The 144,179-nt window shown below is 38.5% G+C and overlaps 2 protein-coding genes across 2 annotated transcripts in view; both read right to left on the bottom strand.

The window, feature by feature from the left end:
- Positions 1–24,885, bottom strand: part of NiPp1 (nuclear inhibitor of protein phosphatase 1) — a 419,486-nt gene extending 394,601 nt beyond the window's left edge. Inside the window, exon 1 of the mRNA XM_083113039.1 lies at positions 24,786–24,885. The gene's annotated coding sequence lies outside the window, so the exon portion shown is untranslated. The remainder of the gene's footprint in view (positions 1–24,785) is intronic.
- A 25,819-nt stretch (positions 24,886–50,704) lies between these two features.
- Positions 50,705–107,724, bottom strand: LOC145980335 (BSD domain-containing protein 1-like). The gene is made up of 9 exons (XM_083113375.1): positions 107,626–107,724; positions 104,981–105,026; positions 101,586–101,702; positions 100,136–100,291; positions 95,787–95,972; positions 86,921–87,053; positions 78,144–78,530; positions 72,696–72,782; positions 50,705–64,225 (listed from the first exon to the last, which is right to left on the bottom strand). Exons 1-9 carry the CDS (start codon positions 107,634–107,636, stop codon positions 64,200–64,202), a joined length of 1,149 nt encoding a protein of 382 aa, XP_082969501.1. The 5' UTR covers positions 107,637–107,724; the 3' UTR covers positions 50,705–64,199.
- Positions 107,725–144,179: the final 36,455 nt, after the last annotated feature.

The following is a 144,179-nucleotide window of genomic DNA, read 5'->3' as shown; positions in this document are numbered from 1 at the left end:
TTTAAATGAAACAGATTTTTTATATTGCTTATTATGAATATGACGATTTCCCTTTTTGTATATCTCAATTTCCAGGGGTGATTGACAATTTGAGTGACCGTTCGAGTCCAGTCACCAAAACCAACTCAAGTATTGGCATTTTCCATCCGTGTTAATTCAATGTCTCAGAATTCATTTCACAAATTTAGTAGAGCTGGAGAACTAGCAAATACTACTTTAACATGACTAATAATTTTGTTTGCTTATTCCTCCTGTCTATTCGAGATACACATTTGGTTCTCAAATCGGCATGGTTCTATCAGTATCTCCTTAGATTTTCGAGTCAAATGTAACATTTGGTTGACGAAACTTACAATGCCTCTTACCTACGCGACCCACAAATACTGATGAGTGGTTATTGTGAGGACTCGTACAGTGGGATCCATGAGTATTACCATGCAAATTGTCCATCACCATGTTCGTGCACTTTATTTGACCCAATAAGAGCTTCAAGAATTAAAAGAAAACTCGAAACAATTGTTGACAACTTCTGCTCCAGCATACATAAAAATCCATCGCTTAAATACACACAGGATGTAAGAGAAAAATTAATGAAAATGGTCATGGACAATTTGCCGAGCAATACTAGTGGATCCCACTGTACTAGGGAGATCACTGGTTTGAAACCTCGTGCCTGGTTATCTTTACTGGTCTCGCTCGGGCACTGCAGGCAAATGCTGGGGTTGGATCTTTAACTAAGATCTTACCCGCCGTGGTTAACCTAACTGAGCGTTAAACAAGTCCTAATTTTCCATTGGTTCTCTCCCACACAACGGCATCTCTTTGATTCCTCTGCAGTAGAGTCGGTACAGAGCTGCTGAACTTTGACCTTTTGGTAAGTGACGCATAGGGGGAAACTTTTCACCGAGTTTTATCGAACTTTCCCTCCGAGAGTGAACATTACATAGGATCCTGCCACAGTGACAGTTCACTAGGGAATATCACGTTGTAAATCCCAACACTGACAGCGCAAACATTTAAATCCCCTTCTAAGCTACGATTTGAAGGGCAGGTAGTCTCAAACACGAAGAAACATTTTTCGAGACGATTAAAAGAAACTGATTTTGACTTTGCTACAGTGGATAGTAGGCAAGCTACGGAAGCATCCAGCAAAACATATGAACGCTTTCGATTGATCGACTCTTGAGAGTTCGATCGATCGATTATACGTCTGACATCTGCGTAAATTACCAGAAATTAATGTCTTTAAAAACCCTTGTGTTATTTCATCCCAATTTCCCGACTCTCTAGGTAATACAAGGTGATGTGAGTGGCCAACTAGACGCGCGACCATTGACGGCGATTAGGGTGGGCGTTCGGGGCAGTTGCCCCGTTACTTTTTGGCCACTTTTGCCCCTCTCTATCGCTTCTTAATGCTAAGCCTTGTCTACCAAGAGAAAGTAAACTGTACTTGCCCACAGTTTCGCTACTGTGCGCAACTGATATGCGATTCGAATCCAGGGCCCCTACATCACCAGGGCACTACGATAGCCACTACATCGCGTAAAGCAATAAATGTTAAGTTATGAAAGCGCAGAGTATACATTCAGGTAGCATTTGAAGAGATTAAGTGCGATGGAGGACCTAGCAGAGATATTTGTTCTTGCAGAGGTAAACATTAAATTGATGTTAGCGTTATATCTTGTTCAGTCTCAAAATATTGCATACCTAGAAAAACATTAATATAGCGCAGCACTAATATTTCAATTAATAACACAGAATTTGGCATTAAGCTGGAAAAAATAACACCGATCCGCAATGCAAAATTTCATGGGAAAATAAAGAAACTTTCAAGCCTCAAACGCCGGTACGTTATGCAACCAACAACACACTTGTTCAGAAAGTCGAATTTTGAAGAACCACGCGTGGTAATATAGTAACTTTGGAAAAACATAGATCTTCTCTTGCATTCAAGAAAATTGTCGTGTAGGCTGCTTATTGATCCCGAATTTCCTAAATTCAATCCGAACACGATTCATTCAATTGATTGATTTATTGAATTAGCCTACTTTTAAGGCACTTTTCTGCCAATTTTGGCTAATCTCGACGATAAGGATAAGTGATATGATGAATTGATGAAGAGGAGACACTCACAAGAAAACACCCAAGCCCACATCGGGATTCGAACCCGGGACCCCTTTCGTCGTAGCACGTTGTGATAACTAGACCTCGGTTTTTAGGTTTTTAACCTATTTTTTCCTTTACAGGTATGTAAGAAATAAGTTACGTCAGCGTTTCGTTAAAAAACGCAAGAACTGGTGAAGGTTTATAGTGCTTAAAGAAAGTATTTTGCTTGTTAGAACCTATTTTAGATTTATGCGCCTAAATCGAGCCTTTTTTATAGGTTTTTATATATTTTTAAAGGTTTTACAGGATTTTTATGTCACACAGAAAGAACATGTTAAATTTCATGTATACTTTACCCTATCATGGTAATATGCTTTGTTTGGTCACGAAAAAATTCAATGGCGAACGTGTTTGAAACGTTCTCTCTGTCGATTTCCCTTCCTCCAAGTCCATGGTTATTTTTCAAAGCTCTAAACAAAGCAAAATGTCTGGTGCCACTACAGACAAAGGTAATATTACCTTTGTCTGTGGTGACACTGTTACCTGTACAATTCAAAGTGGTCTGACCTGTGTAGTTTTGCTCACTTTCGCGTCACTTCGGTGCTTTGTGACATTCACGTCTTGCAAACTAACATTTCAGCATTTAAGTTTGCACCACTGACTATGTTTTTGTTGAACGATTATTTTCAGCATACAAGATGATCCTCACAGACAAAATTGCGGAGTTTGATTGTTGCCTAACTATACGGCGAAGAGTAGATTTTAACAGCAAATTTCCAATGGTAAGTTCTGCCATCGCCGTAGGGTTAGGCAACACACATAAACTTATGCAACATAGTGCGTATTTCAGGATATAGGTGTCCCATTTTCATTGCCGGTGACTATACCTAATCAGCATTTTTCAGGAATTTTAAACTATTTTAAGTTTTGTTGAACCAACTTGTGGATTTTTCGAGTCGAACAAGATTTTAGGACCTAGTTTAGGATTTTTAGAACCTATTTTAGGGGTTTTCGAACCTATTTTAGGATTTTAAGTGCCTATTTTAGGAACCCAAAAGCATACTTTTTAGAATCTAAAAATCTGAGGTCGACGGCACCATTCAAGACAATCAACTTGGCAACTAAAAAGCGCTGAACAATATTTGACAAACTTGAGAGGTATAAAATTTGACGCGTATACGATCAAAGCAAAGATTATCAGTGATCTCACTTTTCAGCGAAAGATGGGAACGCATACCGCAATAAATATATTTTACTGTAACAAAAACAATTTTCTGAGACACTAGAATTTCATTTTGTTAAGCTTTGGTGCAATGCAATTTAGAAATAGACGACGCAAAATATATTTTACTTTACGATAATTGTCTAACAGAATTTACTGTATTGTACTATTAGGGATTATGAAGTAAAACATACGTTATTGTGCAAATATGTATTTTTTCCTCAATATTCTAGTGTGTTGACACGTCAACGCAGTAAAATATGACAAAAAATGGATTAAATAAATTTGTCTTAAATGTTTGACTTTAAAGCTGGTTTGAAGCGAAATATAAAGCTGGTGAAGCAGTGGCCCACCAAAAAGTTTACTCTATCATAGTTCCAGGGTTCATATATTTCGTGATAACTCTGACAAATTGCTATATTGGCCTGGTTATGGCTATGAAACTAAGGTCTCCGGTTTTTCTGAACAAATTTGGTTTGTAATTACCGCGGTCATTATTTTCGGAGATGCTTAGTTTAATACTAATAAAAAAATCAAAAGGAACTAACGTGCATGTGGCAGCATGGTGTAACATTAGATCACCCACGACTATAATTCATAGACATATTCGTGTTCGATTCAAATATAGTCATTTGAACAAAAAAAATAACCTAGAAACATAATACCCGTACAAATATCGATTATCTGTTTGGGAAAATGATTCATCGCATCTCTATTTCATACTTTCTAATTATTTTAGATATTTATTAGATATTCTAACAAAGTAACATAGCAGCTAACAGAGGATACAGACTACTTTCTTATTTTCTTACTCTTTACTTTACTCATATAACTAATTTACAAATAGGTTACAAATATTACTCGAAAGGTAAACCGAATAGCATCATGTATTGTCTAAAAAATGTAAATTTGTCCTATATTTAAGTTACAATAATATCGTAAATGAGCAATGAAAAGCAACTTTACTGTAGTCGAGTTAATTGTCAAGGTTGGTGTAACATTTGCTTAGACAACTACTATCCATCTGAATTATGAAGTTATTAGTAATCTGGTGTCATCTAGTGGCAATTTTTATAACCAGTTCAAATTTAAAGCAATAGAAATTGAGCCAAGTTGCAACAGTAGCAATATATCTAGCTAACTAAATTCGAGACCGAGAAACAGAAAGGCACTTAGACAAGGAATAATTATATATGCAAGGTATATCCGTGAAGGATCTTAAATATACCCTCGTTTCTTAGTCCATGTTTTGTTCAAATATTCGGGCCGAAAATTAAACTGTTACTCCAAAATACGTATTTTATACGTGATATCTCCTTTATGTCGACTTACTTTTGCTAACAACTTTACTGACTGAGCCTACTACACTATAAAGAAGAATCCGAAGCATTGAAATATGTCCCAACCTAGGATCAAACTCAGGACATATTCTACCCGGCGTTTAAGTCGAGATCAAAGTTTCATTTAAGTCTTTATACACAGATAAACTAATCGGGACTGGACCTCCAGTTTAAAGTGGGAATCGAACCACTACGTGCCTCCACCGGCTACGGAACCTGGGGCTCCTTGATTGCACGACTTGTGTGCAAGGGCAAAGATAAAATTCGGATTAAAATGTTTGAATTGGCGAATGCAATGTCCTCACAATTTTCAACTGATGTGCAAGGATGAAATCCATACATTACAAAAGTTTCATAATGATACCACTTTCTTGGAAGGAAGAATTAATGTTCTGTCATTCAGTACTAACAAAATTGTTTAATTGTTGCTTATCATCTGAGCACATACTTTGTGACAATTTCTCAAGATTCTCCGCTCCATTATTTAGCCGGCTTTAGACGAAAGCATTTCCTTTAACATTTTTGCTAGCATAAATGCTTCCAAAAATCTTATAGCAGGTAGTACTTTACACGCAAGCATTTCATGGAACATTTCCGCTAGCTGTTGCAATTACAATGTGCAATACATACAGCACAAAAGGCACGTCGAGTTACACCGTCAATGCTCAGTGCACGGTGTTTACAATTGAAAAAGCTAAAATATTCTTCCATACGTGTACGGTAAACGTTACAAAGTATGTATTTAATCAGCGCCATTCTTCTCTACCCAAAACTATTTAATACGAAGCGATATTCCTCTCGGTTGAATAGTTATCGTCGTTTAAAAGTGTGAAGTGATACATTGTTTACATCTCACGCGACCGCCATTACAACTGCACTCGTGACCATGAAATCGCTTCTGATTGGTTACGCTACGAAAAATGATTCGAACCGAGCCTATCCTTGAGAAATGCCATGGCATCTGAAAAGCCATAAGATTTCTCACTTTACACGGTAGTTTTGTGGTCATGGCATAAATGTTAAGAAAAATGCTTTCGTCTGAAACGGGCCTTGGACATGAAAATGCAATAGAAATTTTGATATGAATATTACGTTGTTAATAGGGATACCTAACCTAGTGGGATGAAATTCCAGGCACCAGGCACTCCCACCTCTTATTTCTAACCCTGAACAAAACATAATACAACATGAGTTTTACCTGAATCGCATTTGTAACATTCCAAGCAGCTTGCCATTCGTCGATCTTGCCTCCTTTACCCCCTTCAGCGCCGAACTCCCCCTCCACAAAATCCACGCTCGCAACACTCCCGTTTAATTTACCCCCCAGCTCTCCCCCTTCGGCCCCCTCCATACCTTCCGCGCCGACCTCCCCTGGGGCGATATTAGACAACTCCGTGTCATGGGGACCTCGGCCGAATTTGGCGAAGTGGATCTTTTCATCTTTTCCTTCAAAACATGGACTTGGAACAACAGCTTTTATTGTCTCCCACAAAGCACTCAATGTCGCCCCGAACGGAGGGAGATGGAATCTTGTAAATTGCGTCATTTCTTAAGATGTAGTGTCTTCTGCTTATATCTAGGTTAATTTAACCTCTTTGCTTGGAGGTAGCTACGAAACAGCCCTGGTATAATCGCGGTACGATTTATTGTATAGAATTTGTCAAATTCCTTATTGCTTTGTATTATTCTGCCTGTAGTTGCAGGTTCGGCCAGAAGATAGCGCACAGATATCTAACGTTAATCCAAGTGTGTTATCTTACTCTCTTATAATCTCGTTGGTTTCTGTGCGCGAATCAGCCAGTTCCAAATTATAACTGTCCACCTTGTAGCTTCCTGACGTATTTCACCCTTTTCACACTTTACATACGATTTGCTTGCCATGTATGCTTTACGAGTGCATTACTGTCGATTTCAATGAAGCTTCTTCATTTGTGCACTGTTAAACAATAAATTTCCAGATTAAATACCAGACAGATGTTGCAAGAGAAAGCTAAATTCGACGAAAGGTCTTTTCGGCCATGTAAAGCGAAGAAGCACCGGTGTGAAATCGTCCCTCGGCCGACATTTGCTGAACTAACACAAACATTTTCTTCACCTAAAAACAAAGTCTACGTTTGACACTGACTCATCACACGGTGATAAAAGACACGTATTTTGTTCCTGGGGCGAAGGAGGAGAGACTAAATGGGGGTTCTAGTGCACTAAAATCGAAAAATAATCACAGAATTCTACGAGATCGGCCATTCTTACAACTGGTCGTCGCCAAACGGGCTGGGTTGGTTTTCCACTAGCGTTCGCTATCAGAGATGCACAGAAAAAAAGGTTAGCACTCCGAAAACACGCTGTGGTGTACTTTCATACGCGCGACATAATATTCAGGCTTTAGTCTGTACAGGAGGAGTTCGGCGGATTTCAGCCACACAGCTACCCCGAAGTTGCTTGGGTCCGTACTGACGCTAGCGGTACAGATCAATCGAGGGAGAGGCTACAGCGTTGAGAGGCGCCACCGATCAACTCGGCTGAATTTCATCCAGGAATATTATTCTGGACTGCAGAAAAATCGAAAAATCAAATGAAATTAGAGCTATTTTTAGCATTGTATTGAAATATCGTTCAGCAACGAAGAAAGATCATCCCAATTAACAATAGCATAAGCACCGTATATACGTATATAGATCATTTTATAAAGATGATATTTATATAAAAATGCTATTTATCTTCAGAAAGAAGATTTGTTAAAAATGAGAGCTTACTATGAACGATGCAGATTAAAATTGCGAAAGAAAGCATGTTAACTCGAAATATGCACATTGAAGAGCCAATTATAGATAAATCCATTCGAACTTTGGGTAAATTGGTTTGATTTGGTTTTATTTTACTTTGCTGTTAACTTCCAACTTGGTCTAATCGCGAAAACGAGGAGTGATAATATGATGAAATTGATGCAGACACACCAAGAAAACTATGCTCACGCCTGGATTCGAACCCGGGACCCCTAGAGTCATGGCTGTTGTACTGACCATTTCACTATGGAGGTAGTTTTAATATATTTATAAACTTGTCATTATGTTTTATCATTTTTTAGTTATTTCCTCTATAGATTAACTACGGCAGTGAGGATGAAATTATGAAACAGAAGACACACCACCTAATCACGATTGGAAACCAGAACCAAGGCCGGGAGGGGGGGCAGCAGTTCTTCAAGTGGGGGGAACGTGGAGTGATACTTCCCCTCAGTTAAGAGAATTCTCACACAGGTATTTAATCTGCTGTCTTTTACGGCACTCCTCGTCCAAGTTTTTACGGTACACTTTCACCATTTAAATAAAGAGCATTTCCTGACATTCGCTACGAGACTCTGCGGCAAGCGTCCCGGCGTCAGCGCTTGTGTTTCCCGGTGAACGGGGTCCGCGACAGTCGCACGCTAGAGTCTGTTTTTTTTCGCTCTCTTTCCCTTTCTGTTGACGTTGCAGACTGACGCCAGCATAATCCTCCCTCGGAAGTTGTGTTGTGTCATGTCCGTGTGTTGAAGATTCTGGGTTAATATGGCGCCACAAAAGTTTACATTACAACAAAAGATTTATCTTGTCGAGTGTTACTTCGGAAAGAGGAATTGTGGAGAAGTGCGACGACGTTTTGCAACGAAATTTCCTGGTGTTCCCCTTTCACATAGGGCCACTATATTAAACCTCGTAAAAAAGTTTAGAGTAACAGGGTCAGTTCTGAATAAAAGTGGAAAGAAAAACCAAGTATACAAAGACAATCCGCACACCATCCGTGAGTTAAAAGAGAGTATTGTACGAGAAATCGGGAGAATTACAGTAGACGAACTTGCACGTGTAAATGCCAATTTCTTTCGGAGATGCCAGGAATGTGTTGCAGCAGAGGGACATCATTTTCAACACCTTCTGTAGTCAAGGTTAGTACACAATATGAAAACTCTAATTTTAATAGCCGACACTAGCGACTGTCGCGGACCCGTTTACCGAGAAAGACAAGCGCTGATGCCGGGCAGCTTGCCGCCGAGTCTCGTAGCGAATGTCAGGGAATGGTCTGTAATAAGTCTTTACAGATATCTCAGGGAAGGGCAAGTGTCCCTCTGCCCCCCCCCCCCTTGCGGGCGCCCTAGCCCAGAACCCTTAGTTTTGTAGCGCGTTCCTTTACAAATCGGCTGAGATGCTGGCTATAGTCTATACAGGGTGTCCACCAAAATAACAAATCGAATCTTTTTTTACTTTTTTTCTTGACTCCTTGTTCTTAACATTTATTTGATCATCCCCTATTTAGTTATAGTTGGAAACTAAGAAAATAAATATTTTCAGCCAATGAAAAACCGCTACCACAAGACCGGTTAAGATGAAAACTGAAGCTGTACTATAAGAAGACAATTAGACTTGCTTTAATTACTAGTATTAATACATGTAAAAATTAATGGTTCAGACTTCATCCTGGATGAAGAATGGCCACATTACTGTATTTAGCCTAATATTTTTTACAAAACTTTGCTCAATTCTTAAAGAAAATGAACAAATCTTAACCACAACTCAAGACAATTTTAGATTTCCAAATATTCAATTTTAATAAATCCCAGTACAGGTATATAACAATGTAAATTCACTATATTGTAAAAAAAATAGCAAAATTTCTTGACCACAAGCAAAATTTCTTGACTTTTTTTTTTACTTTCTTGGCCTAGCTGTTGATTTCTTGAATTTTTCTTAACTGGCTGACACCGTGAATTATCCACACACACATTATTTAACCATATTGTACACGAAAAAAGTACATAAATACCTATTGCAAAGTTTTTTAAATGCAAATTAGTCTCCCCGATGGCGTAGTGGTAACGTCGTCGCCTTGTAATCAAGGGGACCAGGGTTCGATATCCGATGCAGACACATAGTGGTTTGGATCCCACTTTAAACTGTAGGTCGGGTCCCAATTAGCCCATCTGTGCATAAAAGTGAACTTAAAATTAAAACACAAATGCTAGTTAATTATGATCATGGTAATAAACCAAGAGGTTCTCACAAAAGTAATTTATGAAATATCCCATATAACGTGCTGAAATAATAATCATCATAAATAATAATGTTCTCAACTCGTACAGTATTTCATCTCAAAGATGTAAAAAGAACAGTAGGTCATTTGTTAAATTTCTCCGAGTGCGTGCGGCGATTGAGTGGCAAAACTTCGGGGGGGGGGGGGGGCACGGACAGTATATGCCTACTTGGTAGACAAGGCTTAGCATTAAGAGGCCATAGTGCGGGGGGGGGGGAGGTTCAAAAAGTGTATGGAAAATTCCCCAATCACCGCCACTTGTAGGAGAGAAGTATCAGGTCTTTAAATTTATAGGTCAATTTACCGATATATGCATGTTCTGTTCAACAGATGGCAGGAGTGTTCTTAGCTAGTTACTATTTAGCCTAATCTTCGATGTGAATTTAATAAAATTGTTTTAATGTAATTTCAATGTATTTTAAAACGTAATTTTATTAAAAACAGTAAAAATATTATTCCGCTCTATAATAATAGACAACAACAACGTTTCTTGCAGCCACTAAAAGTAATCCAAAGAAATTACATTGTGAAGCTTTGCGTTAACACCAAAATTACCTCATCTCAAATAAAGTAACTGCAAATATTGATCCTAATGTCTATAGTTAATATCAACCAAACCTTAAACCTAACACACACTCAAAAATAATAATTGTACTTACATTTCCACATAAAATCTTCAATAAATGTCTGATCGTTGGCCGATGTCCATCTTCAAAATTTATATAATGCAGCATAGCAAACAAGTGGTGCCAGGTAGTTTACGTCGTTGTCTATCTGATGGCTGCTCGAAATCGAACTGTTTTGTGGTATCATTACCCAGAAGGATTATTAGTTCAAATTCGAATTTTGAACTGTCTGGGCGCTGATTCGGAAAAGTATAGGAGAAAAAACGTTCAATTTGCACATTTAAAAAAAAGGTGCTGAACTCAAACACAGTTGCCGAAGTTACTTTAAAAAAAAGTAAGCCATTACAAGTTTCTATCGAAAAAGTAACATGCTACTTTAAAATAGCCCTACAATACAGACATTAGAAACATCAATTGAATCATACATTCGTACTCTATATCCCAAACAGTGGCATAGCACAGTTCTCTGAGGCCCCCCTGCAAGTAAAATATTGCCACTCCACCCACAGTGGATAAAAGAAACATCGAGATGATGCCAGAGTGGGACGGACGCACAATAGTTAGCAACCCCCCCCCCCCCAAGTTGTAAAATGAATTAACTTTAACCCTTCCTTCCCATTTTTTGTCATCGACTTAGGCTATATATCAGTTTAGTAGTTTGTCAAAACTAAATCAGGGTGGTCTGATTCTCTGATAAATAACTGGATGAAGAAATTAGAAATATTTTCTCTTACTTCAACGCGGTGGCACAGCCAGGATTATTTTTTAAGGAGGGTGGAGGGTTCACACAGCCAACTATTTTGTTTGTGATCCTTTGTATTTTTTGTTCGAAACTTTTTTTATGTAGGTTACATATAATATACATATATTTAAAAAATACTTTCTGGGGAAATTGTTTAAAGGATAGTAAACACTCACTTTTTTGGACTTAGAGGTGGATGCGCCTTCAATCTCAAAAGCAATCCCCTGGCTATGCCAGGCCAAGATTCAAGATTCAATGTAAGAGCCGCTCACATTACGCTTCTAATAGTAGTAGTGAGTTATATACTCAAGCAAACTTATCATTTCTGTTACGGGGATTGAGCTGGACCTCTGCATTGTCTATGGTGACCTAATATCAAAAGGTCAATTGCAATCTGCTGCGAAGAAATAGCAGCGGACTCAAGTCTTGAGAGTATAACCATATGCAAGGTGAAAAGAAAGAAATGTTTAGTTACTTTGTCAACAGATGGCTTTAATTTGAAACAAGAGGCGTGGCTGAAATTCCCGAGGTCTGAGGAAAGCAAGCCTCGTGTGGGAACTTCTACTTCACTTCCCACTGATTAGCAGAGGTTAAAGCACGTTAAGTTGAGTTCTCTTTGAGTGTTGAAAGGGGTCATCTCGGAATGGAACAAAGTACAAGGAGTAGTTGTTTTGTAGTGATTTAGTATTTTAAGTTTTATGTAGAGTATTTAGTTGGGATTTTTAGTTAAAGCACTGCACACTTTGTTCTATTCAGAGATAGGTCTTTTGGGGGGAAATTTAATATTAAAACGAAAATACTATAATCTTCTTTAGGTTAAATAAAGAGTAAGGAAGTGTTAATTATGTAAAGATTTAATTGTATAATTTAATTGTTTCTTTATTATTTATTGTATTTATATTGGGGATTTATATTCTTATAATCATCATTTATGTAGTCTCAAGCCCTTCAGGCATTATGTTGTTAAATAAACCTCTTCACTATCAATCCTTTTATGTATAATTCCTCTAAACTTACAATTTTACGGCTTAAGCCTTCCACTGCTATATCTTTCTATTTCTGCTAGGTTAATATACCGACTTCAGTTGCAAGCCTTGTGTCCTAATGAATGACAACATTTCTTAGTGAATAATTGTAAAGGAAGTGCAATAAGAAGCTGGTCATAAGAGATAGAAAATTAAGCAGCGACTGGACTTTATTCACTGCAAATTTGTCACTCGATGAAATGCCGATTGGATGGATTGGAGCACTTTGAGCACTGTATACGTTGTATACCCTGCGTGGCGGAATTGGGGCTACTGGACCTAAGGGCAAAGGGAAAATTGCCCCTGGGCTCAACATCCTGAGTTTTTGGGCCCGTTTCTAGTAAAACGTAATAGGTGTGGACTAACTAACTAACTAACTCTCTAACCTTCTTAAACCCGAAGGTTCATGGCTGCAGCAACACAGGCCTTCCATCTGTCCCTATCTTGAGCAAGATCTATATACTCTTTTCCATCCCTACCGATTTCCTTTAGGTCCATCTCAACGTTGTCCCTCCATCTTCGTCTTGGCCTTCCTACAGGTCTCTTACCATCTGGTTTCCCAACAACAATCCTGTAAACTCCTCTTTCCTCTCCCATTCGTGCCACATGGCCTGCCCACCTAAGTCTTCTTGATTTAATTATTCTAATAATATCTGGACATGAATACAAATTATGTACTTCCAAACTATGTAACCTTCTCCACTCACCTGTCTCCTCATCCCTTTTAGGTCCAAAGATTTTCCTAAGGATCTTATTTTCAAATACTCTCAATGTATGTTCCTCTTTCAATGTAAGGGACCAAGTTTCACATCCATATAATACCACAGGCAAAATTACTGTTTTGTATATTTTAACTTTTAGTTTCTTAGATATTAAACGAGAAGACAAAAGTTTATGAAGAGAGAAGTAACATGCATTTCCTGAATTAAGCCTACTTTTTATTTCCTCTTTAATATAATTTTCATTTGTTAATATTACTCCTAAGTATTTGAATTTGGAAACTGGTTCAAATGAGTTGTTATCAATCATTAGATTTTGATTATTACCTAACACTTGGTTTCGGCCTGTAAGCATATATTTAGTTTTCTCTTTGTTAACTTGCAAACCTCTCTCTTTAGCAGTTTTGAAAAATATTTTAGCATTATTCTTAATTGTATTCACATCATCCCCCCCTAAGTCTACATCATCTGCATATGCACACCATTTAATTTTAGTCCTTCTTTAGTTTCTTTTACCTTCCTTACAGCATACGAGGGTCACTATTTAGATTTTGAGCCTAACAATGAAAAAACAGGAATTTGGCATTGAAAACTGCTTTATTGTTTTTCGAAGTATTCTCCTTTATGGTCAATACACTTTTTCATTCGTTCGAACCATTTGTCAAAGCAGTTTTTCCAATCTTCTTGAGACACCTCCATAATATGGTTTTTGAACGCATCAACGGCGTCTTCCGCCGACGAAAATCGTTGTCCACGCAATTTATTCTTGACATTCGGGAACAAGAAGAAGTCATTGCGTGCCAAATCAGGACTGTACGGCGGATGACCCATCAATTCTATTTTTTGACTGTTCATAAAGTCGGTTGTTAGACGAGATGTGTGACAGCTGGCATTGTCTTGATGAAGAATGATCCGACGGCGTTTGTTTGTTTTCCGTATTTGACCGAAGACCTCTGGCAAACAAATTGTTGTGTACCATTCAGAGTTGACCGTTCTACGTTCCTCTAAAAGCACAGTTGCCACATGACCAGTTTTCCCGAAAAAACAGGCGACCATTTGTTTCGATGTGCTTCGAGCGCGAACAACTTTTGTTGGATTGGGTTCATCTTGAAACACCCATACAGTCGACTGCTGTTTACGTTCCGGCTCATATGCATATATCCATGATTCGTCACCTGTTACAATCTTATATACGTCTTTTGAAGCAAACTTGAGCATTTGTTTGCACCAATTGACGCGAGCGTCTTTTTGAGTTTTTGTCAAATTGTGTGGGATCCAACGAGAACATACCTTTCTCACAGCTAAATGATCATGTAATATTTTATATATGCTGGTGGAACTAATGCCTATGGTTGCCTCAATCTCACAGTATGTCACATGACAATCTTGCAGTATTAGGTTTTGCACAGCATCAATGTTTTCTTGAACAACAACTGATTTTGGACGACCTTCGCGAATCTCGTCGGTGAGCGAATGGCGGCCACGATTAAATTCGTTATACCAGCGTTTCACAGTGGCAAAGGATGGGGCTTCATCGCCAAATGTGGAAGTAAGTTGATCGATGCACTCTTGTCTTGATAATCCACGTCGAAAATCGTAAAAAATCATCGCACGAAAATGTTCACGAGTTAATTCCATTTTATTGTTGTCGCGCAATCTCCAAGGCAACATAAACAACACAAATGAAGCTACTGACAAAACATTTGAAGTACGTTATGGTCAATAATGCGAGACGATTCCGTGCAAACGTCAAATCGCGCCTAACTTCAATCAGTGTTGCCAAGGCTCAAAATATAAATAGTGACCCTCGTATTCTAAGGCAAAATTAAAGAGCAATGGAGATAATGCATCTCCTTGTTTTAACCCATCATGAATTGTAAATTTGTCAGACATATTAATACCCACACGAATTTTACTTTCTGTTTCACTGGTGCATATTTTTATCATACTAACAAGCTTCTTAGGTATTCCAAACTCTACTAATATATTATATAATTTATCTCTTTTCACCGAATCATATGCTTTTTTGAAATCAATGAATAGCTGATGGACATTTTGATTATATTCCCACTTTTTTTCAAGTGTCTGTCTGATGTGAAAAATTTGATCTGTAGTTGATCTGTTACGTTTAAATCCACATTGATAATCACCTATAATTTCATTAGCATATGGTGTTAGTCTTGTTAAAAGAATGTTAGACAATATTTTGTATGTTATTGAGAGCAGAGAAATTCCACGGTAATTATTGCAGTTCATTTTATCACCTTTTTTAAACACAGGAACAATTATGGATTCTTTCCACTGTTGAGGGATTTCTTCTTTATTCCATATTAAACAAATTAATTTATGAATTTGACATATTAATGAATTTCCACCATATTTAATTAACTCAGCTGGTATTAAATCAATGCCAGGTGCTTTGTTATTCTTTAGCCTTTTAATAGCATCTTTAACTTCAGTCAAGTTAGGTTCTGGAACTAATGGTTCTGCTGTGTGGACTTCATTTACTTCTGATTTATCTCCTATATGGACATTTAAAAGGTCATTAAAGTAGTTCTTCCATCTATTTAGAATATCGCTTGGGTCAGCTAGAAAATCACCGTCTTTATCATTTATCAAGCTTACTTTAGGTTGCCACCCCTTTCTAAATTCATTTACACCTTTATATACATCTCTGATATTTTTGTTTTTGCTGTTTACTTCAATTTCGTTAATTTTGCTTTTCAAGTAATCTCTTTTTTTACTTCTAAACGTTCGGTTAACTTCTCGCTTTATTCTATTATAATTGCTTAGATTTGTATCATCAGAGTTATTTAACCACCTAAGTCTAGCCTGATCTCTTATTTCTATTAGATGATGACATTCATTATCAAACCATGGCTTACTTTTTCTTGGTTTATGGTATCCTATACTTTCTTTAGCTGCTGATTCTATTGCATTACGTATGTGCTCCCAATTCTTATTTACGTCTGCCTCATTTACATTTTCATCATCATTTAAATCCTGCAAAACATCAAATCTATTTGACAGTTTAATTTGGTAATCTTTCTTAATTTTTTCATCAGTAAACTTTCCTGTATCAAATTTTATAACTTTTAGATTTTGTTGCTTATGATTTATCACTGAGATTCTTTCTCTTAATTTAGCAATTACTAAATAATGGTCACTGGCACAGTCAGCACCTCTATGTGTACGAACGTCAATTATACTAGTATGCCTTCTCCTATCAATGAGAATATGATCTATCTGATTATGAGTTTTACCATCTGGAGAAGACCAGGTATATTTATGGATATCTTTATGTTTAAAAGTGATACTTTTCACAATTAAATTCTTTGAGGTTGCAAAAGTAATCAATCTTATACCATTATCATTACTTAATTCATGAAGACTTTCTTTACCAATCGTGGGTTTAAATGTCTCTTCTTTGCCAATCTGTGCATTACAGTCACCTAACAGAATTTTCATATCATGGCTCAGTCGGTAACGCGTCTGACTACCATGCTAAAGGTCCCGGGTTTGATCCCCGGCCGGTTCAAATCCGGGAACTTTTCTAACGATGGAAGCGGCCCCGGCGCCCACCCAGCGTCGAATAACATGGGTACCTGGGGGAAACCCTGGGGGTAAAGGCGGTCAGGGGCGTGATGCTGATCACATCACCCCCACTCACGACCGGATCAAGAAAGTGTGGGGCGTTACCCCCACACCCCCTATACGCCTTCATGGCGTGGTGCTATGCACAGGGGAGCACTTTACCTTTACCTTTACTGAGAAAATTTATCAAAGACCTGTTCTAACTCTGTATAAAAATCATCTTTAGTATTATCATCTTTATCTTCCGTTGGTGCATGTATGTTTATTAAAATAATTTTACACCACCTACCCTGTAAAACTGCATATGATATCCTATCATTAATAAATTCTACTGTTTTAAGAGCCGAGATAATTCTATTATTTATGAAAAAGCCTGTTCCAAAATTATGATTTTCAGTACCACCATAGAAAAAAGTATAATTTTTAGTTTTACAATTCCCTTCTCCTGGCCACCTAACTTCCTGGATAGCAACTACATCTAATTTATACTTAACTATCTCATTAACTGTACACTGAAATGCCCCAGGCCGGTAAAGGCTCAGAACATTCCAGGTGCCTAATTTAATATCCTTATTCCTAATGCAGATCTTATCCTTAGTCCAGGGACTTCCCAAAGTAGTCCCCACCCGGAGATCCGAATGGGGGATTATTTTACCTCCGGAATATTTTACCTTGGGTACATCCATGGCCTTATATTGCTGTTTCTTGACATGTCTTTTTACAGTGCAGAGTTGTCAGCTCTACGGCTAAAAAAAAAACAGTGTTCAATGCCAGGAACATGTCAGAATGGGCTGGTGATATTTATTAACAAGATAAACCTATCATTAAAATTGCCCAAACTGCACACCTTTAAAAAAATACATTACAATTTCAGCAATATGCATATCATTAAACTTTGTCTGAATAATGTTAACTTAATTGCTATCTACTGATAAAAATGTTACAGAATTTCATATACTAACCTCCTGAGGAACTCTGAAAATGTCAGTCTGTGAGAAAATCCATTCTGGCGTATTTTGATGGTTTCCAGGACTCCGGTATACCTGAGCTGCCGAATCACCTTGTCAGCATCAAAGTGACATAGAATTCTGGCATCATTTGGCTTCAAGCAACGGACAAACTGTGGCGAACCACTCACCATCTTCTGCAACAAGTCCATCAGAGAGTATAGGAAATGGACAATGTGGGAAATTTATCTCGGATCTTATTTAAATCTCATACTGAGGCTTGGGGGGGTGGGGGGGGGGGCTTGAAAATATTTGGTGGGAAGTTACATTTTAAATATCACGTAATATTACTGGTAATAAAAAAGGTCATAAATTATCAAGTTCGTTTGTTTAGGTATTGTGTAACAATAAGGCATCGACGGGTTGAGCAACTGAATCTTTCTACTCGATTCACAACTGTACTACCTACACTACTATTACGAAAACCACGTAGCTATAAAGATATGAGATGAGAGAAGTTTCCTATCGATTGCCATCTATGAGCAAGTAACTTAATTCTGAATTTCGGAGGAGACCCATAATGTCAAGTTACCTAGGCCCCTCTGGCTGAGACAACACACCACTGCTTATTATCGTAGACGTCGTCATATGATGTGTTACTGGGAACCAACTTTCTGTTTCGTAAATTCATTTTTTAAATAAGCGACAGTAACTGCTGAATTTCTGGGATTATATAAAATTTCAGGATCACAGAGAGAGAACATAGCGGGGCCCCTACAGTTCGGAGACCCCGCGCATTGCGGGGGCGGCTGCTACGCCACTGACCCCAAACATACACGCACATGTTTGTAGCGATTCAGCTGACTTGTTCTGAATTTAGCAATGAAACACAAGTAACTATAGTTACTGTTTACGTTTGCAATTACTTATACCATAACGTATTTACCGAAAGCAACGTTACATTACTCCCAACTCTCCTGTAGATAACCGGTTCGAAGTGACGGTAGGTTATTGTCGACAGATGTGATGTAATGGACGTAAGCCCCCCCCCCTTTTCTTTCGGAAAACCTTAGTAGCTTAATGACCTTCTGTCCCAAATAAGTACTCATTTTATCTATGAACCATTGTGGATTCAAAAGTTTAAGTTTCTTGTTTTGTAAACAATGTAAGTTCAAATTTCGGTGAACTGTTACTTCGCCTTTAATTTCCAAACAGATTACGTCAAGTACATTTCATTTTCCCAATTTTAAATCGAGCTAGTTTGGTTGAGAGGATCCCAGTGACGACCATCCTGATTGAACATTTCTGAGTAAGCGCGAATGCCGGGAACGTACCTTTAACGAAGGCTTGTCTTCTCACTTCTCTGTCGTGGTTAACGTAATTGTACTACAGGCCCGTAGCCAGGCAGGGGACAGGGGGGCTCGGCCCCCCTGGCATCGTCGTCAGCCTCCCTTATATTGTCGTTAGCACCCAGTCATTAGGTAAAACTATTGTATAATTTGTTTGTAGTGACAAGTGAAAATGTAGACAGCGGATATTATGTGCTCATAACTTGATGAAAGGACAAATTCACAGAACGAAGATCAGCTATCACATCCCTTCATCTTGTTTATGAACTGAAGTCTATGTAGCAGAAAGTACAGGGTGTGTACAAATGATTGGTAGCGGTTTCATGATGTTACTGTACATGTATTATTGAACGTATCACGAAGTAACTTTGCAGTTTTGTAGAGAAACTCAACAAGTTTTGTGACACATTACAAGTTATGGGAGTTTTCTGTTCGCCGTGGCGCCGTTGAGCATATTCGTGACTTTCTGGAACTCAATGCTTTTTGTGCACTCTCAAAATTTAAGAGTTTATGGCCGCTTCTTCTTCAGCGAACAACCATTACAGAATACGGGTATCTTGACATGTTAGGAAATTGGCTCATGTCACAGTTGGAGACAGACAGGGAGAACATTATCCACCAGTTGGATGGTGCTCCTGCTCCACCCCAGTTCCATCACAATGTCCACAAAATCTTAACCACCAGAATATCAAACAGATGGGTCGGTCGTTGTGGAAATGATTATACCGTGCGTCCATTTCGATCTGCAGCCGAGAGATCGGGAGAAGCGTGGCGGGCGGCGCTGGCGGAGATGCCGACATTTGCGGCCTGTAATGCTCGCTTATTTTTACGGACATATCCAGACATTTATATAAATATTGCAAAACGAGCACTAACCTGGGTTATAATTCATCATCTGTAATTCATCCAAGTTCTGCAATTATATACACAAAAAAATACGCTTTAGAAGTGACGATAAGAGTCACAGATAATAAAACATTTTAATCATAGTTTTGACCAGCAACGTCCTGCTTAAGTTTATATCCTTGAAAGAGTTTTGTGTCGATGGGGATCGTTTGGAGGTTTCGAATGTGCAACACTGTATCAAGATTACGCTGCCGACGAAACCATTAAAAGTCAATGGTTTTCGTGAGCTTCCTCGATGAACTCGATGAAATTGGGGCAGCGTTAGAAAGTTATCCAAACAAACCTCTACGCCGTGTTTCACAGGAGATGGGAGTGTCAAAATCATCGGCACATACAGCCACTAAGCTACTAAAATTAAAACCATACTCTTATAACACAGGTTAGTGCTCGTTTTGCAATATTTATATAAATGTCTGGATATGTCCATAAAAATAAGTTGGCATTTCAGGCCGCAAATGTCGGCATCTCCGCCAGCGCCGCCCGCCACGCTTCTCCCGATCTCTCGGCTGCAGATCGAAATGGACGCACGGTATTATCAACAACTGCTGTCATTGCCTCACGGTAACTTTTTTGTGTGTGGGGTTATGTGAAGGATCTAGAGTGCGCGTCAAATCTCCTGCATATGGCCTTGAACTGCTGAACAGCACCAGCGAATCACAGACGTGCGGCGTTGCCTAGTTCAGAACCTGTTTCACCTCGCTACTAAATCGTGTACCTGGCGCTCGGATATAAATATATTATTTCAAGTGTCAGTAGTTCAACAGATGGAAAGATAATTAATTTGCGAGTATGTACGAAAAACAAGCGTGATTGTAGCTTATACCGTTCCCTCTGTAGAAGCAATGTTATTATAAACGTATTTGCATTGTATCGTTTTTGTTCTCCCTTCGTTCCTGTTGCATTCCGAAACTTTCCGATTAGCGAAGGGAACAGGGCAGGTTCGTTCCCAGTGATGGTAGAAGGAGAAATTGACGAAGAGGATACCGTCACTGTTCGTTTTTTCCACGTTTTTAGTGTGTGTGTGTGTGTGTGCAGCATGTCGTTGAGTAAACCAAGTGGTAGTGATAGCGAGAGAAGAGAGAACAATACAGTGTTGTACGAAGCCAGGCAAGACAGGTGATTTTTGAGGTGTACAATTTTTTTAAAAAAAATGTTCGAGTGAAGAAGAGAGCAGTAAAATTGACTTTAAGAACTGCCAGGCTCTAACAGCTCAAGCGTGTGGTGTGAATCAAGCTACCGTTTCTCGGATATGTTCGGGGGCAAAACAATGTGGATCGGGGCCTGCTCCAATGTTTCAATCACCTAGAAAGCACATTAACGTACCAAAAAAGAACGACAAACTCAGATAACTTTGAAAAAGACGTAGTTCGTAGAACCGTCTTTGAAATTTACGATTGTGGCGAATTTTCTACTGCCAAAAAGATAACGTACTCTTTACGGGACAAAATATCTTACAAAGGCTGTACAACTTCCACCTTGAGAATATTGAAACAATTATGCAGTCTCTCTGGCATAATCAGGTATGTTCTTTTCTCCCATTAAGTTTATTATATGTTATATTATCTAATGTTCCGTGCTCTCCGTGACAAGGCGTTTCGCTCAACCACGCTGTCTCTTTTCCGTGTGAGATTTCGACATGGCACCGCTGCAGTGCGCTGCTATTGGCTATCGCCATATGCAGGAGATTTGACGCGCACTATAGTGGTTGTGCCTCCATTACCGAGTGATCTAGCAGAACTGCGGGCTGGTATCATCAGCGCTTTGATCGAATTGATAGGTTCATGCTTCATCGTGTTTGGGAAGAACTTGATTGTAAAGTTTATGTCTGCTGAATCACGAAGAGGGGGCATATCGAACACTTGTGTCACAAAACTTGTTGAGTTCCTGTACCAAACTGTAAAGTTACTTCACAATATGTTTAATAATACACGTACAGTAACATCGTGAAACTGCTTCAACCATTTGTAGACACCCTGTATTTAGTAGGTTGTATAGAGTTTAGAAAGTTCTTGCATAGCAGGGCCGTGGCCAGGCTCAGCTCACCCTTGACATTAGGCAAAACTATTTTGTATAATTTGTTTGCAGTGAAGAGTGAAAATGTAAATAGCCCCGTCTAGTTGGCTGCACTTTTTGACACACTGTGCAGTGCAGGTGTATCCAGTGTCAATGTGGTGCAAGGAAATGACGTTCAACCAACTTGACGGAAAGCGGTGTTCAAGTTCAAGCCTCGTCTAGTTGGCTGCACTTTTTGACTCGCTTTGACTCTTTGCACCGAAGCATCTATACGGCGTACGCTTTTAGAAGGAACATGAGTTCAGCCAATACGCAGCCAGTGCTGTAGCGCTGTTGTCAAACCAACTGCTAGCGGAAGGGAAACGCAGAGAATTCGTTGTGTCCAATATTCAACTTTTTATATATATTAATGCATGCACGTGATATTTGATTACAATGAAATATATAGTGAATAATTCTGCACAGGATTATATCATATCACTGCAGCATATAAGTGAAACTCGTACCTGGAAGAAGTTTGAAGGAATTTTATTTATTGTAGAGGAACTGCATCATCGGTCTCGTTTCTGTTTTCTGGCATGTTTCCCAGAAGATTTAAATAGGGGTTCGCCGATTTCTGTGGTAGATACTTTACCCTGTTTTATAATGCGCAACACAGTATGCACACATACACCACACGCTTTAGCCGTAAGTTCTCGACTCTGAGAAAACACTGTTTCAGCATGCACGTCTTGCGAACGCCAATTCCTTGAAGTAAGAATGAGCTTTAAAACTAAGATTTCTGTCTTGTGAACGTAATACGAGTATTTTATCCTTGGTGCCTGTACTACTGGTACGTACTAGGTTTCGAGAACGACATTATTAATTTGATTTGATTTGCTTTATTTTACTTCGCTTTTCTGTCACTTGATGAAGGGACATTCATGAACATCCATGTCCAGGCCAGGATTCGAACCCGGGACTCCTGGCGTCGTAACGCGATATGCTAAGCACTCCACAATGGAGCCGGCGCGACATTATTAAATAACACTCACGCAACACACACACTATTGCGCAATTATCGAACATAAGGGCTGTATTTCACAACGCGCTACAACGCCAGGAATCCCGGGTTTGAATCCTCGCCCGGGCATAGGTGTTTGTAAGAGTCCCATCATCAATTTCATCATATCATCACCCATCCCCATCTTTGCGTTTATCCAAAAGTGGCAGAAAAAGCGAAGTAAAATAAATCAATCAATAAGGGCTGTATTGAATCCTCTCACAACTGTTCTCTGTGGCGTACGAATAAAATTATCTTACACCGCCCTTACTACGAAAACGCTGAACTCAAACTGTCTTAACTGACTCGGAATGTTCGTGAACGCCCACGACAATGAAGGGTCATTGTGCATCATCAGCTGAATTTAACACCCATAGATTTACCAAGACACAACAACTCAGCGGAGTCAACACGGTGGCAACGAAAAAAAACAACAAACAGAAAACGGAAGGAAAAGGAAAGGGTCATTGTGTACACGTGTGTGTAGAGACGTGTTGTTTCCCGTGTTTCTTCGAGAAACGATAACTCCAGCTGTAGGCGACGGAAATTCATGGGACTTGGACAGTCAGGTTCAAAATGTCGTGTCCCATCTTATGATGAACCTTAAAGTGGCGAGTTTTATGAAAACTTTTTGAGCGCAAGAAAAATACAGAACACGGCGTTTAACTTGCGCGCCGCAGTTTCCTAACTGTACAACGTTGCACTCCTGCCATTGGCTGGTCGCCACGCACACCCTCTGCGGGGCTCCGCCCGATATCGCTTCTAAAACCGTGCGTCGTATAGTTGAATATTCTGTGCATAGTGTCGCCCCGTGGTCTTGTTTGCACATGCGCAGTGAATATTTTGCTTTAAACTGAATGAGCCAGTGTCGCTGGTCGCTTGCAGCTTCGGATGTTAAGTATCCCCGAAACGACTGAAATTCCTTTATTTTCTTCTTTTACACATTGGATCTTACGTATTCTGCATTGCTAAGGATTCTTGACGGTGCCATTTCGTTTCTTTCACGGAAATAATCTATATTTTCGACGTATGAAGTAACTTTTGTTCGTTTCTTTTTTCTTTCAGTAACACGCTAAATGGCGGTCACAGTTTCACTACCGTAGCCGGCATGCAGTGTTTCCACCCCACTCCACCAAAAATCTCTACGTAGCCCCACAAACCATTGATGCATAGCCCCATGAACCATTCATACATAGCCCCACGAACCATTTCCGGTAAGGTTAGGTTAGGTAGGGTCACGTATAGGTTACAATAGTTAAAAATTGATTTAAAAAAAAATGCGTAGCTCCACAGACCATTCTCGCATAGCCCCACAAACCATTTGCGGAAACGTACCTTCTTCAGTTACAAAAACACGTGTTTGGAAACACTGACGTCATCACACACAGGCTACATTCACCTGGAAGTATAGGGATGGAAGAGCTTCCGTGCATCGGTCACACATTTATATCGAAAAATAGATGATTTACCGGCAAAATTTAATGAACGATGCGAGAAAACACTTCCCCTAACTTCCACAATTCTAAAGAAACTGCATTCGGTAAGTAATTTCTCCAGTAAATTTGAATAAATGCGTTTCGGGGATACTTAAATTTTACCTTGACTAATTTGCAAAGATAAGGGATGAGTGATGGTATGACGAAATTGATTACTGGACACTCGCAAACATCCATACCTAGGCCGGGATTCGAACCCGCGACCCTTGGCGTCGTATCATTATGAGATAACCACTCCGCCAGGGGCCCGGCTTAATCCGATCTTAAAATAGCACAGGATGAAGAATAAAAATGGACAATTTGGCCTACTATTATCTTTGTCATTCGCTGTACAGTAGGATCCACTAGTATTACATTGCAAATTATCCATGACCATTTTCATTATTTTATCTCTTACATCCTGTGTGTTTTTAAGCAATGTATTTTTATGTATGCTGGAGCAGAAGTTGTCAACAGCTTGTTTTGAGTTTTCTTTTAATTCTTCAAGCTCTTATTGGGTCAAATAAAGTGCACGAACATGGTGATGGACAATTTGCACGGTAATACTCATGGATCCCACTTGAAATTAAGTATATGAACTGTAAAAACTTGACTTACCATTATAATCGAAGCTCAAAAGAAGCATACGATTTCTCCCCATTATAAACGTGTCCATTTCTCCACTCGTTGAAGGAAGTCAACTTGACCACACTGCACGTTGCAAACAAAGCCTGCTGTTTACTCCTAACTTCGCCCGTTCGTGTGAGCGAGGCGAACACATGAACTCACGTGATCAGAGGAAAAGCAACACCGTGGTCACGTGTGCAATTAGCAAAAGAACGCTGGTCTGCTTGAAAGAAAACTTGGCTGGTTAAAGTCTGGTTCACACGTAATGTGACGGATCAAACAAAACATTACATGTGGACGGCAAGACTGGCGCAAAACAAGAGGTTGCACTTTCTGCCAGTCTTTTCTTCAGTTGTTTCAAAATATCCATGGATTGAAGTATAATTTCAATGTGTGCGGTGAAGAAGAAGAAGAAAAAAATCACCGCTCACTGTGGTCTCAAGCAGGGTTCCTAAAGGTCCAGTAACCCATAAATTATATTTGGTTCCGCAACAGGACCGAAACCTTTTTGCTCGCACAATTTAAATTCGGTCCAAGTTGTGAATCGTTTCATTTCAATACGGAACTTGGACCGTATTTAAATTGGTCCGGCAAAAAACGTTCCTGGACCGAATTGAAATACTTTACAGATAAAAAGGTTATTTACGGTCCAGTTTTCTCTCCCCCACCTCAAAGTCTTTAAATTTCCAAACCGAGGAAGTATATCTTTATAGTAGTATATAAGTATATTTGGGGCAAACAGAAGCCTTGGGTGCCATTCAAAGATGATAAAGTTAGAACATACGACGGAGAAATCTACAGCAAAAATTGTAAAGAATCGATGGATATATACGGGATGTTTCACTCGCAAATTTCATTACCAATAGTTTGACTTTTGTAAGCGAAAATCAGGGGCCGAGAGCAAGTGAGGCGATTTCTTGCAAGACAAGTATCACACAAAAGTGACAAGCGACAGACATCTCAAGTCTGTAAAAAAGCATTCACTATGCATGCGCGACCAACAGACCGAGGCTACACTATTTGTAGCATGTCGCTTCGGTACGAAAGGTTGCATTTATTTCAGAAGGTTTGTTTTTCAAGTGGCACTTGTCACCTGTCGCTTCAGTATTAAAACTCCACAAATTCTTCAGTGTCGCTAGAATTCCGCAACATTTAGTGACCTCAAGGACAAGGACGTATTTAGGGGGTCAAGGGAGTTCGGACCCCCCCCCCCCTCCCGAAAGATTTGTCAAGTACTAATATGAAATAATGAAAAGTATATTCGTTTAGCCGTTGTTGTATAATTTCCTCTGAACTTATTGGAAGACAAGGATTTATTTATATTGGGATCATACGGCTTTGAAGGACAGGAAGGACGTATTTAAGGGGAGGGTCCAGGGGCCCGGAAACCACGAAAGACTCACGAAGTACTAAAATTAAGTAATGAAAATATTAACATTTGTTGCATAATCGATGATTATTAATCTCCTCTGAACTTTTTACAAGGCAAGTATTATATTGTGATCATTCGGCTTTGAATGACATCATTTTTGTTATTCGATAAATATTCAATTATTCATCTATTTGACATTAATTTCATTTGCCAGGGCACTTGTTTTTATGTAAATTATTCCGATCTTAACTACAGGTTAGCTACGTAATGAATATGAACTCTTACATCTATATTCTTATACAGCCTTTTTACCTAATCGTGTAATAATAATATAATATTAATTTATGTATTGTAATTAGTATTAATTTGATTTACAATTATTCTAATATAAACATTATTAATAATAATAATAATAATAGGTCTATTATTATTCCTCACCCCCCAAAAATATTTCTAGATATGTGCCTGCTCAAGGAAACTTTACTACTGATAAATAATAACTCTCGGACAAAAGGAAATTATATTTTCCCGTACAGTGGGATCTATTAGTATTGCTCGGCAAATTGTCCATGAGTATTTTCATTAATTTTTCTCTTACTTCCTATGTGTTTTCAAGCGATGGATTTTTATGTGTGCTGGTGCAGAAGTTACCAACAGCTTGTTTTGAGTTTTCTTTTAATTCCTGAAGCTTTTATTGGGTCAAATAAAGTGCACGAACATGGTGATGGACAATTTGCACGGTAATACTCATGGATCCCACTGTACATATTAGCTCCGTAGCTAGATACTTTGGCTCACTAGGCAGGGTTGTGGTGTGGCGCCCTCTTTCCCGCACTACCAAGCACCGACAGACATCGTATGTGCGTCCTTCCATATTTTATTCTCATTCCATGGTTAGTGATATTTACATCGTACAGATTTTGAAATGAGGAAACATAAGAAAAACTCAATAAAAAATAATATAGGTTATATTTCAGTTATGTCTTACCGTCTGAAGAACATTTTTTAAATGTTCTACTTTTACTACTTCTGGGAAACAAAAAACTCCAGCAGTGTTACCAGATTTGTAATTTAAAATTATTCAACTCTGCTTGAAAAAATAACATCGTTATGAACCATGTATTACATATTATTATAAATATTTTCGTCTCTTCGTGACGTGTTGGAACAGGGAACGTCATGTAAACATTTTCACGTGGTGACCCCCCCCCCCAAAAAAAAAGGAATTATCTAGGGGTCACATTATTACTTAAAATTCTTCAATATGAGAACAAGGGTCGAGTAACACCTTGCAGATTTTCCTTCTCCCTTTACCTCTGCCAATTGTAGATTTCTCCGTCCTATATTCTTTGTTATCTTTAAAAAACAAAATAAGAGCTTTGAATGGCGCCGTATGATCATAGAGGAGTTAGGGAGTAGAGGATTACCCCACATTTAAACCTCGCTGCGCTTTGAAATTGCATTTCCATCGGTGGCCAGTAGATGGCGCGGCCGTCTTCTTTTGCTGTTTCCAGCACAAATTTGGGGGAAAGCTCTTTCGGTGACAGTCACGTGGGTTTCAAGCGTCCTTATTGGTCAGATCTCTTGTATCCCAGCAAGGCTGTTACCAATGACAAGGGCTTTCGCTGGTTCCCTTCCAAGCACCGCTGTTAGGGGTGGGGTGAAGAGATGGGATGGGTGATGCCTGCGTTTCCGCCACCGCAAAGTTCTTCGGAATCTTTTACTCGAAAGTAAGGTTGCCTTTCCTATGCAATTGTTAACAGATTCTTTGAGTGTTTATTTGAAGGCGAAATTGGGAATGTAAAATGTAGACATTTTCAACTGGCGCCTGAATTTTCAAATTCAGTTCTCAAAAAATATATCATTTTCGCTTGTTGAAATAACGAGTACAGTGTGTGTTTTTTCTATATCGTGTATCATTAAATCAGAATAACAACCATACCAATAAATTCTTCAGATTTACTTGAAAGAGGCCTCCCCGATGGCGCAGTGGTAACGTCGCCTTGTAATCAAGGTGTTCGGGGTTCGATACCCGGTGGAGGCACATAGTGTTTCGGATCCCACTTTAAACTGTAGGTCCTGTCCCGATTAGCCTTACAGTGCATAAAATGGACTTAAAACACCAAATCAATCAATTAATTTAAAGTAAGACTTCGACCGTATCGCTAACACTAAACCCCATGGTTTCAAGTGCCGGACCCAGTGGCCGAGTGGTTGCCAGACCCTGTGGCCGAATGGTTAGCAGAGCGCGCTGCAACACCAGGGGTTCCGGGTTCGAGTCCCGGGTAAGGCATGGGTATTTGTGTCCGTCCAGATAATAAGAAATGAAAATTGAGCTAAAATGACACTGTGAATAAAAGTGAAAAACAGCGAAAACTACCGCTTAGGGATATTCCTTCAAAAAAAAAAGTGGTTATCTCATCGCGCTCCCGAGTTCGAATCCCGCTCAGGTTTGGATGTTTGTGTTTGTCCGAATAATGAGAACCAATGTGAATACAGTGAAACTTGACATGTGTAAAAGATTGTGAAAAATGTGTGAATGACGGGGGATACTGCCGATTAGGGGCATTCCTTTTTTTTAAAAAAAGAAAATGAATAGCACATCGCGCTGCGATGCCAAGGGTCCCGCGTCCGAATCCCGCTCGGGCATGGTTGTTTGTAAATGTCCATTCATCAATTTCATAATTTTATCCCTCATCCCCATCTTCGTAAATTAGCCAAGAGGCACAAAACACGAAGTAAAATTAAAAAAAAAAAAAATGAATCAAATCAACCATGGTTTAAAGTGCATCGCCATTATTTAAATTTATCAGTCGTGGCGAAGTCTGAAACGTTATTAAAGGTAGTAACAGTTTTTTGAAGACACCCTTCTGACTTTTTAAAACATATATCTTTTTTCCTTTTCTTCTAGCCTTTCGGAATCCCGATTCAAATTTACGAAATGTCCTTCGTTCCCTAGATATTTAATTTCTTCACATAATTCCGATTCTACGCATTCGCACACACTACTGTCTCAAACAAGAATGACTCGAAAATTGTTGGCACTCTGGCATAGTTGTAAAATGTGGCAAAATGCCCCTTCCCCGTCTGCGGGAAACTTCATTCTCCTAACCAAGTAATTTGCACTGGAATTCCAAATGATGAAGGCCCTCAGCAGCACTGAACAAAAGGAAAAAATGACGATAACTCATAACTGAAGTACAAACTGGTGGCGGCGACCTCTTTCACCGGCGGAACAATCATTTATTGACTGCAACAATCTTTACTCGCCTCCGCCGCACAAGAAATGAAAATGAAAAGAATAACGTGATTCACATAATTTTTGTCTCACTTTGCTCGAAATAAAATTATTTCTTTAAGATAGGGTGACCATTCGTCTCTTTTTGACCGGGACAGTCCCGTTTCATAGGCGTGTCCCAGTTGTCCCGTCGATAAAAAAAAACACTATTTATCCCGTTTTATAAAAGTCAAGGAGTTAGCTTGAAAACCAAGTTCCTGTGTCTTGACAGAAATTCAAAACACAAATCCCGCGTTTCGTGTTAGATATTGATAAGTGATGCAACTTTTTCAGGGAGTTCTGCAAATACTTCTGGCACTCGTCTACTTCAGCGTAGGACTAACATCAAAGGTTGATCAGAAGAGTCCAGAAACACTATGTAGTCAAACCGGGATTATAAAAATTAATAGCTCTAGACAACGAGAGATCATATTTTACATATATATTGTTCATGATGTATCATTTATGTGATAGTACATACTATAATAAATAATAAAAAAGGTAAAGTGCTCCCCTGTGCTTTGCACCATGCCATGAATGCGTATAGGGGGTGTGGAATTAGGGCCCCACACTTTCTTGATCTCGGCCGAAGCTTGGAGTGATGTGATCAGCACCACACCCCTGGCCGCCTTTACCCCCCAGAGTTTCCTCCAGGTTTCCACTCTATACAACGCTGGGTGATCGCCGGAGCCTCATGAACAGGTGGAAAAAGTCCCGGTTATCCCCCACCGGGGATCGACCCCGGGCCTCTCGCATGGTAGTCAGACGCCATACGGACTTTTTTATACGCGTATATAATAAAGGAATACCCCTATTCGGTAGTCTCCCTCGTCAATCACACACTTTTTCTCAACATTCATACATATCAGTTTTTCCCTTAATTCTCGGTTTCTCTCAAACATGCAAGTCCTAGCCGGGATTCGAACCTGGGACCCATGGCTTCGTAGCGTGCTATGCTAACCACTCCGCGAATACCGACTGAGCTACCGCGGCTACTATAATAAATTATAATTATAATGATACGTTAATGACAATTAATGACAATAATTTTATAATTAGTCCTAACCAATTTTTCAGGAGGGGGTAAAGTGATCGCCTTGGAATGTCTCGTTCTTGGGTCAAAATATTACGGTAACCCTACTTTAAGAGCAACATCAAAACGTAGTTGACCATGTTTTTATGTTTAAATTTTTGCAGCTTTTAAAAATTACGATATACCTACTATTGATGAAATCCTATGAGCAATACTTGTAGTTTCCTCGACCACTATAAATTTTTAATTCACCATACTCCTAAAAACGTGTAAAATTATTGCTTTTTTATTTTATGTTATTTATTTTATTTTCTTGAAGAGTGTCAATTGTCAATTCAACCTGTATGTGGAGTGAGTTGACTATATGTTCAGGGTCGGTTGACAATACTTGTCAACTTACCTTTGAAATGCCTTAAAATTACAGATTGCAAAAATGTGATCTAATGAACAGCACAAATGTTCCAAACCAGGGTTCGAAATCCGGGAGGACGGGGGGGAGGGGAATTTCCCCCACCAACGATCTTGTCCTGAAATTTCCCCGAATTAGTTTGAGATTCGAATATACATGACTGGAATAATATCGAGAACATACAAAAAGAACTGACAACAAAGAGCCTCATCTCTAAGGACACTGAACCCAGCAATCCCCAGAACACAGAAATTGGACCGACTTGTTACTTCTTCTCCATTTCTCATCGTCTTTCGTTAGCAACCACGAAGTATATAGATATATTAATAAGACACGTAATAGCATTTATATGTGAATTTTATACAGGAAACTATTATCTTCTTAATATCTCTTAATTCTTGTCCTTCCTCCCTTACGCAAATCATTGTTCGTCAATTTGCAATTACATTTTGAATGAAAGACAGTATATTTTATAATATAATTTGATTACTTAATAATTGACACACATTTAATGACATTATATAGTATATTGTGTGTGTGTGGCTGTTTGTCTGTCTGCTCCTTCCCCCCCCCACCAATCTGCAGTGATTTCACACCCTGTTCCAAACTAAAGAAAAAATAACGATTACTACTCAATTTTTTACCCAGTGTTTTGACGCATATTCACAGAAATCTGCAATGTTGCCCATTCTCGTCTGGTAGGAAAAGGACACAATTTGGAAACTCACCCCAGTCTCCCCAACCCCCTACCTACTGATTGATTTCATTTTTGATTTTGATTTGCTTTATTTTTCTTCGCTTTTTGTGCCACTTTTGGCTAATTTGCGAAGATGGAGATGAGTGATGACATGATGAAATTCATGAATGGACACACTGACTTATAGAAAACACTAGAAGTGATAATTAAATGAATGAGCATTTTCTGCAAAGGCAAAACTGTGAAATAATTGGTAATCATTTTTATGAAGTTGTTTCCTGCTATAGCTGTATTTATTACGAGACAAGAAGTATTCTCATCATTGATTACTATAGTGTCAGTTATTAAATAATACCTCGCTGTCGTATCAAAACAACTCACAAAGAAAACATTACAGGAAAAGTTGTTCTCCTTGATTTTGCCTACGAGTTGAGAGAGTTCAGTTATGTTGTATTCTGCATACGTCGCTTAAACGTAACTTTAAAACTAAACTAAACTTCGCGACTCAACAGCCCTGTACCCGGTGGAGTAACATAGTGGTTCGGATATATCTTTAAACTGTAGGTCCAGTCCCGATTAGCCTACCTGTGTATAAAGTGGAGTTACTCAAACTCAATCAACAGTCCTGCTTGGGCTATGGCTGCCAGAGCGTTCTTCTGTTCATTCGCTGATGCGTGGTCAGCTCATCGAGTCCCATCCCCGCTGTTTTATGTTATATTATTATTAATAGAAAGCAATAGTTAAATAAAATCTAATTCTTATTAAAAACATTTAACCTATCATTTGATTTCTTGACATTTTAAACCAGTTGCTAAAGAAATAATATTACTGATTTACATGAATAAATGTACGAAATTAATTTCTTTATAAATATTTAATTATTTAATAATTGATGTATTTACATGACTATACCTATAATATACATAGTTTCGGGCTTGGCCCACCTCCTAAAAAATCCTGGATACGGGCCTGACGTAATAAATCATGGGCACGCCACTATTCTTTACATTATGAAACCAAGATTCCTCAATGACTGCAATACGAAACCAACCATATAAGGTAGCATTTAGCGTTCCACCCGCACCGCAAGATCTGGTCCCTTTTCGCCACCACTGAGCAGAAGGACAAAAAGACTTTGATTTCTTTCTCCAACATCGGGCTTTTCTGCAACTGATGTAGGTCCAGCCAGTCAATGTCTCAGGCTTAATGAATGTCTTAGGCTAAACCCCATGGTTTCAAGTGCCGGACCCTGTGGCCGAGTGGTTGCCGGACCCTGTAATTGTAAACAGGAGAATCCACTTCACAGCAGAATCGTTGCTAGGTCTTTTGCCAAAATATTGCCTGAAGTAGCCTACTTTTAACAGATAGTGTTATTTGTCCAAAACAATCAAGATTTTTTTTATTTTTATTTTAAAATTTTGGGTGCGTCAGCACTAAGGCTATTTTGCACCCGTCACACTATACGGGGTCCAGCCCCTTACCGTTTCACATAACAACTCTAACGTTGCTTAATTAAAATCATAAAATATTAAAATGTTCTGACTTTCGTTAAAAGCCGAGACTGCAAGGAACACTCAGCACAAATAAGGACAAAACACAGGACAACACAAACAGCATTATACTGGCCATGGGGCCAGTCGCCAGAGCCTCGTTAGTCTTCAGTCCAGGGTGCACTAACGTGGAAGTGAGGTTGACATTTGGGTGTACTACGTGGAAGGTCACCCCTTACACCCCAAAACACTCAAGAAATTAAGTGTAATATGATTAAAGAGATTCTGTCAATCGGAATATATTTTACTGCTACTTTTCTTCATTTCTATTTGTACTTGTTTTGATCATAAATACACACGGGGTGCGACCGTACAACAGTGACAACTTTCACAGTGTGTAGAGGATATGAAGGTCAAACAATACTGAAAATGGCATTTTGTATCCCCCATGCATGCAATCCCATTCAATAGCTTCTTGGTTGCCACTGTCATTTATTTTTACTGTAGAATTAGATTCTAAAAGCGAAAATACACCATGAAACGTTATTATGCCAACGCACACACTGCCAGAAAAATTCATTTACAGGGATCGCACTGGCCTGAAAATCCTGGATAACTGGAGAAGACAGGAAAACAAGGCTAGGAATGAGATGATCATTGGAAACACAGAAAATTTATTATAAGCGTTCGAAACCTGGACTCGGGGGAATTTTTATTGCCATATTTGGTAACCGAAAATACATTTCGTTTTATCTTACATAGTGATTAATATATTTACAACATTAATGAACATAATGTCCTTCTCCAGAGAAAATTTTTAAATTCCACCTATGGGTCTGCCCCCTCCCTCCAAAAAATCTTGGGTACGAGCCTGACCCGTGCCGTACCTACCAACCGACTGCTGGCCTCACTCCCACCACAAGTTGGATATCATCCAACCAGTTACGGGGTGAGGTGTGAATTGAAATTGAAATCGTAATTTTTGGTGCGTCAGCACTTAGGTTATTTTGCACCTATCACATTATACGAAGCCCAGCCCCTTACCATATATAAAATGTAACTAACATAACAATACTATAATGTCAGAGGACTAAAATATTCTTACTTGAGTTAAAAAAGGGCAACACAGGATTTATACTGGCTGTAGGTCAGCAAAATGCGGTCCAGGGTATATTACGTGAAAGTGAGGTTGGCAATTGGGTGTACTACGTAGAAGGGGTGACGTGTGGTCAGCACGACCAACCCCAGTCATTATCGTAGGTTTTAATGACCAGGTTACACTACTCGTTCGTTCAATTTCCTCACGATTCTGGGTGGGTGACCACCTGCCACGACCGAAGGAGATGCGTCCAGCTCCAGACGCGTGCTCAATGGGGAAGGGGGCTTGGTGTTGGTGGATGTCAAAATATAGTGCAGAACTACTAAAAAAATAAGATGAAACACCTTTCGAAAACCCTGGGCACAGTGGCGCAGGAACGGGGGGTACAGGGGTACATTGTACCCCCTAAATTTTTGAAGGGGGCACTGTACCCCCTAAATCCGTAAATCGAGTTGTACCCCTTGTACCCCCCATGTTAAAAGAACCTATTTTCAGTTCGCCCAATAAAAAAGTGTATATTGTTTATAACAAATAAACGTTATCTTCCTTAACACAGAAATTCAAACCATTCTAAACTTATTCTACTATGGTGCGACCACAAGGAAAAAACCCTGGACGAAAAGTCCCCGCTTTCCCTTCTTCCGTTCAGCTCGGGCCATAAGTAAGCATGGTCCACTCTCCCCCGCCCCTCCTCGCAGGAGTACGGTGTACAGGAGTCGTGGGTGTGCGCAGGTTGTTTTGCTTATGGTTCCACTATACATTGTGGTTGCTACTAGTTAGTTCATTGACCTAAGTTCTTGGGAACCTCTTTAAGGAGATGAAAATTGTTTAAAATGTAAATGGAACGATGGAATCAGATTTGCTATCAGAAAATCACGCTGCAGACGAATGCACATTTTCTAAAGAAATCTTCGAAGATAAGATACAAATCTTCATCAGAAGGGTATATGACTGATCCATTTTCTTTTGAATATTTAAAATGGAATTTTCCAAAACGAAATACTTACACGAACGAGACGAGACACTACAGACCAACTTGGGGGGTACAATGTACTGCTGTAACTCACCCATATTTTTGATAACTTTGAAAGAGGGTGTTCGGAAACTATACTTAAACCTATATATTAAGAGATTTTGAAAATAGAGTCCCGATTAGCCTATCTGAGCATGAAGTGAATCTAGAATAAGTTTTAATGACTTCCGAGTGGAAACCGAAACAAAAATTAACACAAACAAGAACAAGAAGGACCTCGCCACACAGGAGGCTGTGACAATTTTCTACTCATTTCATCGCGATATCATTCCTAGGTAAAATGAAATTTTTCCCAGACATTCAAACAAGGTGCAATTTGCGATATTATCAGAGGGGGGAATTATTTTTACCTATGTATTAGATATACTTATAATTGGACATTAATTGCTTAAAATCTAATTTTGGTATCAAATGCCACACAAACACAACGCCATTTTAAGTTAAACCCTAAAGTCAATCTGTACGAAAATTACATTAGTCAGATGAATGCACGAGATAAATGAAACGCACTGCAGGTTCTATTGGTAGATTTTTGATTTGATTCGCAAGGTCTTTGAGTGAGATGAGAATGTTTGATTGATTTATTTGGTTTATTTTACTTCGCATTTCTGCCACTTTTGGCTAATCGCAAAGATGAGGATGGGCGATGATATCATGAAATTGATGAACACTCACATGCCCTACCTCTGGCGTCAAAGCGCGCTATGCCAACCCCTCCGCCACGGAGGCTGGAGAGGTGGGAATGTTTTGGATTTTCCTTGTAGATGCGAAAATCTTTAACTCTCACGCGCACATGCTTTTGCTTACATTAAAGTTTACCTTTTCACATAAACGAGAAATTGACATGTCACCCTAAAACACGCATGTATCTGCATTTAATACCACTACATACGAAAAGAGACCTTGGGCGGTTCTTCATATTGTCCACCAAAGATTGAAACTAAAAAAAACAAAACATTTTGAGCGTATGATTGTCCTTGCTTCCTCTGACATCTGAAGGATTTCGGTTTTGCATATGTCATGATAGTACTTTCAGTGCTTGAAGAGTGTCATTAGGTACAGCTAATTATATAACAAATAAATACTTTGTCAAATGTTTCACAATATTTTAAAGTTAGACTTCTTACGAGTTGGTCGGGAACCATCTCAACTCAGTTTATTTCTTTTTTTAATACAACGCCCTACAGATGTCTGAGTAAATACCAAATACATGGCTTCTAAAAGACATTGGATGTGGTACACATATGCCATAAATTCTTTAAAGATATTTTTATGCGTAGCTATGGGAATTTAAAATTAGAATGGACTGAACTCAAGTGGAACTCTATAGGTATGATATATTCATAATGTGGTTTCTATATTCAGTGGGTGGGAGCTGATTATTCCTGGTTGGGGTGGCTCAAGATCCTCCTCACCCCGTTTAATCTCAACCTGCATTAAAATGAATAGATGTATCTTTGTTCGCAATATTCACATTTCGAACTTCTGATTTTCCGTTCCGTTAAATTCAAATAAGGCCAGAACGAAGTCCAGAGCTTTATATGTTTCAGAATTGTTATCTGGTTTTAAAATCTGTTTAAAAAAAAAATTCTAAGAAAAACAAAGAAAAAATAGTTATGCAAATTTTGCATTAAATAACAGGACATTCGTGTGTGCTGTTCTAAAATAGAATATTTCCCATGCCTTCACATTATACCTAAGTATCAAAGACATATTTAGGAGGGGTCCGGACACTCCCCCGAAAGACTTACCAAGAAGTAAAAGTAAATAATCAAAATATAATTGTTTAGCATTTGTTATATAATCGGTGGTTATTTCCGCTGAACTTATGGGAAGGCAAGGAATTTGGCTCATACGGCTTTGAAGGGTTCCAAAAGATTTATGCACACAACTAATGATAATATCCATAAAATATTACTCAGAAACTTTACTTTTCGTTAATTGGATCTAACTCCCTGTTTGTTATTCAATAAATATTCAATTATTTTTCTATTTGACATTAAATTCCTTGCCAGGGCAGTTGTTTTTTATACAAATCTTGGCGATCTTAACTACATGTAACTTAGATAATGAATATATGCTTTTATATCTCTATTATTTTACTATCTCTTACCTATTCATGTAATAACAACAATACAATATTAATTAACTTACATATTTAATTAATATTTTTATTTAATTAAATATAATAATTATAATTATTTATTATTATTATTATTATTGCAACACTTGGTTGGACCCCCGAAATGTATTTCTAGGTGCTGAAGCATGTGTGTTTATACAATATATATGGGAGGCTGAATTTTGTACCCCCCCCAAATGAAAAACGATCCTGCGCCACTGCCTGGGCACACCATTGAATGCGTCCCTCCCAACCAAGACAAAGCCTACATCACGCCGGAAAAAGACAGCACGGAGTTTGGGGGTTGTTTTTAAAGAAATCGTTGACGCACGACATCACTATGGTCAATGGATTCGTCTCTCCCCCAACTTTCCCTCGCTCAAGGACGACTGGTCCCATGGGGTTCCTCTATGCTTCGCAAGAAGTCGTCCCTTCTCCCCGAAGGCAAGTTCCGTCCTGTTCTCTGCCTGAGAAAGCACATTTTTGCAAGGCTAAGGCGCTAAGGCTTTTGTTAACCCTCGCGGTCTGAAAATTCTGTGACGTCATCGTCGAAGCTCCAAGAACTTGCCTTCCTGTGATATCGTGTGAACTGTTCACGTGGAAGCACGTACAGGGGATACAAGATCTGTGGCGCATAGAAATATTAATGATTGATTGATTGATTGAATTGCTTTATTTTACTTCGCTTCTTGTGCCACTTTTGGCTAAATTTGCGAAGATGAGGATGAGTGATGATATGATGAAATTGATGAATGGACACTTACAAACATCCATGCCCACGCCAGGATTCGAACCCGGGACCCCTGCATAGAAATATTAACATCAGTGGCGTACGCAAGGGGAGGGTACCGACGTTAAACCCCCTCTTGAGTTTTTAAAAGATAATGGAAAATTATGTGGTAAAAATGGCAAGTTTATTATTATCTGCGACAATAATAATAATAATCATTTGAATTATTATTCCCATACAGCACAGCATTCCGTATATTTAAGAGTGAATGCCTTGAAAGTAATGACGAATTTTTGAAAATAAAATATGAGGGCAACTATGAATTAAAAGAGAAAAAAGTTTGTTTTGTATCTTCTGCTGCAACAATGTTCACCGAACATGTATTTTTTTCCTGTGAATAATGAGCATCAAGTAAAGAAAGTTCTTGGTCCATTGTAATCGGCTAATAAAGACAAAGGCTAGGCCGACAAGAATACGCAATAACCAGTCCGCCACCCTATTGTTTACTACAGCAGGTTTGAATTTTAGAAATCGGACGACAATAAGCCTAACTATTGTGAAATATTTTGTTGGTAAGAACAGCGAGGCAATCCAGACGTAAATTATTGTACATGTGCATGGTGGATTTTGAGAGCGGTATTGGAGATTTCTCACGAATCTTTACAGTGTCGTTTGAGAACTTTCGATATGAATCCATGTAAGCTACCGCCACCGCAAAATTCAATTTTGTACCCCCCCCCCCCCGCAAAAAAAAAGAAATCACTCAGTGACTCACGAAAAAAAGGGGGAATCTAATCAAAATGTCCGAGAGCTATTCATTGATTTCAAAAAAGCATATGATTCGGTCAAAAGGTAAAGTTCTCCCCTGTGCTTAGCACCACGCCATGAAGGCGTATAGGGGGTGTGGGGGTAACGCCCTACACTTTCTTGATCCGGTCGTGAGTGGGGGTGATGTGATCAGCATCACGCCCCTGACCGCCTTTACCCCCCAGGGTTTCAAAAGAGATAAATTATATAACATATTAGTCGAGTTTGGAATACCTAAGAAGCTTGTTAGTATGATAAAAGTATGCACAAGTGAAACAGAAAATAAAATTCGTGTGGGTATTAATGTGTCTGACAAATTTACAATTCATGATGGGTTAAAAGAAGGAGATACATTATCTCCATTGCTCTTAATTTTGCCTTAGAATATGCTGTTAGGAAGGTAAAAGAAACTAAAGAAGGACTAAAATGAAATAGTGTGACTCAGTTGTTAGCATATGCAGATGATGTAGACTTACTGGGGGATGATGTGAATACAATTAAGAATAATGCTAAAATATTTTTCAAAACTGCTAAAGAGATAGGTTTGGAAGTTAACAAAGAGAAAACTAAATATATGCTTACAGGCCGAAACCAAGTGTTAGGTAATAGTCAAAATCTAATTATTGATAACAACTCGTTTGAACCAGTTTCCAAATTCAAATACTTAGGAGTAATATTAACAAACGAAAATTATATTAAAGAGGAAATAAAAAGTAGGCTTAATTCAGGAAATGCATATTACTTCTCTCTTCATAAACTTTTGTCTTCTTGTTTAATATCTTAGAAACTAAAAGTTAAACTATACAAACCAGTAATTTGTCCCTTACATTGAAACAGGAACATAAATTGAGAGTATTTGAAAATAAGATCCTTAGGAAAATATTTGGAGCTAAAAGGGATGAGGAGACAGGTGAGTGGGGAAGGTTACATAATTTAGAAGTACATAATTTGTATTCATGTCCAGATATTATTAGAATAATTAAATGAAGAAGCATTACATGGGCAGGCCGTGTAGCACGAATGGGAGGGGAAAGAAGAGTTTACAGGATTCTTGTTGGGAAACCAGATGGTAAGAGACCTGTAGGAAGGCCAAGACGAAGATGGAGGGACAACGTTGAGATGGACCTAAAGGAAATCGGTAGGGATGGAAAAGAGTATATAGATCTTGCTCAGGATAGGGACAGATGGAAGGCCTGTGTTGCTGCAGCCATGAACCTTCGGGTTTAAGAAGGCTCGAGACAGGCACGTATCCAGGAATTCCTTTCGGGGCGGGGCTGAACATCATATTTTTAAGGGGTAGTATAGATAGAACCTCACAATTGTATGTTTAAGGCCTGTGGTGGCGATTGGGTTCCAAAACCGGGGGGGGGGGGGGGGGTTGCAAGGAAAGTTTACTTTTACTGCGAAGATATTGCGAGCGAAGCGATCAAGAAAATTTTACGAAATGTATTCTTATTTGTATAATATTTGAAATCCAGGGGGCAATTTCCACTCTGTGCCCTCCTGCAAGTGCCCTCGGCCGTCTGAAAGATAAATGCATGGAACACGTGAAAACTAATTCCATCTTGAGTATCCATTTGTCCTTGTTTTTCTTTCTTCCTCAATGTTTGCTTCCCCTAGAATGAACTCAATCCAAGGTCGGGGAGGGGGGATGGACAATGCCCCCTTCACCCCTGTAGTTGTGGCACTGTTTGTGAGTGTCTCTTTATCAATTTCACGTCATCACTAATTTTTGCGATTAGCTAGAAGTTGCACAAAAGCAAAGCTAAGTAACAAAAATTAAATATCCACTCCCTCTCTCTACCATATGATTCATATGATATGAATCAATATTACCAAAAGGTAGACTTGGGAATCAAAAATTTAAGCAGTTCGAAGTTCATACCAACACATCAAAGAAAAACATCCGAACACATTAGGGAACTTTAATACAACACTACTCAAAATTCCACAACTGTTCTAGATATTGAAAATTGCGAAATCATTTCCCGAAGTCTGAATCTCGAAGAGAATCCCCCCTTGCATCAATGATTGTAAAATAGAACTAAATATACACAATATTGCAGACTGCAAACTTCTGATGTCTGCCTCTCTACACAACAAACACATTCATTTTTGCAAGAAGAAAATTGGAATTTTACAAATTTGAAAAATCGTCGATGTTATTTTCGTAGCTTATTGTAAGTTCACATTTAAATATTTCATAGTTCGAGGAGGGGCATGCCCCCCGTGGTCCCTCCCCTGGGTACGGGCCTGCCCATATTATATAATATTGCCTAAAATACCAATTTTTCTATTATTTTTTATTCATCTTTATTTCTTCAACTCAGGTTTAAGTACATTGTAAATGCATTTATGACCTAATACATGCAAGAAAATGCCCTATAAACTTAGAAAAATGACCTAAAAATTCTGAAAGATTTTTAAAACAAATTTATAAACTACCAAGAGAAATTCAAATTACAAATCAACGTTACAGTATCTATCACATGTTCATTGCGTATGGTGGTAGTACAAGTAAGAAAGTTCACTTTTTGTCATCTTTTACACTTTAAGTACTGAGTTACAGTACACAACGAATGATTGTCGGTTTTTGGACAAGAGCGCCTTGTACACGGAAATTTTTTTCTCGACTTCCACCTACACAAGAGTAGCTTACTTGAAATGAACAATGTCATTTCCTGTTAAGTCACTTTCAATTCCATAGAGTGCAAATTGCTCCCTGACAAAATATCCGATACAGAGCACAAAACTTTGTACCCTTTGTTTTTTTTACAATAATCCGTCTGGCGACAATATATTTACTGATATAAGGGAAATCACATTGTTTGAGCTGAATTGTTATACAACACCTTGTGTCAACAATCCTGCACAGAATTTCTTTGTTTCTTCAAACACAGTCATTCAGAACTGAGCTGAAGACAATGAGACGAGAGTCGGGAACCTCTCTCCTTCAAAGGGTTACATTTGCATGTAAAATGTCCCTTCTTTCACCAAAATGTAGAAAATTCATAAAATGACTTTAAAAAATGGCCGAAAAATGACAAACGGTTTTAAAAGTCTAAAAAATTACATTTACTTCAAAAAGGTTCAAAGAATTGCAAAAAAGTGCCCAAACAATGGCGTTACCATTTATTCACTTACGTGTAAAATACGTTCCTATCTACTTATGCAATGTTTCTGCCTTACCAAAAAAAATATGCATTTGCATCAAAATCCTAGCCCTAGTTATCACATTACAAAGGATGTAATATTATTGAAATTCCAATTTCTCACCACCAAAGTAAAGAACCTGGATAGCTACTTGGTGACTCGGACAGAACGACACCAATCAGATGTCAGCCCACCCCTTCCTTTTTTTCAGCTCCACATTTATAGTAGTCAATCATTATTAAACTGTTTCGTTCTACGTGTATTTCGATGCCCGGCCTGGGCATGGATGTTCATTGTGAATGTTCTCATATGAATTTCATCATATCATCACTCATCATCATCGCCGTGATTAGCCAAAGTGGCAGAAAACGACGTAAATAACCTAATTCAATCAATTGAGCATTCAACACTTTCGAATCTCCCCCCCCCCCCCACACAAATGCTTTGTGTGTGCCTTCTTCAAATCAACATGTTCTCGTTGCTGAAATGGCGACCCTCGGAAGAAGTTTCACCTACGTAGGTGACGTCACAGCAGAGGGGCAACTGCCCCCCCTGTAAAAAATACAGAATACATATCTACCTGGAATTCTCACTAATCTTTACAATTTGATCCTGTATTACTCTAGCAACATAACCAAGACATTTATTGATTTTGTGATTTATGAAGGTGTGTCGGATTCCGTATAATGTCGGATCATGATTTGGGGAATAAAATCTCTTCCAGATTCAAACTTCAGGAAATGATTTATCAATTTTCAGTATGTAGAACAGTTGTGATATTTTGAGTAGTCTTGTATTAAAAGTGCCTAATGTATTTGGATGCTTTTCTTGGATGTGTTGCTAAGAAGTTTGAACAGCATAATTTTTTGTTTCCCAAGTCAACCTTTTGGTAATAGCGATTCATGTGATAGAGAGAGGGAGTGACGTGAAATTGATGAAGAGACACTCACAAACACTGCTGCAACCACAGGGGGTAGGGGCATTGTCCCTCCCCCCCCAATCTTGAACGGAAGTCCAATCTGGGAGGGGGCAAACATTGAAGTAAAGAAACATGACTAGCAGAATCTAAGAATAGTAGAACAAAATGGATACTCAAGTTGGAATTAGTTTTCAAGTGTTTCTTGCTATTTTCCTCCAGACGGCTAAAGGCACTTGCAGGGGACAAAGAGGGGCAATTGCTCCCTCGATTTCAACTTTCTTTTACAAATAAAAGTACATTTCGTAAAATTTTCGCTCGCTTCGCTCGCAAGGTCAATATTTCCTATTCTTATAATCCCATTTTCAGAGCTATAGCTAGGGGGCGGCGGGAGTCAGCCCTGGGAGCCAAAACGATCTAAATAAAAAAAATGTTAAAGAGAATGCCATGTTCCCCGTGGAAGTTGTTGCGCCCTATTAAATAAATATTGTTTTCAGTTTGCAAATATTTGATACTAAAGATTTTCCTGCTCGATTCGATCCCAATATGATTATTTTCTGTAATGCATTCTAAATTACCCGACAAAGAGGTAAGGCCAGATATATACTTCAGACTGTTGCTGCTTAAGTGCATGAACAATTCTTTTGAGGAAATGGAGCGTTCACATTTGAGAGACAATTTGGCGGATGAATTGACCATGTAATGTATTTAAATTATATATATATATATTAAAGAAACTTTGAATACGTACACAATTTAGCGTTAACATGTTGCATATGTGTTTTCTTATTTTATGTCGCTCTATGTTACATATGTTTAAAATATATGTTGTATACATGAAAGTTATACTTGTCATATGTACAAAATAATAATGTTCGTCATTATTCTGTCCTTGAAAAATACGGTTTGTGTGCTTGTTTTCCATTATTAGCTAATATGAAATTGAACGTGTTGAAAAAATATTTCAAATAATTTGTTCAAACACAAATGCTTTAGCACCGACTTCTATCCCCTTTTGCATGATTTACGACGATAATAACGTCTTGTAATGCTACTATTATTACTACCATTACCACCACTATATTACTATTATTATTATTGGCACGTTTGTCCTGGTACTTGACCCCCCTCTCCAGATAAAAAAATGTGGTTTCGCCTCTGCTCACAAAGAAGACTCATGCCCAGGCTCGAACCTGGAACTCCTGGCTTCGCACTGTGTTATGTAACCATCCTACCATGTAGTGAAAGATCTAGAACAGCTTACTGGCTCAAATTATTATCAAACACGATGAAAATGTGATAGTGTTTCACAATTATTATTTCGGTTAGAGAGCGATAAAATTTGTAGTTCGATAGGGTTACACTAAGCATCTTATGGAGTGTAAATATCAATTTCAAATCTTATGAATCATTTCTCTATGCAAACGCATCAAATATGGTAAGCAACATAGGTGTGTGTTATGATATCCATTTTATAAAGGAAAAGTTAAGTTTTAACCCTGACTATTTGCATGATATCGTTTCAATAGCATGTTATATATTGCTCTCAGAATTTTAAACGGCAGTAAAAATAAATGACATTTGCTACTACGAAGCTTACAATGGGATTGCATCCATTAAGGACAGAAGATGCCTATTTTGATTGCTTGTAACATCGAAAGATGAATTAGAGGCGCAAATAGTGACTGAGAAAAGTTGCTTGCCTTGATGTCCTGCACACACTGTGAAAATTGTCAATGTTATCAGGCGGCACCTTATGAATGTAGGTTCAAGAAAATGACAAGTAGAAAAAAGCTGCAGTGAAATAAATACGATTGAAAATCTCTCAAATTACATTCTATTTATTTTCTTATATTTATAATAATAAATTGTGTCTGTAGCAGAAGTTGTCTGTTAAACCTACCTCAGGCACAACCTAATTTTTTGACAAATAATTATGTCAACTCTTCTGCTATGTAGTGGATTCTCCTAATTTTATTCATATATCTTAAGCCATTGTGTGACTGGTAAAAATTAGTATCAGAATAAAAATCCCTGATATTTGGGGTTTGTACTCTTCTGCTCAAAAAGTGGTGACGATAAGCTGCTCAGAGACTTCGTGCCGCGGAAATGGGGTAAAGCGAAGGAGGCCCCTTATATCTTTCGGTTTCGTACCATAGTCATTAAGGAAGGTATTTTTCAAAATGTAAAGAGGATACAGCATTTCCCTCGATAAAACTTGATAAAACATGAAATATTAATGATGACAGTGTAATCCAAGAAGTCGCTGATCAATCAAGGGATTCCTATTTGTTTGTCAGGTGTCAACACAATATTTTGCAAAATGGTTAACGTAGGCAAAGATTGTCTGAAGGGATGCAAGAGTCTTTCATTTGAAGCAAATAGAATCCATGGTGGAGTAAGGGACCCATTTTAATGTTTTAGCAAGTAGGTCTAAAAAAATGTAAATGTTTACACAATTCATCAAAGTGTAGATAATATGTAACCATTATTATTTAATTAATTCTATTTTTCTTGCCTAACACAACACAATGGTGTTCTTGGATTCTCGTTAGATTCCTTTGTGCGTAAAAATCTTGCATACTGGAAACTAGAGGAAAACATTATGAAGCACGATTTATAAACGTCTTCCTTAATCAGTTCTGCAGAGAAGCCCAAAGCTGTTGGTACATATTAATCGTCTATGAACATTATTGACCTGTAAATATAACGTAGATACAGTCCCGATTAGCCTATTTATGTTAAACTTTATCTTTGTATTCTTTGGTAGTCCGAAAAGGTCATTATCGAAATATTGTTATTTGATGTTGCTCGAACTTTTTTGTTCGTTGGAGTTTCATTCAAGATATCATCCCTTTCCTGTTACTTATCACTTTTGGAGGAGGGGGGGCATCTTCCAATGCAACACAATATATTAAAAATTTGCCCCCTCTAGGATTGACTTCGCCCCCCTACTAAAAATTCCTGGCTACGGGCCTGCGTCACAGAGAAACTGGCTCTGGCGGGATTGTAAACACGAGAGTTGGGGGAAGAAAATGCCTGTAGGACCTTCAAAAGCGGGCCAAACCTGAATCTGATCCGCGAGCAGTTTGGGCATCGGGGTAATGGTTGCGGTCGTAAACTTGGGAACATTACGACAGTGAGTGAGTCCTAACTCAAGGTTAACCCCCGCCCTCCTCCTCGAAGCCAATGCGTCGCTATTTTTCCACAGAAGATTTGAATCTGAAACCTGCGAAGATTGACATAACAGCTACTGAAGGGAGCCACGAAAGCTCAATTGATCATGATAATTAGAGACAGTGGCGTAGTGGCCGCCCGGCAATGCAGGGTGTGGCGAGGTGTAGAACCATCCCCGCAATATTCTTTCTCTCTCTCTGCTTCTGAAATTTTATATAGCTTAGAAATTCAACAGGAAGTGTCGCTTATGAAATAATTTAATTTACAAGACAGAAATCCGGTTTCCAGTAACATATGATACGACATCTTCTATAATAAGCAGGGGCGTTCTGGTTCGGCCAGAGAGCCCGGCTAACTTAACATATGTGTCCCCTCCGAAATGCAGAATTAACTTCCTTGCTCGCAGGTGGACATCTATAGGAAAAATCCCATATCTCATAACTAGACCTCGGATTTTTAGATTCTAAAAATCCTGAAATAGGTCCTAAAAATCTTAAGCTAGGCTCGAAAAATCCTAAAATAGGTTCGAAAAACCCTAAAATAGGTTCTAAAAATCCTGAAATAGGTCCTAAAAATCTTAAGTTAGACTCGAAAAATCCTGAAGTAGGTTAAAAAAAACTTAAAATAGTTCAAAATTTCTGAATACTGCTGATTAGGTATAGTCACCGGCAATGAAAATGGGACACATATATCCTGAAATATGCACTATCTTGATTAACGTTATGTGTGTTGCCTAACCCTACGGCGATGGCAGAACTCAACATTGGAAATTTGCTATTAAAATCCACTCATCGCCGTATAGTTAGACACCAATCTGTTTTCATGTTAACCACAGTAAAACTCCGCAATTTTGTCTGTGAGGATCATCTTATATTCTGAAAATCTTACAACAAAAATATAGTGAGTGGTGCAAACTTCAATGCTGAAATGTTCGTTTGCAAGGCGTGAATGCCACAAAGCATGGAAGTGACGCCAAAGTGAGCAAGACCACACAGATCAGACCACTTTGTATTGCACAGGTAACAGTGGAACCTAAAATAGGTTCTAACAAGCAAAATAGGTTTTTAGGCACTAAAAAACTTTTGTTGCGTTTTTTAACGAAACGCTGACATAACTTATTATTTCTTGCATGAATCCAGTATAGAAACATCCAGTTACTCAACCAGTCGTTGCTTTGTTGCTGCACAATATAAAGAATTAAATTTGATAAATCATGAACTTTTATCACTAATTTTAATTTTACGTGTGGTATTTGAATGTAACTTCACATCAAATATTTTCAAGATGGCCCTAAGCCTTTTTATATTCAAATAAGAGCTGAAAAAAACTCTAAAATAGTTTACACCTGTTCCATGTTACTTCAAAGTGGTCCCAAAACTCAGTTTGATGTGGAGTCGAATTATCCCTTTGCCCTAAGGGTTCACAGCGTATGGGTTAAATGTTACCATTATTTGGGGGCATTTTGTGAAGTTCATTTTTCTTCCATATTGAAATTCTGTGGACATTTCCTTCTTTCCAGTGTGTTTTTATTTTATGATCTACAGTGCTCGAAGTGGATACTCCTATAGCTGGTATGCTTGGTCGAGGAGGATTGGATTGATTTGGTGTTTTAAGTCCACTTTATGCACAGTAAGGCTAATCGGGACTGGACCTACAGTTTAAAGTGGGATCCGAACCACTTGTGCCTTCACCGGGTATCGAACCCGGGACCCCTTGATTACAAGGCGACGACGCTACCATTGCGCCATCGGGGAGGCCTCTTGGTCGAGGAGGGTCTTTGTGTAGATCAGCATAAAGACAATGAAGAAGTGGGGGATGCTTATGCAAATTATCCTAACAGGAGGGAATGGTTAATGGAAATGTACATAACTGGGGGAAAAGCACCCCTCTGCACTCCTTCTCCACACCCACGACTCCAGCACTGATGATCTATTATTAATATAAAAAGGTCTTGTTTCATGAAATATATCGAAAAGAAATGCTATTGTTGAAATTATTATTAATAATGTCCACTATTATTAAAATTGAAATCCTTTTCGGAATTCAGTCTTTCCGATCGACTTTCATTGGGTGACGAATTTTCAGTGAATGAAGTCCCATCACCGCCCTATTACCCGTCTTTCAAGGCTGGAGTTCCACCATATTTCCTTCTACTAGATTTCAATTGAACTTGTGATGCTGGGTTAACACTGGAAATCTAGAGGTCCAGTTCAACCCCCAAAACAGAAATGAGCACATTGTTGAATACATTAGTTACTATTAGTATTAGAAGGCTAATGTGAGGGGATTACTTTATATCATACATTTTAGTCCGATGAGAAGGTCCGGAAAAATGCAGATAGATACCTCAAAAATTTTTAGATCCAATTTGTGCAATTGAAAACAATATTGATTTATTAGTGCGCAATTAATTTCCCTGGACGCCACGGCATTCTCTTTTTACAACTTTTTTTAGATCATTCGTGCCCAATGGATGGCTCCCGCCGCCCCTCTGAACTTGATGAAAACAAGAATAGCAGATAATGCGAGCGAAACAAGCAAGAAAATTTTACAAAATGAATTTTTATTTGCATAAAATTTGAAATCGAAGGGGTAATTGCTCGCATTAGCCCCTGTCCCCCCTGTAGTTGAGTCACTGTATAATGCAGACATATTTAAGCAATATATGTTTACTTTGGATACTTTGAACTCTCAGCCATTTTTAGTCAACCTTATTCTGCACAGTTGCTCGACTAACCTTGTATTAATGTGAATACCACGCACCCCCTTCCATCCAAACCGATTCTAAAGGCACAAGAGGTTATGTTTTATTTCAACCCTATCGCCGCGATCACCCACAGGTATGTAGAAGACCTATACATAATAACCAAAACTAAAAATCAATAACAAGTCAATCAAACGATAATTTAAAGTGGGATCCGAACCACTATGTGCCTCCACCAGGTATCGAACCCAGGACTCCTTTATTGCAAGGCGAAAACGTATTCACGGCGCAATCGAGAAGACAGTTATAAATATCTGATACATAAAAAATATCAAATAAATTCCCTTATATGTATTAAATACTAATGTATTTTTACATGTTCAGTAATTTACTTTTATATTTAATAACATTATAAATATTAATCATATAGGCTCTTTCTTCTCAGTTGCTTGGTAGAAAATTTGAAAAGTTTCATGCACATACATAATATATATGTATAGTTTGTGTATGTCTGTGTAGACCACAATCTTCTTGCCCCCCCCCAAAAAAAAATCAATCTTCAATGATTTCGCGCCCTGGTAGGGTATGTAGCTGCCTGGCAAAGTCCTCATTCCGTAAATTCACGAACTGCATGAAATCAGAAAAAGACATATATTCCCCCCTCGTTTTCAGAAAACCTGTTTCACAACACACCCCTGTCCTTTCTGTGGTGAAGGACACTCCAGTGGGACAATGAATCTTCCCCCCCTATTTACTGCGAGCAGCAAAAGAAGACGGCCGCGCCATCTACTCGCCACCGATGGAAATGCAATTTCAAAGCGCAGCGAGGTTTTAATGTGGGGTAATCCTCTACTCCTAACTCCTCTATGGTATGATTCAGCCCTCGCCTACCCCTCGCTAAGAGCCTGGTACATCTGTGTGGCCCAAATCTTTATATGCTTTCAGTTTGGAAATTTAGAGACTGGGGGGATTCCTTTGCTTCGCCCCCTACTCTCCTGCATCCTTCAATTCAATTTAAAACTGTATTTATGTGATCAAGTATAATTACCATATTCTATATGACTGAATCGTTCGATATCGTGTTTTCGGACGAATAAACCATCGTCTTTTTCCTTGCGAAAGTTTGCCGCTTTGAATTCTTAAACTTGCCTTCTTATGCAAAGCTCAAGCTAATCTTCTTAACACAGCACTTCTTTTTTCAGTTTCTTAAATGTTTGCCACCTGTTAAACTTTCGCGCATCAGATGTCTAAGGGAATGTAACAGAGGTTTTGACGAAAAAGCAGAAATCAAAAGAACACACAATGTTTCTCGATGTATACGCTGGGTGTAACAGATATAACACTAAGACGATGTAGCTAGCATGTTATTTTATAACTGACGTTATTAATCAGTACTGACAGTGAGAATATTTTATGCCTCATCATGCAGCTGTAGCGTAGGGCTTCATCACAGACAAGCGTAATATTACGCTTGTCTTTGCTTCATAAAACTTAATTAAAACACCAACATGTAATACCATTTTGACCTTTTCCCGATTTTCAGAACACTCCTGTACATATAGTCATCACTCGGTACCTTTGTATAGCGCACCATTAAAACCAATACAGGGTGATTCATAAGTCTGTGAAACAGTCTTGAAATTTACTAACCCCCCCCCCCCCCCCATGCCCCGCACTGCATATTTAATAATGTATACACGTACGCCCATATGCTTGTCAATGATGTAAGATGATGAACCTTAAAAGCTCTGATGGAGCATTTAAAATGTATATCAAAAGCAACAAGCCCAACGTACTTCATAATTATTGTATGCAGTATGAGTATCACCTCTTTTATTTTCCAGAATCAATCAAGATTTTCAAAGAAACACAACCCTTACTTATTCCTCATCATTTATTTGTTTCAGTTACAGTAGAGTTCAGTCACACTGGATATTTATGTTCCTTAAATTAATCACAAGCCATGGCATGCAGACAAAAAACGTTAATGTTTCAATTAATGGCATGTACATTTCTTCACAAATCATGTTAAATGAACTTAAAAACACCTGCTACCAATGACCATTATTGCTTACAGTTGCTGTATTCCAATTTACAAAACAACATGTGTAAGAAAAGCATAGGGGCCTTGTTGACTTTTTGCAAATGTGTTGAAACGGAAAAATGTTAAATGTTGCATGGATCAGTTTATACGATTATAGTTTTTTTTTTTTTGTTAATTTCAGGATATTTTGCAATCGTAAATGAAATAATGAACATTGAACATTGGTAGTTTCATACTACTGAATTGTTTTTATAATTCAAATATGGATCTGCAATAGATGAACACTTATAAAGTTTATTTTTGAACCGTACTTGAATAGTGAAGTTTACACACACCTTATTAACAATTCTACAGGTCAATGAGAGTCGTTAAGAATATTCAACATATCTGTTAGCAAAGCTTCTTACAAATTTAGAATTAATGATCTTGGTTAAACACATACTGTTATGAATATGTTATTAACTTAGGAAAAACAGTTATGATTCATTTAGGGGGATTTCAGACCAAAGCGACAAGTGACACTTGAAACATACCGCTTAGAAACGAGCCAACCAGCAGCAATGTTTCACACCGTAGTGGCATGATAGGCTGCACAAGCCTGTGTTCGCTTCAGTGTGAAATCTCCCACAGGGTTAATGATTTCTTTTAACGAGGTTTTTATAGCTGAGATATAGATTCTATTTATTAAACATAACAAAAATATAAATAAACATTTTTTTCAGCCCACTACTATAACTACTAATTTAAGAATCTTGAAAACAGTAGAAAATCACAATTCTCATGTAACTAAATGTGTAAATTTTATGAACATAACACTGAAAGAGTGAAAATAGTAATACCAATTTTGGGAAGAAGCAACATTAAAAAATTGAGGCTCCCTATAGAGTATTGATGACTGATTAAGGCAGTAATAAAAAAGGTAATTTTAGAATGACAATAAAGCATTATAAGGACAAATATATGCTTCTTGTTATAATGTAGAGACATTTACATTATCACTTTCGCTGACTCGACTTTATATGAAACAAGTCAGTTTGTACTCTTTGCAATAACTTTTAGACACATGGTGGACCATTCAAAGCAAAAGATCAATTTATTTGAGGCATCTGTTTATGATTTTACTAATTCAACCGTCCTTTTATACATAATGAACAAGCAGTGATGCTAACAGTACTACAAGTATGAAAATATTATTGGGTTTGTCTTTTTTTCTTGAATGCATTATTTTCCGTCTCTTCAGTGTATAATTTGTGCAATAAAGTTTACAACATTTAAGAATGCAAAAAGCACCATTTGGGAACTTGTGTAACTATGTGTCACTAGAAACTACAATTAGTCAATGGTACAGCCAACAGCAAAGATAGTAGGCAAATTGTCCATGGCCATTTTTCATTATTTATTCTACATCCTGTGTTGATTTAAAGAATGAAATTGTGTTCATTCAAAGCAGATGTTGTCCTCTACTTATTGATTTTTTTTTCAATTCATCTCTCACTGTTCATTGGTGGAGCCGTCTTGCGTCACTACTTGTGCAGAGACTTGTTCTCCTTCGCCTGGTCTACAGTTAGCTGGTACGAAGTTTAGACAATTTGCCTACTAATGCCTTTGCCATTGGGTGTACCATCCTTTCCATCCATTTTGATGGTTCTTTAATATGTTTGCAAAATGAGAAAAAGTGCAAAACAAAACAAAAATGTAATCAAAATGAAACACTGTATTCGAACTACAACTGAAGTTTTACCACCATAAAATAAATTTTATTAAAAACTTTCAAGTCTACCTAACACATATTAAAGACAACCAAGGAGCAGAAAACAACTATGTTAATATTAAATTATAACAGAAAACACTATTTTTACGATAAAAATGTGCCTTCTGCATTAGGATGACAGATCTTCACATTTACAGAATATCATGCTGTGTACACTGATAACTAGAGAAAGGATTTTAAGGTGCAAAAGTATAGTCGGGGAAAGGGAAAAAAAAGGTTCCGAAAATGTTTTCAAAAAGGTGCTGATAAAATGCTTATTCAATGCTATCTTTTTCTGCAGCTTCGGTATATAATGCACACGGATAGCATAGAGAACAATGGTTCTGCCAAATAACAGTTGGGCTGAAAAGTTCGTAGGCTAACATAGTAAAAAATATTTTTTTGACAAAATTCGATTTTATTATTCAATATAGTTGCCTTTGAGGGCGATACAACGATTATAGCGGTCATACAATTTTTCGATGCCATTTTTATAGTACGATTTCTCTTTAGCCTCAAAATAGGCCTCAGTTTCGGCGATTACCTCTTCATCAGTGCTAAATTTCTTTCCAGCGAGCATTCTTTTAAGGTCTGCAAACAGAAAAAACTCACTGGGGGCCAGATCTGGAGAATATGGTGGATGGGGAAGCAATTCGTAGTCTAATTCATATAATTTTGCCATCGTTTCATTGATTTGTGACACGGTGCATTGTCTTGATGAAACAGCACTTTTTTCTTCTTCAAATGGGGCCGTTTTTTCGTGATTTCATCCTTTAAACGCTCCAACAACGCTATGTAATAATCTCAGCTATCTCGATCAACTTCACTTTATGATCATTTAAAATTATTTTGTGGACTTTTTTTATGTTTTCGTCGGTAACAGCCTCTTTGGGGCGTCCACTGCGTGCATCGTCTTCGATGCTCATTTCACCTCGTTTAAATTTAGCAAACCACTTCTCAACGGTTGATTTTCCTGGTGCAGAGTTCGAATAATGTTTATCAAGCCAAGCCTTGGCTTCAACAGTATTTTTTTCGCCAAAAAGCAATGCTTTATTAAAACACGAAATTCTTTTTTATCCATTTTTTCACAATAACAAAAGCTGCTTCACTCACAATGCTATACCTCACGAACTAATTATCCGGCAGCTGTGAAATTTATACACGTATCTTTTGAAGGTTAGTACTAAGTAAAAATCACATGGATTCAATTCTAGTAACGCCATCTATGAGTCAGCCTACGAACTTTTCAGTCCAACTGTTATGTTTTGTTGAAGTTTGTGTTTTCTCTTGTGGATTTTACTACATTATCTTTGGAACTATTGGGGCTGCAATGATTATATTATACCACTTTATAGCTCTCCATAGGATTTTATGTAGCTGCTCAAGAAGAGTAAAAATAATTTATTTTTCTGTCCAATTTTTCATCAAAACATGAAAGAAAAAGAAGGAAAACTGTGCTGAAGCATCAAAGAGGGGGTAAGAAGGGGATAAATGTGTTAATCTTACGAAACGATGCAACAAAGTGTGTAAATTTTACTTGATTTCATGTCCTAAAATACATCTCAAACGATCGGTATGAAAACAACTATATTTGGAAAGGTGCTCCACCTTAAAATCCCCACTAACTTACTTTATTTTGTGTGACAATATCGAACTAATGCCCTAACAATAACCATAAGATGAACTCAAATTTATGCATCACGTTCCAAAGCAACGTTATCTGGATGTCAAGATGTGAAAAATATGACCAGTAATAAAATGTTTGCACAAATCTTGTAGTACAGTGGGATCCATGAGCATTACCATGCAAATTGTCCATCAACATGTTTGTGCACCTTATTTGACCCAATAAGAGCTTCAAGAATTAAACAGAAAACTCAAAACAAGCTGTTGACACAACTTCTGCACCAGCATCTATCTATCGCTTGAAAAAAACCATAGGATGCAATGGACAATTTGCCAAGCAATACTAGTGGATCCCACTGTACATTAAAAATCCACATATATCAAACTTCAATCAGCTCTCCTGAAAAGTTACTGCAGATGGACATACTAGAAAATAGTATTCAGCCAGCAATATTTTAGAACATGAAAAAGGACATGGTCATGCAGGCATCACCCCCTTTTTTTGTTGATCTGGAATGCATACGGATGTACAGGGGATGGACAAAAATATGGTAACACCTGCGAAGAAAAGCCGCAATGCTGTAGCTAATAAGGTGCAGGACCGCCTTAGCTTCCAAAACGGCCTGCAGGCTCCGAGGAATGGACAAATACAAGTTCTGGATGGTGGATAAAAGGGTCATGCACCATTCTTCATGTAAAACATGGTCACAATCCTTCTCGGTGTCCTGTCTCTGTCACTCGGTGTACATTTTCGTCCATGCAGGTGTTTATCTGATGATGTCTTTCCGGACACACTATTACGTCATCATGATCTTGGATAGTCCCCCTCTGGATACGCCAAATAACATGGCTACTTTGGTAACAGAGGCCCCTTGCAGGCAGGCACCAACAATTTGCCCTCTTTGAAACACTGTCAGCTCGGACATGATTCAGTATCAACTGCACTGCACGCTATCTACAGCGCAACTATCGACTCCTACCAGTCCGACAGAGTCCTATCTCACGGCACAAAACAAAAGAATGTCACACCAAGTCCGATTTCAAGTGGAAAAATTGTGTATAAATCACCTGTTGCGATGTCGTGGTGTTTCCAAATTTTTGTCCATCCCCTGTATGTACGGATGAGATATCCAGTGTCGAAACTGATAACCAGATAGTACAAGCCATTATCAAGTACCTCAGGAATTGAATATCTCCCTAACGATTGGACCACTGCAGCTCGAAAGTACTCAGGAGTTAAATGTTAGGATATTTAACACCGTAAGCCACCACAATCTTACCGAAAAATGTAATAACCAGCAGAAAAATTGCTGTTTCACAGGACACTCGCATTCTAAAAAGGACTGATTACATTTTAACCAACACTTCACAATATTGATATATCAGTTTGATTCATTGGTTGATTCAGTTTATTTTACTTTGCCTTTCTGACATTTTTGGCTAATCGCAAAGATGACGATGAGTGATATGATGATGGAACTGATGAATGAACACAAAGAATACCCATGCCTAGGCCATATCCAGGACTGCACTGTGCTAACCACTCTGCCATAAGAGTTTGGAAATATATTAATATCAATTCAGCTCTAAAGTAAAAGTAGCATAGGCAATGAGGAGAATTAATGAAGCTACCTCTATTCTAGTGATTCGAGGTATGAATGCTTACCCTATGTTACAATTTTACACTTTGGGATGTTTGCAACACAAATTATTGTTATCACAAAATTAATAATAATGTGACATTCAAACTGAGCATTTAGGTGAGACTTTGAAGGATTGTACTCTGCATTCGAGTGATATGCATTGATAGGAAGTTTCTTGGTCTTTCAATCAAGGGGTAACCGTAGGTCCGGTGTCGATTAGCCTACTTGAGAATACAGTGGACTTTGAAATAAACTTTCACAGAAACTCTTGTCGTGGAATTCTCTTCAAAATTACGGAATGTTTTTCTTCAAGTGTAGATATGATTTACGTGCAACTCATTCTTGCTCCATTGCATATTAATCCATAAGATTATATTTTATTTAAACTCTCTCTGGATGCTTCATGTTGACCAGGGCATTCACTTGTTTATCTCAGTTGTCTCAACCTCTGTGGTATGTGAATAATGCACAGTGTTGTGCTATGCATACTTCCTGATGTATTCAGGATATAGGAAGTTCCATCAGGTGTATGGAGTCAGCTGTTTGCAATAGAGGTAGTAATGATCACGATTCGGCATGGAGGAAGGTCTCCATGGCCTGGGTGATATAGAGGTGAGACAGACTGAGAAGAGACTGACTTTGGTTTTGGATTGAGGAGAGAGAGAGGAGCTTGGAGAAAGGACTTGAGGAAAAGTGAGGTGAGTCCTGGTCAACCTGCAAAGAAGCCTAGAGAGGACTTAGTTTATTTTATTCTTCGAAATTATCATCACTCTTCAGATAGACAGGTAATTATCCTAACCCAGCCATGATTCAGGTTCCCAGGTTAATAAAACCCAATGAGTGACCATTGTCTTTTCTAGTTGTTAAGCTATTTAGTTTTAGTTGTGCCTTTTGCACTGCAAAGCATTTGACTTGTCATGTCAATGACGAGTGATCTCATCATTGAGGATGAATGATGAATAAGTTACATCACCCACTGATTTATTGTGGGGGTGGTAGCTACAACACCCACCTCAATGGTTAACATTCTTGGTAAGATCCCACGAACATCAGAGTTCATTACGATTGTTACTTTGCAATAATTGTTATAGCTATATAGCTAGAGTAAAACTATCCCTGGGGGGGGGGGGGGGTTTATGGAGGCAGGGAACTATACATTCTCGAATCTTGACTATAGTGAAGGTGATGTGATCAGCACCATGCTCTGGCTGCATTTACCTTCATCGATTAGATGGGTGAGCTCTAGAGCTGCTTTATGCAGGGATACTTTCGTAAAAATTCCCACCCCGAGATAACCTAACCTGGTTCTCTTATGTGGCAGTCATATGCCCTTCCAACTGGATCACCACAGCTGCTCTAAATATGCCCTTCTTCAGCACAACAAAAAGAAACAACCACATTTCGAAATGCAGGTAGTCTTTAGCCCGTTTATTGGAAAATATTCATTGATTTGGTTTAATTCTCTTTTCTGTCACTTTTCGCTAATTGCAAAAATTTGGGCGATTACATGACAAATTTATGAAAGAACATGCACAAACAACACTCAAGCCCAGGTTGGGATTTGAACCCAGGACCCCACTAACCACTCCGCCATGAAGGTCAGTACAATAATGTAATGGTCATTAAAAATTACCATTAGCGACAACATCAGACAACAAGATGTCTGTGAAATCTAACCATATTATAATGTATTTTGTGTCCTATTACCAGTTGTGTAGCATGGGCATTTCAGGTGGGAACGCCAAGTCCGAAGGAAGGGTCGGCCCTATTTTGCCTAATAATTTATTTATGGAATTAGTCGCCACATGTATTGTTTATTTGAATGAAGTCAGCTGCCTTTTTAATAAAACATCTATGCATGTTTTAGCTAAAAAATGAAATGCCTCACTATGCAATAAATGTTTTGAACACTGGTGTTTTATACCTTTCGACATGACGCAAGTAATTAAAAACATACCTGAATTACAAGAACCTCTGCACAACAGTAGATGTCATTGTTGTGGATGATCCAACTACTGATTGATTTGGTTTATTTTACTTTGTTTTTCTACCACTTTTGATTAATCGCGAATATGAATATGAGTGATGATATTGATGAAGTTGATGAAGGGGACACTCACAAAGAATACCCGTGTTCACGCCGGGATTCGAACCATGGACCTCTGTCGTCTTGGTGCGCTGTGAAATACACTCTGACACGGAGGTGGGTGGATGATCCAACTATCATACACTCTACTGACGTAACAGTGCCAATTAGTAATTCAGACCCCTGTTCATTGTATCTTGAATGTGCAGATAAACATTTTCAAATAATTTTGTCCAGAGACCATTCGAGGTTTAAGTTTTTTCAAATGAATGCTAAACATTTCCATTGACAATATTAAGCAGTTAGATACTAACAAAAATGATAATAATAAGAAAATAGTCTTGTAGGTTAAGTGGTAGAGCAGCCACGGGCTGGACTTCTGCAACGAGGACTTCACCAACTTGTTTGACAAAAACCGTGTTGATCTTTTAGTTTTTTATGCACATCGCTGTTCGTGCGATAAATTATACAATGCAGTGGTCATTAAGAAATGGTATATTTGAATTTGGTAAAATTACGTCAGTCATTATTGCGCATTGTAGCACCACACAGCACGAGCGCGAAGAAATGAGGAAGAAAGGAAAGGTCACATGAGCCCTAGAACCAATCACGTAGCTCTCTGCTCCGTACGCCAGCATCCAAGAGAGCATTGCGCACGTGCTGTAGAGATCCAAGCTTTCCCTCCAGACAGGCAGCAAGGAATATAGAGTCCATTACGCCACACCTACCCGACGTCTGGCCAGGAAAGCAATTGAAAAAGAATGCTAGAACGAGTGTTGTTAGTGGAGTGTTGCAAGCGGATCCCGAAAAATAGCTATTATGAGGCCATGAAGGTCAACATGTATGAAATTAGTCAAGTTTTACTTTATATTTACAGCATTTACGCATTTTTGAAAATTTAAATCAGGGAATGCCGGGCATATGGGCATACTATAACGCTACGCCACTGATTATTACTAATAATGATAAATGGTATCGTAATCAGTTGTATTGTGATTGGCATTTAAATATAAATTTAAATGTCTTGTATGATTGGTTAGTGCAGATTGTTGCATTTCAATTTCAATTTTCTACAGGCTTAAATACTGCCAATATTTTTTAAAAACAAAACTTAGTTTTATTTCTCATGGTGAGGAAATGAAATACCTTACAAAGTACAGCATGTTATGCAAATATGACTAAGTCTGATCCATCGTGAGTCTGCACCACTGAGCTCCCAACACAATCTTGGACCTTTCAACAACTTAGATATTCCTTTAACCCCTTCCCTCTGTTCGGCGTAATATTACGCCCTGGTCACTATAGCTTATTCTGTGTTGGGTGTTATATTATACCCGTAACTGAAGTAACCTGTGTTGAACATCATAATACGTTTTTTGATGGTGAAACATATGTTTTGCTATTGAAGAAACAACGACCTTTTATTTAGTCATGATTTTCAGTGCCCACAAAGAAGAAGAAGAAGTAGTTCAGAGGAAAGTAAACTGTTTTTGTGTTATGCTGACAAAGTGCAAACGTGAGTTCGTTTGTGTGCTGCATTTAAGTCAGTTGCTTTATACATATATTTTTTGATGTGGCATTATTTGAACTATTGGTGATTAATTTTTGGTTTTTGAGTTTGTGAGTTTCTAATAGTATTGTCAAACAGGATTGAGAAATATTTTTTCCCTCATCCCTATTGAAGATATTGCAATGAAACTTGGCGGATGCATTACGTATAGACCATAGTATTTTTCAAGGTAGATTATAATCGGGTACCTATATCCAGGACCAGTCCAGAGGGCCCCAAAGTTACCAAAAGGGATTTTTCGGAGCGAAATTTTCCGAATTATTCCCGATTTCCCTTTCCTCATACTTGATGTACACATGTGCATGGTACCATTTGAAAGCCTGTTCTATTCTGAAGAGAAAGACGTATGAACCATGATACTCGGATGAATTGTGCTGAAGCAGTAGCTACTTGAAAATATTACTACGCAAACGCAGAAAAAAAAAACACAGAACGGGAAACCATTTTGTCAGAAAATTTCACAGGGAAGGGGTTAACCACAATGATGAAGATGAGATGGAATATATGAAGGGGCACTTCACACGTGTCTAGGCTGGGATTTGAATCTGGAATCTTTAATGACAATACTGTGAATTGAATACATACTAAGTGCAGTGTGCCAATTCGGTGGCTATCAAGAGGTTGTAATGATAGCTCAGTGGCAAGGTAGAGGCATGAACTGCTTAAATACCCAGATTTGATCACAATTTTTATAACTTCTCAATAAGTTCACAAGAGCTCTTAACCTGTGGTCCGTGGACCCCCACATGGCCCCTCCAGGGGTGGGTGACGACTTGAAGCAATGTTACAAATGCTTCATGAAGTTCAATCATTAAACTGACTTCGCTATAAAATATGTTCCATGTCTTCCTAATGGTAAAAACATGACAACATTTTTATTGTTTTTACAAAAATTAGATTGAAGATTAGGCACACACAGGAGATGTATTATGTAGAAATTTTCAGTGAAAAATTCAGGCTCGAGCAGGACTCCAAAGGGGTTTCAAAGGCAACATATCCCGTTGAGGTAGCACTGGCAGAGGCGATTCCATGCAGGTAAAACAGTGATAGCGAAAAATCAGGCGAGGCCAACTCGGTAGCTCAGTGGTAGAGCGATGGCATGGTATGCCAGAAACCCGGATTCGAGTCCTGCTTGAGCCTGTATTTTTCGCTGAAAATTTCTACGTAAAAATTAAGATTGTTTATAATGGAAAATATCTTAATATTATCTCGAACATTATAAAATTCACTTTTCCCGGCTATCCCGGAAAAGTTCCTTGTGAATTTCTGTCTTCACTTACAATTCACTAGTCGGTTTAGTTTATTTTGCTTCACTATGCTACCACTGATGAAGGGACACTCGCAAAGAACACTCATGGCCAGGCCAGGATTTGAACCTGAGACCCCTAGCTTCAGCTGCTGCACTAACCACTCTGCCACAGAGTTTCATGTGTTAACTTACAAACAAAAGATCACAAAACTATCAAACAGGTCTGCGAAGTTATTCCTGCCTTTTACAGAGGCATATTTGTGTGAAAAATAGTTTACTCCTTTTCTTAAAAACTAGTAGAAAGAAATTAGTAAACTGAGTCAGAACTCAGACTACAGGTTTCAGCTATTAAGCTCAATATAGCGAGACTTGTGAGTGCACTGGCCTTCTGATTAAATAACATTAGGTTCATTGTTCAGCATTAATAAAGGGTCTTCCAATTTGAATGTCAGAACTTTGAGGGTGTTATGGCAACACTGACGGAAATCACAAGATGGAACTGTGCAGTAGTCTGTAGCAAGCTATCATGGAGAGATACACAATGCAACAACGCATAGAAATTATTCGAATTTATTATCAAAATTCGTGTTCAGTTCGACAGACATTTCATGCATTGAGAGGAATTTCATCTCTTTCTGATGAAGCACATTTATTTTTCTTTATGGCTACGTTAACAAACGAAACTGTAGGATTTGGGCAGATGAAAATCCGCAAGTGATTCTGGACGTACCCCTTCATCCTAAGAAAGTGACTGTGTGCTGTGGTTTTTGGGCCAATGGCGTGATCTGGCTTTATTTTTTGAGGACCAACAAGGGAATCACGTGACTGTCAATGGAGAGCGATACAGGAATATGGTGGTGCAGTTGTTGTGGCCTAAACTGGCAAATCTTGACATCAACAATGTGTTTTTCCAACAGGACGGTGCAACTTGCCACACAGCTCGCCAAACAATGGAATCATTGCAGGAAAAGTTCCCCGGACGAGTTCTGTCCAGAAAGGGTGATGTGAACTGGCCACCAAGATCACGTGACCTAACCCCCTGCATTCTTTTCTATGGAGTTATGTCAAATCTAAGGTCTATGAGACTAAGCCACGCACAGTTCGTGACCTGAAACGGAACATCGAACGAACCATTGAGGCTATACCACTCAATATGTGTGCAGACGTGCTGGAAAATTGGACATTCAGAATCCATTCCACCCACCGAAGTAGTGGAAGACATTTGAATGACATATTGTTCAAAACATAATGCCATTGTTTGCTCTTCAAAATAAAAAAAAATATATATGTCATTATCACTTGTGGTTTTCATTCTATCTAATTTTAAAGATCTGACGTTCAAATTGGTAGACCCTATATTACAATAACTTTTGACTTTCCGTTTCCATTTTGGTTAACTTAAGTTGCAGTTAAGTCCTTTGGGGGTCCACGGTAAACACTAGGTTATGAACTTCTAAGTTATGATATGTAACTCTGTACATATTCAAGGGCTATTGCATATGCTATCCACTGTCAACTCATATACAAGTAAAACTTGTCAACCAGAAACCTCATTCACAATACTGCAATAAAGAAATCCAACAGATGAAATATATCAAATCTAAGCCTGTATACATTTTAGTTACTTCTTAGCCAAACCTTAATTTCACAAGAAAGGTCAAGTAATGACTTCCGAGTTTGCATACTTTTTCAACAATGATAGCCAAATCTAGATATTGGATGTTTAATTATCTGTCATCATAATTAATTGAAATCCTAGACTGTACAGTATCTGCATTTCCATCAAATAGATCGGAGGAAATTTGGATTTTCAGATTATCTTCATAATACAAGCTATCAATGGCTTTCAAAACTGGTACCGCATAAATTTGAAAACTGATGGATATACGTACAGTGTGTCCATAAAAGAATTCTGTGGTTTCGAACATGAGACATTACTTTTCTTGCAGCATACAATGGTGTTTGGAGCATAATCGTGAAGCAAGAACAAGCAAGTTTTACTTCGCACATTCCTAACCGGATAGCAGTAAAGTCACATAGCTGTACAAGCTAAGCTGTTCATAGAAGCCGTGCAACTGAATCGACGAAAAACTGATAGAGTAGGCCATTCCTTCGCCACCGGAAAGTTCCGATTTGACGCCAATTGATTTTTCTATTGGGGCTACGTAAAAGATGTTTGCGTATCACGAAAAACTTCAGTCACTTGACCACCTGCGCCAAAGAACAGCCACAACAATAGATGAAATCCCTATATAGTGTGGACTGAAGTGGTGTTGATTTGATGTTTGTAGTGCTGTATATAGTGCACACATTGGATTACACTGAATTTGGATTGAATTATTGTGTTAAGTCCAACTTTGTGCACAGATAGGCTAATCGCGACTGGACCTACAGTTTAAAGTGGGATCCAAACCACTGTGCAATGTGCCTCTACCGGGTATTGAGCCCGAAACCCCTTGATTACGAGGCGACATTGCCACGACGACATCGGAGAGTACTAAAGGTAATGATTTCAACTTTCAACACTGTACTTCCATAAAATTACATTGCATACATCTATGATTCTGAATGTAATAAAATAACTTAAATTCAAAACCCTGGAGTTCTTTCTTGGACACCCTGTATTTATAATTCAAAGTTGTATGCAAGGACATCTTTCTCATATATCATACTAAGATTAAGTTCTCATATACTAGGTCTAAGACTCGCTTTACAAGAAAGGCTGACATGAGTGAAGAAACATCAATTTCTATGGTTTTTGTATTAACAAAATGGTGATGACAAAATATCAATATTTCATTCTTCTCATTTTAACATAAACTATAACCTAAGCCAGTAGTTATCGTTTCGCCGAATCAAATCGTACAAAACGTTGAATCAATAAATTCAAACTTAAAACATAATTACAAACAAATTCCATAATTTATTTGCAATGCCACAAAATACATACCACAGTAAAAATGTTTCTTCCAATTTGAAACTCCTATACATACAACAGCAGAGAAGTGCTAAATTAACATATAATTCCTTACAAGGTGAAGAAATTACATTAATAATAATCCATGAACTATATCACAACATAAAAGCTGAATTTCTTCTTTCTTCTATTTAATAAAATCTCAAAAAGTATATAGAGCACCTTTTGATTTTCACTTTCATAGAAATTTATATATATGATACAAATTATTTACAAAAAACTACAGTTCTTCCCAGGTATATTCAATTCTTGTTTACATATGTAAAATATATATGTATGTTTAGATATACTGTATAATATATATATATATAAATGTACATAAACTTGAATTCTGATTTATCCTGTAAACTTAACATAAAGTCTTATCAATATAGTTACATAAATTTCGGATCCAAATAAGAGTACAAGTCAATCGTCGGCCTATAGTGAAAAAACACTACTTCATGCGTCCTGTCCTTCTGTGTTACCTGAAATTAATAATTTATTAATCTTAAAATAAATTAAGGATATGCTGTACATGTATGTACAATTTCAAGTATTGAAAAATCATTCCAAACTGTCTTTGAGTAACTTAAATTTACAACATACCTTAGATATATGTTATATAGCATTTTTATATCAAATATATGTGGCTGAATAGATTTTATGGGTTCATAATTAAGTTTTATTACTGACATTAGCTAATTATGGTGGTTATGCAATGGATAAGTAAATGTTACAAGATGTTTTTAATAAAGATTATTTGCATTACATGTGTATTATTTACAAATAGTGTATTTCACTGGATAAATCGTTGCAGATTTTATCTCATTTTTTAGTACAAAAGTGGGGTGTGATATTTATGGGAATATGTTTTAAAAGAATGCTGTGTCATTTTTACTAGAACTTAAAAAATATTTGAAGGGGTCAGGTGTAAAACATGGTAAGTGACATTTTGGTCATTTCTGAGTTCATTAACCTTTAGTCCCCCGCCGTTCCATATGTGGAACAAAAAAAGTATGTCCCTGTCAGCCGCGGTTGCATATATGGAACAAACAGCTTTAGACACAATTATCGAGGGTTTGCCACACTTATATTTGTATATTGAGGTTGAAACACTGACAGTTCGGTTCGGGAACATGTGTTTACGAAAATTCCAAATCCCCCCCCCCCTCCTTTCTCGGAATATGTCACGTGTTTGGGCTCACACTTGACACCACAATGAATGCTTGGTATTTATGATGTTGTTTTCCTCCAAGCTTCCAACGCTGTGATTTAGTACTGATAAGGCACACATTCTTCTTTGTGTTAAGACCTGGTGATCCAGCCGACAATAGTAGCAGGGGGGGGGTCAAGGAGAGGCTGGATTGGAAGAGGTTTAGCGGTGTCAGCTTTCTGTCGCCTCTATGTTAGAAATGAAATGAAGCCTGACGACAGCCGAGGCCAGAAGCCGGAATCATGAGTCTATCCAGAAGTATAGACAAAACAAAGGATTGCAAAGGCTCTCTCCCCTCCTCTGTTTAGGAAAGGCCTCGCCATAGACGTTCAGAGCAGTGGCTGTGAAAGACCGTGTTTTGTGCTTTCCGATTGTGAGCCCCCTGAGCTGTGTTGAACTTGTGTTGGGTAACTTTTTTGTGATATGTGCTCCTGATTTTTTTCGTTCGCACTTGCATCTTGTGTAGCTACTGTGAATCCATTTGTTCCCTGTTGACTTGGCTCTTTGTGGAAATATGTCTGGAAGGAAACGATTAAGAGGGGGCAAACTCCACATTTTATGTTTTTTTCATTGAAATTCGGGGGATGCAGCCCCCGCACGTAACCCCCCGTGGTTGGGGCATCCAAATTTTACATGGTTGCATGCACTGATGTTCTACCTGCAAAACAAAAGTTATCCGCAGTAGTTTGGTCCCATAGTGTCAGAGTTATAACAATTTTACGAATAATATGCAAATTGGCTAAAATTTGGTGCTTTGAGGAAAAAAACAGAGTTTTACATTTTGCCTTATAATTCAAATTGTATTGCACCCACGAACATGAATCAAGTTTCATTCTGTTGCGAAAGGTCCATTCTTTGAAAAAAAAAAAGCAAAAGTTCCAGTTTTCTCCCCAAAGTAGTTGGAGAAGAGGGGGCAAACTCCTCATTTTTATGTTTTTTTCATTGAAATTCGGGGGATGCAGCCCCCGCCCATAACCCCCCCGTGGTTGGGGCATCCAAATTTTACATGGTTGCATGCACTGATGTTCTACCTGCAAAACAAAAGTTATCCGAAGTAGATTGGTCCCATAGTGTCCGAGTTATAACAATTTTATGAATAATATGCAAATTGGCTAAAATTCGCTGTTTTGAGGAAAAAAACAGAGTTTTACGTTTTGCCTTATTATTCAAATTGTATTGCACCCACGAACATGAATCAAGTTTCATTCTGTTGCGGAAGGTCCATTCTTTGAAAAAAAAGCAAAAGTTCCGGTTTTCTCCCCAAAGTAGTTGGAGAAGAGGGGGCAAACTCCTCATTTTTATGTTTTTTTCATTGAAATTAGGGGGATGCAGCCCCCGCCCATAACCCCCCCCCCCCCACGGTTGGGGCATCCAAATTTTACATGGTTGCATGCACCGATGTATTACCTGCAAAACAAAAGTTATTACGATTGTTCTCCATTATGTATACGACTTCAAATTTTGCGCTCAAAGCCTCGGCGACACTGGGCTTACTTTCGTCAGACCGCGCGGCGTACTAAAGGTTAAGAAAAAAGGTTATTAGAAGCTATATTGTAGATCGGGGTTCCTAAACTTTTTCCTTTCGTGGCACCATTAAGTCTTTCAAGATCTTTCCATGGCACCCCAGTCAGAATGCCCTCTTCTCCCTTGTTGACTCTTCAGGGTAGCGGAACGGCCTCCCTCTTTGCTTCTGTCGGCTGCAGAAAAAATGTCCTAGGCAATATCTACTTGATGGCAACAATGTTCATTAACATATTTAACAATGTTGTCATTTTATTGAAACAACTTTTTAATTCTTTACATTTTGCTGCTACCTGAGGTAACACCGGCTACATGCACGTCACGCCTCTCACCAAGAAAGACATGTCATCTATTTACTGACCATGATAACATGTTTCTGCAGCTAGAAAACTTGACAGACTGCAATTGTATTACATGTGAGTGAAATTGAACAATGTTTCAAGATGGCGAATGAAAACCTGATTTTCCTCATGTTGCACACATGCTCTCTTTTTTCACCAAAACTGTCTACAATGCATTTTCAGAGTATAAGGAACTAAACTCAGTCATTGTTGATAATCTGTCGGTCTGCAATTTTGCAGTAAAACTTTTAAAATTATATTTCATAGTTTAGGAGAGGGGTGGTGGTAAAATAGCAAACATACATTTTGCCATAAATGTAAAGCTTTTGAGTTACAAGATAACTTAAACGATTGTTGTCATATTGTATTTGAGAAAAATATGTCACCATGTTTAAAGATGATGGACAATTTAACATGCCTTGCGAGAGCTTTAGTTATGCAAATATTTGACGTTACATTTTCGTAGATTAAGAAAACCAAGTCTTAACTATGTTAGGACATCCTTGAGCTTAACGTTATTAATAAAAACTCTGTAATACGTGTATTGTGTGGTTTAGGAAGGGTGGGGGAAAGTCACCAATTTTGAGACCACGATATCTGTAGCAAATTTAGAGTTCTTAAGCTGAAATTCATGTCGCAAATACCTAGGGAATGATTTTATTTTGCATTTGTTGAAAGCATTTCAACATGGTGGATGAAAAATTGATTTTTCATATTCTGAGGTAGCTCCAAATTCTGATGCCACTTTCAAATATCTGCCTAAACTACATTTTTTGGACATTAAGAAAAGAGACTTAAATATTTTAGGGCATTTCTTAAGCTATGGTGTGACAGATCATTTTTTTTGACAATATAGTGCATATGTATGTTGGGATCCAAATTGGGGCTACTAATGATTTGTCCATGGGAACTGTTAGTTTCATAGCAACCAGATATTTTGGAGGATGGATACAGTATTCCTTTTAGATGAAATCAGTCAAGACAATTAAATATGTCAGCCTTATAATTTTGGCATGGTTATTACACGGAGGAGATATTTAAGCTTGAAAAATCCACAAAAATAATGGGGAAAAAAACAACAACTGTGATATGAACAAACTGTATTGAAGCAGTTTTTCATTCACCATCTTGAAACACATTGCTCAATTTCACTCACATGTAATACCATTGCAGTCTGTCAAGTTTTCTAGCTGCAGCTACCGTATGTTGTATAGTAGGTAAAAGTAAAGTTCCCCGTGCATATAGCACTGTGCCGTGAAGGAACATTATGGGGATATGGGGGTAGGGCCCGACATATTCTTCATCTCGACCATTTTGGAGGTGATGTGATCACAACCAAACTCCAGCTGTCTTTAACCCCCAGGACACATTGATTTGAGGCTGGGTGAGTTCCAGAGCTGCTTTATGCAGGGACAAGACCGGAAAAATTCCAACCTTAGATTACCTACCCCAAGATCCGAACCCGGGTCTTCTGCATGGCAGTCAGCCAGCCTGTCTAGTTCTTTTTACAGTAGTATACCCTTTTTCTCTCTATTTTCTCTGTATTATCATTGGGACGAACACAAACATCCATGTCCAAACCAGGATTCGAATCAGGAACCCCTGGCATTGCAGTGTGCTGAGCTAACCACTCCGCCACGGAGGTTGACTAAACCACCACAGCTATCAAGTATTAATATAGTATTGCAAATGCACAACACTGGGAACTGATCACAGATCTATTAACTGTTACGCCATCCAGCAAGAGTAGAATCAAACTATTATTCAAATTTTTCAGAACATAGTATTTTAGATAATTTAATCATTTGTCCTGCACTGTGGCTCTGTGGTCATGCTTTGGGTTGTGGCTATGGGACGTGTGCAGGTTTGAGTCCCCTGAGATTTCGGCCTGTGTATGAGACTGCAGATAAAAATATGTAAATGACTTACGTGAGTGAGTAGAAATGGTTCAAAACGATGTTTCGAGAGTCATCGTGTGTTTTTTGTTTTCAACTTTTTTAAGCAGTGAAGGTTTTCATCGGAGTTTTTATGCCGTCACAGTAAGTTTTTTTACCTTTTTTATCCTCAACGTGAATCCTCAGCTTACGATTTGACAACGTGGTACCATGTTTGGCACCTAAAGTCTTTTATTTTATTTACCTGATGAAGGAAGTAGTACAGACTTCCGAAACATCGTTTTGAACCATTTCTACTCACTCACGTAAGTCATTTATATATTTTTTTCTGTATTGATAGTGAGTAAAATGCACCATTGTAAAATGTATGACACTGGTGAACACTCACCATCATGATTAAATTGGGGAACTACAAATGAGTAGCGTAACCTGGTCATGAATACCTACGATGCTGACCGGGGGTTCGTCGCGCTGAGCACACGTCGCTCCGTAACTGGGTTGATGATCTCAGACCTCATAGTAGGATCAGGTGGGAGTGCGGCCAGCAGTTGCTAGGTAGATTTGATTGATTGATTTGGTGTTTTAAGTCCTTTATGCACACTAAAGCTAATCGGGACTGGACCTACAGCTTAAAGTGGGATCCGAACCACTATATGCCTCCACCAGGTATCAAATCCGGAACCCCTTGATGACAAGGCGATGATGGTACCTCTGCGCCATCGGGGAGGCCCAATTGGTAGGTAGACCTGGGCCATCAATGGTCTGCCGCGGCACAGGTTATGTATGTTTTTAGTTTAATCATTTCAAGGTGTGAGAACTTGATTGTCAATTCTTAACTATGTTAACAGAAAATATTAAATAGTGTTTGATTCAGTGAACTAAAACAATACAAATTGAATGTTCCAATAAACAGGGTGTCCGAATTGAAATGCCCTAATTTCAAATACTTATATTAGACATAATATACAGGCAAGAACAGTGTGGTTGGTCGGTAGCTTAGCTGTGGAAATTTTATATAGGTAATGAATAGTAAGTATTCGTTTATTTTGTATCGTTCCAGGGAGTGAAAATGACAACCAATGCTGAAAAAGCGCAAACTGTGTGGTGGTACGCAGAATTGGGATGCATAAAGCTTAAGACGCTTGTGAAGCACATCGTGGACTGTGGATTTTGGCACCGTACGAACGGATTTCTTGGGACCTGGTACTTCGTGCAAATGCATCCTCTGATGTTCGCAATTGGCCACCACCATGCCTCTTACCGACAGATCCTGTCTCTACATAGAAACGCTGCTTTCCACGCCTTGATTATCCTAGCATAGGAGAGTCTCTGTGACACACTGCATGAAACCATCGATGAACTGCAATAATGGATCCCAATTCTGCGTACCACCACACAGTTTGCGCTTTTCCAGCATCGGTTTCATTTTCACTTTTCACCCCCTGGAACCATACAAAATAAACGAATCCTTACTTATCATTACCAATTTAAAATTTCCACAGCTAAGCTACCAATATACCCCCTATCACACCGTTCTTGCCTGCATATTATGTCTAATATAAGTATTTGAAATTAGGGCGTTTCAATTCGGACACCCGGTATTACTATCAGAGAAAAATGTATACATTTATAAACATAACTTGAAAAACCCAATAAAACCCAGTTTTGCCCAGGTTTTATCTGAAAAAGCCCAAAAAAATCCACCTGGGTTGGGATTTTTTTAAAAAAAAAACAGGCAAAATGCCAACCCTGGTGAGCAGTGGCACCAACTTATATCGACTTCTGGGGTTTGAGCCCACCCAATAATTTGCCTGCTATATTATTTTATTCTATGTAGAATCAAGTCTCCATGCTTAAGAAACGTGTCTTCATTATACACTTAATTACTAACTAGGTTTTATCACAAAATTTGTTGCATCTCAATGCGATACCTTTCAGAGTACTATATTATTTACACTAGCTGTGGTCACATCGTTATTAGGAAAGTAAGGGCTTATAACCAGGATGAGGATCGATAGGCACTAAAACCTATCAAAATAGGGAAGCAAAAAGTACCGAAAAATACAAAATAGACCCCAAAAATGATGAACAGACAGGTTTTTAATCATTTTCCTGAACGTGGCACTCAAACAGCAGTTACCTTTGAAATACGTACTTGTGACTAAAACAGGCAAAAAAGTCACGATAAAATTCATGTATTCCTCTCAGAAACGTCCTGAAAAGGTTTTTAAATGCAAAGCCTAAATTTTCTGGCCAAGAAACAAAAAAAAAAAAGGCATTTTAGGGCAAATTGTCTTCATCCTTATGGGATATATTATTGCATAAAATTATAAAACAAATCTACAAGTTCAGCCCGTTTTTCAAAAGTTTGTACTATTGTAAGCAAGTGTGTCAGAATCAGCACATTGCATGCTTTTGTCAGATCACCTACTTTGTGTACATATAAAAATTTATAAATATTCTGAACAATTCTTGAAACTTTCCTGGCAGCGAATGATGACATTTTCTCTCGATATCAGCCAGGTGATTTTATGATCAGCTCTGCCCTGATCTTAATTTAGTTCGTGAAGGACAATTTTCCAAAGCTTGAACTTCCAACCTATAGCTGGCGGATGGGTTTGACTGATTGTTTTTTTATTTTACTTCACTTATGTGCCACTTTTGGCTAATTTGTGAAGATGAGGACGAGTGATGATATGATGAAATTGATGAATTGACACTCGCAAACATCCATGCCTGGCCGGGATTCGAACACAAGGCCCTTGGCATTATAGCACGATGTGCTAAACACTCTGCAGCTGGCTGATGGGATATATATATATATGCCAGCACCACGTGGTAGCAAATAATGTGCCATTTCTTTAAAGCTACATGCCATATTTCAATTCTTTTTTTTTTTGTTCATTAGTATGCATATGAAGGTATGAATTCATGATGAAAGTTGTGCGAATTACTCACAAATTTAATATAAATATATTAATAACTTACGTTTTGTGAGTATGTATCTAGGTAATTCCGACATTTCGGGATGCAACTGCTCCCTTCTTCAGGCTGCTCACGTTTAGGTTATGTATAAATCATAACCACGTCGATCTCTCCATAGATACAGGAGACAGCAGCACACGCACGCCGTGGCTATTCACAGTTTTAAAGTTTTAACATTCCAAGGAGCAGTTTCTAATCGAGGAAACAGCATGGTAGTATGACGTGCACCTGTAATGGATTTTAGATTTTTATTGTTTTTTAACCACACATCTTTTACCAATCTATATCCTGTACCTATGGAGAGTTCGACGTGGTTATGATTTACACATAACCTAAACGTGAGCAGCCTGAGGAAGGGAGCAGTTGCATCCCGAAACATCGGAATTACCTAGATACATACTCAAAAAACATAAGTTATTAATATATTTATATGAAGGTATGACATACTGCAATTACAAAACAATATATCCATTGTTACTATTCAAGCAGAGTTTAAAAGAAGTTCTTTGTTTCGCTCAGAGTATTATGAGATAGGTTTCATAAAAAAGAGCTATAACTCCCCCAACTACCACTTTTTTCTGTGTAATTTCATATTTTTTTTCTTTTTTCAAAATTGGGGGACTGGCATTACATATCCTCAAGGAGTGGTCTTTTGGTTCATCCATAGAACCAACACTGGAAGTAAAATTCCACAAAATGTTTCCGTAAGCTGGCAACACTGCCGCTCTTATACATTGTTATTTTTTCCCCACGAAGTATCTGCCTCCTTTCAATGAAACTTTGCATGTTTGTAGGAATGTTTCACTGATACATACTACATTTTTTTCATTCCCTTTGGCCTACTGTGCTGACCACAGGGTCATGCCGAATTTCAATTTTGTTTTTAAATTTTGATTTTCTTCTTCTGCCTCCTCTAACAGTCATTATTAGGAGACACAATGTAAAAATTTTTCGAACGCTATGCTATGCTTGAAGCAAGGGGTAAAAAATTTGTACTTACCTGACTTAGATTTATCATCATGTTGAACAGATGCTTCGCCATCAGCCTCATCATCAAATACCTTCTCCCAGTCATCGTCGTTGCTCTCTACATGAAGAAAATGTGTTTTGCATTAAAAAAAACAATTAAAATATCAAACAAATTGGACAAAATTATGAAAGATTAATGCATGCATAAATTAAACCAAGAAGTAAATGTTTAGGCGAGCTGTCAATTTGGTTAGGAACAACAAACGACAGTTGTTACCTGGAAATGAACCTTGAAAAAGATGCACTTTTTCGTACCAGTCACAAAACATGTTGCTCAGTTGCAGCGATTGGGTTCCAAAACTTGGGGGGGGGCAAAGACAATATATTTCGCTTTGTAGATAAGGTTTAGCATACTGCAGGGGGAAAAGTGGCAAAAAGTGACACGGATGTTACTTGTGTCACTCCGACTCATAGCATGCCACTTTCTTTTTAATGGAGGGGGAAGTGTCTGCGATTGGTGGTGTGAAAACGTTGTATCACATATATTTGATACTTTATATTTCTCAAAACATGTCCTTATCATTAGAACTGGAAAAGTGTTTGATTCAGGATGCATTACAAGGGAAAATGTTCACATCTGACTATCCTTGAACAATGGGACATTTTGCAACACGGCTTCAAAGGTGCAAACATGACTCTTGCAGAAAAACACAGTCTTACCTGCATTAAAATCAGGAAGCAGGAAGATAAAAAGTCAACTTATGTTTCAGAGATATCTCAACTACATCATCAGGATAAGAAAGAAGGAAAAAAATAAAAACTTACAACACAACATGATATTTCCAACTTTGCACAAAGTGCTCCCACCGTAGTGAAGGAATGGCATGTTGAATTGTTTTTTTAAGTCGACTTTATCCACAGTAAGGCTAATCAGGACAGGACCTACAGTCTAAAGTGGGATCTGAACCAATTTGTGCCTCCACCGGGTATCGAACCCAGGATCCCTTGATTAAGAGGTGGCGATGCTACCACTGTGCCATTAGGGAGGTCCAGAATGGCATGCGGGATAAGCAACTGCAAACATATTTTACATTCAAATGGAAAAGTCTTCGTAGGGACCTTAAGTTTCTACAACAACACTGAACAATTGTTACTTGTTAACAGAAAGTGGTTGTAAGTAAATACACTACATGCTTTCCTCATTTTAAAGCATAAGTAGTTACAAAAAAAAAAGCATGCATGATTACATGATTCCTCATCAATTTCACAACTACCAGTTTTAAAAAGTGCCCTGAACCATGGCCATGCATCAGGCTTTGGGCCCAGGCTACAGGATGCATGCAGATTAGAGTTTCTGGGGAATCGTAACTTTTCCTGATACTTCGGCCTGTGTATGAGACCGGTTGCCACCCACCATCATGAAGAAATTGGGGAGCTACGAACGAGTAGCGTAACCTGGTCACAGAAACCTACAACAACGACTAGGGGTTTGTTGTGCTGACAACACGTCACCCAGTAACTGGTTGGACGATCGTCAACCTCTGCAGAAGCATGTGGGAGTGAGGCTGGCAGTTGGTAGTTGGGCCCTGGCCCTCATGGGTGGTTGCACCATGGGTTATAAGTACTTATACAGCTGTAACAATGTAGAAACAATGACATTTGGAGCTACGCATTCTGAAGTAAAATTATGTTTGCCATGTGTTTGTACTTTACCAAACTTTTACTATGTTATTTTCAGTTTCTCTTTTAGAGTATGTCACGTGCCCGCTCGGCCGACACAATCACGAAGGCGAGATAGAATATTTTGCGGGAGCGAAGACAGATGGCAGCGTGCCAAAGAACGAGAGAGAGTTGATTGTAGAAATCAGAAGAGGAGAAAGATGATTATATGTATTATAGTAAATAGGAAACAAGTAAATAAAGAGTATAAAAATGTATATAAGAAATAAATACCATATTGTAAATAGCCCATTATGATGATCAAGGATATACTCGTATACGAAATATTCAGGAAAGTTAATAAGCGAGGAGATGATTTCAGAATGGTGTCCTCTTTCGATCTTTGAGATCGGATTTGACTGTTTACCTCTGGCGAGGAGAATATCGCCAGGTTTTGGTTGTTTTGTCCCTGGTGGCGCTGTATTCAAATTAGACGCCCCGAAGCACTTATGGTTGCACTTTCCTTTAGATGCACTGGGCCACAGGTAGTGCTTTTCCTTAGCAATTTTGGGCTGTCCCTTTTGGTTTGGGATAGGAGGTGCCGTTATATCCAGATTTGTTGCCCCTGAAATATTTTCGAGCTTGTGTTCAGGCTTCAGAAAACATGAAAGGTATTTGAGCTTTCAAGAAGTATACGATTGCTGTAAAAGAAGAGATAGAAAAAATATATGATTGCTATAAATAGAAGAAAAAAATAGATTGATTTGCTGCAAATAGAAGATAGAATAGATAGATGATTTGCTGCAAATAGAAGATAGAAGAAATAGATGATAAATAGAAGAAAGAAGAAGAAGTCAAACATCTATTCATAAAATAAATTGATATCATAAGAAGAAAAAAGAAGAAGGCCAAGAAACAATTTCTTGTAAATAAAAGATTGAAGAAAGAAGAAGAAGCCAATCATTTATTCATAAAGGAAATCGATACCCTTAGAAGAAAGAAGAAGAAGCCTATTGATTTAACCAAAGAAGAAATTTACGTTAGTAGAAGAAAGAAGAAGCAGCTTATTCCTTTACTAAAGAAGAGATCTACGCTAGTAGAAGAAAGAAGAAGCTTATTCCTTTACTAAAGAAGAGATCTACGCTAGTAGAAGAAAGAAGTAGCTTATTCCTTTACTAAAGAAGAGATCTACGCTAGTAGAAGAAAGAAGAAGAAGTCTATTCCTTTACTAAAGAAGAGATCTACGCTAGTAGAAGAAAGAAGAAGAAGCCAAATATAATATCTTCCAAAGAAATATTCATGTACATATATCGTATAATATCTGTAACTGTGAAGATTCTCAGAATATAGTTCGCATTTTCATCATATCCTTTGGCTATAACACTTTCTTATGTGCATCCTCAAACAAAGAACCCATTATCCTGAAGATTCTGTAGCCGTGGTATACTCATTTAAGTACTGCATCCAAAGGGACGTTGCAAGTATACGGGGATTACTATATATAAAAATTTAAGCAAAAAATGAAGGGTCAGCCAGGACTCAAACCTGGGTCTCTTACCATGCCATTGCTGTGTCAACTGACCTACCAGCTAGACTTGATTTCTCCTGAATTTTCACTTCTCCTGTTTTACCTGTGTAGAATTGTCTATCAGTGATACTTCAGACTTTCAGTTCAACGTTTAAAATAAAAAGGTGCCTTTTTAAGCCAGTTTTTCCATAGCCATTAAAGAAACAAATTGTAGCAGTTTCTTGCTGAATGTTAACTAAATACAGTAACACAAATCATGATTTAGGGTAAAGAAGATCCTTGGCTCTCTTAAGTTCCTAGCAATGTTCACTTATTTGGGAATTCTTGCAGTCTAGTTTTATATCAATCATAAAAAACTAAGAATAAGATTGAAAATCCTTATTTTAATGCTGAGTGCAGTTTAGGAAATATTTCGGGGGAAAATAATGATAGATCCTAAGCTGTGTGAAACAGCTTATGGCTATGATTCAACCAAGATTCAAAACTGGGTCTTTAGCATTATGTGTTACTTTCCTAACACTCAGCTACTATGCTAGAATCAACTTCAGGATTGGAATAAGCCAGGTTTCACTATCATATCATTTGAAAATCCTGATTTCCACCCCCCCCCCCCCTCGCATTTTACACCAGGTGTGTGTAATACAGATAATCTGAAATTTTCAATTCTGTGTTACATGGTTAACAAAACTATATGGATCCAGAACTGAAAATCGGATGCCCAAAATCCAGAACCAGAAATTGGGTGCCCCACATTTAGAACCAAAAAGTGGGAACCAAATATCCAGATAGTATGGATGTCTGAATATCCAGACAGTATGGATATCTGGATAAAACAAACATTCAAATAATCCAGATTGTACAGGTTTGATGAAGGACCTGTAGAAAACCCATACAGTGAAATACGAACATGACAAATAAAAAAAAAATATATGTGAATAGCCAGTAAAACAGATAAACTATCCAGATAATGCATACATTCGGATATGCAGACATTTTGAATAATCCAAATATCCTGATAATCTGGATAATTTGGATTTCTGGATAATTCATGTATCAGAATATCCAATATCTGGATATTTTAACTCTGGAAAGAAAATTATCCGATATTCAGATAAAATTTTATCCCAATGTAGCCATCCCTACTCCACATTCCTGAATGCGCCTTCATGGTGCAGTGCAACGAACAACCTTTGTTATAATTCAATGATAATCATGAGGACATTTGAGATCCCTGCAGGCAAATAGTTAGAACTCTCGCCTTCAGTATCATGGGTCACCATTCTCTCCTTGCTTCTCATATTCTACATACACTATGTTGCCATTCGTTACCAGACACCCCATACCAGTACGTTACTCGATTTGTTCTTTCGTTTAGCCTCTTCGCAGCACCATGTCAGTATTGCCGCAATGACATCCACAACGATTCGAGGAAGACTTTCCACAAATTTGTGATACGTGTCGACGGGAATCTTGCCCCCATTCCTCCTGCAAAGTAGCAAACAGCTCAGTGGTGTTTTTTGGCTGGCATGGCCTGGCTCTCAAGCGGCACTCCAACTCGTCCCAAAGGTGTTCAATGGGGTTGATATCTGGACTTTGGGCTGACCTATCAAGTTTTTGCACCCCCATGTCCCGAACCACGTGTTGATAATGCCTGCCGTATGCATTATCAGCATTTGTCTTGCTTAAACAGGTATGGGCCAATACCGAATTGTTCCCACAATGTCTGTAGAGCAGAATCGTCCAGAACTTTTTGGTACGCATCGGCATTCATGTTTCCCCAAACTAAAACAAGAGGACCAAGACCATACAACGAAAAGCAGGACCACACCATGATGCCAATTCCGCCGAATTTCACTGTGGGTACGATACAGTCCTGTAAACAGCGTTCACCGGGCATACGGCACAACCACACACGTCCATCGGACCGCTACATCTGGTAGCGCGATTCATCACTCCATAGGATGGATTTCCATTGTTTGAGTGTCCAATGGCGGCATTCTTTGCACCACTGTAACCAACGGGTCACATTGCGGGCTGTGATATAAATTTGTTGGAAATCTCACGGGTCGAATGCCCAAACCTGTGAGCTCCAATGATCATCCCTCTTTCCGCCTCACTCAGTTCGCATCGTCTGCCCATATTGACTGCTGTAGCTGGTATGAGTGTATTCTCAACCGGCAATGCCTTTTATAGGTTGTATGACGTGTACAGACGATCCCGAGCACTTTTTGAGGGGTGTCCGGTGACGAATGGCAACATAGAGTATCACAACAATTGAGAAAACGAAATTACCTTTATCACAAGAGCTTGAGGAAGTGTTACTCTGTCCCCCTCCGACAATCACCATATCACTCTTTTCCTTGATCCTGAGAGCTTGTTGGTTCTCCAACTCCAAGCGGAGACTGTTTTCATTTCGATCTTCAGGAAACTTCGACGCACTGTCACTTTTTGGCACTGATGCTTTTGTTTTGGAAGAACTAGAGGTAGCACTTGTTACGTCACTGTTTGCATCACTAGATTCGTGGCTAATGTTTTCTTTCACGTCTTCGCTTGAATCTGATTTGCTGCCCTTACTCGATTTGTTCTTTCGTTTAGTCTCTTCGCATTCCTTCTGGTACTCCGACAACAATCGTACCTGTTCTTCCTCAGGAATTTCAACATTGCCACCAAAGTCTTCATCTGAAATTATAGAAATAAGTATAAAATATGGACAGGTGTACTAGCAAAAACTTTTAACTTTCATTACTGATAAGATAATGGTTCTTTATTAGCATGCAATGACTCGTCTTAGAGAGAAGAGTGCTCTCTTGAAACATAGGGTGCAACGTCCACCCATGCAGTGCTCAGCACCACAGCGCAGGAGTACGTGTATTGGCTGCGTTCAACACGCTAAACACTGAAGTTGGGTGGTCGGCAAAAGTTTACCCATATGTGCTAACTGATTCAGTCATAGTACAAAGACTCAGAAATATCTCAGGGCTTGCTGGGTGTAAAGAAAGACTAAACCAGGTCTATATATAGATGTAACAGTTTATTATAATCCTATCACAAGGATGTCCGTTAGCACACTTACACACGTGTCTTTACCTTTACTCTTACCACTCACGTGCATTTACCTGTACCACCTTTAGACTCGAAGAGATAAGGGGGGGGGGCAGCGAACATCCAATTCATTCCTCGCAGTGAGGTGCCAATGGGGAGTATAGGGACCTAATTTTATTTAGGGCCTGGTTGCCGCAGTCATCACGGGTTCCCCTGAAAGAGAGAGTAGGTTGTCTGGAAACCCAACGCCACACTACCCTGGCAGGGTGCCGCAGGTTGATAGGGGAAGGAAACCTCTTGCAGCAAGCGGAGCGGATCCTCTCACTCTAAAGTGGAGTTGTTCTCTCTCGCCTATAAGCGGAGTGGGGTATCTCTCACTCGAAAGTGGAGTGGGTTCTCTTGCCAAAGGCAGAGTTCAACCTCTCTCGCTGGAAGGCGGAGTGCAGCTTCTCTCGGGTGCTTGGCCTCTCGCAAGAGAGGAGTGCAACTTCCTTCCTTCCTTCCTTAGGATGCTTGGACTCTCGCAAGAGCGGAGTGATCCTTCTTCCAGGTCCGTTGGTAAGAGAGATCTTATCGTGAGCCGACCTGAAAGCCAACTGAACTCCGGGCCTCGCTGCACTGGCTTTATACTTGCGGTAGCATTGGTAGTGAAAATTTTAACTTCAAGTACGCGTAGCTAACTCATTTTTTTACATATTGCAACCTTCTTACGGAGAAACATCCAAGAAGTGACATTAAGAAAACACTAGTGGGAAAATCACTAGTTGCACGTGTCAATATAAACTAAAACTGTGTGCATTCAGACAATACAATTGATATTGAGCATCGCAGGACTCTTCAATGAATTGAACAGTATAAATGACAATAAATGCTAACATTCACCGAATACAGCGACCACGCAGGGTCGAATCTAATAAACGTAGAGGTGGATCCGTTAACGTTTACAGAATAGAGTGACCACGCAGGGTCTAATAATAAGTGAAACTAATAAACGTAGAGGTGGATCCGTTAACACATTTAAACTAAAAGTGTACGCCTCACAGGGACATTTAGCCTGCATTCTTTATCCAAACCTTCTTAACAAAAATATAATATTGCGACCACGCAGGATCGTTAAATGTGGCGACCACGCACGGTCGTTACAAGGGTAAAGGCAGCAAGGAGCATGGTGCTGATCACATCACCTCCACCTTTGGCCTTGATCAAGAAAGTTTAGGGTGCTAACTCCTCCCTCACTATACACCTTCATGGCATGGTGCAAAGCACAGGGGAGCACTTTACTTATTGTATGTGGAAAGAAGTATTTTCATTGAATAGCCTTGTACCTAATTATACAGAAAGGAATGTCATTTGCCGGTTAATGTTTCAATGTGACCTGGTAAATGAGGATCGCAGTGCTCCACACATGCTTCTGAGGCGAAACTCTGACCATTACTCCTTCCAACATGTTTGTCAGGATTCTTGTGGCCACATCTCTGATGCGATCCTTCAGTTCCAAAATCGTAGCATGACGTGTTTGAAATACTTGTTGCATAAAAAAAAAACATAGTCTGAAGAGGACAAATCTGGGGACCATGGGAAATCACTTTCTGCAGAAATATATGTTGCAAGGAATCCACCACACTGCACAGAGTAACAACAAACAGCAAGTGAAGCACAGTCTACTGCAAATGGCAATCCATGCACAGAATAATGACACAGTTGCCAGCTGCACATTGTTTTAATTAGTAAAACTCAACATCTGGCTAAATCAGATCCAAATGAAGAAGATGTGTGTACTACTCTATGTATTAATGCTCAAAATCTCAATTTGAGGTATTTTATCACTTTAAAGCTTGTTTGTCCATGTAGATGAAAGCAGATATGAATTTACTGCTTCAAATTCAACATGGCGCTTTTTCATACATGTTAGTGCTATTCCACAAGTAGACTATATTCTTTGAAGATAATTCAATAATCAAGGATCTCTCATTAATCACTTATGAGAACAAGGTTTCTACATTGCTTAAGATGAACTTGTAAAGTATAATCTTTTAACATATCAATATGGAAGGTGCAGTCAATAAATAACCGGAAAAGTAGGGAACACGGGATGCTGGAAAACAGTTACGCAAGATGGCGGCACCCTTGCAGGAGTGCTCCAATCTGGACCAGCGAAGTGTCGTGAGAATTTTGTTGAGTGAAGGCATGAAACCGATAAAAATTCATCACCGAATGACAGTTCAGCAAGTGACAACTGTATGAGTCGATCACAAGTGGACGAGTGAGCTGAGAAGTTCAAACAGAGCATAACCATTGTTGAAGATTCTCCGCATCCAGGTCGCTCTGTCACTGCAGTCATGGAAAGCAACATTGCTCAAGTGGAGAACTTGATACAGGAGAACTGGCATATTACTGTCAGTGAAATAGCTTCCCAGATGGAAACATAATGTAAACAGTACCACTTACTCCAACGTTTTGCGCGAAAAACTAAAACAAAGCCATTCTGCAGACGACGTGGTCTGATGTCCACTGGTGTGATTTTGCTCCATGACAATGCGAGACCACACACTGCCCGTGTCACATTGTCACTACCAGTGTCACATTGTTTACCATCAAGGACTTAAAGTTTGAGTTCTTACCCCACCCTCCATATTCACCTGATCTTGCACCTTTCGATTTCCACACCTTTGGCCCACTGAAAGATGGACCAAGTGAATCAAGGTTGAAGAATGACGACAAAGTCCAGTCAGCAGTGCATGAGTGGTTACGCACGCGTCCGAAAGATTTTTTCCCTGTGGAATCAGTGTCCTTATCAAGCGCTGGCGTAGGTGCATTGAACATGCTTGTAATAAATATTTGTTACAACATATTTCTGAGCCTTATACATCCAATTATGAAGCTATTTAAAATTGCTACATTTGTACTTATCTTATTTCATCACAAGATTTTATCAATGTTCAAAGACAACTAGTATCAGACCAATCTTAAGCACATGCGATCTTCAATTGTTTTGTTATCATTTGAGTACTAAGTGCTTAACAGCCTTCATGTTTGTGATCTAAAGGGACATATTTGCTGTGTTTAAGCTATTTTGCAATGTACATAACAATATACTTATATAGCTGGCCCCCACGCAGAGTGGTTAGCACATCGTGCTACGATGCCAAAGGTCCCCGGTTCAAATCCCGGCCTGGGCATGGATTTTTGTTGAGTTGAGTTGGTGTTTAAGTCCACTTTATGCACAGTAAGGCTAATTGGGACTGGACCTACAGTTTAAAGTGGGATCCGAACCACTTGTGCCTCCACCGGGTGGCATGGATTTTTGTGAGTGTCCATTCATCAATTTTATCATATCATCCCTCATCCTCATCTTCGCCAATTAGCCAAAAGTGGCACTAAAGCGAAGTAAGATAAAGTAAATCAATCAATATACTTATATAGCAATAACAATTACAGCTTTTTGCATGTTGTTACAAAATACCAAGATGACATCATATTTATATGAGGGCTATTCAGAAATCAACTTCTGATTGGCTCATAAAAACCAATACATAACCGCAGCAACATGGCACTTGCGCAGTAGCGAGCAGTAATGTATAATCGCACTCCACACACAACCGCAGTCCATTTGCTTCAATGGTGCTAAGTAGGAACTGAGGAACATGGGTGCTTGTATTACTGCTCCTGCCAGTTGTGAGGCATTATTGGAATCCTTCAAGCTGAAGGAGATAACGCAGCCAAAATTCATTGTTGATTGTGTCGTGTTTATGGCAATGGCAAACTTATAAAGTTTACCGAACGGTTAAATAAGGAATGTTTAGAACTATATTTCCAAATTAGTGGGGAACTTGACGGCGTGACTTGGAATAGGGTTGAGGAAAGTCACAGTAAATATGTAGAAGCAGTGAAGATCCAAAGCCGAATAACTGTTTTGAACAAGTTCAATAGGTTAGCTAAGACAAGCAAGAAGAATGAAAAAATTGAGAATATGGGAATAAATAGCACGAAAGAAGGGATGAACGAGAATAAGACCTATAATGTTTTGAACTTACACAATACGAGCTGCCTCGTGAACTCGTTGAAATAACTGATAAGGGACATAAATTTGCTATAGGCCAGAATAAAATAGAGAAGGAAGAATTTGTTATAGCCACCAAACGCATCATAGGCATTTTGTCAGATAAGGACGAGAAAAATGAGCTAAGGCATAAAATGCACGATTTCATTGAGGAAAGGATTAGGACAGAGTTTAGAAAGGAAAGAGGTAGGGGGGTGGTGGGAAGTCATAGGGAGAAACTACACCGAAACCTAAGAGAAAAACTTAAATGAGTGAGGGAGTGGGTCGACAAAAACGATTTATTCCTTATAAGATCCGATAAGGAAAATAAATTGGTAATAATGGAGAAGAATACTGGAAAACTGAAAAAATGTTTCACCAATGATGATTTTGAAGTAATAGAATGAAAACCAATAAACAAATTAAGAAATTAATTTAGAAAGGGGATCGAAATGAGTTTGACACTTTCGAGATCGGTATTGAAGACTGTAAGAGGGGCGAAATTCCTATCGCTTTCGGCATTCCGAAAATGCATAAGGAAGGGATCCTGATGAGACCAATTATACCCATGTATACTTACCCGGGATATAAACTGGCGAAAACATTAATAAAGAGGCTAAGGGATGTTGGGAGAAGACCGAATATAGCGTTGAGAACTCTTGGGAAGTGAAGAAAGGACTAGAGGGGATAAATATAAACGAGGAGGATGAAATTCGTAGTTTTGATGTCATTAATTTGTATCCTAGCGTTCCTCGAATTAAAGCCACGGATTGTCTTCAGAGGTGGGTTATGGATAAGAAAACTGATGTTGTTATGGCCTGGGAGTTCGTACGGTGGTTTCATCTAGTATCAGGGTATAATTATTTCCATGTTAATGGGAAAATATATAGACAAAATGAAGGACAGGCTATGGGTAACCCTGTGTCGAGAATAGTTTCCAGCATATTCCTACATTTCATTGAGAAGGATTCGTTGAGTGAGGGTTAACAATGATATTAAATATTTTTGTAGGTATGTAGATGACATCTTGGTTATCGGGAAAAAAGAAATATTAGATCGTATTTTCGAAATACTGGAGAACAAGATGATAGGATAAAATTCACAAGTGAGAAAGAAAACTAAGGAGTAATTAACTATTTGGACATGAGGATTGAATGAGTTAATGGTGGGTTTCGAACAGGGGTTTATCACAAGAAGTTAGCAGGGGATAGATATATCCACCAAGATTCTGAACACGCAAACAGAATTAAGAATAATCTATACATGAACTTCTACATTCAGGCCAGGAGGCTCTGTAATTGTAGGGAGGAAAGAGAGAAAGAAGAAAATTGGATAATGAAGGTGGGGTTAAAAAATGGTTACAAAGTAGAGGAAATGAGGAGAATAAAAAGGGGGGGTTAAAAAAATTTGAATAAGGAAGGTGGAAAGAATGAGGTAAGTAAGAATAAAGAAGTAGGGGAAGTAGAGTGCAAATACGTCGGCAACCCATATGTAAAAGGGGTGTCCGAAAAGTATGATGAAATTTTAATAGACTTTAGGGGAAATGAGAGCACCCCGAAATATAGAGTATTTCACAGAATACAAAAAGGATGGAAAGGGGCAAAAAGAGGTCAGAGTTGAGAAGGGCGTGTATAGGATAACTTGTTCATGTAGTAAAGCATATATAGGACAAACCAGAAGAATCATGGAAACTCGCTGGGACGAGCATGACAAGGATATAAAGGAACAATCAGCGAAGACTGGGCTTTCCGAGCATGTTCTGGAACTGAAACATAAGATTAAAAAAAGGGAAGTGGTAAAAAGAGTTCATAAACAACCCGATAGGAACGTTAACGAGGCTGCAAATATTTGTGTTGATAGAGGGAAAAACTAAATAGGGATGACGGCAACTTGGATGAAACATGGATCAAAATGATGGATCAAAATGTTTAAACAATGGGGAAAAAACAGTGAAGAGTCTGTTAAATTCCTTGTCACACCGGAAGTAACTCACACTGCTTCGGAATCTGTGGAGTTCACATTGGAGGGGATGTAGCACCGTTCTTTTAGAATTATCTCCTAGCCTATATGGCACTTTTAATGTCATGTAATTTTACATTCTATATCCCAATACCCTTTTTTTTTTTACCTAATCCTGGATTTATTTATATATATGACGAAGTATTTTATTTACTGATAAGAAAACCTGAAGAAGCTAAGCATAGCTTCGCGAAACGTCGTTTGCAAGGATTGTTACGACTATTATACTCACGTACGTTTTTTATACTTTTTATACTGTGTAACTAATGTAAATATATACACTTTTAATAAAATTAATTATAAATTTGGATCATTCTCTTTTGCTTTGAAGGAACACTTATAATGTTTGAAGATATTATTTTTATCAATCAGAAAATAACTGTTATAAATATGAATTCGAAATATTCTACAATTTGATAATTTGTCCTAGTATAGAAAATTACTTTTTAAACATTACATTTATTCAAAATGATTCAAATTGCAATTCCAGAGAGATTTAATTATATAAAATGAACCAAAACTATTCTTTAGGTGGAACCATGACTTTAGCCTAACAATCTCAAATTTAAGTATGACAATATACCAGCTTTATTGTCATAATATGTAACCTATCGATGAAATACTGATTTGCCACTTCTGCTTGTAATAAACAGAACACTCAAAATATGGAAATTTTAGTTAAGACTTTAGTAATACACAACACCATCATTCACCACGTTCCAATATATCTGTAGCACTGAAATAATAATTATATACTTAAATCCAGGGAAAATCATAGCTGATAGTAGCTCTGATGAAATATTTTCAGTTGTGTATCATTTATGTGAGTTTACTTTTGTTTATATTCTATAGGGTAGCAGAATTGCATTTGTAATTACTTCTCATTTTCATTTTATTTTGCTTATTTTTGGTGCATACAAATCTTGATCTCACTTCTGGAATACCTCCCCGATGCTGTAGAGGTAACGTCATTGCCTTACAATCAAGGGGTTCCGGGTTCATTATCATGTGGAGACACTGCAAACTGTAGGTCCAGTCCCAATTAGTATATCTGTGTATAAAGTGGACTTAAAATAAAAACTCAAACTAATTTCTGACATAACAATCATTTTTAGGACCTGGGACTTCATGTTATAACATATTTTTTATTTGGCATCGGATCGAATACTGGGGTAAAATCTTTACATTTCTGATGAAAATCGGCCGAAATAGACAAAAATGATCAGGCATATTTTGACCTATTTTACCAATTTCGCATTTTTAGAACATATTTATTCAATTTTCTCGTAATAAGACATATTCCTGCATAATTTCATAATTGTCTTGCATATAATTGGTTATTTTATAATTTATTCTTCGTACCTTTAGAGCAACCGATAGTTTATATTATCGATGGCAGGATAAGGAAATTATGTACGAAGAAATTAAAAGCAGATGTCGTATTTTCTTACTAACTTGTACAGAACAATAATACTCCCGCTTTGTTTAGCGAGCTGCTAATTATGCTTTAGTTTCCACAATAGTAATAGTAAATGACATAATCATAAATGAAACTTAGAATAATTGTAGTGAACCTCCCTATATTTTCAATATTTTTCCACTACATTCTTAGAATAAAGGAATTCTGTCTTCATTTAATACCCCCCCCCCCCAAGTCAATCTTCTCTAGAATATACTGACATCCTGTATAATGATAAATTTGAAAGTACTGTTGTGAATATTTTTGGCTTTACTGGGAATATTTCTGCATTTTTCTGAAGTCCCGGGCCTTAATCATTATGGTAAAGTTCCCCATGAATATAGCACAGTGCCATGAAGGTACATGGATAACAATTGTTACAGCAACAATTTAATTCTGCAGCAAAAATGTCACTGGATATCTACAATATCAAAATTGTTCTTCCAGTACAAAAAGAATTTGCAACCTAGTTTTTTTTTAAAAGAAAAAAGAAAAACTCTTAGCGCTTACCATCGTCCCACTGAAAATCTTCATTCATTTCTGTTTTCTCGGCTCGTTTCTGTAAGGCTTGCCTCCGTGCTTCTTCTTCTTCTAACAAGGCCTTGCGGAATAAGTATCGCTGCCAAAACAAAACATGGGACACCTGAAACAAGGAATGAGAGGCTCACAACTAACATACATCAAAGCAAAGTGAACGAACCTTCTTGTATATTCAAATTATTAACCAACAACTAGAAGTATGAAAAGTGTACAGAAAAATTCCAAGACCCCTCCCCCCCATTTTTTAAATGAAGGACTGTTTACAATGAAAGGGTGAGACTTACACATGCATAAATACCGGTGGCATACTCTCCATGTTACCAAGTTTACTGTTAGTAAACCAACTTTTTTATATAGTTTTTTTACACTTACCTTTACTACATGGGCAATTGCTCATTATACATGGTGGCGCATATTGCATTTACCCATTTGAGTTGGCAACCCTGCCAGAATATACATGTGCATGTGTGGCATAGATACATCTGTGGAGAGTTAGGAGTCAGGCAATTAGTATACCATGGCCGGTGCAGATGCTGATTACGGCGGTGGATGACCAAACAGGCACCGGGCACTGTGGTGGAACACCATGCACCTGTTCGAGAGACGCACAGCATTCTGAGGTGGGTTAGACAGTGGAGAGCTACAGCTAATGTTGTGAACCGTCAGTCACCGTGAAATAAGCACTATTCAACAGGACATGTCGAGATGTGCGTCATGAAGCATTCCCGCATCGCCTCGAACAGTGCATCCAAGCAGGAGGAGGACATGTAGAGGACGTTATTTTCAAGGTGCACTGATGTCTGTATTGTCCATATTTACACTGTATTAAATGCCTATGCGTATATTTTTTATTTCATAACCATATAAGGTTACTACACGGACTCACAGTCTTTCCGTTGCCATTTGAAGTTGGTAGATATAATATGCACCATCCTGTATATTATGCAAACTATGGACTGTATTAGTGGTGCGTCCCAGCAGACGACGGAGCACGTGTTGAGTCTAAACAAATCGATGTGCATCGTACATTAATGTAAAGATGAGATTTCAGAGAATATGTTTATATATAACACATACCTTACTGAGACTAAGATAGAGAATAACCGGAGTTAGAAAATAATGCATTTTTATACAAAATCTAGACATTCCAGTCCCGAGCACAGCTGAAGCTCATCCGGTCTCAAGTCGGTCACACTGCTGTTATGGATAATGGGAAACCAGCAGCCTCAGTGGCAGCGCAGCACCCATTGGCTGCGATTCCGGATAGGATGTCATTAGGAGCTTTCGCTTTACTCGATTTCCTACTCCATTTATTCTTTACATTCTCATCTGTAAGGTACGTGTTATATATAGACGCATTCTCCGAAATCTCATCTTTACATTGATGTAGGATACGCATCACAATTTTGGTTAATAACTGCTGTAACAATTCTTAAAGCTAACCCTTCCGATGGAAAATTCATTGGCTCAGGTAGATTTGTTTGAAATCATGACACCACACTTATATGGTCCATTAAAACAAGCTTCTAAACCAGAATTTAAGTAATTATTTAAAGAACTAAAAGATTAGCTCATAAGAAGCTCAAAGAGCTTAAATTATTTAAATGTCATTATGCTATTGTATAACAGTATGATAAGAAGTAAACTCGAATATGCATCGGTTGTATGGTCTCCTGGGTTTATATCTTATAAAAATAGAATAGAGCAAATTCAAAAAAGATTTCTACGGTACTTATACTACAAGAAGAATCAAGTATCTGCTTACGAGATGAAATTATCTTATAAGTGTTTATTGAAAGAATTTTGTTATGTAAGCCTCAGTAGTAAGAGAGAATTAGCACAACAAATATTTCTTTACAAAACAGTAAATGGAATTCTGGATAATAGTAACTTTCTTCTTCAGTTTAAATTTAATACTAGAAAATCTAATCTTCGGATGCGACACCTTTTCCTCTGTGATATCCCGAGAACAGAAAAATACAAATCATCACCTTTATTCAGACTCTGTTCTGCATAGAAATAATATTTCTACAATGCATGAAAATCTATATTTCAGTCTGCCAGTTTCTTTGTATCCAAAAACATTAAAACCAATTTTTTAAAAAGACTAGTTATACATGTGAATCCATTCTACTGTGCATTATTTTCCAGTATTCTGAAATTATTTTACCTTCTATGATAAATTTTCTTTATTATTATTTTTATTTTTCTTTGTTCAATACTATGTAAAGGCTATGATCTGACAATGAATATACGAGGGGTGACTGAAAAGTTCTCGGCCTACCCATGATACATTTATCGTAGCTGAATGTTACTTTAGCTAATCATAATATATGCCTTTGCAAAGCCCCATACCAAATTTCATAGTACTATCTTTTTTCGTTTTTCAGATTTTGATGTTTGAAGTGAAGACGGTGAGCATTTTCTGAAAAATGGATAAAGTGAGCATTCGTGCGGTTATCCAATACCTCCTGAAAAAAGGCATGAGTGGACAGGACATCCACAAGGACATGATGGAAACATTGGGGGAGGATGCCCCATCGTATTCTACTGTGAAAAAGTGGGTGGCGGAATTCAAGGGGGGGAGCACCTCTGTCCAAGATGCACCTCGCAGTGGAGGGCCGGCAACGGCCTGTACTGAAGAAAACATCACAGCAATACAGGATCTTTTTATGGCAGACCGGCGAGTGATAGAACGTTACATCGCAGAGAAAGTGGGGATGTCCCAGGAACGCGTTGGACACATACTAACAGTTATGCTGGACATGCACAAGGTGTCATATCGATGGGTCCCGAAAATGTTGAGTGCTGAGAACAAACGTCAGAGACACCTCTTGTCTGCAGCAAACTTGACCCTCCTTCAGGCTGATCCTGAGACATTTCTCCAACGTTTTGTAACCATGGACGAAGCATGGGTCCACCACTTTCAGCCAGAGTCCAAGGTGCAATCAAAACAGTGGAAACACCCCTCCTCCCCCACCCCAAAAAGTTCAAGTCAGTGAAATCAGCTGGCAAGGTGATGGTCTCTGTTTTTTGGGATGCGAGGGGTGTCATCCTGGCTGAGTATCTAAAAAAAAAAGGTGAAACGGTGAACGGTGCGTATTATGCTGCTCAACTGAAGCGTTTGAGGGAGGCCATCAAGATGAAACGTCGTGGAATGTTGAAGAAGCGCGTCCTTTTCAACCAAGACAATGCACCCGTGCACACGTCCACCATTGCAATGTCCGCCATCGAGTCCTGCGGCTTCAAACTGCTTCGACACCCTTCCTATTCGCCAGACTTGGCTCCCTCAGACTTTCATCTGTTCCCTAAACTCAAGCAACACCTCGGTGGAATCCATTTTCCATCAGATGATGACGTCATAGCTGCGGTGGAGGACTTTCTTGCAGTGCAGGATGAAACGTTCTACAAGGAAGGTATCATGGGCCTGCAGCACCGGTGGCAAAAGTGTGTGGCGCTGAAAGAGGACTATGTTGAAAAATAGCCATGAACGATTGAGCTCCTGGCAACCCTTCATGGGTAGGCCGAGAACTTTTCAGTCACCCCTCGTATATGTATATGGTTGGATGTATATGTGTTTCTTTCCTGTAGGACTTCACTTATTATCTTGTGTGTATAAATGCGTTTGTGTGTGTGTGTGTTTATATGTAATCTACACTCTTAAATGTTTATTATTTGAATATATGTAAGTTTTCCTGAAATTGGAGATTCTCTCTGTTGGAAGCAAATGAATAAATAAATAAATAAATGTACGCCACTGATCATTCTCCATTACACCCTTCTGATGACCAGCTATCCTCCCATATAGCATGCACTACTGCATTGGCAGAAGAAAACTGCTTGTTCCTTCCTGCTTTCTGTGGCATGCTCTGCAGAGGTAGTGTTCCAACATGGAGGGAAATTTCCCTTGGTGTAGGGTAACCTAGGTCCAATTTTAGGTCAAAAGGGAGATTTTGTGAAAATCATAGAAATTGCTGGAAAATTTGCATGTTGCATGGGTGTTTTATTTATGATACATCAAATTAATAAATATATACAGGGTGTGACATAAAATGTTTATTGTTTTTTATTTTGTTGGGAGAGTTTACGGTGAAGGCACATATAAGGCCATGGATGTTCCCAAGGTAAAATATTCCGGAGGTAAAATAGTCCCCCGTTCGGATCTCCGGGTGGGGACTACTTTGGGAGGTCTCTGGACTAAGGATAAGATCTACATTAGGAATAAGGATATTAAATTAGGCACCTGGAATGTTCTGAGCCTTTACCGGCCTGGGGCATTTCAGTGTACAGTTAATGAGATAGTTAAGTATAAATTAGATGTAGTAGCTGTCCAGGAAGTTAGGTGGCCAGGAGAAGGGAATTGTAAAACTAAAAATTATACTTTTTTCTATGGTGGTACTGAAAATCATAATTTTGGAACAGGCTTTTTTATAAATAATAGAATTATCTCGGCTCTTAAAACAGTAGAATTTATTAATGATAGGATATCATATGCAGTTTTACAGGGTAGGTGGTGTAAAATTATTTTAATAAACATACATGCACCAACAGAAGATAATACTAAAGATGATTTTTATACAGAGTTAGAACAGGTCTTTGATAAATTTTCTCAGTATGATATGAAAATTCTGTTAGGTGACTGTAATGCACAAATTGGCAAAGAAGAGACATTTAAACCCACAACTGGTAAAGAAAGTCTTCATGAATTAAGTAATGATAATGGTATAAGATTGATTACTTTTGCAACCTCAAAGAATTTAATTGTGAAAAGTACCACTTTTAAACATAAAGATATCCATAAATATACCTGGTCTTCTCCAGATGGTAAAACTCATAATCAGATAGATCATATTCTCATTGATAAGAGAAGGCATACTAGTATAATTGACGTTCGTACACATAGAGGTGCTGACTGTGCCAGTGACCATTATTTAGTAATTGCTAAATTAAGAGAAAGACTCTCAGTGATAAATCATAAGCAACAAAATCTAAAAGTTCTAAAATTTGATACAGGAAAGTTTACTGATGAAAGAATTAAGAAAGATTACCAAATTAAACTGTCAAATAGATTTGATGTTTTGCAGGATTTAAATGATGATGAAAATATAAATGAAACAGACGTAAATAAGAATTGGGAGCACATACGTAATGCAATAGAATCAGCAGCTAAAGAAAGTATAGGATACCATAAACCGAGAAAAAGTAAGCCATGGTTTGATAATGAATGTCATAATCTAATAGAAATAAGAAATCAGGCTAGACTTAGGTGGTTAAATAACTCTGATGATACAAATCTAAACAATTATAATAGAATAAAGCAAGAAGTTAACTGCACGTTTAGAAGTAAAAAAAGAGATTACTTGAAAAGCAAAATTAACGAAATTGAAACAAACAGCAAAAATAAAAATATCAGAGATTTATATAAAGGTGTAAATGAGTTTAGAAAAGGGTGGCAACCTAAAGTAAACTTGATAAAAGATAAAGACGGTGATATTCTAGCTGACCCAAGCGATATTCTAAATAGATGGAAGAACTACTTTAATGACCTTTTAAATGTCCATGTAGGAGATAAATCAGAAGTAAATGAAGTCCACACAGCATAACCTTTAGTTCCAGAACCTAACTTGACTGAAGTTAAAGATGCTATTAAAAGGCTAAAGAATAACAAAGCACCTGGCATTGATTTAATACCAGCTGAGTTAATTAAATATGGTGGAAATTCATTAATATGTCAAATTCATAAATTAATTTGTTTAATATGGAATAAAGAAGAAATCCCTCAACAGGGGAAAGAATCCATAATTGTTCCTGTGTTTAAAAAAGGTGATAAAATGAACTGCAATAATTACTGTCTACTCTCAACAACATACAAAATATTATATAACATTCTTTCAACAAAGGTAAAGGTAAAGGTAAAGTGCTCCCCTGTGCATAGCACCACGCCATGAAGGCGTATAGGGGTGTGGGGGTAACGCCCCACACTTTCTTGATCCCGGTCGTGAGTGGGGGTGATGTGATCAGCTTCACGCCCCTGACCGCCTTTACCCCCCAGGGTTTCCCCCAGGTACCCATGTTATTCGACGCTGGGTGGGCGCCGGGGCCGCTTCCATCGTTAGAAAAGTTCCCGGATTTGAACCGGCCGGGGATCGAACCCGGGACCTTGAGCATGGTAGTCAGACGCGTTACCGACTGAGCCACCGCGGCCACCTTTCAACAAAGACTAACCCCATATGCTAATGAAATTATAGGTGATTATCAATGTGGATTTAAACGTAACAGATCAACTACAGATCAAATTTTTCACATCAGACAGACACTTGAAAAAAAAATGGGAATATAATCAAAATGTCCATCAGCTATTCATTGATTTCAAAAAAGCATATGATTCAGTCAAAAGAGAGAAATTATATAATATATTAGTAGTGTTTGGAATACCTAAGAAGCTTGTTAGTATGATAAAAATATTCACCAGTGAAACAGAAAGTAAAATTCATGTGGGTATTAATATGTCTGACAAATTTACAATTCATGATGGGTTAACTTAAAACAAGGAGATGCATTATCTCCATTGCTCTTTAATTTTGCCTTAGAATATGCTGTTAGGAAGGTAAAAGAAACTAAAGAAGGACTAAAATTAAATGGTGTGACTCAGTTGTTAGCATATGCAGATGATGTAGACTTACTGGGGGATGATGTGAATACAATTAAGAATAATGCTAAAATATTTTTCAAAACTGCTAAAGAGATAGGTTTGGAAGTTAACAAAGAGAAAACTAAATATATGCTTACAGGCCGAAACCAAGTGTTAGGTAATAATCAAAATCTAATTATTGATAACAACTCGTTTGAACCAGTTTCCAAATTCAAATACTTAGGAGTAATATTAACAAATGAAAATTATATTAAAGAGGAAATAAAAAGTAGGCTTAATTCAGGAAATGCATGTTACTTCTCTCTTCATAAACTTTTGTCTTCTCGTTTAATATCTAAGAAACTAAAAGTTAAAATATACAAAACAGTAATTTTGCCTGTAGTATTATATGGATGTGAAACTTCGTCCCTTACATTGAAAGAGGAACATAAATTGAGAGTATTTGAAAATAAGATCCTTAGGAAAATCTTTGGACCTAAAAGGGATGAGGAGACAGGTGAGTGGAGAAGGTTACATAATTTAGAACTACATAATTTGTATTCATGTCCAGATATTATTAGAATAATTAAATCAAGAAGACTTAGGTGGGCAGGCCATGTGGCACGAATGGGAGAGGAAAGAGGAGTTTACAGGATTGTTGTTGGGAAACCTGATGGTAAGAGACCTGTAGGAAGGCCAAGACGAAGATGGAGGGACAATGTTGAGATGGACCTAAGGGAAATCGGTAGGGATGGAAAAGAGTATATAGATCTTGCTCAAGATAGGGAAACATGGAAGGCCTGTGTTGCTGCAGCCATGAACCTTCGGGTTTAAGAAGGCTAGAGAGTTAGTTAGTTAGAGTTTACGGTTTTCATTGATCGATTTATTTGCTTTATTTTACTTTGCTTTTGTGCCACTTTTGTCTAATTCGCGAAGATGGAGATGAATGATGAAATTCTTGGACACTCGCAAACATCCACGCCCAGGCTGGGATTCGAACCAGGGACTCCTGACGTTGTTGCACGCTGTGCTAACAACTCTGCCACGGGGGCCAGCTTCTGTAATGGCGTTTTCAACATTCATTAAATGTCATTTGCATCATCAATGTATGCAATTTACAGACATGGATCACTTGAGCAGAGCTCAATGTGCTGCAGCCGAGAGGGTGTTTGATAAAAATGGTGACACTGATGCTGCTGGTGCGAGATGAGAACATCAACGTCGTTTTATATGTTCTAATCTCGGGAGACATGGTCCTATTGCATCAGCCAATGAAATCAGGATGTGAGTGAAGAACTTTGAAGCTACGGGAAGTGCATTCAAGCAGAAACAGACAGGTTTCAGATGTTGGATTGTGCCATGGACAATTTCCGTTGCAGATTGTCCGAGTGTCAACGGCAAAATGATGGTTACCTGTAGGACATAATTTTCAAAACAGGAACTTGGCTGTGCATATTTTGACAATGACAACGTGTAGGACGTAGTTGATGTGTTTGTATCTTTATAAAAATAAAACGTAGTACAAGCTTCTCAATAACGGACAGACCTGGGGGGGAAAAAAAAATGTCTGTTATTAAGTAGTGTCCGCTAATCAGAAAATAGTGTAGGATGTTACACAATAGGATAAGCATATTACAGTACGTACTTTATGAACATAATGTTGACGACTTCAACTTTTTCCATTAAAGTCGGTCTTTTGCGTTTCTGTGACATCATAGCAGAAGTGACACACACTTCTCAAGATAACCACAAAGAATACTGTCTACTGTCTGCACTTTTAAAACTAAATACGTTCGGTGTAACACGAAACAATGCACGCTAGTTTGAAATACTGGCTATTGTTGTTATCGAATTCCAGGAATTGAGACAGTTTTCTTTCAGGCTGTCCATTATTAAGAAGTTTTACTTGTGTTGGGGAGGTAGTTTTCAGCGTCCGTTATTGAGAAGTAATATTACCATTAAACCCCATGAATTTCTGCCAGGGCAATTTTAAAATGTCCGTAATTTAGAGGTGACCGCTATTCAGAGGAGAAGTTTTACTGTATTCATTTATTTGCATTTAAAAGAGCTCTGTACAATAAATAAGAATTGTTGTGGTAAACCAGGGCAAATTTCCAGAATACACCACTGAAATACTGAAATTAATTACTTACTTACTTAAAATACTATCTTATGGAACAGAGTGTAATTTCATATACGGCATACCTGTGCAGGCACCAAAGACGTGTATTGAGAATGTAACTCTGGACTAGCCACAAGCTCCTCAGATAAGGCTTCAGGTTTAAGTAATTCTTCACTCATGGCTTCCAACCAAGCTTCATATTGTTGTGCATTTTCTTCAGGATCTGTGAGGTATGTAGCTGGCTCCGTGATGAGAGAGTACAGTTGCGCCTGGTGATAAAATAACAATAAAACGCTATATTTATATGAACAAAAAATCATTTTTTAAAAAAATTCACAGATATATACACTTCTTCTCATAGATATAGCTCTTTGAGTGACACCTGCCTAGTGAAGAGTGTTAACTCTAGATGAGTCCACAAAAATTCTTCACAACACTACTGCAGAGTCTAAAAACAGTGGAATCACAATTTTATTACATTTTCCCGCATTATACAATCATTTTCCCGCATTATACAATCAATCTTGATGGTCCCAATATAGTAAATTGTTAATAAATTTGCTATATTTTAAGTATTTTCCTCTTAATCCCCTGAAAAACGTAAAATCGAGGTTCCACTGTATTCTGGAAATTATGCAAAATATAGTTTCCACTTGTTTCGCACCAGTATTGTGTAAAAACAACAGATTTATGATGAAATTGCAGCTGTTTTAATATTTAGATATAAATCTTGGATATTTCAAAGCAAAACTCTGATAAACTGATGCATAGAATTTGCAGTGAAATATTAATATTAATCCCAGATAGCATGGAACCTTGTGGCTTGAGGTAGGTTGCCAAAGCCAGTTGGATATACCTGGGGGCATCAAAAAGTCTTGACTGTTGAGGTATAATGTGTTTAATAATGGAAAGATTGAAACAACGAACATACATATAGTGTGCCTGTAGTGTCCTCTACTCCGAGTTACTCTTCAACACAGTTCCAATCACGTTCGATGCATTTGAGCCAGCATTTTACCTGGCGTTAAAAAGAGTTTGGAAAAATTCCACAGAACACTCACCGTTCAGAGCTGTTTTAACCCCTGTAGGTCCTTGCGAGGTACTAATAACGACAACAAAAAGAGCCAGAAATGAACCAAGAATAAAGATGGACACGGAAGAGTTGAGGGTAGTGGAGAGCTTCAAATATCTAGGAAGCATAATTGAGAGAAGTGGAAGAATAGATGAGGAGGTAAACAGAAGAGGACAAATGGGTGGTGGACTATATCAAAGCGTTCGAAGATTAATATGGAACAGGGATGTACCTATGAAATGCAAGAAGGTAATATATAACACATACTATGTGTCAATAATTACGTACGGAGCAGATACTTGGACAATGAGAGAGAGAGACAAAAGAAAGATGCAGGCAGTGGAGATGAAATTTTTAAGGAGTATATTGGGGAAGACTAGAAGGGATAGAATAAGGAATGAGGAGCTCCAACAGACAGTGGGGGTGGTGAAGCTTCAGGACAGGATAGATCACGCACAGATGAGATGTTTCGGACACATGAAGAGGATGGATGGAGAAAGACTACCAGTAAGAGCTTACAATTCACAAGGAGTGGGAATAAGGCCAAGGGGGAGATCAAGATGTTGGTGGAAAGAGCAGATAGATGAGAGTGTTAGGAGAAGAGGACAAGATTGGAAAACCATGGAAAGAGCGGAGTGGTGGAAGACCAGAAAAAAATGGAGAGGCTTGACTTCTATGCCGACCCAGACAGAGGCAGGAAACTGGGAAGGATGATGATGATGTCCTTGAATCTCATGCCATGAAGCACAGACTTTATGGTATCCCAAACTCACAATCATTTAATGTGCTGACCCATAGGACATGTGCACTGCATCAAAAATGTCCTGGATGGTGATGCCTCTATCCACTCATATGAGCTCGTCAGCCCTGTGGTGGTTGTCATCGGTCATAGACGTTGAGTCCTGCCAGTCCTTCTCTTGTCCGCACTTTCGGTTTCTCCCACTTTGAATTTAACTACACCTGTGCTAAGTCTGGGCTTCATCGCATGATATTCGAGGACCTACAGGAGGTTAAAACAGCTCTGAACGGTGGAATTTTTCCAAACTTTTTTTGACACCTGGAAAAATGCTGGGTCAAACGCATCGAATGTGATAGGAACTATATGTGAGGGTAACTCTCAGTAGAGGACACTACAGGCAAACTATATGTATGTTCATGGTTTCAATTTTCCATTATTAAACAAATTATACCTCAACACGCAAAACTTTTTGACGCACCCTCATAGCAAGCTTGTCATGTCAAATTTACTGCAATTTTTACAAGCTGTAAATAGTTGGCTTGATTCAAGCCTCATGCAAGCTTGCCATTACAAGTGGGCTGTAAATTTAAGAGCGGTAACACTGTCAGGAAGAAGTGATAACACAGTACATGTGGTATCAGGCATTGAGCATTGTCATATGGAGTCGATGTGTGGAGTACCAAAAGTGATAAGTGCAGCGAGTGGTATTGAGGATGAATTTGAATTTGATTTCAAAACTTTGAGTGTGTTAGCACTTACACTATTTTGCACCCATCACATTATACGGGGTCCAGACCCTTACCATTACAAATAACAACTCTAACGTTGCATAACTAAAATCTTAAAATATTCTGACTTCCGTTAAAAGCTGAGGCTGTAAACGAGCACTCAGCACACATAAGGACAAAAAAACAGGACAACAAACAGAATTATAATGGCCATGGGGCCAGAGCATAGTTTGTCTGTAAAATGCAGTCCAGGGTGTACTATGTGGAAGTGAGACTGACGGTATTCAGGTTGAAATGAACAATTTAAATAATTTTCAATTATTACAATTTTCAATATCTCTATTGATGGGAATCTTTAAGAGTAACTGGTCCAAAGTGGTACTGACTCAGTATTATATTCTATGAATGTTTGTGTTTTTAATACAGTAAAACCTTGTTAATTCGGACCCCGATAAGCCGGACTTCGCTTGATCCGGACAGGCAAAAGTAAAAAAAGCAGAATGCAAGGTTTTAAATGTGGCTAGAAGTCAACAAAAGAACTTTTCAAAAAAAAAAAAAAAAAAAAAAAGGCAGTCAACCACTGACGAAATTCTGTTTCCCGCAGACTTTGTACTGTATAGTGTATTTAGGCCTATGCCCTTTAAATACACCATAATAAACGTGTTTTGTTGCTATAAACAGGATTTTAATGCACTTTCTACTGTTCTTTTAGGTTATTTCAGTTAATCCGGTCAACTTATCCCCTGCCCCATTAGTCCGGATTAATGAGGTTTTACTGTTTTGCATAATTTACATATGTGGTAGGAAATAATTTCTTACACATTATTTTCCAACCCTACTCACAGCACAGAAATAAACAAAATTAAAAAAAAAAACATTTCATGAACAGTCCAAGTATAATACTGATACATATGAAAGAAAAATAAATATCAAACACTGAAAGCAGTCTGTGTGATATATCAAATTAATCTCACAGTGTACACTTAGATATTGACGGAAAAGAAATGCGTGTACAGTGAACACTGATTTTACATTTTCCCACATTATATGTTCAATCGCAATGGTCCCAATACAGCAAAATGTTATAAAATTTTCCTCAATTTTATATTTTTCCACATTTTAAGTTTTTCCAGTTTGGTTCAAGAAAAGATCCACTGTGTGTTACCACAAACAGCAAAATCAAATACATTTTGAATTGAAAACAATGGCTTTTAAATAAATTGCTTTAACACATACTTATTCTTCTTAACATACCATAATGCACATGACATACTTCCATAATATTTATGGTTAGCAAATGTCATCATCATCATCATCATCATCCTTCGCAGTTTCCTGCCTCTGGTTGGGTCGGCATAGAAGTCAAGCCTCTCCATTTTTTCCTGGTCTTCTTCTCTTTCCACAGTGTTCCAATCTTGTTCTCTTCTCCTAACGCTGTCCCCTATCTGCTCTTTCCACCAACATCTTGATCTCCCCCTTGGCCTTATTCCCACTCCTTGTGCATTGTAAGCTCTTACTGGTAGTCTTTCTGCATCCATCCTCTTCATGTGTCCGAAACATCTCATCTGTGCCTGATCTATCCTGTCCTGAAGCTTCACCACACCCACAGTCTGTTGGATCTCCTCATTCCTTATTCTATCCCTTCTAGTCTTCCCCAATATACTCCTTAAAAATTACATCTCCACTGCCTGCATCTTTCTTTTGTCTCTCTGTGTCATTGTCCAAGTCTCTGCTCCATATGTAATTATATAGTATGTGTTGTATATTACCTTCTTGCATTTCATAGGTACATCCCTGTTCCATATTAATCTTTGAATGCTTTCGAATGCTAGCAAATGTACCCCCTTTTAATCATTAGCTAAAAACATATTAACCACTTAGTTGCAATCTTACCTCCAGTCTGTTAAGGATGATTGGTTTGGAATTCTGGATAACCATTGCTTCTTCATCTTCATCCTCAGGCGGGGGATTCAAAACAGTCGTCACTTGGCCAAGAAATGAAGAAAGGCTCTTCTTCACAGTGTTGGCAGTGGAGTCAGAATTGTCAAGCTGGAAAATTGAATACTGTATTGTTAACATATCCATAATGTAAACTAAAGGTACTTGAACAATAAATTTCAACAAAGAATGTGAACAATGGTGAAAGACACCTGGGCTTGAGTTGGCATTAAGTTGTTAGAAATGACTTTTCAGATTGTTATCTGTGTTGGACAGCATCAGAATTAATAATCGATACTTTGAGACATGCATATTTTGTTTCTGGCAGAAACATGAAATGTGATGTCTGTAATGTTAATTTTTCATGGTTTTGAAAGGTTTGAGGTACATTTTCCCACCACGGCTTGTCACGAAATGATGTGAAATGAACTGCAACATGAGAAATCAACTCTTAAACGAAATTTAGAGTTTATTTACAGACACGGCACTTATCTGAAGTCTGAATTATCCTGAGAGTTATGCAAAAACATGAAAAATTTATTATTCCTGTTGCAAAAATTTGACAAACACAGAAATAAACTTAAAATTCTGAAAACTACATAAATTTGCTATTAGAAAGGAAATGTTTATTTTTTGTAATAGGCGCAGTTTTCAAATCAAATTTGGAATCTTATTTGTCATTTAAACACCAAAATGCCATTTTATATACAACTTTTGATCCCAAAATGTGCCCAGTTTTACTATTGAAATGTTGATCTTTTAGCATGGACGTACAAAACGGGGAGCCACGGCCCCACCCTGGAAAATGAATGTCCAACTAAAAAGTATATATTTCACATAATTTCATTTCAGTCACAGTAATTTATGTTGATCATTACAAATTCGTTTAAGAAACATGATAATTTTAGACTGAAATAGTGTTTTTTGAGTGGGCATCACTATCTAGGGAAAAATTATGCCTCCTTTGTCCTCCCCTCCCTTTTAGTCACCATAAACATGTGGCTCTGCTGATACTGGCCAGTATTTTACACACACACAGAACAAAAGCTGTATTGTGGATTAGAAAGTTAAACAAAATAAGGGAAGCCTAAAAAAATCCAAACACCGCTCTATCATGAGCTGTAGTTGGCCTAGCCAACTAATAAAGGTACATTACATATGGAAGGTTCTTCACTTATCAAACCATACAAATTTCAGATGGTACAAACCTTGAAACCAATTGACAAGATCGTATGTCATCCGTTCTATGTGGACAAGCAGCCTTGAATGCGAGCGTTTGTGATGCATGTAAACTTTTAGTCTCTCTATAGACGCTTAGCATGTTCTTCTATCACACACAGTTTCTTTATAATACACATGTAAAGTTATTTCATTTAAAACAACTGTGAACAATGAAATATATTACCTGGAGCTTATCCTTGAGAACTGTCGCAGTGGAACTTACGACACTGCTAGCTTCATTCTTAACAGCACATGAGAATTCATCCAAGTCACGTTTCACAAACTCCAACACCTCAGCAGACTGGAAGAAGTGAATAAATCATTAAATACATTTTACAGAAATATGAAAGTGAAAAAATCATTTTCAAGATAAAAAAAGGTCAGAAATATGACAATGAGTTATCAATGTTCATGTAGGGTGAAAATAAATTATATTTCACACTGCTTGTGTTTCGTTAGCTCTAACATTGACTAAGAAACACTACAATGCTGAACAACCAACCATATAGTAGTAGCGTAAAAGGGGATAATAATAAAAAGTAAAGTGCTCCCCTGTGCTTTGCACCATGCCATGGGGGCATATAGGTGTTAGGGCCACACACTTTCTTCATCACGGCCGAAGGTGGGGGTGATGTGATCAGCACCATGCCCCTCGCTACCTTTACCCCACAAAATGTCCTCCAGGTACCCATTTTATACGATGCTGGGTATGTGCCAAAGCCACTTGAGGAAAACATCCCAGTTCTCCCCCACCAGGGATCGAACCCGGGGGTCTTGCATGGTAGTCTGATGCCCTAATGACTGAGCTACCCTTAAGTCAGAATTTTAGGTAAGGGGATATTTCGCCGAATATATTGAAGGGTGCAGAATTGCCTGAAGTGCATAATTTTAATTCATTAATGACTGTGCTACAGCGACTCAATTATAATAATAATAGTTTATCAGAGCGGACCTTGTCTGAGAGATTAATACAATACAAAGTATACATTGAGAAAACTTGAAAAGGAATATACCTAGTCTGGCCATAAATACTGTTACAAATTTTCGGCTTGGACTGTACATCCGGTAGTCAGGCTCATGAACCATGCTCTTCTGAAGTTCACTCCTGACCATTGTGGGTTCAGCTGTGAAAGAGCAAGCGTGTATCTTCTTGTGCTTAGCATGGAGTGGGGCGAATATGAAAACAGAGTAGCCATAATTGCTCGGCATATGGTTGGGAAGTCACCTTCAGATTTTCCATGCCCTAAAAAACCATGAAGAACAGCAAAAGGTTTGTGTATCAGACAATTCAGAGATTCACTGATACTGGTAGCATGAAAGATCGCCCAAGAGTTTGTCAACTTCACACCGTATGAACAGCTGCGGCTGTTAAAGCAGTGATGGCTCGCATCCCCCGAAATCCCATCCGAAAGCAAGTGATAATGGCACAGGAGCTGAACGTTTCACAACAATCAATGTTCAGGGTACTTAATGAAGACCTTGGAATTGGAGCTTACCGGTGGAGTACTGGAAAGCACTCCAGTGAAGTGAAGAAGCAGAGGGAACTGAAATCGAGATGGCTCCTGTAGCGGTACGTTGCCAATGGGCATTGCAGGATTCTCTTCACTGGTAAGAAATTGTTCACAACTGAAAAAAAGTTTTAACTGCCAAAATGAAAGGGTGTATGATTCAAACTCTCTAGAAGTTTTTGAGAGTTCCCAAAAATCAGAGATGCCACCAGCCCTCCTCAGTCATGGTTGGTGGGGGTTGAGCTATGAGAGTTCCACCAGGCCTAATTTTTTTTAGAAAAGGGCTTAAAAGCCGTGCGAAAGTGTATGTGGAAACTGACCTCGACCCTCTCGTGACACTTTTGAACCAAACTATGTCTCACAATGAATCCTGGATGTTCAAGAAATATTCTGCCCCAGCTCATAAGGCAAGGATGACACAACTGGTGACTGGAGACCAGTGTACTCGATTTCATCTCCACTTTTGATTGGCCATCTGATAGCCATGATCTCAGTACCTTGGACTACAAACTGTGCCTAGAGCTAGAGGGGACTGCCTGCAAGAAGAGGCACCCTATAATTGAAAGTTATAAGCGCTCCTTGATAGCAGCAGGGGCGGACTTTCCCATCAAGACCATCCGTGCTGCAATAGATGCCTGGCCAGGGAGACTTCGAGCCTGTGGGAGGGTGAAAAGTGTAGATTTTGAAAACTGATTGGTGCTATTTGCGTGTAATATATGAAATATATGCATACTAGAAGAACATTTAAAAATCTAGAACCATATTAAATTTATTCACAAAATAGTGTTATCATGTACTGTTTCAAAGAACTTATTTAATGAAACACTTGGGTTCGAACATCTTTATATTAACTCCATATCACATGTATAAAATCAACAACCAGTAACTATAACAACAATAATATATATGGCTGTTTCAGCCCATGGCTTCATAACTTAAACTAATATATAACAATATTCCCCTTGGTTGCAAAATGAAACATAATAACAATAATATATATGGCTGTTTCAGCCCATGGCTTCATAACTTAAACTAATATACTTAAACTAATATATAACAAGTGTGTAACAGTATTTATAGCCAGACTAGGTATATAAACTTGATGGATGCAAAATATGTATGCCCTTCAATACACTAACTTACTTCACTAGAATCCATACTTATTGACCATGTGCTTCTAGTACACAGTTAAGGACATGTAGGAAGAGTCTCCATGAGATTCTCTCTTCTGCTGCATCTGCAGATCGCTGTTGCCAACTTAGCTCTTTTGGAGCCAGATCTGGCTCTTCCATGAGCTCGTTTGGCTTTGCACTGTACATGAATGGAAAAAGGACATGCTCAACAATTTCTTGGTCATTAGAAAAGTCAAAACTTCAATTTGAGTTTTCCATAAGGAATACATGGGATTCTGTAAATACTTTTATCATATTTTTCAAACATCATGTCTAGCTTAATAATTAACTTTAAAAACCGCTTCCACTTGCAACATGGAGAGAATCCATACTCTCTCGTCGAGTCGGGGATTTTTACAGTAGCAGTGCCCATTCCAGCGATATTGAAACAATGCACAACTGGTGCGAAACTGTCAATCTTCGCCTTAATGCCTGGAAGATAATGGGATCTCTAGAACAGTGTTGTTGTCTACATATATGTAATAATTTCAGACATCACAAACCTATAGCTCTTGAAAATATCCACACAGAGATATCTTAGGAAGAACATTGAACATGTAGAATTTTTCATAAATTAGAACTGTGGAATGAAAAAGTTACTGCCATGATAGTTCTAAGGTCCAGCTGAATATTTAGTACAGGATGGTACAACAAAAATATTGTTTATATTATTGTATAATGGCATGTTTATTATCCTGATTTATTGATACATGTGATACAGAAAACACACAAACATAAAAAAAATATGTACTGCACTCTTTATTAAAAAAAAAAAAGTTCTGAAAATTTCCAAGTGAACTCGAAATAAAAAAAGAAAATTTTACAGCTGAATTTGAAAATTCAGGTGCCAGCTAAAAATTTACCCCTGTGATACTGATATATAATACATTAAAGTTTACCTTATCTCGTGCAGCTTGGAACCAAGAACCCCACCAATTGTCTCCCCTGTAAAAAATTAAAATTATTGTTAAAATTTATAGTTGCAAATAAAAAAATGATGATAGTTTAACACACAACTAGAATTAGCAAATTAGTTACCGTGTAAAAAGCTGATATAAGTTGAATATTTTTTTTTAAAAAAAAAAAAGCTTTTTCGCATTGTTTTACGAACAAAATTTTTAACTATGCTTGCCTAACCTAACCTAACCTTGCCGGAAATGGTTCGTGGGGCTATCCGTGAATGGTTTTTGGAGCTATCCATCAATGGTTTGTGGAGCTACCCGTGAATTTTTACACCCGTCCTCGGCATTTTAGCAACAGATTTGGGTAAAAAAAAGTAAAGTGCTCCCCTGTGCATAGCACCATGCCATGAAGGCGTATAGGGGGTGTGGGGGTAACGCCCCACACTTTCTTGATCCGATCTTGAGAGGGGGTGATGTGATCAGCATCACACCCCTGACCACCTTTACCCCCCAGGGTTTCCCCCAGGTACCCATGTTAAATGACGCTGGGTGGGCGCCGGGGCTGCTTCCATCGTTAGAAAAGTTCCCGGATTTGAACCGGCCGGGGATCGAACCCGGGACCTTTAGCATGGTAGTCAGACGCGTTACCGACTGAGCCACCGCCATTCGGGTAACAGTTCCGTATATTGGAAACACATTTCTTCATTTTTACAGAAGAAACAGTAAATTTCTCATAAGGGACAGACGGATTTCATCAAATTTACAGGAGAAATTACTTACCGAATGCAGTTTCTTTATACTTCTGGAAGTTCAGGGAAGTGTTTTCTCACATCGTTCATTGACTTTGCCGGTAAATCATATATTTTCCAATATAAGTGTGTGACCGATGCAGGAAAGCTCTTGCATCCATTTACTTCCAGGTGGATGTAGCCTGTGTCTGATGACGTAATCCCGATCAGTGTTTCCAAACACGTGTTTTTGTAACTGAAGAAGGTACATTTCCGCAAATGGTTTGGGAGGCTGTGGCTCAATGGTTCGTGGGGCTATGTGTCAATGGTTCGTGGGCCTATGCAAGAATGGCGTGTGGGGCTACGCATATTTTTTTCGAAACCAATTCTTAACTATTGTAACCTATACCCTACCTAACCTAACCTTACCGGAAATGGTTCGTGGGGCTATGCGTCAATGGTTTGTGGGGCTACGTAGGTATTTTTGGGTGCAGTGGGGTGGAAACACTGCATGCCGAGTACAGTAGTGAAACAGTGACCGCCATTTTGTGTGTTACCATAGGCAAAAAGAAACGAAGAAAACTTACTCGATATTTCGCAAATAGAGCTTATTTCCGTGAAATAAGCGAAATGGCACCTTCAGCAATGTTTCTCAATGCAGAATACGTAAGTACGAATATTCAAATTAAATGAACTAGCAAATTTCAGCTGTCTGTCCCTTACAAGAAATTTACCGAAGAAACTACTTATGGAAATGAGTTTCTGCAAGCTTCCCAATGTTCGTCGAAGTATTTTCTTTCATTGTGGAATCTATTTGACCAGGAAATCATGTATTTTTCAAGAGAAATAACCAAACGACGCACAATTGCCATTGCTTTCGCTACGTGAACTGCATGCCCTGCACGTTCAATGATGTAACCCACTGTTAGTGTTTCAAACTCCTAACCCAACCAAACCTAACCTTATGGTAATGGTTCGTGGGGCTATCGTCAGCTACCCGTGCATAATGTGTAATTTCCACCGGTGACGAACACGATAGTAGGTATTTTTCGGTGAAGAAAGTTGAAACACTGCATACCCACAACGTGAGTCAAGATGTGTCCGCCATATTGTGTGTTCTGGAAGCGAAGAAAAGAATAAAAAAAGCACTCAGAATGTGAAAAATTGCATTTGTTTTTGTGTAAAAAGCCTAATGGCACCTTGAACCATGTTCCGCAATACACAATTGGTAAGTACGAACCATGCGAAACACAAAATATCCGATTTTCATGTATTTCCGACATACGGAACTGTTACCCACATTCGTGATTAGAAGGCCAAATTTAGTTAGTATACCAAATATTAACGACATTAGACATTCTCTTTATTCTTGATTCATACCAAAAAAGCAACAGGATATTTAATGTCTCAATCATTATAATAATTCATTTTCATTATTCTTGATTCATACCAAAAAAGCAACAGGATATTTAATGTCTCAATCATTATAATAATTCATTTTCATAAGTGAAAATTCTTGGTTACAAAGTGTAAATATAGCTGTTACCCGTGAAAGATGCTGTCTCGTCTATTCTTGTAATGTTTGTAATAATATACGTCCGTTTCCTGTCCAAAATTTAACTAAAATCAAAGTGGACCCATAATAATTACATTAAATTTATTTCCAACTACTTTCTTAAAGGTTGGTTGATAAGATATTGGACAGGTGTTTATACTTTGCCACTAAATCAGACATATCCTCACAAAATAGTAAGAATAAATTAGAATTTGCCTAAATATTCATCACATATGATTGAGGACAAGGTAATTAGCTGAAGGGCTTTAAGCCACGCATCAACAAAAACATAACACAGTATCTGATACAGGTCACTTATTAACACAACGCATTTTAACCTCAGGAGTAATTCTACTTACTTTTCAGCCATGTTGCACAATTTTAAGTGTTATATTTAATTTCCCTTGCTTCCATATGAACACGAACACAACTTTATTTGTGTTTATGAGTGCAAAGTTCCCTTAATGACTCACAGAGGCGCTGCTGTTCGTGATCACTGATCATGATCAGTAAATTCAATAAAATCCCTCACCTGAAAAATTCCCCCGGCGTGGATTATGCATGACCAAATAAACTTCAACTACAGCATGACTACAGCAACGAACAGGTCCACTACGATATGAAATATGTTTTAAATACATTCATATTACGGATCAAGATAGAGAAATGAGATATTCTAAATATTTCGTTGATATTTTGTTTCGTTCGTGCTTGATAAATACGCCTTCATAAAAATTGCTGAAATTCGCGTTCTACGTCATGGGCCCATTGTCGTCCGGAAAGGGGACCAAGCGGGGCTACGCCCACCCTGGAATTTGAATATCTATCCATCTTAAAAATATATAGGTTCACACATAATTTCATTTCAATCATAGTAATTTATGTTAATTATTATGAAGGCGTTGAAGGAAAACTATAATTTCAGACTGAAGCAGTTTTTTTCGAGGGGCATCACAATTTTGGGGGAAAATATGCCCCTTTGCCTCCTCCACGCTGGAAAAAATTACCTTGCTTGACCCTCCCTGGAAAAAATCCTGCGGACGTCCATGCATGGGTCGTAAAAACGAAACGACAGGAAAGAAAAATATATATATATATATAGAGAGAGAGAGGTAAATTGTTATGTTCTATAATTTCCAGTGCAAAAAATGGTAAATACCTATTTACTATCACCCAAACAGATTTCTTCATTTTTACAGAAGAAACTACTTACGGTAATAAGTTTCTGTAGCATTGTCTAACATCTGGAAGGTGTTTTCTGTCATGTGGGAATGTATCATAGCAGAAATTCATTCATGTTTTTTGTTGAAAATTAATTCTCCGACGCACAATGGCCTTGGGCGCGTCAGTGACGTGCGGTGACGTCGACACTTGGGGTAGCAATGAGCCCAACGGCTCATAATCCCCCCCCCTCCTTTTAGGGCCCAGTATTCCTAAAAGAAGAACGTCAAATACAGGAAAAATTGCAAAGTTATCCTCAGCCGAACAAACAGGCCGAGGTAGCAAGAGGCAGAGGTCACTCACCCTGACTCACCCTTCCAGAAGGGTGCAGCGAGCTAACTGTGGCAACCGGGCTCGCTCATTCGCGGACCTGATTGGTTCTCGCAGACACACCCCCATATTGTCGTCTGCTGTAAGCCCGCGAAGCGATCTTTCTAAGGCCTCCTGCACTATAGGAATGACTACATTAAATTGTACACATAACTTCCACCCACTTTCGAAAATCAAAAACCATTTGATTTGACTACTGAGCCAGAGATGCCGGGTTTGAATCTCGGCTTGGCAATGGGTGATCTTCTTTGTGTGTATGTCCCTTTATCAATTTTATCGTATCGTTTTCGCGATTAGCCAAATATGGCGGAAAGCGAAGTAAAATAAACCAAATCAAACAATCAATCAATGAATGATTTGATTTGAATCGCTTTCTTGATACATTTGGTTAATCGCGAAGATGATACGACAACATTAATGAAGGGACAAACACAAAGAACACCCATGTCCAGGTAGGGGTTCGAACCAGGAACTCCTGGTGTTGTAGCGCGCTGTGGTAAACACTCCCCCACGGTTGGTTGATTTGACGTTTTAAGTCCATTTTATACACAGAAAGGCTAATCGGGACTAGACCTATAGTTTAATGTGGGATCCGAACCATTATATACCTCCATCGGGTACAGATCCGGGACCACTTGCACTCCCCCACGGAGGTCGGCCGACAACAAACATGTGAGGAAGGCGCTAACCATTCGGATACGTGGGTATCGGTAAAGCAAACTGCATTTTTCCTGAGTAGTAATTTTCAATTAAATTTTTGAAATACCATCTTTATTTATGATTAACGTTTTTTTTTTTTCAAAAATTGCTTGATTTCCTTAATTTCCCCATCTCACGATCTCGTTACTGAAGGATCCGGGCTCGAGCCCTGGTCTTTGCATGAGTGTTTCTTTGCAACCACTCTTCACTCGTTTAATTTAATCAACGTTCATCGTCATGGCAGAAATTAGGTAAAGCGATGGAAGAGAGAAGAAAATACAAATAATTTCCTCCCAGTGCATCTGCAGGGCACTGTGAAATCAGGAGCCTAGAATTCTCTGTTTATGATTGTCCCTCACGACTTTCCAAGCTCTTAGCTACTTATTCCGATTAAATCTATACAGATAGAAAAAGCGATGGGTAACAAAACACACCTTTAAACAAACCTTTTTTCTACTTTATTCAATGATATTCATTTGGCTTTGAGTTCTGGGATACATTTTTCATTTCTATTTTTTTCATTATTCACTGCAGACAGAGTACAACACACAAGAACAAGAATGCACGCTCATCACGAATTCCGGCCTGAATTGTTCTTTGTGAGGTCCGTTCATCAGTTTCATCATATCATCATTCATCCTCATTTTCGCGATAACCAACTGTGGCAGAAAAGCGAAGTAAAATAAATCAAACCAACAACAAGAATTAGAACGCGCGTTCGCTTGGCCAAATAAGTACATCCATATTTATGATTGTTTAGCATATCCATTTTTTTATTGGAGGCCAAGAGATTAGTATATTTAAATAAAACACTACTATAACGAGAGCAAGAGAGAGCGTGAGCAATTACTTGTTATTTAATCATTATATATTCCATATTTAAAAAAAAAGCATACAATTTTTGTCTGCACATAAGACGTTCCAATTGCATAAATAATATAAGTACATCCCATATTATACATACATATTGTACAACGTGTAAAAAGTAGTGTAAATACAGAGAACAGAAGTACTGCAGAAAAATTTCCCCTTAGTTCTTTAGAGGATTTACAAAGGAAGCGAAGGGAATCCAATCCCCTATCTGTCCTATAGGAGATAGACTGGAGGACCTGAAAGCACGGGCTTTCAACCATTCGAGCAGGGGCGAGGGGCAAGGGAGGTAGAGGCAGAAATCTTCCCTTTCCCTTCGAAAACCCGTTTCTACCTGGAACTGTGAGGCGGAGAAAGAGCGAGCTAGGCCGCTGAACGCACCGAGGGACGAGAAGCGCGTGAAAAAAAGTGTTGCATATGAGCTGTGGCTTTAACAAAACAATAAATATTGTGATTTAAAATAATAAGAGATTTGAGATTGATTGATCTATCTCTGCTAGACTAGCTACTCCTCAGTGCACGTCACTGGGGCGCGTACACCTTCGTAGATCATCGCGCGTCGTGCTTGTGTTTTGTCGATGTTCATTCGGTATGCAGTGTTTCCAACCTTCTGTGTTTCCAACCAAATATACAAACATACTTAAAATCCGTTGAACTATTCACGATAGCCCCAAGAAACAATACGTAAGGTTAGGTTAGGTTTAATTAGGTTAGGCAAACATAGTTAAACAAATTTTTACTATGTTTGACTATCCTAACTAGTTACACGAATTTTAACTATATTTGCCTAACCTAACCTTACGTTATGTGTCTTGGGGCTATCGTCAATGGTTCGACGTATTTTAACTATGTTTGTATTTTTTGGGTTAAGAAGGTTGGAAACACTGCATACCCAATGAAAATCGACAAAACACAAGCACGACGCGCGATGATCTACGAAGGTGTACGCGCCATATTGTGTCTTACTTAAGCTAGAAAAAGAAAAGAAAGAAGAACTCATAATGTGAAAAATTGAAATTGCTTTCATAAAACAAACGTGAATACACCTTAAAGAATGTTCCGCGAAGCAGATAGGTAAGTACGAATGTTAAAAATGACGAAACAAAGAAGTTACATGTGTTTGTGGAATAGAAAATTTTTACCAGTGGACTTAAACTCTTTTTTTGAGATAACTGTCAACTTATGGTTAGAAATCTTTCTCTTAATTTCCCACCATGGAGGGAATTTCCCACCTGGTTACTTACCACGAGTTCATTACTGTTCATATTCTGTAAACATTCTTTCCAGCAAGCGCGTAAAAAAACAAAACAATATTTTTTGGGTCAGTAACTCCGAAGATAACAGGGAAGGGAAGTAGATAAACGTTCTGAATTAGTAACTTGTTTTCTGAAATTATCATTCAGGCCTGGAAAGTGATATACCAAGTCACAGTCGTGTTCAGAGAAGTTTATTCGTCCCCACACGAGCTACGTTTTTTTTAAAAAATTATACAGAAAACACGTGAACCTGTAAATGATATTGGTTGTAACTAGTGATGGAGAATCATTGCGAAATTATTCTAAACTACACAAAACGCAGTATTGTTTAATGTCAGTTATAAAACAATACTTTGTCGCGATGTTCTATTATATTTAAAGACGATATCCTGAGGGAATATCTGAATTTACTGCTCCATACCATAATACATAGTACAGTGGGATCCATGAGTAATACCGCGCAAATTGTCCATCACCATGTTCGTGCACTTTAATTGACCCAATAAGAGCTTCAAGAATTAAAAGAACACTCGAAACAAGCTGTTGACAACTTCTGCACCATCATACATAAAACTCCATCGCTTAAAAACACATAGAATTCAAGAGAAAAATGAATGAAAATAGTCATGAACAATTTGAACGGTAATACTCATGGATCCCACTGTACATACGCTAGCAATTTAAGCTAAGAGATTACTGTTATTTTATATCGTTGTGTAGGTATTATATAAATGCTTACCTACAATAAACATATTCTTTAACAGCAAGACTAGTATTTAAAATTGAGACTCATTTTTCTTATTTAAAACAGTAAATATGTAACAGGTCAAGGTTTATCGGGCGCCAAAAATCCACCACGCCCGGGTGAAACATTTATCACGAGCCGCCTCTGCCTCGATTATACAACAAAGGCTAAACAAGAATATTAAATGCATTATAACGAAGATTTTCAACTTTCACTCATCTTATATTAAGTATAACACTATCGTCGTTTTCACACTCAACTTTTTGACTACAAAGTTGATTACACCCACCGCAGAGAGGAGTAGCCTCTTACCCTTGTCCATGAAATAATTTGAGCCGGAACATAACCTGAAACTCTATTCCTGTAAATCAGTTCGGTGTGTCAACTCAGTTCCTGCTGTGACATAAACATCCATTTTATTTACCTAATACTCTGCACCAGTGATTTATCCACACACCCCTCCCAACACCCTCCCAAATTTTGGTGAACACCCCCAAGCAGAAAAGTGGAACACCCCCCTGCAGGGGGGTGTAAATATGGATGTTTATATCAACAATAGAATGACAACACTTCAACATTAACAGAAATAAATCATTTGTAGCTGAAGAAGCGTAGTCCAATGGACCTTTCGATCAACTACAACCAAAGTGTCAAGGAAGGAGGGTGGATTGTGCAGCATGGTCATTTCCTGGAAACACTAGCTCCCTTGACAAGGCTTCGGTCAGCTCTATGAAAGGGACGCTGCCATCATGTCAAACTCTGACCTCTCGCCCTCCTTACAGGGAGCACATTCCGCGCGCAGTGTTGACAGTTCAGCGTTTGAATACCTTATATATTTCTTAAATACGTTACAGATTCGTAAATTCAATTATTCAAGCCCTGAGTCAATGAAATTGACATTTTGTTGCATTTTCCTTTCGATTCTTGCATGTGAAAAATGTACGATAAAAGTAAGGGAAGAAATTCAAAGATACAGGTTCGACTCCTTGTAGTGAATTCTGTTACTATGGTTAGCAACACTATTTTCTGTAACTTGGCGGGATGAATTATTTTGGAGTGGTAGAGAAAAGAACAGTCAAATGCCTTTGGCCTTAGGTCAGTCTCAGTGTAGCATCTCCGTTCGTGTGTTGTTCTGTTTAGTGTATCAGTGGCGGCTGGCCAAGTGCAACAAGTGCAGATGTTTTCACCTAATTTTCAAATTAATATTGACATTTTTCATTTGCTTATTAAATTAAACTATTTCCCAGCAGAACGCACACGATAATACTCGAATAACACGCCGCTCGGCGCTACGCACGTATTGAGTTCGTCCCAACCCAAGAGCAAACACCGCTAGGTTGCGGAAGACTTAGCCGGTTGTCATGGCAACGGTGACGTCACCTAGCGTTGGCCTTGAACATGGTGTCGCCCTCTACGTGAATCAGTTCTCTCGTCGGAGAAAACATCGCATCCAGTGCTTGTGGCAAAATCTTCGCGTTCTCGCGAGATCTTGTTCCGCGTGTGTGTTTCGCGTTTCCTATCGTGTGTTGTGTTCATGTGTTGAGCTGTGGTTTCTACAATGAACCCAGTAAATGACTTAGTGTGTAATTTGTTGCAGACACCATTTTCCAGATGGACGGATGAAGACAAAAAAGGCGTTTTAAATTGGGGGGGGGGGCACTGGCACTTACTATTTGTTTTCATTGCCTATAAATATACTTCTTCACCTGTTATTTTAGGCACGAGCCGCTACTGTAGTGTATAACAATGTCTGAAACTTTACTGCAAAACTGTCTGGAGAAGATAGAGAAAATGAAAAACCAGACAGAAAGAAACCGAAAGTGGTGAGTAGAAAATCAGTGACACTATATGTAGGTATAATTTCTTCCAACCGTTATTCACAAAGTACCAATATAAAATTTACTGACAGAGTATTCGATATAAAATGGCAAGTATTTCATGAAGAACCTAAGTGATTCATTCACGTCTATAGTTGATGACCATTTTTGTGGCTCCAAGAGTTCTTACCTTTGCAAAAGAAATTATATACTATTAGAAAGAGAGTTGTAAAAGGGGGGAGGGTCCACGTGTGGTGCTTGCCTGGGCGCTAAGTACAAATGGGGTGCCGAACAAGCAAAACAGATAAAAATAGAAAAGCGTTAACGTCGTGGTGCCCTGTGAAATTACTGGCACCCTATTAAATTAAAGTTATTGTCAGTTTGCAAAGATATAGCTTTAATAAAAAATGTCTTTCTCTTTGTATCTAGTCGGTTCCCTGACATAATGGCATGTTTAATTTTATTAAACTTTTCAGAGGAAGCAAAGGAAGTGTAAGCAGGCCCGTAGCTAGAGGGGAGCAGGGGGCAACTGCCCCCCTGAGAGCCTGCTTTGCCCCCCTGTGAAAAATACAGAACACCTGGAATTCTCACTAATCTTTACAATTACTCTAGCAACAACAAAGACAATTATTGATTTTGTGATTTATGAAGGTGTGGGGGATTCAGTATAATGTATCAGGATTGGGGGGGGATTTCCTTTTTAGTAATAGTGATTCATGTGGTAGAGAGAGGGAGTGGATATTTGAGTTTTGTTACTTAGCGTTGCTTTTCTGCCACTTATAGCTAATCACAACAATGAATGATGACGTGAAATTGATGAAGAGACACTCATAATCAGTGCAGCAACGACAGGGCGGCAGGGGACATTGTCCCCCCCCCCCACCATCCCGACCTTGGGCGGAAGTCCATTCTAGGGGAAGCAAACATTGAAGTAAAAAAAAACAAGACTAGGAGAATCTAAGAATAGTAGGACAATTGGATACTCATGATGGAATTAGTTTTTACGAGTTCCTTACATTTTTCTTCGAGACGGCCAAGGGCACTTGCAAGGGGCAATTGCCCCCCTCTCGATTTCAAATTTTATACAAATAAAAATACATTTCGTAAAATTTTCTTGTTCGCTTCGCTCGCAATGTCTTCTGTTCTTATAGTCCAAGTTCAGAGCCATAGCTAAGGGGCGGTGGGAGTCGGCCCTGGGAGCCAAACGATCTATATGAAAAAAAAATGTTAAAGAGAAAGCCATGGCGCCCTGTAAAATTATTTGCGCCCTATTAAAACAATTTCTTTCTATGAAACTTAATATGAAATATTAATGATGACACTGTAATCCAAGAAGTCATTGAACAATCAAGGTATTCCTATTTGTTTGGCAGGTTTGATTGATTGATTGATTTGGTGTTGTAAGTCCACTTTATGCACAGTAAGGCTAATTGGGACTGGACCTACAGTTTAAAGTTGGATCCGAACCACTATGTGCCTCCACCGGGTATCGAACCCGGGACCCCTTGATTACAAGGCGACGACACTACCACTGCGCCATCGGGGAGGCCTTATTGTTTGGCAGGTGTCAAAACATGTATTCAACTATAATATAATACAATTCACACAATATTTTGCAAAATGGTTAACGTAACCAGTAGGCAAACATTGTCTGTAGTGATGCAAGAGTCTCCCCTTTGAAGGAAATAGAGTCCGTGGTGGACTAAGGGACCCATGTTTTAGCAAGTACAAAAAAATGTATTACAAATTTTTACACAATTCATCAAAGTGTAGATAATATGTAACCATTATTATTTAATTAATTCGATTTTCTTGCATAACACAACACAATGGTGTTGTTGGATTCTCGTTAGATTCCTTTGTGCGGAAAAATCTTGCATACTGGAAACTAGAGGAAATCATTATGAAGCATGATTTATAAAGGGCTCCCTTAATCAGTTCTGCAGAGAGGTCCATTAATCGTCTATTAACATTATCAACCTGCAAATATCAAGTAGATACAGTCCCTATTAGCCTATTTATGTTAAACTTTATATTCTTTGGCAATCTGGAAAGGTCATTATCGAAAAAATGCCATTTGATGTTGCTCGAAGTTGTTGTTTTGTCCGTTACAGTTTGAAGATATCATCCCATTTCTGTTACTTATCTCTTTTGGGGGAGGGGTCAAGTACCTCTGTGTACCCTGCTATATCTGCCAATGCGACACAATATATTAAAAATTTCCCCCCTCTAGGATTGACTTTGCCCCCCCCCCCCATCCCTACAAAGAATTCCTGGCTACGGGCCTGAGTGTAAGGAATTAAACATAAAATAAATTTAATTTACATTAAGTCCCAAATTTATATCTGACCATAGGCGCACCAGTGAGGGCACGACGGCGCTTGCCACTGCCTGCTGGAAAACGTGGAGAGAGAAAATTTGTTTGGTTCATTGTGCTCTTGTGTTGGATAGTGAAATAAATGCTATTCAATTTTTAAATAATTGAAAATAAAGCATTGCCTCAATTTAGAAGTGAAAATTCCTTGCCTTCCTTTTGCAGTTAACATGCCATGCGTTTATTTGCACATGTTATTTCATTTTCTTTAAGGCAAAGAGGCACGTGACTCCTAATTCCCTAGAGTCTCTCATTTAGTATTTGAAAGATAAACTCTCAAAAGCGCCAAGCATATTTTCCAAAGTTTTGTAAGGGTATAATGCATATGCATATTATTAATTAAACATACCGACAGTATCCCATGATGTTTACTCTTTACAATCTTGCTTTGCTCGTTCGGCGTCCTCTTTACCTCACCACATGCCCCCTGCCCCCTCCTGTTCTAACAGATAAAAAATATGCATGTATAATTTTTAATAGTTCTATGTAGCGAGTGAGTTCTAAATTCTGCTGGCGTTTTCAAATCTCTGTTTAAACGATGATTCAAAAACTGAAATAAAGTAATGAAACTCGATATACGTATTTAGAGCATGACCACGAAGACGTTAAAATATAGTGGGAAGTTGGGATGCACGTTTGATAGATACCTGATATTGCTTTTGAATTAAATCGGTCAAGGAATTTCATATTGAAGTCTTCAACGAACGAGCAAAGCAAGATTGTAAAGAGTAAACATCATGGGATACTGTCGCTATGTTTAACTAATAATATGCATAATCAGTTTGCAAAGAAATAGTTCTAAAAACTTCCTTGCTCGCTTCGCTGGCAGTGTCATAATTTATTTAAGTCATATTATGTCTGTATTTATTACTACTACTTCAGACAGGCAAGTGCACGCACACCCATGCAATGCATTCTCACTGATATTTCAATTGGGCAGCCCCAAGTTGAACTCCGAGTTACACCTATGGCAAGAACGATACAAATACAGTTAAAATATTGCGCAAGTGTTCCTAATTTCTTTATAACTAAAGAATTGCATGAAATGATTCCTGGTAATAATATGTTAAAATTTTGTGTTTTTTAATGTCATTCCTTGTGTTTTGTCTAACGATTGATTAAATCAAGTACTGAACATTATCGGAAGGAAAGCAATACTCGAAACGTTAAACTGAAATGTTAACATTAATCTATTTTCTATCTTTTTTCTTCTGAAATGTTACGTGAAGAGAAAGGGGGGGGGGGGTTAATCTCTAGAAACATCCGTGAACAAATTGAATTAGGGCGAACATTTTTAAAACGATCCAAAATATGCACTTAACTTCCCCAAACTTACACCCCCCTAAAATTTTCCAACACCCCCCCCAAGGGAAAAATCCTGGATAAACCCCTGCTCTGCACAAAAGTGCATCCTTTGTTACATTAATTCTTCTAGACGAGAGGAAAAGATGAAGTTCTTGTACTAAATTTTCCTCCTGTCAATGGGCGGTCCGGAAATTTAGAAAAATATGTTTTTGTTAGTGTTATTCGTTTAAGATGTAAATGAGAACATAATTTGTTAAAATAACAGACGTGATAGAATATTTTGTTTGTGTTTATATATTTACTTTGGATGCAATAATAATAATAAGTGCTTTATCCTTGCAGTACGCGGGTACGCCCTCTTTATAGGTCTAAATAAAACTAAAAACAATTTATTTTAACGAAATAAATGTGTGTGTGTGTGTGTACGTGGATGCAAAGTCATTCATGAATAAATGTATGTATCATTTATTTTAGTTCGCGTTTCTGCCGCTTTTGGCTAATTGCGAAGATATGGATAAAATATGATGAAATAGATGAGGAAGGGACAAATAGTATATGTTGACAGCGCACAAGTCACGTAGATGATTATACTGGCATGGACGGAGTTTGAGCATTTGTTTTGGGGGGCAGACTCTGGGAGAAGCATATGATGTACAGTGGGATCCATGAGGATCACCTTGCAAATTGTCCATCACCATGTTCGTGCACTTTATTTGACCCAATAACAGCTTCAAGAATTAAAAGAAAACTCAAAACAAGCTGTTGACAACTTCTTCACCATCATACATAAAAATCCATCGCTTAAAGACATATAGGATGTAAGAGAAAAATTAATGAAAACAGTCATGGACAATTTGCACGGTAATACTCATGGATCCCACTGTACCTGAGAGTTATTGAATATCCCCTAGTTTATAAGGGGTTCGGAGCCCTTCCCTCGGAAATTAAAACAACAACAACTTAAAAACACTTAGTTTTAGGCCTTTTAGATTTGAAAATGTTAAATTTCCTCGCTTAAGTAGCTATCAAGGCCCTCCACCAAAAAAAAAATTTAACCAGCTGGCTATGCTTGTGAAAAATTACATAAGTTGTATTTTAACAATAAAAAAAACTTCAATATTGTCGTATGTCTACACTCTTCTGGATCCAATTGTAGCACAGCTCTCAGTCGATCTGTTTGTAGATATCTGAAGCTCAGTATACTTTATACCATGGATTGATTTGGCTGTGATGTGGAAATAAGGCACACTTATTCAAACAATCAATTCTTCTCATATATGATTAAGATAATAAATAATCCTACGAAGTACATAACTTTCTTTCGTTAATAACATCGTATTAGAACTAAGTTTTTCTAGGGGAAAAAAATCTCTCTCTCTCTCTCTCTCGGAGCATCAGTGAACTACGGGACACCTAACTTTAAGCAGCGCTTTTATGAACCACTCTAACATAAGCAGAGCTAGGAATTTTAGGCGCTGCACCTTAATTTTTTTTGTGTGAAAATGGGTAAAAAAGTGACTCATCCCCAAAATAAGCACGTATTGAACTCTACTCATGGTGTTTCGGTTGCACCTTTTTGCACCTTTTTCACAATCTCGGAACCTTTTCCACCTTTTTCACAATCTCAGAACCTTTTGCACCTTTTCGCCCTTTTTGCATCTTTATCATTATTTTAAATACAACTCGCGCGCTGTTTAACCCCACCCACATTCGAGGCACGGCTTCTTGGCACTCGATTCTTGTTTATCACACAACAATGAATCTGCTTTCTTCAGTTCTTGGACGTTGATGTAGTAAGCACGCGGACTTTAAACAGTGCCAACAATGACGCGTTACAATTGCTAGAAGTTGTGCTCTTTTTGTCCTATGCTGTATTGTTTACGAATTGTAGGAAAGCTGTTTTGTTTTAGTTTCCTTCTCCCGTATCAGCGAGCAAGGTAACTGCAGTCTGTGATTGACTGATCGATGCATCGGATTTGCTTGTTCACCATGCCAAAACATAAAGTAAATGTTGGGAAACTGCAGGACATTGTTAAACGGTTTAGCGGTGACGGTATTCAGAGTGATGGATCTGTTCTGAGGTGTGATGTGTGTGATATTTCTATTGCTGTTGATGACAAACACCAACGCACTTGGGTTGTGCAGCATCTACAAAGTGGGAAGCACATCAGGAATAAAGAACTACGAGATGGTAAAGATGGGAAGCGACCAGGCGCGTATATTCTAGGCTACCTAGGCTATCGCCGAAGCCCATATTAAAATACAGGAAATAATCGACTAGCAAATTTAACCGATGCTTCACTCTCACATAACGACCACGGGGTAAGGCGCTAGTGTAAGGTCGTCTTTATTTATCGCCTGGCTTCTTCGTCTGAGGGAAAAGTCTTTGAACCAGCAGGCGGTCCTTTCAACCTATGACGTATTTGTGCTGGCAGGGACGACCTTGGTGGTCCCTGGTGCTGACTTCCAAACCCAAGCGCTGGAGAGTGAAGACTTCGCTGCATCCTGGCGATATTGTAGTGTTGCCAACAATGGAAATACGAAATTCGCTAAATCGCTGGAAAAGAAAATATAGGCGGGGGTGCCAATGCAAATTATTCAAGCTAGGGGGGATGCCTCATGAAAATTACATCACCTCCCCCCTCTCCATCCCTTCGAGCATTGCCCGTCTCTCTTCCAGTTCCATGAATTTCGTCACATACAAGCATTATAAATCCGCCAAATTTAGTGATTTTCCCCTGAAGGTGGCACTCTGCTTCTCCATGAAATTCGACTGTGGTCGCAGCTATATGGGACATTCTGATGACGTCAGCCATGTTGCCATCCTGTTTACTTCTGTTTCAAGCAACCCCCCTCCCACCTCCCCCCGCTGTCAAAATGTCAAAACCTTCGCCCTCGCGGTGGGATTTTCGGCCCGAGTCTTCCCATTGAAATACGTTTGGCAACATAAACAATCCATGTTGTCATAGCAACCATTCAAGCACGTGTTTTCAACCACGCGGGTCGGTGGTAGTTTCCGCAAAAGGAAGGGATATATGGTCAAACTTGTTGTGTCAGAGATCCGAGTTCTTTGTGTCGCCCGTGCAGTGGCGTGCCCAAGGGGGGGTTGGTGGGGGTTATAACCCCCCCCTTTTGGTCCAGTATTCCTAAAAAAAAGAACATCAAAGGTAGAAAAATATGGCAAAATGAGAGCTGATTACCAGAAAAAGTGTACGTAACCCCTCCCTTTCGAAAATCTTGGGCACGCCACTGCGCCCGTGTATCGTGTTCATGGATGGAAATCCTTTTTTTAAAAAAATTCAGTGACCGAGGCCCTTTTGTTGTGCTGTGTTGTTCTGTGTTTTTGTTCCGTGGGCGTGTGAAAATGGATTTAATCACCGAACTTGTCTCCAAGACGACATTCTTACGGCTTCCTTACGAGGATAGGATGCAAATAATAGAGACAGGTAGGCCTCTTCCACCTCTTCCGGATCTTACAGTCATGCAGAAAGACAAAAATAAGGTATATATTAGGCGTTTTCACGAGACCAGTTACAAAAAATATCTTTGGTTGACTGGGTCGAGTGTTTGCTTTTTTTCTACCGACAAAAGTCCTTAGAATACAACAGGATTTAGTAATTTAAACTATTTGGTAACTGCTTGCGATAAACACCAAAAATCACTTAGTCATATACGTGCGTTCAGTAACTTACAGACATTCGGTTCTCAAAGAATTGATCATTCCTTAAATTTGCAAAAGAAGATTGCTGACAGTTAGCATAATGAAAAATTGAAGGAAAACAGAATTATTATAAGAAGAGTAATTGATGCAATAGCATTTCTGGGGAAGCAAGAATGTGCATTTAGGGACCACAATGAGCAACACAGGGACAAGCGCGGCTTAGTAATTTAGCTATAATGTCTATTGAGAAAGGGGTTCTAATCAACATCAGAAATTCATGTGAGGACGCATTCTTCGATAAAGTGACAAAAAAATTCACGGAAAAGGAGAGAAGAATGGAGTTTACCTTCAAGTAAGGTAAGAAGTTAATTATTATTTCATACTCGCATGTAGGTCCTACATATTGTATGTTATAGACCGCTCCTCTTTATAAATAAGCACGAAATAGTTTATGTCCATTGCCTACTATTGTTGTTTTTAATGGCAAGATATCGATGTAAACAATAAAATCCAAAATGAATGAGGAAGAGCCCCCCCTCTTTTTTGCCGGGCAGATTTTCATTTAAAATTCAAACACTACTATATTTGGAGATAGCCCTGATCTTGGTCTCAGCATACGCCACTGGAAGCGACAGCAATTCATTGGTGAGGCACTTGCATCTTCTAGTTCCAGAAATAAAAATGATTTTTTCAGTGAGACAGCAAGGACATTTATAGTGTGTGGAATACCTCTTTCGAAACTTAACAATCCTGTCATGAAATCATATTTGCAAAAATATACTGGGAAGTCAGTTCCAGATGAGACCACCTTAAGGAAATCTTACCTTCAACCTCTTTATGAAGCTACAATCTTGCAGATCAGGCAAGTAGTAGCTGACCATCCAGTCTATTTCATACTAGATGAAACCCCAGATAGGCAAAACAGGTGCGTTTTTGAACGTTTTAGTAGCACCTCTCAATGGACATCAAGTGAAACCCATGCTTTTAAAAACTTATTTTCTCGGCAAAACAGATAATGCAAGTGTAATGCAAAGTTTCAATGATGCATGTTTTGTATTGTGGCCGGAGGGCGTAAAATACGATAGAGTGTAGATAGTTCTTACAGACCAAGAATCTTACATGTTAGCTGCATTTTCTAATCTGAAGAATATGTATCCTAACTTAAAACATGTGACCTGCATTGTTCATGCTTTGCATCGAGTTTGTGAAGCTCTTAAAGATGAATATACATATGTGAACGAATTTGTTTCTAGCATTAAGAAAACACTGAAAAAGGCTCCTTCTAGAATACAGAAGTACGTAGAAATTACAAAACTTCCACTACCACCCTCTCCCATCCTCACTAGATGGGGTACATGGTTAAAAGCTGCAGTGTTTATTTGCAATCATTTCCATACAATATCGAAATTTTTAGATGCTTTTGCCTAGTAATTCCTCAGCTGTAGAAAAAGCCAAAAAACTTGCACTTAAACAGGAATTGCTATTGTACATGGCTTCTCTTTCCTTACTACTGCAATCACAAAACTGGAGGGGCAGTGTCCTGAAAAGGAAGCACAGTGGGCTGTTTTGATGGATGTGCATCCAGAGCTGCAAGGGGTCGGGAAAGAGGAGTTAGAACAAAGTTTAGCCAAAACCCCTGATGTTCTAGAAGTCGCAACCAACAAGGATGTGGATTACCGGTTGAAAACAAAATACGCACCACTTGTGTCTGTTGACGTTGAACGTTCTTTTTCAACTTACAAGTATCTGCTTAGTGAACGCAGATGTAGCCTCACTCAGAAGAACATAGAGGTTTTGAATGTAATCTATTTTAACAGTTTTCTAGATGACTAATTCTAAGCAAGTAAGAAGAAGCATGTTTTCCTTTATGTCGCTTTCTAATGTATCCGAGAATTTTCTTCGCTTAGTTATATTAAACGATTTAAAACCAGAGAATACTCTATGTGTTTATCCAGACAAGTTGAATCATATATGTATGCACTGCTCACAATAAATTTTACATCTGAAAATTAGCACCTATTTTAACACCTTTTTTGTACAAAAATTGGCACCTATTTTGGCACCTTTTTTGTACCTTTTTTGGCAAATTTTTGCACCTAAAATTCCTAGCTCTGAACATAAGCTAACGGACGGCTGAATGAGTAGATTGTTTCCTTTCGTCCATTGAGTACTTTTCTCAACAGTGTTGAGTGTGTTCTTCACATAGTATTGAGTGCTTTTAAGGTAAGTACAAGCGTATGTTGTTTCCTTGTTTAATGTTTTTTACTAGCATATTAGGTAAAGCACATGGCGGTTTATATATATATATATATGTTTATGTTCCCTTATAAGTCATAAGTTAACTCTCTGTGACGCACCGCACCCAAACAATTTTTAACAATCAATCAATAAGTTAAGTCTCAGTTATCGGATCTCTTTTAAAGAAATACCAAAAAATATTGGTACCAAGGATGTGCTGCAGCACAGCAGGCTCGGAAAGGCTTGTGCAAATAAGGTTTGTTAAATCCATATTGTTGTTTAATTTGCATGTATGTGTGTATTTATTTATGTATAAGCACCAGTTAAACTAGGTTCTCATAAAGTAACAATCATACGACATGTATTCTGAATACATGGATATTTGTATGTGACCTGTCATTCTCATCATCGCGATTAACTTCAATGGGAAGAAAAGTGACGTTGAATAACGGAAATAACAAATAATCGTAAAAAGTTCGCAATGGTGTTCCAGTTCTCAACAATAATGAAACATAATGCTACTCTATCAATTCAATACTTTGGATATTGCGTTTTAATTTCCTTGCTGTTGAATTGTCGTGGATTGTCAGTGTCGACCTGTGAACGTTTTACTTGAAATTCACTTAGCTTCAGGGTATATTTTGAAATGTTGCATGGAAATTTTGTGTAAACATTGATACCTCTTGCTCTAGTAGTTTGGTAAGAGATTTTGTGACTATTTTAAAGTGTTTTATGGGAAAGTTCGAGGAAAGAGATCAGTATTACAATTTTACATGTACCTATCGCTCAGTAGTTATGAGTACAAGGGCTCGAATGGAAGAGTTGGCTTGAAGCACACGAACGACAAACAGCCACAATGGGACCACTACTGTTTCGTCCATTGTGTGCATGCACGGCGGTCGACGCCGTCGACATTCTACAGTGAGGGATCAACACGTTTGTGTACATACAGGTACTGTTTCAAAAGTTTAACAGTATTAAATGAAGGTAAATTATGTGTGAGGGGAGGGGAGTCATTAAGTTACATAAAGTTTAGAAATATCACACAAATACTACATTTTCTCTATATCTTTTAAAATATCGCTTGAAGTGTTAATTGGCTGATACTGAAATCATCCTTTACTACACACTTCATACTACGTTTCATGATGCACATATTTATATCACCCAAGAAAAGATGGACAATATTCAATCATAGTGCCTAGCCTAGCATGCATTCCACTCCCCGGCCGAAACAATAAACTCCCCTTCGTTCCCAAAACTTGGGAGCTGTTAACCTTTGACATAGATGCGGAGGGAATTTGCATAATGACATAAAAGTCTGTATAAATGGGAGGTTGCAACAGGGGCAAGGATGGCACAGATAAAGAAGCTCCCTTGTGAAGGAAGTTTCTGAAGTCTAGTGAAAAGAATCTTCTAAATACTTGCCGCTACTTAAGACTTCTTAAAAATAAGATGGACGAATGTAATAGCTGCTGTTCATGCTCCCTGAATTTACCTTTCATCAAAGTTGCGAGCAAAATAATATCTGCTGTCTACATTTTCACTCTTCACTGCAAACAAATTACACAAAATATTTTTACCAAATGTCAAGGGGGCTGACGGTAGTTCCAGGGGCTCAGCCCCCTAGCCCCTGCCCGGCTACGGGCCTGGTTTGCTTGTACATTATTTATAAAAAGTTCCTAGTAAAAAATAATAAAAAAATGTGGGGCACCCACAAAACATTTTGCCCAGGGTCCACCACAAACCTTGATACGGCCTGAGTATATTGGTTGTCAGTTTTAAAAGAAGCAAAACAGTACGATTATTACATTTTGCATTTCAATAATTTTTTTATTGATACAAAACCCGTATTACTTTAAAAAAGTTACGGTACAATAGTAAGCTTCAGAAATTTTTGAAAAATTAAATTGAAAAGTTATTTTGATGCCCCCCACCAGTAACTGTTCACTTAACACAAAGTCATTTTACATTTTTCTTTCTTCAAACTGTACACATCAATCAAATCGTCTAAGACCCGCTATTGCGGCGCAATTACCACACGTGCCAACATGCCAAACGTCAAGATTTGCGGTATGGCTTCATAACAAAAATGTAGTAACTGAATTTAATCATGTGCTACTTTTTTTTAAGTTGTGGGGGCAGGCCCCCCTGGCCCCGCCAGAGCATCGTTAGTCAATGCAGTCCAAAGTGTACTACTTGCAAGAAGTGAGGTTGACATTTGGGTATCGAGTAGTAAGAAAGGATCACCCCGCACGATCATTCAATATTTAGAGTAGTTCTTATGATGAACACAATAACAAATAATAATAAAAACAAACGAACTGTGAGAGAACCGAAACTCTTCTTCCCAGAAAAAATCAATAGTAATAATATAAATATTATTGTTTTAATACGAAGACTTTATTAATAACAATAGTAGTAGTGTTGCTGATGGTACCAGTGTCCATTAATTTGAGGTTGTCGTTCTGGTTATTGACTGACACCACTTCAAACACTGCCCTTGTATATGGAATATTTGGCGCTGGCTACGTGTTCGGCGATAATGAGTACGCAAATTATGATAGTTGAGGTAGAGTGGGATCCATGAGTATTAATGTGCAAAATGTCCATCCCCATGTTCGTGCACTTTATTTGGCCCAATAAGAGCTTCAAGAATTAAGAGAAAACTCAAAACAAGCTGTTGACAACTTCTCCACAAGCATACATAAAAATGCATCGCTTAAAACACATTGGACGTGAGAGAAAAATTTACGAAAATAGTCATGGACAATTTGCCGAGCAATGCTAGTGGATCCCACTGTACAATCCCATATTCCCACCTCCCCTTACTTCGAGCACTAACTGACGCAAATGATATGATATTTTAAGCAAAATAATGTTATGTATAACGTTATACTTGGACGCTGAACAGGTATTCAACTTCAAGTAGTTCACCGCTTTGCCGCTAGATGTCAGACAAATATATAATCAGAGTCAGATTGGAATAAATGACATTCACGGACGATGTACACACATTTCTTTCCAATGTAAGAGACAATGTATTTTCTTGTCTTTATGAAATACATTTGTGTAGATCGCAAGTTATGAAAATCGTGTGTAAACCTTAAATATCACTAGATGTTCAAGATAATGATCGTGCGACAAATTTAAAGAATATAAAAAATACGGGACATTTTGAAAGCGAGAATCAATCATTGAAATGAATTGTGCGATCAGTATCTTTTTGTAAGATGAAATTTGTTTTATTTGGCGTCGTATTTCTGCCTCTTTTGGCTAATCGCGACGATGAGGAGTGATTATGATGAAACTGATAAAGGGACACTCGCCAAGAACATCTATGCCCGGGTTGAAATTCGAACCCGGGATCCCTGGCGTCGTAGCGAGTTGTCGGCGGCCCCCCCCTTGGATGGTTGCTTAGATCTGCTGCTGCCATCTGTTGGAAATTTAACTAAACATTTCTGAGATGTATTGTTCGTTGTAGGGAAGCTCTAATGAATTACTTTTTGGCCATGTTGTTCATTTCTCTTGCAATAACCCTGTATTTTGTAATCATTGTGCTGGTTGTAAGAAAACGGCTAAGTTTATGCACGTGTGTTACGGGGCCGCAGCTATGAATTTTGTAGCCATAGGGAGCCATGGTCCACAAAAAACCGGGCTGGCCCACCTTTGTAAAATGATGGTTATTAAATGATGGTGTTACAAGGTGCATCAAAATAGAAGTCACATACACTAATAATATAAGTTTTCGGTAATTTTTAAACACCGTATTTTAGTTTTATATCTTAAGTATACCGTTTTAATATTTTTCCATGCTTCTCGTTAACATATACTGCTATATAGTTTTTAATGATCAGCAATGGCGTATTCTTCATGTTAACGTATTTGCCGACGGTAAACCAACTTTTACCACGTATTTTTGCATCTACATTTAGCTTCAATTGCTCGTTATGTATTATTAAACTGTTCAAACAAGTTTCTAAACCTGTATTTAAGTAAAGAGCTTAAAGATTGGTTTATGTACGCCACTGATCCTTCTCCTTCGCACACTTCTGACCCTTCCTCCCCGACTGTACTTGGGGAGGGCGAAAGAGCCGAAGCCTGCGGGATCAGTTCCTGCTCTCTGTGCCGCGCTTGAGAGGCAGTGTTGCTACATGATGGGAAATTTCCATTCGTGCAGGGAAATCTAGATTCAATTTTAGATTTTTTTTAAAAAAGAGATTTTATGAAAAATATAGAAATTGTCGGACTTCTGTTTTTTGTTTTACTTGCATGTACTTTACTTCGTGTTTTATTTCCATTATATCTAATTAATATATAATAAATACATACAATAAATAAGAATTGTTGCGTTAAACCAGGTCAAATTTTCAGAATACGCCATTGATGACCTGTAAACATTATTTCATGTTGTGTAAAGTGAAAGAACCTATTTTTTAACAAATCTTCAATGGAATATATGAATTAATAAGATTCGCTTTTACTCCAATATCTAAACTTTCTATTATTGGATAATCAATACCTGTTTTATTCACGTGATAACAACGTGAATATCAGAATACATTTTTATTTGAAGATGTGACTCATCCAAATTTTTAGCTGGCGAGACAGCGCGAGACAGCAATATGTACACGTTTTAATATAAAAACTGTTTCGCCATAAATACTTATGTTTGAAAACAAATTAATTAATAAACAAATACTTTTGTAAATAACTGCATAATATGGTGATATGCATTACACTATAACCAAGCAGTCTTTTAAAATTAGAAGTCATTCACTGATATTCTTTCGATGAATGTATCTTTTTCAGTACATTCTTACTATTTAAAAAAAAAAACATTGTGTAAAAGTTTGCACACGTGTGATTAAAGTTCATCTTATTAATAAACATAGCTTTCAAAGTTTGTACTAAAAGAGCGATCGTCACTTGTCCACAAACCATTCATGTACGAAAACACTCACTCAGTGGGGGCATTAGTTCCAGATGAACAGAGAAGAAACTCCAATATTTTAATGAAATTGGAATATATGGCACATTGTTGATATTGAAATCAGGCACGTATCTAGAAATATATTTCGGGGGGGAGGGGGTCCGTACCAAGTCTCAGAAATAATAATATAAATGGTTAAATTAAAATATTCACATTAAATATGTAAACTAATTAATAATGTATTGTTATTGTTACTTGAATAGGTAAAAAGACGGTGTAAGAATAGGGATATAACAGCACTAATTTATTATCTATCTTAGGTATAGTTAATGTCGCAAAAAAATTGTATAGAAACAACTGCCCCGGCTAGGAAATTAATGTCAAGTAGATAAAGAATTGAATATTTATTGAATAACAAAAAAGGATGTTAGATCTAGTACATAAAAAGTAAAGTTCCTGATTAATATTTTATGTATATTATTACAGTGTGCATAAATCATCTTTGATACTTGCCTTCACATATATAATCCTTGCCTTCCAATAAGTTCGGCAAAAATAAATAACCTTCGATTATACAACAAATACTAAAAAAGTATATTTTTATTATTTAATTTCAGTACTTGATGTCTTTCGAGGAGGGGGGAGTCCGAACACCCTGAACCGCCACTAAATAAGTCCTTGATTGAAATGAAATAATTTCTACCCGACAATCACTAGTTGCCATAAATATTGCTCAGCAAATTGTCCATAACTATTTTTGTTGGTTTTTATCTTCATCCTACGTATTTTTAAGGACTGTATTTTTACGTATACTGGTTCAGAGGTTGTAAGCAGATTGTTTGGTATTTTGTGTCAGTTCTTGAAGCTCTCATTGCATAAAACAAAGGGAATATACGTAGTGGTGGACAATTTGCTTGATAATACTTATGGATCCCTAATTCTGTGCCACACAAAAAGGACATTTGGCGTCCCGTCTGGTCACATTAATTATAGATCATGTGTTTAAATAATATAAGACAATATTTGAGCTTATAATATTAAAGAACCCAATCTTACATGCAAGCACGGCATAATCCTTTGAAGAAACTTGTAAGGCCTTCGTAATGTGCCGCGGTACTTGTCCTGCAAGTTACATCCCGCTACTTACAGTTGTTTTCCAGCAAGCAGTGTAGCCAGAACTACGATCTCTGGTCCTTATCAGATCATGAGTGGGAGGAAGGAGGCTTCCCTTTCATCAAAGGGGCCGCTCCGCCACGGAGCGGTTGACAGTGGCCGAACAGGTACAGTCTTTTGACCGCTCGTAAATCGTATGTGAAGATGGCGTTGCGGTCGGTGAGCTGTCTCCTGCTAGATGGCGCTAGTGTTTGGCGAAGGCCAACAACACTATTGTGGGCTGCTTGGCGGAATTTTCACTTTTATCTGACGAAACACGTTTTGTCTATTTTAGGCAAAGGTATTTCTTAAAAGCAGGTTAAGGTGTTTACCTGAGTTGAGGAATGAGGTGTAGCAACTAAAGTTACTTTTTACTTATTAAATCGTTACTCTTCCTCCAATTATGCGTTATCGAAATTATATTAGTTACTGTACTTACGTTTCATTTCTAAATTCAGAACTGCTAATGCAACCTAATTTGTACAAACAAAAAGGTACTACATTTCTAACAGGCACGTAGCCAGAGGGCGGGCTTGGGGCTGAAGCCTCCCCGAAATCCTACAAATATCTTCTTTAAATAGTGTATAGTGGTAATTAATTTTACTTCGTTAGCAGGATTAAACATCTTGTATGATAAGTTGTAATATACTGCTGAGAAATTTATATTCAGGGATTCTACCACCCCACCCCACCCCCCCTTTCGAAATAAAATTCTGGATACGGGCCTGTTTTCTCACAAACCCCTAGCACCGTGCCTGACAACGATGTTAACGCAGTCACGTCTGGAGGGGAGGGGGGTACAGTTTAAAATGCTTATCCGTCTATATTGTATGACGAAATAAAGCAAAACCTTTTTGTATAAAGTTAGGGTAATGCATTACTTTTCATCAGTAACTTCTAAAACTCTGGTGTTTACACACAGGTCGGTCAATCAGACATTGTGTTCGGAAGCATTGGGTGGATTGTTTCCCCATTTAACATCACAATATGGAAGTTGAATTACATAACAGTCCATGAAACTTCATGCTTTTAGGTCATCATAAGCCCTTGGTTTGAATCATAGGTAAAGTTAGTTCATTTCTACAGTCCGAAAGTTCAGGTCAAAATAGGGAGGCAAATATCCATTTAAAATATGAAAACTAGGCCAAAATAAGCGAAACATTTTTAAAATAAAGTTTTCAACTTCACATTTTTAAATTTTTATTCACAATTGTGCTAATCAACATTCGGAATAAAATTTTCTGGCCTGTTGATTAGACAGTAGTCGATTATCCTAAGGAGGGGAAACTCCGCCCCCTTCTTTGGCGTCACCACTTGTGCGCTTGTGGGTTCATTATTATTGTGCAAAACTAAGTTGATCTTTTCTAATATTTGGGCAATTTCAATTTTGATTTTCAAATCTTTGTAAACTCGCGTATGATTTAATGAATGCCTTGTCCAGACAAATAAGTATAAAATTACAAAAACATGACTTAGACATGTAAAGGGACAAGGTATAACATACCGTCGTCATATCTGACTTCCTCGTGCTTCAAAATTTGATATGTAATTTCGAGAGAAGAAATGTATCACAAAATCTTTAATTAAGATTAGACGTAAAATATATATGAAGCACAGTTTACTTCTTTTTATTTTTGTGCACGGTCCTTTAAAAGAAAAAAAGATAGAAGAAAACGAACTTAAAATTGTCACCGCAATACCACTTATCGTTTTCACAAGAAGTGTTGATGGAAAAACTGAACCGAAAGTGGCTCCGCCCTAGCGGACAAAGAAGACAACATACGGAGAGACCTTTTCGTATCGCTACTTGGGCACGACCAGATCCTAATCAGATATAATTTCTTGTCCAAGCCTTTTAGAGATAGGCTCGGGAAGACATGGGGTGGTATATTTCCTGCGGTCCGCCCCGACTTTTTTTTCTTTTAAAGGGAAGAAGAAGAAGACACGCGGGACATTGTATGATTTCGCCACGCCTTCGTGTCGGAGGGGCCTGTCGGCAATGCAACAACAAAAGATGAATCTCGAATGAGAAATGAGTTTAAAATGGAGAGATGGAACACAAAAAAGGGTGTAGAATATTACGAGTTCGTATACGTTCTTGGGCACTGCAGGAAAAGAACATTGACTTCAATTCTTGATAGTGAATTTATTATTCAAGTTCATTTGACTTGTTATTTGGTCAGCTTTTCCTTTGGCTGATGTCTCTCCTTCTATTTCAGTTAATCTATGACGCTTGGGTTAATTACCCATCCCCCCCAAGGCCTATGACGCATCCCCCCCAGAAAGGGAGACATTTTACCCTTCCCCACTTTATGCCGAATTATTTACTCAATGTTTGTCAGACAAAATTTGCGGAACAATATAATACAGACATATTTAAGCTATCTATGCTTCATTTATGTATTGTTTACAATATAGACATTTACATATATATTGATATTACTTTGACATTAATTGAAATAACATTTTACATTAGCGGTAATAACTTCTGACGTTGTCGCAGCAAATGTATTGAGAATTTCCTCTTTTTGAACCACTTTTAAAATATCAGACAAACAGGATTGAATTAAGGTAGACATTAACCACTCATGACTATACACAAACGTAGTCTGTGACACTGCAGAGCAACTTGTCACTGGCACGGAGATCACAATCTTATAAAATACCTGCAAATTTGGAAAGGTCGAAAAAACTGGACAATAACAACTGCTCAAGCAGACAGTTTGCCTGCTTGACTAACCTTCATGGGTGTCAGGAAGGGGGGACAAGGGGGGCCGTGCCCCCCCTGGAAAATGAAAGACAACCAAAAATTATATATTTGTCACATATAATTTCATTTCAGCCACAATAATATGTGTTAATTATTGCATGAATATGATAAATTCAAAATTTAAGCATTTTTTTTTTGAGGGAACAACACTTATTGGGGAAAATGTACCTTGCTTGCCCCCCGGAAAAAAATGCTTTCCTTGCCCCTCCCTGGAAAAAATCCTGCGGACGTCCATGCTAACTTTGTAATAATGCGAACAGAACACCCCCCCCCTTTTCCAAACCGAATCTGAAGGCATAAGAAATGGTGTTTTGTTTCAACTTCATCGCCGCGATCACCAACAGGTAAGTAGAAAAACTGTACATAATAACCATCAATAACAAATCAAACGAACCCCCCCATTTTTGCGTGGAGATATATATAATTGGTAGCTAAAGTATAAAATTTTGTCCATCCCCAAATATTTCCATGATGCAGGCGCGTCATGAATCCCCCCTGTGGGTGCCCCTGCACCATGATGAGAATTAATATTGTATTTATATTTTTTTTTGTTATTTAGAGTAGCTTTTCAGCACTTTTGGCTAATCGTGACTTTAATTCATGAATGGTGATTAGATGAAAGTGAGAAAGGGACATGCACAAAACCCATGCACACGCATGGAATCCGGTGTCAAATTTGAATATATAAACCTAAGATGGCTAATAAATTCCATACTCATTTTTTTCTACGAGGGTGGGCTGAAAAGTAATGCCTCCTATTGAAATGAAAACCCCTGCCGAAGAACTCTCAATGTGTGTGACAAAGAACTTCTTGAGAGTTGAGAGTTCTTTAGCAGGGGTTTTCATTGTGATCATGAACAGCCCATCATCATACAGTACTGACGTTACACATTCATTGCCATAAAAAGCCTTCATTCTCTGATGAATGTCAATTGGGGGACACATTTGCTGCAGTTAGAAACTCTGTCACCACACGTAGTTCCAGGTGCACCGACATAGTATGGTTACATGCTGCCATTTTGCTCACTCTAGTTCAGCACCCCCTGGTGATAGAAGTTTGAAACTTGGAATGGAGAAGGGGGAAAGTCTGAAGAGTACAATGAATGGTTGCTCAAAATGCAAAATGTCTTTACACCGTCAAAAAAAAAATAGGAGGCATTACTTTTCAACCCACCCTCATATATACAGTGTGTCCGGTATATAAAGATAACTACTTTTAATTCGAACACTACTCCTTATATTGTATCGTTGTGAAGCTCAGTCGATAGACCATCGATCCAAGATTTCAGTAGTTCACTTGTACGATTAATATTGTTGGAGTCACGCATGTCCACGTTTCTGAATGAAACTTTTCCTGAATGCTGGATCGGATGAGTGGGCTCAACTGCCTGGCTACCGAGATTCCCAGATTTGACACCATTAGATTTTTTCATGAAGCTTCATTAAAGATTTTGTATACAAGAGGAAATTTCACGATTTGGGTGATTTGAGACAGAATATCGTTGACGCGGTTGCACAAATAACACCTCACATGCTGGCACTAGCTTGCGAGCTACAAATGGTGCCCACACTGAGGTTTACCAGCGTACATAAAAACATTCTGAGTTCCTTTGTACAAAACCGGGACAAGAAAGTTAATAAACTTTACAGATGCTAAATAATGTGTGTTTATTTTTGTATACCTCGAGCCCGGACTGTATTATATTAACCACTCACACATACAATTTGTGCGCCATATACGTTTTCATGAATTTACTGGGGGGGCTGGAAAGTTCATGAAATCACCCAGAAGAAATAAAAGTTGAAACAAATCGTTGTAGCCATTAGAAAGAGCATATATTGTAAACCTCTTATCCTGCATATGATCTTTCGTCATTGTTATTTTTATTGTTTCAGGTTCAGTAAGAAGAGATGGCGGAGGACGTAAGGAAATTTGAGAAGAATGAGCTTCACAGTGTCATCAAGTTTTTCGTGTTGCAAGACAAATCCCCCATGGATATCCATAAAACTTTGCATGAGACTTTGGGGGAACATGTCCCAGGATATACAACAGTAGCCAAATGGGTGAGGTGTTTTAATACTGGACATGGTGAGGCTGAAGATGAACCCCGCTCTGGCAGGCCTGCAAGTGCAGTGACCACAGAAAACATTGACAAAGTACACGACATGATCATGGAGGATAGGCGCATATCCACCAAAACCATTGCTGCGTATCTGGGGAAATCGCGTGAGCGTGTCATAATATCAGAGTATCTGAACATGCGGAAGCTCAGTGCGAAATTGAACCCAAAATGTCTGAATGCTGAGCAGAAGAGAACACGGGTGCATATGTTATGGGAGATTGTGCGCAAGTTTCAACACCCTGATGATTTTTGCCAGGGACGTAGCTAGGTTGATCAGTTTGGGGGGGCCCAAACGTAAGATTTTTTCTATCAAACTATTATAAATTAACAAACTATTTATACACCATATAGGCCTATACTGTATACATACATTATATATGTATGTGTGTGTGTGTATATATATAGTCTTGAAAGAGAAGGATCAAGAGCCTCCTCGGTGGCGCATGGTAGCATCGTCGCCTTGTAATCAAGGGGTTCCGGGTTCGATACCCGGTGGTTGCTCATAGTGGTTCGGATCCCACTTTACACTGTAGAACCAGTCCCGATTAGCCTTACTGTGTATAAAGTGGACTTAAAACACCAACTCAATCAATCAATAAATTTCATTTTCTTCTGTAGCCCCCAACAGTCTACGGATATACTCTCGCGAAATCCACAGCCATTATTCGGGAAACTAAATGCAGAATGAACTCATTAGCTTAATGGCTGATACACCAAGAACAATGTTATTAGTCTTTAGATTTGTAAATTCGCTCGAAGAAAATTGAGAATTAGATAAAACCCTTTTCCGTGGTTTTAGATATGAAGGACTGGAACCAGGTTTACAAGTATTGGCAACAGTGCAAATATGAAATGTGTGCGTAATGAGTTCAAGCTAGGCATCTCATGTATACAGTTCATACCGGAATCGAATCCGGTATCTCTTAGTTCAATACGACCGCGTTAAGCACTATTCTATAGGGCGGGCCCGAGTCTTCTATGGCATCTGATTGTTCACTTGGAGAATGATGACGATAAGAAATTTTATGCACACGTCTAATTTCTTAAAATTAATCTTATTTCTGTGTGGAAAACTGAATATATGATGACACTGGATAAAACAAAGTTCCCACATGCTCAAATGATTACGCTCTCGTCTTTGGTTCGGCAGGTTCAATAACCTGCCCGGGTTCGATCCCCGATGGAGGCACATAGTTGTTCGATCTCACTTTAAACTGTAGGTCCAGTCCCGGTTAGCCTTACTATGGATAAAGTGGACTTAAAATACCAGTTTAATTAATGAATCAATCGAAAGGTTCAAGGTTCGATCCCTGGTGGTCAGGCCGGTAGCCAGAATTTGATTTCGGAAGGGGCTTATCCCTTATCGGCAGCCGCCATCTAAAGACGAAAAGGTTGGGGAGAGGAGTAAATGAGATGAAGATGAATTTCTTGATATATTGCAACTTACCATATACAAGATATTTAATCCTGTTAATGAAGTAAATTTAATTACTACTACACATTATTCAAATAAGATATTTGTAGGATTTCGGGAAAGGACTGCAGCCCCCGAGCCCCTTCCCTGGGTATATGCCTGCTTGTATTAGTTTCAAAATTTCTCTGCTGGCAGACATCGTGAGGACAATTTGGGAAGTACCGTGCGTTCATTTCGATCTGCAGCCGAGAGATCGGGAGAAGCGTGGCGGGCGGCGCTGACGGAGATACCGACATTTGCGGCCTGTAATGCCCGCTTATTTTTATTGACATATGCAGACATTTATATAAATATTGCAAAACCAGCACTAACCTGTGTTATAACACGCAAAAGTTCTTCTGTAATTCATCCAAGTTCTGCCGTTATATACACAAATAAATACGCTTTAGAAATGATGTTAAGAGCCACAGATAATAAACATTTTAATCATAGTTTTGACCAGTAACGTCCTGCTTAAGTTTATAACCTTGGAAGAGTTTTGTGTCGATGGGGATCGTTTGGAGGTTTCGAATGTGCAACACTGTATCAAGATTACGCTGCAGACGAAACCGTTAAAAGTCAGTGGGGTTCGTGAGCTTCCTTGCAATCCGAAATCTCAGAGCTCGAGTGTTTTGTTCCTTCGCGACTATCGTGGCGAGCAGATGTAAACAAAGAGCATGTTAATTTCGTACTGTGCCCAAGAGTGTTATTCTTGGTTACTTGCCGTTACTTGTTTGTGTTATTGCAGTGTGTATGTGTGTTGTGTCAGTGAGACGATTGGAATGACAGCCGCAAGGTTCATCTTAGAACATATAATTTTTATGTATGACACTTACGTGAAAACAGACTCGTGTCGAGACGTGTGTAGGCAATTTCTACAGAAATTCCCAGGTGTTTCACCTCCACATAGAGATACGGTTAGACATCTTGTCCTTAAATTACGAGAAACTTGATCGTTAAATTTTAAAATACCTAAGCAAAAACGACGTATTCTAACCGAAGGAAAACTCGATGAAACTGGTGCAGCGTTAGAACGTTCTCCAAACAAACCTCTACGCAGTGTTTCACAGGAGATGGGAGTGTCAAAATCATGAGCACATACAGCCACAAAGCTACTAAAATTAAAACTGTACCCTTATAACACAGGTTAGTGCCCGTTTTGCAATATTTATATAAATGTCTGCATATGTCCATAAAAATAAGCAGGCATTACAGGCCGCAAATGTCGGCATCTCCGCCAGCGCCGCCCGCCACGCTTCGCCCGATCTCTCGGCTGCAGATCGAAATAAACGCACGGTACTTGAAAGCGATTGGAAGCAAATTCTGCTCTCGAAACTATGGGACTCGATGTGATGACCACGCGCAACAGAATGAAAGAACTCTTTGTAGGCCTTGTCCCTCAATATTATTTTTACTGACTAATTGTAAGTTTTTCTCGGCCTCCTCGATGACGCAGTGGTAGCGTCGCTGCCTTGTAATCAAGGGGTCCCGGGTTCGATACCTGGTGGAGGCACATAGTGGTTCAGATCCCCGATTAGCCTTACTGTGCATACAGTGGACTTAAAACACGAACTCGATAATTGGAATGTTTTAGAAGAACTAAACATGGCTCTTTATGCATCGTACAATTTTGCTTCTTTTCACCCTACTTTTACAGTTTTTCTTCCTAAGAATTCGACTGAGTATAACACGCTACGAAACCAGAGGTCCAAGGTTCAGACATTGGACAGGTGTGGTTGTATCATGTCTGTCCCATCGCCATTCCTTGGGCTCATCATTCATCCTCATCGTCGCATTTAACCCAAGAGGTAGAAAAGCCGCGTAATATAGAAATATATGAATGATTGATTTGGTTTATTTTACTTCGCTTTTCTGACACTTTTTGGCTAATCGTGAAGATGAAGATGACAATGAGTGATGTGAAATTGATGAGAGGACCATCTTAAAGAACACACACGCCCAGTACGGGATTCGAACCCAGGACCCCTGGCATCGTAATACATCTTGTTAACCATTGCACAACAAATAGAAACAGAAAATGCTCGATAAGTTATTTGCTTCTCCATAACTCATGATTATATTATAAGTATTATTCGATATATGACTAGGGATTAATTATATTTGTATGTCTAGCCAACCTAGCCACCTAAGCAGCAGCAGCTTCCGCATTTGCAGGTGGAATCTAAATGAAGAAAAATCACAGAAAGTCAGAAAGATATCCAAATTTTGTAACATAATATTTATAGAGCATGCAAATGGCTGTAAAAACAATTGCTACATACCTAGTTCCCTTCCTTAATTGAAACGTGGTTTATTCTTCATTATACATGAGATCAACCACCCTGGAAATCGAACCCAGGATCTTGTGTGGTAGTCAGACTCTATTTTTGAATGCCAATATGTTGGATATTTGGTCGATCAGTCGATCCTGATCCATTGTTTCCAGAGGAAGACAATCTGGCAGCTTCTCATTCGACATTTCACTCGCGATGTAGGAAAACGAGATCACAAACACTTCGCGATTCTATCTTCTCGCGTTTACAGAAGTTTACCACCGCTCGGACCACAAATCCTACTTCAAACTATCTGACAGATATTAATTGTCCACCAAATCAACAGATGAACCGACCGCTTCGATGTTTCTCCGAATTTTCAAGAAGTGGCATTTCCCCTCCTTTGCAGGGCAGGTCATTAGCAGGAGGGTTGAGTGCATGTGAGAAGAACCGCTATGTCATTCATTATAGCGCCTAAAAAGGGACAAGCAATAGAATTCTGTTCTTGGAATTTGAAACGAATGGAGATATCTTTTCTAAACCATAAAATAATTAACCCAGAAAGTTCTAGCCACCCGTAGCTAAATCTTCCTATTTGTGTCGTCCATTCGGCGCCCATGGTGCCAGTGCAGGGCCAGATGAAGGTAAAGTGCGGGTTTTGGGGAATCCTGGATCTGGTGTGCAGCAGGGAGGAAAAGTGCATTTTCAATAGGTCTCAGACTTTCTTGACCGGGGCGGACCACAAAAACCATTAACTGCATCCCCTCCCAATACATCTGTTTGTGTTCAACAAGCAAGAAACAGGGAAATAAGAAAGAAATGCCTTGCTTGGGTTCGTGCTACTGAAAATTGAAGAAGTGTTTCAAACTGCAAGCAAAATTTACTGAAGAATTATTTGCAATATTTGTCATCAAAGTAAAATTTCCAGCAAATACGGAACAGTTTCCCGGGGCCACGTGGACGTTTGCCGGGGCCAGTACCCCCGCGTGCCCCCGCGTGCCCCCCCCCCCCTAACGACGTCCCTGATTTTTGCGCTGTCTGGTGACTGAAGATGAAACATGGAGTCACCATTATGACCCACAGTCTAAACAGCAATCCATGGAGTGGCGCCACAGTGGGTCTCCTCGACCGAAAAAGTTCCGAAAGTCAAAGGTCAGCGGGGAAGGTTCTGGCATCGGTCTTTTGGCATAAGGACGGTGTTATCCTCATAAAATATCTTGAACAGGGTGAAACCATCAATGCTGCTGTTTATTTACAATATTTGATTGAATTGAAGGCGCCTCTGAAGGAAAAACGTCCGAGAAAAGTGAGCCGTGGTGTGCAATTTCTCCAGGACAATGCGCCCTCGCACAAGGCCCATCAAACCATGCAATTTCTGGGCTTTACCTGTGTACCCCAACCACCCTATTCCCCTGATCTGGCTCCGTCCGACTATATTCTCTTTCCAAACCTCAAAAAAACATCTCAAGGGCACACATTATCCGTCCGAAGAGGCACTGGTTGAGGAGGTGGAGGGCTGGTTTGCACGGCAGGACAAAACCTTCTATTTGAAAGGGTTGCAAATGTTGAAACATTGTTGTGAAAAGTGTATTGAGCTTCGGGGGGAATACGTTGAATAATGTATTAAAATGGTTGTTCCAGCTGTATTTCTTCTGGGTGATTTCATGAACTTTCCAGCCCCCCCCTCGTATAGTAAGACATTTATATTTAAGTTTGCCAATATCCCAACAAGTACCATAGGGTTTCCCTAATGGCGTAGTGGTGACGTCAAGGGGCTCCGGGTTGGATACCCGGTGAAAACACATAAGTAATTCAGATCCCATTATAATCTGTAGATACAGTCTCAATTAGTCTATTTGTGCTTAAAGTGGACTTAAAACTCAACCATGATTCAAGATGAAATCGATTGTGATCTAGATGCATTTTCAATAATTGGAGCTTTTTTTATAAATTTCAAAGTAAAATTTCCTCTAAACCACGGACAATTTACATGGGGCCACGGGACTTTTACCCTTTAACGACGTTCCTGCCCCAGGAGTCGAACGTGGGATCATCGTGAGTCCAGCACTCAACCCGCTCGTTCACCGTGGAGACGGGAACTAATGGAATAGATGAGACAAACAGAATGATACAGCCATACCTTTAACCAGGGTACGAACGCATTACACTAACAACTTTGCAATGGAGGTGGACATTTGGCGGCTGCCATATGCAGAGAAAAGAGATACCTTTTACCCCTGATAATAAACTGTACATCACAATCTGTTTCTAACAATAATATATTTGCAATTAATTTGGCAAAATCGGCTTTTTTTTTCCCCTTCAAAAGAGCCCCGTGTCTATAATTCGAATTTTATATCCTCCTTGGAAATATAAAATAAAACCACCTTTTATACAGGTACGATTTTATCAACGGTGAAATTAGCAGGAAATATATATCGGAAGCTTTCAGACCAGCATTGTGCAGAAACTGGCAGTCACTTCGTAACTGTTTAAGTACCATACCACTCAGTAACTTTCCACATAATGCAGGCAATTCTGTTTCCCCACTTGACATACATTGCACGTTAAAACAGTGCATGTAATTTTTAAGTCCATTTCGTCGCACGACAATAAAGAAAAACGAACAGAGGACAGTTCAGTGGCCATCTTAATCACCCAACACTAGATGTTGGAGATACAGAAATCTTAATAATAATGAAAGAAATCGTGAGGTGCTTAGCTCTGAACACGCCGCAGATACCTCCTTATGATTTATCGATGCACGATAATTACCACGCTGGGTTCCAACCCTCTCACGTTAAACGCCCCCCTCCTCCCTCCCCCTATCTCCCATGAGTGCCGCAAGCTCAATTCGAGTTGGAGGAGGGGGAGTCTCGGTGACACCTGTTGCGATGCGCTCAGTGCCGCCCTCAAAAGAGCACAGAATTAAGCAATAAGTCAAAATGGGATCGAGATATCGTTCCCCTCCTCCCAGGCTGTATCGTGCCTTTTAGAGATACCTGGCTCACCGACCTACTCCTAACTTTTCTTCTTTGGTAAAGCATAACCAACCAAACAGCTGTTTTTTTTTCCCCGAATGTCGTTCACAAAATACTTTTTACTGGTAGAAGCAAACAGCCTTTGCAAATGCACACATTCAATCCCTAGTAACAGATATTAGATGAGGAATTTCACACTCTCCGTCAGATGTCTCTGCATGTATGAAAACTGAAATTCGCTTGTTCGCAAAATATAACTTCTGGAATGTGTTTAATTTATCAGAAGAATAGAACAAATATAGCATGTGGGACGTTTTCCTATGCTTTGGCTGATTTATAATGACTTATTCAGAGCATCTAAGTTAACTTCCGTAGGCCAAATGGTTTAGACGATTGATTATTACTACAGGATGTTAATATTTCCTTAATCCATATAATTTTGTCAACGTTTTTCTTTCCACCATTACTGTCTGGTAAGCTTCTCATTGACAAACAGTCTTTTAAGCAATGTAAATTATTTTTTTGTAGTCTTTCTACTTTCAGATCAATTAAGTACAGTATGTAAGCATTTCAAATGTATCTGAAGGAACATCAAAAGTGCTTGGCAACATTGATATGCATCTGTATTCGAATGGTACGAAAGAAGTATCTTCCTGAGGAGTAGTGAAATATAACCCTTAGAAGAGACGAAATTTTGCCAAAAGTAAATGGTGTTTCAGTATAAAAGTAATTAATATAGTCTTGTATATCTTACTTTGAAACTATGTACGTATGTGTAGAGGCTTTAAAGATAGCACAGTAATGGTCAATGTTTTTGGTAGACAATGGCAGCGATTGGGTTCCAAAAGTACCCCCTAGTGTGCAAGGTGCAAAAACTGGGGGTGGCAAGGACAGTTTACTTTCCCTTCGTACATAAGGTTTAGCATAGTGCGGGGGCAAAAGTGGCAAAAAATGGGGGCAACTGCCCCCCATAATCGCCGCCATTGTTCCTATCGTGTCGAGTGCCATATAATGGGGGAGGTCCGAAATGTCTAAGGTGACCACATTTGCTACAAACAGGTAGGCTTATATAACGGTGTCATATCTTGCAGCTACGTACAGTGGGATCCATGAATATTGCCGTGCAAATTGTCCATGAGTATTTTCATTAATTTTTCTTTTACATCCTATGCGTTTTTATGAGATGGATTTTTATGTATGCTGGTGCAGAAGTTGTCAACAGCTTGTTTTGAGTTTTATTTTAATTCTTGAAGCTTTTATTGGGTCAATGGCGATGGACAATTTGCACGGTAATACTCATGGATCCCACTGTACATATTATTATATCATGAATCAGCGATATATTTATGCATATCGAATTGAATTGAATTAAAATTTTGGGTGCGTCGGCACTTAAGGCCATTCTGCACCCTTCAATGTATTCGGGGAAATATCCCCTTAACTAAAACTCTGACTTAAGGGATTAAAACAAGGGGTGTAAAAAGCCCCTTGGGAAAAATTAAAAGTGCAAGGTTGTAAAAAGACCTGCACAAAACAAACATACCACATTAAAAAGTCAGAAGGTATTAAAAACTTCCTCACAGCTCTTCGCTTATGCATATCGAATTGTAATGTAGTATATAGTACACAATTTCCAAGCTGTATGGAAAGTCTAAATCGTTTGGGGATTCGAGACAGAATACACACGAATATCTTTTGTCCTGGCAACTTCAGCTCAATATAATTTAAATTTACAGTGTATGACAGTATGGCGATAGCTCTCAATAAGAGTTGGATCTATGTTTAACTCTTATAGTCTATGTTGGTTACTGTTGTTTTGTTTTGTATGTGTATGACGGCGAAATCACCTAAAATTGTTACCGAACTATGCTCATCCCTAGAATTCAAAGTGGTTTAATTAGCATGTCAGCTCATTGACGTAGCTTCATTTTGATGCATCCATTCTTGTTTTGTGCGAGCTATCACATCTAAAGTGAAATAATTAAAACAACCGTATAGTTACTTTCTACAATTGTGTGATTGTAATGGAAAATATAGTAGCTATCTTTCCTTTCCCCAACAAACTGAACCCCAGTCAACTACAGATATTGATAGTTTTATGCAGATTAAACCGGAGTTCTTCAATACTGAAATTGCGTTGTTCCTTCAGAAGGCAAGCTGGAAACGTAAGTAGCAGAAGCGATGTGAGAAACACGGAAAACCTGTATGTGTTGTGATCTTGCTTTGCCATGTCATGCACGCTGTCTCTCCCTCTTGACTTCGTAGTGACCCTTTGCCACTTCCCATGGATCACACGTCACTTCCTGCAGCCGGCAATCTTTCCGACCATCTAAAAGATCCCTGAGAAACGTGGGTCGAGAATTCACTTGAAAACACGAAGGAAAAAGCACAACTGACGCGGCTACCTTCTTACTGCATTATTATAATTGTAATTCCCCCTCTCTTGTATGCCGAATGCACGGTTTCAGCGGAAAAATGTTTGTTTTGAATTCGCGTGGTTTACATCTTGGTGTTTCACTATGCCCAGTTTTAATTATAGAGGTATACCAGAAACTGTTGTATAGAAGCTACTTTGTCGTAAATGAAAGAAGAACTTAAATTTACAAATTAGACACGCAACTTTTCATGAAGCAGTTGAGAAATTAAAGCAAAGTTAGAAAAAAAAAGCGTTGGTAACTTTTATCTGCAAAACCATGACACCCAGTCTGCAAA

Source organism: Lepisma saccharinum, chromosome 27 (genome assembly GCF_977018435.1).
Source record: "Lepisma saccharinum chromosome 27, izLepSacc3.1, whole genome shotgun sequence".
Taxonomy (NCBI): domain Eukaryota; kingdom Metazoa; phylum Arthropoda; class Insecta; order Zygentoma; family Lepismatidae; genus Lepisma; species Lepisma saccharinum.
This window is presented reverse-complemented; position numbering and strand designations above follow the sequence as displayed.

What these genes read in the sequence shown, in the direction of transcription:
- LOC145980335 (XM_083113375.1), bottom strand. An exon ending in TTCTCAAGGATAAGCTCCAG is followed by an intron (nt 100,292 to 101,585) that starts GTAATATATTTC and finishes TCAATTTTCCAG; the next exon opens with CTTGACAATTCTGACTCCAC. An exon ending in CTCAAGCTCTTGTGATAAAG is followed by an intron (nt 72,783 to 78,143) that starts GTAATTTCGTTT and finishes TTCTTCATGTAG; the next exon opens with AGAGCAACGACGATGACTGG.